At 40.2% G+C, this 144,179-nt stretch overlaps 3 long non-coding RNA genes and 1 pseudogene across 4 annotated transcripts; 3 read left to right on the top strand and 1 right to left on the bottom strand.

The window, feature by feature from the left end:
• The first annotated feature begins 39,784 nt into the window (after window positions 1-39,784).
• LOC117077452 lies at window positions 39,785-41,468 on the top strand. 2 transcript variants are annotated; one of them, XR_004434772.1, is made up of 3 exons: window positions 39,785-39,868; window positions 40,201-40,264; window positions 41,143-41,468. It is a non-coding gene; the product is annotated as an uncharacterized LOC117077452 (long non-coding RNA). The 2 variants fall into 2 exon arrangements; XR_004434771.1 differs by lacking the exon at window positions 39,785-39,868 and adding an exon at window positions 39,966-40,096.
• Window positions 41,469-43,175: 1,707 nt separating this feature from the next.
• LOC117084764 lies at window positions 43,176-43,405 on the top strand (annotated as a pseudogene).
• A 19,281-nt stretch (window positions 43,406-62,686) lies between these two features.
• On the top strand, window positions 62,687-97,228 carry LOC117077443. Its single transcript, XR_004434767.1, has 3 exons — window positions 62,687-62,784; window positions 75,986-76,131; window positions 97,053-97,228. It is a non-coding gene; the product is annotated as an uncharacterized LOC117077443 (long non-coding RNA).
• On the bottom strand, window positions 73,260-106,164 carry LOC117077446. Its single transcript, XR_004434770.1, has 3 exons — window positions 106,027-106,164; window positions 74,815-74,871; window positions 73,260-73,750 (listed from the first exon to the last, which is right to left on the bottom strand). It is a non-coding gene; the product is annotated as an uncharacterized LOC117077446 (long non-coding RNA).
• Window positions 106,165-144,179: the final 38,015 nt, after the last annotated feature.

Here is a 144,179-nt window from a genome sequence, read left to right as displayed (position 1 = left end):
TATTATTTGGTGAATTTTCCGTATAACACTATTTGTTATAAAATGTCATTTTGTGTACTTTGGATCTTTCTGGGGACAATCAATCCAGAGGATACTAGTTACTGCTATATCAAAAAGACCCTGTATGAAGCAGACTTACTTTTATAAGGCTGTCTCCCGGAATGCATCCCAAGGATAGAGTTATAAGGAGGTCTTGTAGTATTTATTTTGCAAAACAAATTACAAATGCTACGTAGTAATAAACTGTATTAAGATAAAATAGAAAAAGTGTACTACAGATGCTCTTCTCTTCTAGATGCCCAAATATTGTTTATCCATAATATAATTATAAAATAATTAATGCTTTTGCCCAGAATACTGCAGGAAGTCACAGCAAAAGTCATACACAGTTTCACTCCTCAGAAACCCAGATTTTTTTCCCCTCTCAAATCCCCAAAACTTACCAAAGTGCTCTGAATCACTGAGGTGTTTAATGAATTCACATTCCCAAATTTTTGTGGTATTAAATTGTATTGTTTTACTACAAATCTTTGAGGTGACAAGAAATGAATAAATTCCTCAAAAGAAGTAATCATGGAGGTCCTTCCACCACCAAGTTCAATGTTATATTTCTAGGCATTCATCTGTTGATTATGTAGAGTCCCCTTTTTTAACTGAACCCCAAGTTACTCTCTTTGAAACTCTCCCTCACTCACTTTGTTATTAATACGCCTCAGATTCCCATGTGGTTCAGGAACCCAGTGAACCCTGGAACGTTTGGCCATACTGAGTCTGCTTGTCATGTTCTAATATGAATGGAAACATTTTATATTATAATCTTAAAAAGAGAACAGCAGGGAAAGTTTAGAAAGAAGAAGTTCTCAAGGAAAGTCAGGGAAATCAAATTAGCTGGGAAGATTTAATTTTCACAAAAATATTGCCTTTACCCAGAGTTCTTCTGAGGTCTGCTCTATAAATGAACTATGTCTGTGGAAGAAAAGCGCAGTGGAATCTGACTACAGAAAAAGCCTGTTATTTTTAAGAGTTAAGAAAAGAAATCATAACTCCAGCTCTTTTCATAATCATAAATAATGATTGCCCAGACCTATAAAACTTTACAACGGAAGAGACCTCAGAGATGATAAGACCCAGTCCCTTCATTTTACTGATAATGAAACTGAAGCCTGAAGGTATTAGTGGATTTTCTCATGGTCATACAGATCCAAGCTGAAGATGAAAACCCAGGACTCCTCATGGGAGGCTCGTGTGGGCCAGGCTCTTTATACCATCCTAGCCACCACCTTAGGTCACCATATATTTTCAAATATTTATTTTCATAGTAATCTCCTCTTGTGTGTCCGGTAACAATTTTATCAGGACTCTGGACATATTACCCCAAAATATGACCAGAGGAGACCAGAATATGCCACCCAAAAATATACTTTTAAGACCTATTTTGAGCTAGTTATCCTGAGAGACACCAGACACAGGAATAGCTCTGAAAAGCTGCCCTTTTGTAATAGAAATGTTTATCAATAAAGGAAACCTACATCAGTAAAAGTATCTGCATCAGGAAGAAGGCTGCTTTTAAAGACAACTTTTTTACTTGAGAAACGTCCGCGTAACAAGACAATCTTTATTTACCATACATTTCCTCCACTCATCCCCTCCACCCTGATAACTTGTCTCCATCACCCCAGATGCCCCCAGTCCTTATTCCTTTCCATAGCTCAGAATGCTATGCAAGCTTCAATCACCTGGCCCTTCTTTGAGTCTCATATTGTGGGGGACTCTTGTGTTTATGCATGTAATTAAGTATGTTTTTTTTTTCTCCTGTTAATATGTCTTACGTTAATGCATAGCCTGGTCAAAGAACCTGAAAAGGTGAAGGGAAGCCATTTTTCCCTCCGCTACAACCTCAAACTTAACACAAGAGGACCTTCCTGGTTACATTTGTCATTTCCATTCCCAGTGCCTAGACTAGTGCCTGGCACTACGTTGACCATCTGTTTACCTGGAAGAATCATAGAGACTTGAGTACAAGGTCTACTCTCAGAGGAATAGCTGTCTATTATAGGCCTGTAGATCAACCTTTGTCAAAGCAACTTTGTAACCCATTGTCCCTGTGGTGGATTAACGATGGCCACAAATTCTTTGACAATACTCCCATCAGGAGTAGATCTAAGTTTCCGTGCCCTAGAACCTAGATAGGCCTTGTAACTGCTTTGGCCAATATGACACAGCAGAAGTAATGCAGTACCTATTTCCAGGCCCAGGTTTGAGAAACTGGAAATTTCTATCCCTTTGGAACTCTTTCTCTCTGGGTACCCTGAGCTACCAGGTAACATCTGACCAGCTTAAGACCATTGTGCCAGAGAAGCCACGTGTAAGCACTCCAGTTGACAGACTCCACTGAGCCATGTTTTGCAGGCTTCCCTGCCAAGGCACCAGACATGTGAGTAAAGCCATCTCGGACCTTCCAGACCAGCCCGTCCACCAGCTGAATACCACCCAGTGATCTCAGTCAATGACAGACAGAGCAGAAAACTTGCCCACTGACACTGCCTGAATTCCTGACCCACCAAACCAAGAGATATGGTGGAATGATTGCTGTCTTAAGCTGTAAGTTTTGGAGTAATTTGTTATGTAGTTAACAGATAACCAGAATAGGCCCCAACAACAAAACAAAAACAAACAAACAAAAGTCTATGCCCTTATGGAAGGTCTCAATTAATAATGTGTTTGGCTGCAAGTAACAGAAAACCCTGTTTAATGGCTTAACCAGATAACAGACCTCCAGAGCTGGGCAGCCTAGAATTCGTACAGCTTCCCCACACTACCCCCAGAGACTCAGTCTCCTTCTGTCTTCCTGCCTGCATCCTCAGGGGATGACTACTCTGCCTGTAGCCAGGCAGTAGTGTTGAAGACAGTAAAAAGAGGCAAGGGCAAGGAAGTGCTTCTTTTGAAAAGTTTTTCTAGAGGTTTCAGTCAACCCTGACTTTCCCTTACATTTCATTAGCAAGATTTGAATCACAAGGGCCACCTCTAGCTGCAAAGGAGTCTGAGAAGACAGGTACTTTTAGCACAGCACATCGTCATCTGCATGGTAACTGGGATTCTATTAAAAAGGAAGAATGGCTGTTACCTAAGCAATTAGTGTCTGCTGCAGGAATTCTTCCTGTCCTGGGACCTCAAGCTGAACAGTGGCTGCTTGCTGCTTAGCTCCTGCTTGCTGAGTTCCTACAGAGAAATGGTTCAGAGCATAAATCTCGCTGGAAGGGTAGGAAAGGGGGCTTATCTTGAAGTTGAATTTTCATGGAAAATGCAGTTTTTTGCTTAATTGCATGTTCACTGGGGATGGCTTAGGGAAGCCTATAGAAGTTCTTTTAGAGGGGAGTACCTCCTCTTCCCCCACCAAGTACCCCTTGGAACTGACATTGTCTTCTTGGGCGGGGAAGCACCAACAGTCATAGTTACTCTAAGGAATAATTTGAAATTTGCTCTTCACAAATATAAAAGGCCTTAATAACTAGGTCAAAGCATAACAATCATTGCTGTATGTCTTTGCATGACAAATGAACAAAGATGCAAAAATTTCAATAACACCCATATATACAAAAACTCATTACAAAAATGGATGCTTGTCATGTTTGGAACAAGAATAAAAAAAAAAAAAAAAAAAAAAACCTCATCTGAAATCCAAATACCTCACAAGCACTTGAACGTGTAACATGGCCTAAATGTTAATGAAGCAATTCGGCTCACTCAGCAGGATGAGCACAAAAGAAACCCTTTTCAAGACACAGCTGTCAACAATTACACTTGGTGGGGTGAAGCTGGCTGATATTCAGCATCTTAAAACTCATGGAAATGTGGAGCCTATTTGACCAAAAACCATTCCAGACTCCAGGCAAGACAGTAAACCCCTGTTTATTTGGCAGTCCAGAGAAAGGAGAATGGGATATTCTGGTTAGCTGGGCATCCCCACCCAGCTCAGAAATAAATAACAAGGGGTTTTTTTTGGTTTTTGTTTTTGTTTTTGTTTTTAAGATTCAAAGTGATACAGAAAGCACCTAAGGATGATATGGGAGTTAACCTACCCTTTCATTGATGCAGAGGTTTGGATGGCATGTGGAGGGTCTGACAGGGTCTCAAGGATTTCCTAATTGTCAGGGAGAACTTTTTTTTAAATTTTAACTTCCTGGTTATCTATGTTTTTGTAAAGAGAAGTTCATTTCACTCTATTATGACTATTAAAAGAAGAGAGCCTCCATTCTGGCTGAGGAGTGCTCCTTCGAGAATTACTCCTCTTACCCCAGTACACGCCCACACGAAACTAGCAGACAGATTTGTACATAGTGGCTCTTTGACCACAGAGAGTCAGACCAGCATTAAGTTCTCACCAAAGCGAGGTAATCAGATTCTCCTTATTGGAAGGTTGGGGGGTCAGAATTCAGAGAAGCCCTATATATACCAGTTTCCTTGAGCAGAGAATATGTGAATTTAGTATGCGAAGTGACCATTTTTTACATTGTGCAAAGAGAAGGAAAGAGTCAGATGGAGAAAAAGAAAAGTAGGAGGTGAGTGTGCCGAGTGAAGAACAGAACAGAAACCACACAGCCCGAGAAGGAGACTTCCCAGAGTGGCCACCTGGGTTTCCAATAGCCTCTAGTTCCTAGTTCTTGCTTCTCATGAGGCATGACCTATACTTCTTGTCCTGTTTCCCTGGGGCTCCCATGTATCCTTCCTGTTTGACATAAACTGGTTTGAATGATTTGGCAACTGCTATCAGTTGTTTCTCCAATCTTTATTCTCCCCTTCTTCCTACTAGTTGAAACCCAGTTTTATTCAGAGCAGGTAAAAAGACCACAAAATTGGAAGTCACTGGAATTTCCAAGAAGTTTCTTAAAGAGGGTAGACTAAGTTAGAAGGCATGCTGTTTTGCCCTTTCTCTTTCCTTCTCATTATGTGGGAAGCAGGCATGATTGCTGGAGTTCCAGCATCCACTTGTGATCATATGGCAACCATGAGGAGTGAAGCCAGTGCTAAGGATGATGGAGCAGAGGAACAAAAGGAGCTAGGCCCCTGGCAACAAGGTAAAGCTTTCTTGTGAACCCAAGACTGTCACCTTCCACCTGTTGTGTTAAGTGCAGAAAAACAGACTTCTAATTTGCTACGGTCACTAGGGTTTTGATTAGTAGCAGCCAGATGCAATTCTAAATGACACCAATGGCTGTTAGTTCCTTGCAGCCAATCCTGAACACAGTTTCACATATCTTATTACAAATTCTACCAAATATTCCCATGGATGTTGTGAGCTGCATCATATGCTATCCATATGAAACACTCTTCAAAGAACCAAAGGGAGATAACGCAGTTTCTGTACCATCTGCATCTTCTTAGTTCAGTGCCGGTGGATGTGACCCAGGAGGCTTGTGTTGGGTTAGTCCTCCTCCTCCTCCCTCTTCCTCGTCTTCCTCCTCCTCTCATTTTCTTTCTCTTTACAAGGAGGGAGGGCAGATCCACATGACCAGTGGTATGCCAGGCCTAGGTTAACTTCTTGAGTTATCGCCAACATCTAGAGAAACAACACTTTTCATCCCGAGGCTACTGAGCATAGTGTATTTATACAGGAAGTACAGATTACAAACTAATTTTGCTCTAATTCCCCACTTCACATTGAAAGACCCACCTTAAACTGACTTCAAAATCTCAATAAATGTCCCAACTGCCCTTCCTACTCTGAGACACCATCAGGCTCTGTCAAGGTAGCATTCTTTTTTGGTTTTTTTGGTCTATTTGTTTTGAGACAAAGTCTCGCTCTGTTGCCCAGGCTGGAGTGCAGTGGCTCAGTCTTGGCTCACTGCAACCTCTGCCTCCTGGGATCAAGTGATTCTCGTGTCTCAGCCTCCCAAGCACCTGGAATTACAGGTGCATGCCACCACACCTGGCTGATTTTTTAATTTTTAGTAGAGAGGGGGTTACATCATATTGGCTAGGCTGATTTAAATCTCATGATCTCAAGCGATCCACCCACCTCAGCCTCCCAGAGTGCTGGAATTATAAGTGTGAGCCACTGTGCCTGGCCAAGGTAGCATTCTCTTTTACCATAGTAAGCAACAAACTCAAGTTTTATCGACAAGTTGTTTTGGGGCTATTGTGTGAAGCAGCATTCAAAAATATAAAGACTAAAAGGGAATAGGCAAAAATTAAATCCATTATTGAGTGACAACAATGTGACTTTTTTCTATAAAAGGCATTGACTTGGATACAACTGGGAAAAATAATGTTAGATAACTATATGAAATTGTTAATTTTCTTAAGTACAATTATGGTATTTGAATGAATGCCCTCATTCCTCTTAGGAGCAGTGTGCTTAAGCATTTAGGGGTGAAGTGTCATGTCTGCAACTTACTTTCAAATCAACAAGAAAATATATGTATAAATATTTTCAAGAATGTAGAAAGAAAGAACTCGAATATGGCACATTTGCACACATATGGAGAGAAGGAGAGTGAACAAATTTGACATATATAGGGGAAAAGAGAGAGACAATGCAAATATAGCAATATGTGAACAATTATTGAAAACTAGGTGGAGGATATATGGGTTTTTACTATTTCACCTTTTCCTTATGTGTGAAAATATTGAGGGAATAAAATAGTTGAGGAAAAAAGAGGTTGAGAGGGAGAAAATAGCTTCATTCCCCAAATGGAGATCAAGTAATTTTGTTATCTATTTTAGAGACAAAAACGATTAACCTTTTCTCCAAATAGAGACTAAACAACTTTGTTATTTATTTCTCTAGCTTTTTCTCATGAGTGGAGACATTTCAAGTTAATCACCAAGGATACAAACTGTAATAATTTCAACTTTAAGCAGAAGGATTTTTTTTTTTTCTAATGACCCTTCTCAGGACTGGTACGTAGTTACACAAACTGTGTTCCGTTGACATAGGTAACTTTGTGAAGATCACTCCAGGAGCTGTCAAGAAGGATGACCAATGCATCCCAGTTTGCCCAGTGCTGGTCCCCTGTCCAGCATTGACAGTCTTGCCTCTACGGTTGGTCTCTGCATGTGCACTGCAGAGGGCCCTGGCTGTGTTTTACAATGTTGAACAATGGTGCAAAATTTAGCCCCAAAAGTGACATCAATAGCAGGGACATTCCTCAGGAACCATGACTTAGCCTTTATTGGACACAAACTGAAGAAGCCTTCTCAAAGCCTCCAACATATGGAGAACAAAAGGCCAACACCAGTAGCCCCACCGGTGAAACTTGTTGATACTGCTGCCTTTCAGTATATTTCAAAGAGGAATGTGTTCTCCTCTTAGTACTTATAAATAATTCCATCTTCCCTCATCCTTACCTGCCTCCAACCCTGGGAATAATGTAGGAGACCTGGAGAAGTTAAGCCATTTGCCCAAGGTCCCAGAGCTTTTAAGGGCAGGGGCAGGATTTGAGACCAGGTTTGTCTGAGTTCCTACTTCTAATCACTTCATTCCCTTCCAGCTCATTCATAAGCAATGAGTTCACCTTGCTAGTTTTACCCTCCCAAGGAGAGTCTGAATTTTTACAGGAATTTATAAAGACAGAAACCCCTGAGGGACCCCAAGAAAGGAATGTGGCATTTCCAGCAGTATAGAGCCATGGGAACCTCCATGCCACTGTCAGATGGGCATCCCGCCCATGGCACAGTTCCTGTGACAGAAAGGTTGACAGCTGCACTTTACTGTGAGAAAATGGGTTTAGAAGCTGGCTGTGCCTCCAAAAGCAGTGATCTTGGACAAGACATTGAAACCTCCCCAAGCCATAGTTTCCCCATCTGTAAAAGGGGGATAATAATAGTACCAATATCATAAGGTTGTTGTGAATTTAAACCAGATAGATAGTCCGCTTAGAGTGGAGCCTGGACCACTGTAAGAGGATCTGTAGAAGAACACTCCTTCTAAGATGTCTGCAACACTGAGTGCACACTGTGGGTTCCATTTTCTTCATAAGATAAACTAACATGTTTAATTTTCTTTATAAGTTAAACTAATGCATTTAATGTACATGCGCCTTATTGGAGCCAATTCCCACATGGTTTAAACTGAGAATAGGGTAATATTTTTAACATTCCAATATTTTTAAATTAGAGTTTTAAAATTCAGTCTTTGAGTCTTTTGAAAGAACCTAAGCGTGATCAAATATAATTCTGAATAATCTTTCTAGTATCCTGTTGTCTCTCCTCTCTGTTTTAATGAACCTCAGAGTCCCCCACCCTTTCAGTAGCTCACCCCAAACCCTGCTCTCATCCCCAACCCAGCAGCTCTGAGTCATTCTCTCCCAGCTGCTGACCATGCAGATGTTGACAATCCCTGTTCTCCTCCCTTTCCCAGCCTCCTCCCCATTCCCTTCCTGCTCCTCCTCCTCCAGTTTCTTCAGCTCCATCCTCCATTGTACATCCTCTGATTTTACAGGGTAAGAATCTAAGAGTTATATATATTTCTGAGAAACATACTGAAGTATGTGGATGTGAAATAACATGACGTTTGGGATCTGTTTTCAAATACTTTGGAGAATAAAAGGGATAAATGAAATATATGTGGCAAAATCTTGACAGTTGTTAAATCTAGATAGTGAGAAGTTGTGTGATTTTTCTTTTTAACTATTCTCTATGCTTTTGTGGAAGTCAGAAACTTTTCACAATTAAAAAAAAAGTCTTGGCCGGGCGCGGTGGCTCAAGCCTGTAATCCCAGCACTTTGGGAGGCCGAGGCGGGCGGATCACGAGGTCAGGAGATCGAGACCATCCCGGCTAACCTGGTGAAACCCCGTCTCTACTAAAAAATACAAAAAACTAGCCGGGCGACGTGGCGGGCGCCTGTAGTCCCAGCTACTCGGGAGGCTGAGGCAGGAGAATGGCGTAAACCCGGGAGACGGAGCTTGCAGTGAGCTGAGATCCGGCCACTGCACTCCAGCCTGGGCGACAGAGCGAGACTCCGTCTCAAAAAAAAAAAAAAAAAGTCTTAGAATCAGTGTGGCAGAAAGACTCTCCACAAAGTGGGAGGTGAGAAAGGGGAGACGTAGGAGAGAAGCAAGCAGTTGGCTGGTTCAGTAGATGCCTAAGAAGCGGAGGAAGGAGGGACATTTGCCACCATTTCAGCATGAATATATTTTGCCTGAAAGGGTCTGGAAAACCTCCCAAACTATAACCTGTGGTTGCACCTGCTGAGTGAGTTTGGGGAAAAGAGAGAAGCTCTGACTTTTTACTTAGTACACTAATGTAATAGTATTTATTTAAAAAAAAAAAAAGCAACTAAAAGCTTTTGCACTGTATCATGAAGTCTATCTCCTGTAACTTCTACACACTTGGTCTAGCCCATCATCAATCAAGAACTCTTCAAATAATTGAATATTATTATGGAACCGTGTGTTGAATGAGGAGCATTTAATGGACATGTGAGGTCCAAGGACCTTGCTTTTAAATTCTACTTAATAACATACGCTTTGCATGTTGTACAGGTTCAATAAATGCTTTAATGTAATCATTGCCCTTTTCAGGGGATATTTTTCTAACTTGGTTGTTACCTTCTTAAAATGTGATTCTAAAAATTGAATAGAACAGTTTATATCAATGGTTTTTAACTTGGCGTGGCAGGGGGCAGGGGCAGGGATTTTGCCTCCCAGAGAACATTAGGTGATGTCTGGAGACATTCTTGATGGTCATGACCTGAATGGTGGGGAGGGTAAAGTCTCCTAGTGGACAGAGGCCAGGGATCCTAGAAGATGCAGGACAGTCCCCACAACGAAGAATTATCTGTGTAGTGTCATTAGTACCAAGGGTGAGGAACTGCGCTTTATGTTCCTCTCTGTCCACAGTCCAGTAAAACCATTGTATTTTAAGATCAGGACACTTTCTAAAATGCAATCCATTTTGCTGCCCATTTTCTTGACTCTATCACATTCTTGCTTCATATCACACTTGATGCTGAACACAACCTTCCCCCACAAGGAAGGACCCTGGTCCCCTCCACCACCCTACACATGTAACATGGATTCTTTGAACCAAAATGAAAGCTTCCTTTCTTTCCTTAAATCTACCTTCCACCTGGGATATAAGTTTTTCCTTCATGCTTTGAAGCCATAATTAATCAGATAAGCAGTCTAATGGTACCGTGTTAAAACTGACAGAAAAGTATTGACTAGAAAAGGGCCAAGGTTAGGTGTTTTGTGGCGTATCAAAAATGACCCTCAGCAGATGGACAGACATGAGTCACTCCATTGCATGCACTATGTCCAACCAGAATTGACAGGAAAACTGCCATTCAAGTGAGGGACCATCTCACCGGTAATGGTATCTGCTGTAGACGGAATTGTGTTCCTCCAAAATTTCATATGTTGAAGCCCTAACCCCCAGTGTCATGGTATTTGGAGATGGGGCCTTTGGGAGATAATTAGGTTTAGAAAAGGGCATGAGCGATTAGTACCCTTATAAGAGACTAACAGGCAGCAAAATGAATTGCATTTTAGAGAGTGTCCTGATCTCAGTGCCCACTAAAAGACCAAAGAACTTGCTTCCTCTCTCTTGCTGCTGTGTGAGGATATAGGAAGGAGGTGATCATCTGCAAGTCAGGAAGGGAGCCCTCAACAAGAACTAAATCTGCTGGTACCTTGATCTTGGACTTCCCAGTCTCCAGAACTGTGAGAAATAAATGTCTGTTGTTTCAGCCACCCTTTCTATGGTATTTTTTTAATAGTAGCTAAGCTGATTAAGACAGTAGTCTTTGGCACTCTGGAAACATTTTCCTGTTTCTGCCATTTGTAGATCTAATAACCCTATCAAAATGTGCAACCTAAGATTTCTTCACAGGGCACTTCTCACTCATTTAAATTTCAGGAAAGGTCCTTTCCATGGCTACCTTGTCTGTTTGTAGTATCTCATTGAATCCATGCTACTGTTGATATAAGACACACCATTATTTTGTACGCTATGAAAGAAAAAGAGATGCTTCCCAATGTCTTAATATTAAGAGATGTACAAAAAAATCTCAATTTTAAAGTTGTTGAAATTTTTTATGCACATTTTGGAATAGAGGAACATAATGGCCCTGAGTACAAGTTGTGGCTCTAGGAGGTAGATAGAACCAAATATTTTTAGATCATTGTATTTGTCGTAAACCTGAAACTCCTAGTTCTACTCTAGTTCACGTTTAGAGTTGCCCTTTCCTCGGTGGTGTGAATGGGGGCAGAGAGATCACTCTGATATTCCCATCTGCTGGGGAAAGGATTGTTGCTGGGCCATGAAAGTACTGCCCAGTGAAGTTTCAACACGCTACACATCTTGCTTTCTGGACAGACAGATGTTATGAGAGTTGTCTGTGTCTGACCAATGCATTTAATGACATAGGGCCCTTCTCATTCCTGGCTTAAAGCAGAAGTGTTCTCTTGTAAGTAGCTACAAAAGAAAGAGTCTGGAAATAGGGAGCAGAGGTGATTCATGATGAATGGGAATCAGCACAGAGCTCTTATATATTGTAAACCTCCCAGAACAATCCACACCAGAAACTGAGCTCAGAAGCTGCATTATCCCTCAGATTCTCTCAGGCAGGAACTCACACTCAGATCCAGAATTCAAATTAACAGGAGCTCAGAGGTTCTCTGTCCTGGATGGAAGCACATCTTGAGAATGAATTCATTCTGCTGCTACTGGGGAAGCAGTGAGCCTTCCTGCTCAGTTTCCTTTCGACACATCGTTAAAAACCAATTCATGATTCTGAGGCCTTATGTGCTGAGGAAGCCTCTGCATTGGCTAGTGAGCTGTTCTATTCTCAGCTTCCCCGCAGGGGCTGTAGGAAGCTGGGATTCCCGGGAGGAAAACCCTCCTGAGGCTTTGCTGCAATTGGAGCCTCAGGAAGCAGGTTAATTTTTGAGCATTCTCCTTCTAGAGTCTCTCACAAAAGAATTTAGTTGGTGCTGTTTTGAGAGGCCCAGGCGGGACCCAAGGATCTTTCTTCCCTGCTGTTCAGACTCCCTCAGGTCGCGTGGGCAAGGTCCTCCTACCTGCAGCAAGTGGGAACAGTCTCACTTCTGAGCCCTCATTTTGGGTGGCAGCGGCCTCTTGCTTTCTGAGAAGCACACTGCACCTCACCATTCACCCCCAGGGCAGCAGAAGAAATCAACATCATTAAAGCCTCACGTCTTCTAAACCCCCAGCTTCACCTTAACACTAACAACACTGGCAGCTGCAAAAATCCGTGGTCAGGAGCTTCCTCCTGCTTCCACGGCTCTGGTGTGCACATGCAATCTCACAGCTCTGCCTCCACACGCGTCTCTGCTGGGAAGCTGCCCATGGCACAAGGCAAGGGGACCCTCTGCAGTGGATTGTTCCTTTGTCATCACCACTTAGCGTTTTTTGTATCTTTAATTTCATTATAATATTGTCATCTTACCAAACAAGCCAAAACCTGCAATAGAAGCATTTTAAATGTTTAACAACGTCTCCCTTCTCAATGTAACAACCTCCAGAGATAAATCTAGGAGACCATTCAAGGTAGGCAGGCAGGAAGGAGGGCACCACAGTCATAATAGCACTTGAATGTCACACTGCAGCTGGCCAGCAGCATCGTTCGCTGGGGGTTATTTTGGAAATTTTGAGAACTTTGAATTTTATCATGACAGGAAAGGGGGTTCCTGGCCTTTAGTGGATGGGCTCCTGTTCCAAACAGATTTTTCCTGCATTGTGGATGACGTGTGAATGTATAGATGTTCATGTGAATGACAGGCCTTTATATGTACATAAAACCCAGCTTGAGCACAAAATATTTTTTGCAAGTTTTTAACTGACATTTTTGGAAATATAGCTAACATGTAAATGCACAGAAGGTTGTACTTTGTTTTGTACAGAATTTTACTTGGGGGTGTGCACTATTTTGAAAAACTCACACAGTGAGTTCAAGATCCTGAGTCAGCTGGTTTGTGTGCCTGTGACCTTCCCTGTTGTTCAATGTGCAACCAAAACATCTGAGTCCTTCATGTCTTCTAGTGTGACTGTGCCTCACACTTACATGTTGAAATGTGTATCTATATATAAATATATATGTATTTCAGAATACATATATATTTGACTTCCCTTTTACTTCTTATAATATAGTTAAGACACTATACTGGTGTTTTAAAAGTATGTGTAGAAGTAGATTGAAGCAGAAATGCTCCCTTGTAAGTAGCTATAAAAGAACAAGTCTGGAAATAAGGGAGCAGAGGTGATTCATGATGAATGGGAACCAGCACAGAGTTCAAATATATTGCAAACCTTCCAGACCAATCCACACCAGTAACTGAATTACCGCTTAAGCAAACTCAATCTTGAATTTTATCTTGAGATAGAAAAGAGGGTATCCATTTTCTATTGTACAGAACAAATCACTGCAAATTTAGTGATTTAAAAACCACACAAATTCATTATCTCCAGTTCCTGGGGTCCAGCATCCAGCACAGCTTCAGCTGGGTCCTCTGCTCAGGACTCCCAAGGCTAAATTAGTTAAGGTGCTCACTGGCTGTGTCCTCATCTGGAGATTAACCAGGAAAAGATCTCCTTCCAAGTTCACTCAGGTTATTGGCAACGTTTAGTTCCCTATGGTTGTAGGAATGAGGGTCCTGATTCCTTCCTGACTGTCACCAGGGTCTGCTCTCAGCATCTGGGAGATGCCTGCCTGCACGTCCTTCCGGGGGCTCCTTCTGTAGACACTCCCACAACATGGCAGTTTGTTTTGTCCCGGCCAGAGGAAAGCATCTGATACTTCACTTTCTTACAAAGGTCAGGCCCACTCGGGATCATGTCCTTTTTCATTCACAGCCGGTTGATTAGTAACTAATCATGGGAGTGGCACTGTGCCTCTCATATTCATGTTCCTGCCTACGCAGGGGATTAGGGGATTCTATGGGGCGAGTACCTGGGGTGGGGTCAGAATCTTAAGGGCCATCTTAGGATCCTGCTCACCATAAGCTGCAAACAAACATCTATTATCAACAGGGTCACTGTATCTCACAGGACTGAGGAGCAATGCATGCTACCAAAGGAGTTTTTCACATACATTTATCTTACTTAAGCCACAAAGCCACCTCTTAAGATAGGTAATTAATTTTTTATCTACCTTCCCCGCAGCCTGTGTGGATTACCGCTTAGGCAAACTTAAAAAATGCTTAGGGCACCAGCACAGCAGGAACACCAAAAAAGAAAAAGAGAAAATCCGTTTCAATAAACTCATCTGGAATTTGCAAAATCTAAATATTTCAGGAGAATAAAGCTATTATAATGCTAGAGTATGTGGACACTTTTGGTTTTAATATTTTAGCATTTTTAATTTTTAATTTAAGCAAATCTCCTCATTGCTTATTAATTCAACCCACCCTTCCATTTTACAGCTATTCATTTAGCAATTACTATGTGCCTGGCATTATTTTAAGAATTTTACACAAAATAATCCAATTCTAACAAAAACCCAACGGGGTAAGTTGTATTGTTCCCACCTTGCAGGTGAGGAAGACAAAGGGAGTGGGCTCAGTAACTCGCCTGAGTCACACAGAGTCAAAGAAGGAACCGGACCCAGACAGTCCAGAGCCCATGCTCATACACACTTCACTTCACTATCCTGAATGAAAAAACCAAGACTCCAGGAGGGCTGCAGCTTTGTCCAAGGTGTCATGACTTGCCCACAGCCACCCTCTTGGCAAATGACCTACTAAACTCCACCTGTGGCTCCTCCACCTCCAGAGCCTGTGCCTGTATATCTTCCGTTTGGAGCTTTCTTTCTTTCTATTCTTTTTGTTTCAATTTAAAAAATTATAGTCAAATATACATATCGTGAATTTTTGCCATTTTAACCATTTTAAGTGTCTATTCAGTGGTGTTAATTATATTCACAGTGTTGTGCAATCATTACCACTATTCATTTCCAAAAAAATATTTTATCAACACAAGCAGAAATGCTGTACCCATTAAGCAGTAATTATCCATTCCCACCTTCTTCAACCCCTGGTAACCACTAATCTACTTTCTGTCTCTATGAATTTGCCTGTTTTAGGTATTTCATATAAGTGGAATCATATAATATTTGTCCTTTTGTGACCGACTTATTTCACCTGGTATAATGTCTTCAAAGTTTACTCATATTGTAGCATCTATCAGAACTTTATTTGTTTCATGGCTGAATAATATTCCATTGTATGGTATATCACATTTTGTTTATCCATTTATCTGTTGATGGACACAGGTTCTTTCCTTCCATTTTTTGACTATTGCAAATAATGCTGCAATGAACATTGGCACACAGTATCTGTTTGAATCTGTCTGTCTGTCTGTCTTTCTTTCTTTCTTTCTTTCTCGCATGCTTGCTTGCTTTCTTGCTTGCTTTGTTGCAAGACAGGGACTTGCTCTGTCACTGGGGCTGGAGTGCAGTGGCCCTATCATATCTCACTGCAGCCTCAACCTCCTGGACTCTTAAGCAATCCTCCCACCTCAGACTTCTGAGTAGCTAGGACTTCAGGTGCACAACACCACGCTGTGCTAATTTTTTGTTTTTTAGTTTTTTTGTAGAGATGAGGTCTTGCTATGCTGCCCAGGCTGGTCTCAAATTCCTGGGCTCAAGAAATGCTCCTGCCTTGGCCTTCCAAAGTGTTGGAATTACAAGCATGAGCCACTGTGCCCTGCCCATTTGGGTTTCTGTTTTCAATTCTTTGGGGTGTATACCTAGATGTGGAATTGCTAGGTTATATACAAATTATTTTTCTTTTTTTTTTTTCAGACAGAGTCTCACTCTGTCGCCCAGGCTGGAGTACAGTGGCATGATCCCAACTCACTGCAACCTCTGCTTCCCAGGTTCAAGCCATTCTCGTGCCTCAGCTTCCCAAGTAGCTGGGATCACAGGCATGTACCACCATGCCTGGCTAATTTTTTTTTGTATATTTAGTAGAGATTGGATTTCACCATGTTGGCCAGGGTGGTCTCGAACTCTTGGCTTCCCACAGTGGCTGTACCACTTTACATTCCCAACAGCAATTATAAGAGTTCTGATTTCTCCACATCATTGACAACATGTTATATTTTGACTTATTGATAACAGTCATCTTAATGGATATGAAACACCATCTCATTGCAGTTTCCATTTACATTTTCTTCCTCTTTTTATTTTATTTTATTTTGTTTTTTTTGAGATGGAGTCTCCCTCTGTCACTCAGGCTGGAGTTCGGTGGCTGGATCTTGGCTCACTACAACCTCCACCTCCCAGGTCCAAGCAATTCTTCTGCCTCAGCTTCCCAAATAGGTGGGATTGCAGGCGTGTGCCACCACACCTGGCTAATTTTTTTGTATTTTTAGTAGAGACAGGGTTTCACCACCTTGGCCAGGCTGGTCTTGAACTCCTGACCTCAAGTGATCTGCTGGCCTTGGCCTCCCAAAATGCTGGGATTACAGGCATGAGCCACTGCACCTGATCTACATTTTCTTAATGACTAATGTTGTTGAGCATCTTTTCATGTGCTTAATCACCATTTGTGTATCTTCTTTGGAGAAATGTCTATTTAAGTCCTTTTCTCGTTTTTTGATTGGGTTGTTTATCTTTTTGTTGTTGAATTGCAGGAGTTACATATCCTGGGGGTTTCTTCACTGGTAATTTCCAATCCCCAACCACACAACTGTCAGAAAGTCTTAAAGATCCAGGTGGAGACAAACAGTCCTTTTGTAGGAGCCAGGAGGCTGGATGCAGAAGATGGTGATAGATGAGGAGGGAACGGGAAGGCATCTAACACTCACCTACCCCTGCCCTAAATCTAGGTACCCTCTTCCGTTAAAGAAAAACCCACATTCTGCTTGTGGATGCTCATTACTCTTATCCGCAGAAGATCTGTTAACCTACCCACCACAGGCATGGAGGCCACTCACCTTCATCCCCAACCACAGCTGCAGCACTGTGGCAGGAATTCAAGGAAGGAGGAGCATGTGGTATGGGAGAAGGAAGGAAAGAGGACCTGCACTAGGAGAGGATGTTTCCTCTCAGACAAGCTCCATGGGTGAGGAGGCAAAGCCTGCAAGGAGGAGACAGCTTATAGGAGAAATGACAGTGATGTGGGGAGTGGGAGATAGGAGGAGGAAGGAGGGAGGGTTGGGTGAGAAAAAAATCAGGAAAGGCAGGCAGCTGTAGGCAGATCACTGGGTGCCCCCATACTAAGGAGAGAGTTGCAGACCTCTGTTTCAATGAGTCACAATCTCACTTTGCCTCAGGCCATCTCTTACACTCCCCCTCCTCTCTGGCTTGTGGTCAGCAATAAGCATTCTTCCTTCATTGTCCATTCATCAGGCTACAGATGGGAGGCTAAGAGGAGAACACAAACTCTTATTTGTACCACAGAAAAAGGGGGAGCCAGGAGGCCTGATCCTAATTCTCAGCAGTTAGGGACACACCGGAACAGCAGTGACAGAGAGACGGCAAGTTTAGCGAGATCCATGCAACACCTGCCTTGTGCAGGGCTGACAGTGGCGTGGCGTTAGCTAAGTTTAGCTGCATGTGTGATCTCTGCCAACACTCAGGGATATGGGAGGGGTTGGGGCAGGCCTCAGCAAGCCTTTCCAGGGACCTCTTACTTCCTTAAAGCCCACCAACACTCAAGGAGGGACTCCAACATCAACATAGTGACTGGCTTTTGAGCAGTCTTTTCCAAACAGCTGTTGTGCAATTTACCATGTGGCATTATAGACCAGGCTACCCCGCTGAGCCTGAAAATGAAATCTTGGTCCAGATCCTCCTGCCTGCAGCACCCTGTGGTGAAAGGGGTGTCTCTGCCATCACAAAGAATGAAAATGGGCTACAGCCAGGCAATGTGAGGGAGCTGGGGACAGTAGACTGGCTCCTGACCATCCGGTCACCTAACAGCCTTTCCTCTGACAGCAGTAAAACAGGAGCCTTTAAAGAAATGAACCAGTGTTGATGACAAAAAGCTTAGGTTTCTATAATGAAATCAGATGTCCTTTTAGTAAAAGAGCTTCGACGTGAAGATTAAGTTAAAGGAAACAAGCATAACCCTTATATCGATGTTCCCATTTATGCAGTCCCGTGGGGATGATGCTGTGGTAACGTGACTAATTTTGTAGCTGCCTTGACAGGTGTGTAGAATAATAATAATGAGAATGATTCCTGTACTGTCTGGGTTCATTACACAAGTCATTACCCTGTGAGGAATGGGTCCGCCACTCAGAAGACGGTGGGATGCCCTAAACTGGAGACTCTCAGGATGGAGAAACAGGGTTTGGCTGCTGAAGAGAGGGTGGTGGTCAGGCTGGTGGGGAAGCACATGGCCGTCAGGGAGGCAGTGTTGGGAGGAGGCCCAGCAAGAGGCCACAGGAGGGAGGCCACAGACAGAGGTACAGTGTTTCTGCCCTGGCAATCCTGTGGGTCACTCAGGCACTAGCTGTCCTCTGGGAGGATTACAGCAGCCACAGGGTTCCAGGCAAGAGGCCGGAAGGAAAGAACCTCTGTGCATACAGATGGTGCCTGTTTCCTGCTGACTTCCCAGTGCCCAGCATGGAATCTGGCATAGTAGGTCTCAATGTAGACATGTTTAATGGACGAGTGACTGAGCAAATATGAAGGAGATGCTAGCAAGAATCAGGCAATGCTCCTCCCCTAGAGGGATGGGGAAACCGGCTCAGGATCCAGATACAGCCTCAGAGAAAGGGAACAAGTGCAGGTGTTTGGGGAGGTGGGGAGGTGGCTTCTCTGATGGCCAGCAGTGACCCTCGCCTTCTGGCATTCATGCCCTTGGGAAATCTCTTCCCCTTGAATATGGTCTGAACTTAGTGGCCTGTTTGTAAGAAACAGACTATGAGAGAAGTAATGAGGTACCATGCAAAAGATTAGGTTACACATGTAACGGCTTTCACCTTGGGGACTTTTCCTTCTCTCTTACTTGCTCACTCTGAGCGAAGCCAGCTGCCATGTGATAAGCTGCCTTATGGAGACTCTTATGGGAGGAGACTAAGGGAAGGCTCCAACCAAAGCCAGCCAGGGCCTGAGGTCCCCAGTCCAACAGCCCACAAGGAACTAAATCCTGTCAACAGCCACGTGAGTGAGCCTAGAAGACAGTCCTTCCTCAATCAAGTCTTTAGGCGAGACAGCAGCCCCACTGACCACAGCTTGACTGCAATCTCTTGAGAGGTCTTAAGCTGGAGACACCCAGCTGGGCCGCACTTCATTCCTGACCCATAGAAACTATGAGATAGTAAATATCTGTTAATTTTGAGATGCTAAATTCTGTGGTAATATTTACATAGTAGGGCTTTATAAACAAATGAGAGGTATGAAGCTACAGTCAATTGAATATAGAAGCAGCCCACTCACAAAACTAAGTTCATGCTGACTCACCACGGCACTAAGCCAGTGCTTCTGAAATTCTGCAGAATTCTCCACCTGCAAATATAGAGGAACACGTAAGGATGGAAAGATGCAGGTTATTCCAACAGGAGAACTTTAAAATCCACATGAGTGTCCTTCCTTTCAAAGTGGTCACCTTGGCCGGGCGCGGTGGCTCAAGCCTGTAATCCCAGCACTTTGGGAGGCCGAGACGGGCGGATCACGAGGTCAGGAGATCGAGACCATCCTGGCTAACATGGTGAAACCCGTCTCTACTAAAATACAAAAAACTAGCCGGCGACATGGCGGGCGCCTGTAGTCCAGCTGCTTGGGAGGCTGAGGCAGGAGAATGGTGTAAACCCAGGAGGCGGAGCTTGCAGTGAGCTGAGACCCGCCACTGCACTCCAGCCTGGGCGGCAGAGCGAGACTCCGTCTCAAAAAAAAAAAAAAAAAAAAAAAAAAAAAAAAAAAAAAAACAAAGTGGTCACCTTGACTGAGAGTACATTTATTCTAGTAACACTATTGTTCCAACCACACGTGGAACGACTCTTAGATATTCTGATCTGAGTAGCAAACAGGTCGTTGGTAACAATTCAATAGTAACAGAAACTGTAAAATAGAAACACTAAGACACCAACTTTTCTTCTTTCTTTCTTTTTTTTTTTTTTTTTTTTGAGACGGAGTCTCGCTCTGTTGCCCAGGCTGGAATGCAGTGGCATGGTCTCTGCTCACTGCAGTCTCCACCCCCTGGGTTCAAGCGATTCTCCTGCCTCAGCCTCCCAAGTAGCTGGGATTACAGGCACACACCACTACACCCAGCTGATTTTTGTATTTTTAGTAGACAGGGTTTCACCATGTTGGCCAGGCTGCTCTCAAACTCCTGACCTCAGGTGATCCCCCTGCCTCAGCCTCCTGAAGTGCTGGGATTACAGGCATGAGCCACCGTGCCTGGCCTAAGACATCTACTTTCTGTAGCTGCGGCTAACCCCAGTGAGCTCTGAAAGAGTGTGGCCCAAGGTACAAAGTCAGCAGAGGGCGTATGATACCTATGGAGCTGTGGCTTGAGATTACCTTCTGCTATACTCCCTGAGGAGCTAGTCGAGTGTCTGTGAGTGGGGAAACCCCTTGGGCCCAAACTAGAAGATAGTTTCCCAGCCATGGACTGTACGCAGCAGTACACATGGGGTGTTCCAGTAGGTTACTAGTGTACCCCCAATACCCTGATTTCCAGACTGGAAAGCCTGGGGCATTATATGCCGGAGTTGGTTGTTGCACACTGGTGAGTTAAAGGCAATGACGGAGGTGTCCCTCAACCCTCAACCTGGGCAGCTTCATGGCTGTAGAGTACCACACTGCCTGTCTAGATCAGGGATCTAGGCAGTTGCCAGAGCAGTCTGACTCCAAGGACCCAAGATGTGATCAACAGAGAACGAGGGGACAGAAAATCTCCAGGCTTCCTAATCTCTGTCTTGTGTTCCTGGGATACTTCTGGCTGTTTGCTGCAAGGCAAGCACTCTGATGGTACACGCTCCTTCTGCAAATTAGAGAGTCCCTTATTTTGAAATGCTTAACCTGAAAATATTCCATTGGATTCAAAATCCATTCCCTTATCACAGGAAATGTCAACATTCCCTTTGTCAATGAAACAAGAAGAAAAGTTGGATTCTCTTTTGTTACAATTTCAAATGTTGTAACTTTTTGAATGATTGTAAAACTGGTCTTAAAATTGGTATCCCCTTCTGATACAAAGTCAGTGATGGTGACTATCAAAACTTTGAAGAACTTATCATTTAAGGGTCTTGAGGAATTGTTACAAATCATTACGGTTTTACAGTTGTAAAACTTGTCTTAAAATTCATATCCCCTTCTGATACAAAGCCAGTGATGGTGACGTACAAATTATGTCCATGGAAGCAAACTCAAGCTCCTCATTAAAAGTGTTAGAAGATTTTCTTTGGAAGTTTCATACAAAGTCAATAGTCACCTTTATATAGGAAAATATAATGAAGTTTTTCTCCAACTCCCCTACAGATGCCTCCAAATATCTTTCAGTTCTAGCTTTTTACACAAATAGTCGCCTTTTCTATGTAATTATGACATGCAAAATGTTGGGAAGGAATGGGAAGGTATAAAAGTTTCACTTCCCCAGGCTGCCCCAGGCATCTCTAACCACATCAGCTGCTTGGGACCAAGGTAGCTAAGAGGGCATCCAACAGGCAATTGAGGGGTTCAACCTCTTCCCCCACCAAACAGACAGCTCCAGCCCCCAACGCCGAGGCCACTTGCCGTTTGTCCCTCACTGCTTCTCCTGGCACCACAGCCTCCAATGGAGGTGGGGAGTCTTCATCCTCCGAGGGTGGATTAATTTCCAGAAGAGCTTTGCATCACCCACAGCTAAATTCAAATGAATAAACACATTTTAATATAGCTAACAACATTTGGAGTCCCAAAGAGGCATGACATAAACTGATTTTTTTTATTATTATTATTTTTCCTAAATGGACTCTGGGGGCAAATTTCCTCAGTCAAATGCTTTGGGTTTGCTTGTAATAACCCCGTTGGTCCCCGTGGCTTGTAGAAAAAGTGTCAATTAGATTTATGAGGCCTAAGATGCTTAATTAAAAACATTCTCATAGCTTTATAGCTGTGCCCCCTCGGATACACGAAACAAGTTCTCTCAATAGAGACTTCCAAGAGGCAACTAAATCAGTTTTACTGTTGTTTCTCATGAAATTCTAACAATGAAGCTTATGGTTCATTAATGGCCTCAGCAATTTAAGGGTTTATCTTCACAAGGGAGTAAAAATGGTATCTTAATAGTGTCAGCCAAGAGTCATCACAAAACATTGACACTCCCTGCTATTAATTCACTTCTATTCCATTTCAAGCTAAAGGTAGTGTGCTCATCCCTCAGCAGGCCGGCACAATTCTTAAGAGAAAGCGTAAAGAAGGAAAAATGGGGGCAGGGCCCCATCGCAAAGGCAGGCTGGGAACGCGCTGCCTCTTCCCAGAACTCCAGGGAAACGTCAAGATTTTCCTACTGCTTTGCTCGCTCCTTGTTTGATTTTTCCAATTTGTTTAAAATACGTGTTTATTCACTCTTAATTATGAAAAGAACATATGCTTGTTCCCAGAATCGGAGCAGTGTAAAGTAAAAGAGGAAAGTCCTCCACCCATTTACTTTTTAACATTAAATTTAATTAAAATTTGATCTCCCCTCTGTTTTACTCCACATTTCTGGTTTTTCTCATGCTCCCTGTCTATCCTGCTCCCCGAGGCCTCCTGGTTGTGCACTCTGGCTCTCAGCCCAGATTCCTTTTGTGGGTTCAGCAGAGCCTCAGGGTCCCGGCGGCCGGCGGCTCCCCGCGGCACTGGCTCCCTCTTGTGGCTCTCTGCGGTCACTGCATGCCCGCTGAAGGGCAGTCTCTTCCAGCGAGTCCTGGCCCGGGGAGAGCAAATCCCGGGACAGCGAGAGGGACAATCCTAACGCTGCCAGGAGTCAGTAAAGATTCTCCCTCTAACCCAGGAGCATTTCGGGTCTCCTCATACATGATAGGGTTCCTCTGACCATTGTCGTTCCTTAGATTTCTCAGGTGATTCCTTGTGTGAGGATTTCCAAGAAGCACCAAGAGTGTAGCCTTCAGGGTCCAGGGAGCGGGGGCGAGAGGGACGGAGAAAGTGTAAGAGTGTGTGTGTGTGTGTGTGAGTGAGTGATGGGGAGTGTGTGTGTGAGAGAGAGATGGGAGAGTGTGTATGTGTGTTAGAGAGAGAGATGGGGAGTGTGTGTGTGAGAGAGAGAAAGAGATGGGCATAGTGTGTGTGTGAGAGAGATGGGGAGAGTGTGTGTGTGTACGAGAGAGAGATGGGAGAGTGTGTGTGTGAGAGAGAGAGATAGGGAGAGTGCGTGTGTGTACGAGAGAGATGAGAGAGTGTGCGAGAAGCGATAGGAGAGTGTGTAGAGAGAGAGATGGGAGAGTGTGTGTGTGAGAGAGAGAGAGAGATGGGGAGAGTGTATGTGTGAGTGTGTATGTGTGTGTGAGAAAGAGATGGGGAGTGTGTATAAGAGAGACAGAGAGATGGGGAGTGTGTGTGTTAGAGAGATGGGCAGAGTGAGTGTGTGTGTGAGTGTGAGAGACAGAGAGAATGTGTGTGAGACAGTGTGTGTGTGAGAGAGAGACAGTGTGTGTGTAGTGTGTGTGTGTGCATCTGTGTTGGTGTGTGTTGTGTGCAAGTGTACTTGGGAGGAGAGACAAGAAAGAAGAGTTAATAGCGGCTGCCTCACGGCTTCCCAAGTCCTCTGGGGGGATTTAAAAATTCATTTGCTTAACAAACAGATATGAAGCATTCAGAATATGCCAGCACTGGCTATGCCAGAATGAACCAGATATGCTCCTGCTACTAAGGTGCTCCTTTACAATTAATGGAAGAGGCAACGTTTGAGAAATGCTGGCCCGGGAAGCAGCGCTGAATGACAGAGTATCAGAAGCTCTGAGACTGAGCTCCTCCACCGCCACCCAGTATGGTGACCTTTGAGCAGGACACTTAACCTTCTTGAGTCCAATTTTCTTATCTGTAAAATGAAGACAAAAGTACTCACCCTCGTCTGTCTTCACTGGGCTGTTAGGAGGGTCAGCTAGTTTGATACATGTGAAAGTGCTCTGAATATCACATGCAAATGCAAACTGATGCTGTATTTTCAATATAATTTGAGGAATCCTACCAAAAAACATACCTCAAAATGACTCTTACAGCATGTGACTGCAATTCTCACCCAAAGAGTCACACGGTGAGGAATCCTCTTAACTGGAATAAGGCATTGTTACCTGGAGAGCACAGTATTAATCCACAGGAGGTAGTTTGCAGATTAAGCCCTCCATAGGCCACTCCTCCTGGGCAGGGGAGTCTCCTAGCTCTCCAGCTGAAACCCTGCTTCCTGAACACTGCACTTGCCCAACAGCTCCAGCACCAAGATGGCATGGCCTCTACCCTCTCTTTCCCTAAGAGATTTTCCAAGCGCTGTCTCCATTTGGGCTGGGTGTGCTCTGGATTGTTTTTTTTTTTTTTTTTTCATAGCTACTACCACTGGAGGGGTTCAGGGAAGATGATCCTTAGCTCAGTCAAAGGATGATACAAGACTATCCTTGTATCTTGTATGGTACAAGATCGTAGTGGAGGCTGACAATGCCAGGTCCATAGCTCCTTGCACTCACCTCTGAATACCAATGGTTCCTTATGTGAACACATAATTTTTCTCTGCTGAGGGCTGTTTTGGGCTGCCAGCAAATTAATGCCCCTATAAGCAGCCCTTAAGCAATGACACATGAGGTGCAGCTAGATAAATACACCAACTTCCTCATCCCTCAGGGCAGTGAGTAACTCTGAGGAAGGCTGCCCAGTTCCCCAATGGGTCTAAGCCCCACTACCCCACTTGCATGAAAACATACTCTTTATTGGATTCCTACCTTCTCTGTCTCTACTAATGCTTCCTGGGTCCCCTTGCAAATAAACTACTTGCATTCAAATCCTTGCATTGTGATCTAATTGGAGAGAACTCACCCTCAGACAGCTGGTGCTAGAAGTGATCCTGGGAAGCAGACCCTCGGGATGGGATTGTGGAATTGGATCACTCACCAGCCCAATGGTCACAAGACCCCATAGTTGCTGTTGAGTGGAGTTTTGAAAGATTCCATAAGATTCTCGTCATACTCATTTTGCAGTTGAGTTCTGTAAGATCCTCATATGCAGTGAACTGAGATGGAGTCCTCTGGAAGGAGACACATCAGCTTATGCAATAGCTCTGGCACTTGAGCAATATGGTAGCAAAAGTCTGTAGAGATGGTTAGTTGTCTTTAGCTGTAATTGGAACTGTGAAAGAAGAAAATGACAGGTTCAGATCAGCCAACCATCAACTTAGAACATAGTGTGAAAGCCAGAAGGCTTCCAGGGAAGCATTTTAAAAACCTTCATCTCCTGCAGCTGGAAGGCAGATAAGGAAAAAAAAAAAAAAAAAAAAAAACAGGTCCAGGCCCTCTTTTTCAGAGTATTCTAGCAGTAAAGGAAGTGGAATTCACAGCCCTGGCGTATCTCCTATGGGAAGTGAGGTCCCTGATAAGAAAGGAATAGGGCCCTGATACCCAAGATGGGGAGCCTGGGGTGATGTTCCTGAGAACCTGAAACCCCCAATTCCCAGGAACCACTGGACTGGCAGAAGTTAGCCCCTCTTAATTGCTAGAGGAGATGATTAAACAAAGACCACCCCTGACTCAGTTGTCTTCCCAGACAATGTTTGCTGTCCTGAAGATCTGGTCCTGCCTCTCCCCTTTGCTGCTAGATCAATTATGATCAAGTCTCAGTAAGGTTCAGGAAGGGAAGCAGCATCCCTGCAAGGGAGGAAAGCCACAGGACCTAGCTAATAAACACTAGCAGGGACTGAGAGAATATGAATGGAAATGGATCTTGACAGTGTTGAGTCAGGGTTGGCAGGGACAGAAAACAAGGCTGGATAAGGAAGAGCTTATTGGCTGAGGAGTAATATCCTGGTAAAAGCAAAGAGGATTCTCCCTTTGCTAAAGTAATAAGGCATCCACTAGTCAGGGAGGCATCAGTGTCCCTGAGAAGCTCTGCAGTGGCTCTTTTGCGGGAGATGCTGCCTTCGAATGGGCTTCATAGTCAATGGAAATGATACCACTCTGGCATACCAAAGGCCAGGTGGAGGCACTGAACCATCAGAGGCAAGGTGGAAGGAATTGTCATAATGGGAAGCACAGCAGAAAGACAGCCCTGAGCCTTGACCTGCAGGGACCCCTCAGGGTGGCTGATAGACCATGGGGTGTCTGCGGGTGAGATCACAGGCAGCCAGTGAGGGCCTAGCTTGACTTATGTCACCAAAAAGATCAAGAGCAAGTGGGCAGAAAGCTGATGTCAGCTGTTACAATAAAAATCACAATCCCTCACCCAGTGTCTGCATGTGAGTCAGCTCTAAGATCCAGGACTCATAGACTGAAGGGGAGGACAAGTGCCTTTGAGGAAGGATGCTGCAACACACCACACCAAATATCTGTGGTAGCTCTTCCCCTAATCCTCCCCAGAGACTCCCTTAGCCATTTACCTGAGTAATTCTACACCCGAGAAAAAAGAACGCCTAGATCTTTCTTTCAAGGACTATTAGACATAGGATCTGAGTGGACATGAATGACAGTTGACCCAAGCACCACTGTGGCCCCCTGTTAGAGTGGAACATACAGAACCTTGTGATAAATGGCCCACGTCAGTCTCAAAATGGGCCTCATGGGTCCATGGACCACACAGTGGTCATTCCCCCATCCCAAAGGTATGCTGGTAAACCAGCTCTCCAAAAAGAAAGAGGAAAAAAAAGTAGGGGGAGAAAAAAGCCCTGATTTTCACATATAGCACTGGGCAATTTCAAGTCCCCAACATGAAGTCATTGAACCTGAAGTAGGAAAAAGCAGCCTTCGTCCTGAGTGTAGAAAGAGGATATATCTATTGAATGACCAGCAGAAATCACTTGGGAGTTTGTCAGAAATGCAGAATCTCGGGCTCATCCCAGGGTATGAATCAGAACTTGCATTTTAACAAGATCCCAGGAAATTCATATGCACTTAAAGGGTGAGAAGCCCCTGCTAACAGATCCCCAAAGAGCCTCCAGTTTCTTAGGTCTAAAGATTTTACAGCAGAGAGCATTTCTATTTTAAATGAATGAAGCTGTGACTTTCTCCAATGTAGTTATCACTATCCCCATCGTTGTTGTCATCACTGACTGTCATTACCATCCCCAAGCAGGATCCATTAGATACCTGCTTATTTCATGGACCATTTTTTATTTAAAACAAAACAAAACAAACAAAACAGCCCATACTGAGCTGACAGTGTCTTCCCCTAGCTGAGAGCATTTTGACAGATATTTTTTCAAAGTAATTAGAGGTTTGTTTGTTTGTTTGTTCTGGCTGGTTTCATCCTTTGGCAGGGTTCTACAACTTATTTGCTTTCACTTAGTTTATATCACCGTCCCTGGCAATCTCCACTTTCCCCGACTCCGCAGTTGACTCCTCATCTACCCCAGCGCAGCTCTTCCCTCCCTGCCCCTCCACCTTACTCGAAGGTTTCTGCTATTGTCAGAACAGCCAAAGACAACAATGCTTCAACTGGCAGGAAACAGTCTTCACCCTCTCAGGATTTCCTATTATGTGATGTGCAGCCTTTTCCAGAAACACAATTGCATCTAAAAAAAGAAACTGCCTGGGTTTACCTTCATCTCAACACAATGAGTCCATGGCCACCGTAGCCTTGAACGAGGGCCAAACACTCCGAAGCGCAGAGACTCAGAATCAATGGAGGTGAAGGAAGCTGCTTCCCAGGGACTTCCAAGCAAGGGTAGGCAGCTGTTTGCTTATTCCCCATTCTTTTGTTATGTTGTTTGATTTTTCCAGTGAAGCTTGGGTAAGAGGAAGGACAGAGGAAGAGAAGGGCCACAGACCAAAAGGAAGGAATGGAGGGGAAGGGGCTCAGGATGATCACGAGGTGGGAGTCATAACTGTGGGGTGGAGGGCATGACTTGAGAGAAAAGGAAAAGTAGCAGGTGAGTTGTTGAAGGAGGAAGGATGAACTGGAGAAGGAAGAAAGGAGAGCGGAGGTTTCACCATGATGTTTAGCTGTCTCTACATAGCTGGAATGATCGGGACCTCATAGCTGGCTCATGGTTTTCTGAAGTAGAGAATGAAGAGAGTTTCAATGTCAGTGCCAAGTCTGGCAGTTATTTATTTCCTTCTTTACACCCCATCCCCCACCCCACCCTCAATACCATAACTGCCTCTGGGAAGAGAAGTTCTCACCTTTATTCTCATTCCCTTCTCTGTGTAGGGAGAGTGCAGGAGAGTGGATGATGGAGGAGGTAAAAACAGTATCTTCAGAACTAGAGAGGATTTAGGTGACTGTCCCAGTAATCTGAGACCAGAGAAAATAAAATGCAATTAAGTTGTGGGGAAGTACATGCAGTTAAATAGTATTAGGCAGCCGTTTGAGAAGAAATCCAGGCCTGAAAATAAAGACCTGGATTGGATACTGGAGGGAAGTGATCCTGTAAGAGAGACGGGAAGTTTTCAATGGTGATGCTAGGAGGAGACAATGTGAAGAACATTTCTAATGACCTGGAAATTCAGGGAAAAAACAGAGAACTGGTGAGAATCCAGGAGGCATGTGAGTTTGCTGTTACCTAAAGAGGAATCTGCAGAAGGCAGCATGTCCTTCTGGGCCTCCAGCTTTCACAATTCAGAGGTGAGCAGCCTCAGGCTCTAACCCCAGCTCTTCATTCCTTGCTTCACCTCTCTAAACCTTAGTTGGGTTCCCCATCTGTAAAACCCAGACAATAACACCCATCTCATAAGGTGTTTGTGAGGATTACATGAGATGTAAATGAGAAGTTCCACCTCCCATACATTCTCTTCAGGGAATTTATGGGCAGAGTCAAGATTCAGGAGGTGTTAAGAAAACAGTTTCGACCTGAAGTTAGGCATTGGAACAGAGTGAAAAGGAGATGCCAAGAGGCCAGAAGTAGAGTTCAGATCAGACCTGGAACTAAGATAGGGTGAATTTAAAAAGTACTAAGACCCTAAGGATCTACACTAGGTAAGAAGAGGGAAAGTGGTGGCAGTGGGGTAGGAGCCAGGTTTTTGTGCACATTTTGCCTTGGGGCCACCAAAGAGGGGATGTGGGAAGTTTCTCCCACTAGAAGCCTTCCAACCTAATGTAGGAAGATGGATAGAATTAGATTATCACTATTTTGCAACCCTAATGAATAATGAACCTAGCCACTGATCATTATGCCAGCTATTAATTTATTGCCTCTCAGCCCCACATCCACCCTTCAGTAACTGCTCTGTGATAATGGACTGGACTCTTCAAGCATTTCTCCTTTACAATGAGATCGATGTGAAGCTTTGTCGGTAGAGGGTGCTGGAGGGCACTGCAGGTGGAAGGGGGCTTTTCTTCCTGGTTCCTGGGTACTGACCTTTGTTTTTTCTTGCTTCAGCTGCATGGTCTGTCAATAGTGCACATGTGAGTCACCCACTGGTGCTCTGCCCTAGTCACATACCCAGAATGTACAGTCCCTCAGTGACCTCAGAGCCCCAGCCTGGGTCCAGTGAACCTCACCTCAGTCCTTGTGATGTGGATTAACATCCGCAGTGGAGTCTCAACTCCTCCTGGGCACTGCTTTCCAGCGTCAGCTGGCCTGCACCCCAGGATGTTGTTTCCCTGGGCCCACTCAACATGAGCATTGCACACCAGACCCTCCACCCATTGCACACATGATGCCTCACCTCCCAAACTTAACGTACGTGCACCCACTGGGTTCTTTCCTCCTGATCTGGAGGCTGTGGACTGGCTCTGGCTGGACAGCCCAGTGAACTTAACTGCAATCTAGTGGGCACAAGCTTGCCTACTCCAATAATGCTAGAACCACAGCCTTGGGGAAGAGCCCACCCCTTCCAGGTTTGCTTTTCCTTGAGTACTCTCCTTCAGACACAGGGTACTCTTTAGAAGTCTCTTTATGTCTTCATGGGTACTCTCTCATGGTATTGTATTAGTTCATTCTCACACTGCTAATAAAGACATACCCGAGACTGGGTAATTTATAAAGGAAAGAGGTTTAATTGACTCACAGTTCTGCATTGCTGGGGAGGCCTCAGGATGCTTACAATCACAGTGGAAGGCAAACAAGAAGTAGGCACCTTCTTCATGGGGTGGCAGGACAGAGTAAGTGCAAGTAGGGGAGATGCCAGATGCTTATAAAACCATCAGATATCTAGATAACTCACTCACTGTCACAAGAACAGCATGGGGGGAACCACCCTCATGATCCAATTACCTCCACTTGGTCGCTCCCTTGACACGTGGGGATTATGGGAATCACAATTCAAAATGAGAGTTTGGGTGGGGACACAGTTAAATCATATCACTTATCTTAATTGTTCTTTTTATTAAACTTCCAGTATTTGAATTAATGAATGGCTTCTGTTTCTGTTTCTTGAGTGGACCCACAACAATACAATCACGAGTGGCTGCTGATTTCACAGCCAGAACTATGTGGCCTTGTTGGAAATGTACAACACAATCTTTCAAGTATTCTTGTCTAGACATCAGCCCTGAGTCTGATCAAGCCTTAGATATAACTAAAAGTATGCAAGAAATACATGGGGCATGGAAACATGTTAAATGACACCATGAGTATAATCAGAAAGTCCAGCCTGTGGGAAACTCCATAGGGAAAATAACCAGAATTATTCAACGAATGAGGGAAATAACCTATAAATTCAGAGACTTAAAAGGCACTAATTAAAATCTATGGACCTGCTAAAGGCATCACACTACCTGAATTTAAAACACACTACAAAACCAAAGCAGCATAGTACTGGCATGAAGACAGACACGTAGACCACTGGAACAGAACAGAAAACCCAGGAATAAATTCACATATTTGCAGCCAACTGACTTTCAACAAGGCACCAAACATTCACTGGGGAAAGAACAACCGCTTCAATAAATGGTGCTGGGAAAACCGGATATCCATATGCCAAAAAATGAAACTAGACCTCGATCTCTCACCAGACAAAATTCAAATCAAAATGGATTAAAGACTTAAATGTACGACATGAAACTATGAAAGTGCTAGAAGAAAACATTGGGGAAACTCTACAGGACAGTGTTCTGGCCAAAGATTTTCTTGGGTAAGATCTCAAAGGCAGAAACAACCAAAGCAAAAATAGACAAATGGGATTACATCAAGCTAAAAACCTTTTGCAGAGCAAGGAAACAACCAATGGAGTCAAGACACAACCTACAGAACGAGAGAAAATATTTGAAAACTATTCATTTGACAAGGGGTTAATAACCAGAATATATAAGGAGCTCAAACAACTTAATAGCAAAGATATATATATATATATTATTTTTAAAATGAATGAATCATCCGAATAGATACTTTTCAAAAACAAAAACATACAAATGGCAAACAAGTATATGAAAAAAATGCTCAACATCACTAATCATCAGGAAAATGCAAATCAAAACCACAATGGGATATCATTTAACTTCAGTTAAAATAGCCGTTATCAAAAAGATAACAGCTTTTTGATAACAGGAATACTGTTATGGAATACTATTCGGCCATAAAAAGAATAAAATCCTGGCTGGGTGCAATGGATCACACCTATAATCCCAACTACTCAGGAGGCCGAGGCAGGAGAATTGCTTGACCCTGGAAGCAAAGGTTGCAGTGAGCCAAGATTGTGCCACTGCACTCCAGTCTGGGCAACAGAACGAGACAGAATAAAATCCTGTCACTTGAAACAACATAGATGGAGCTGAAAGTCATTATGTTAAGTGAGATAAGCCAGTCAATGAGTTAAACAGGTGGTTCTTATGGAGATAGAGCATAGAAAGATTATCAGAGGCTTGAAAGACTGGGGGTGCAGGGGATGAAGAGAGGTTGGTTAATGGGTGAAAAAATACAGTTAGATAGAAGGAATAAGTACTAGTTTTTGATATTACGGCACGGTGACTTTAGTTAACAATAATTTATTGTGTGTTTCAAAATAACTAGAAGAGAAGATTTGCAATGTTCCCAACACAAAGAAGTGATAAATATTTGAGGTGATGGATGTTCTAAATAACCTGATTTGATCATTACACGTTATATGCATGTATCAAAATGTCACAAGTAGCCTATGAATATGTACAGTTGTTACATATCAATAACAAATGAATAAAATTTATGATCCTTATTTAGATCTTGATTCAAACAATTTTTTTAAAAAAGATTTATGAGGCAATGGAAAAAATGTAAACACTGGCTGAATATTTGGTGATATCAAGGCAATTATTTTTTAAATGTAAGAGCTAATGGAGAAAATATGAACACTGAATATTGATATTAAGAGAATTATCTTTCTAAGAGATGATAAGATTGTAGCTATTTTTAAGAGTTTTAGTCTTTCACATTTACTTAGTAAAATATTAACAAATGAAATCATGTAATGGGGATTTGCTTCAAAATAATCCTTGCCTGGGATAGAAGTAGGTGGGAGAATATATTGGCCGTGAGTAGATATATTGAAGCCAGGTGATGAGTACATGGATTTTTTAAAAATTTTGATGCTGTTACAAATTGATTAAAAAAAAAAAAAAAAAGCAACCTAACTGAAAAATGAGCAAAGGGTATAAATAGATAATTCAAAAAACATGTATAAAAGTGCTCAACCTAGCTAGCAATGAAAAAACAATGAAAGATCAGTAAGAATGTGGGGAAACAGGTATTCCCTCTGGTACTACCATATTGATGGACAATCTGACAAAAATTTTTCAAAACGTAAAATTTGCATTTTCCTAAACCCAACAGTTTAGCTTCTAGATATCTACACTAGAGAAACTGTCAAATATGTAGACAAAAATATGAGCTTATTGCAGCATTTTTTAGAATAGTGAAACTTTAGAGGCAAACTAAATACCCATCAACGGAGGAGTGGTTCACAAAAAGAAGTCAACAAAACGTGGTGTATTCACACAATGGATCCTTTACAGCAGTTAAAAAGAAACCCTATGCGGGCCAACGTGGTAAAGAATCCAAGATATTGTTCAGTGGAAAAAGCATGTTGCAGAATAATGTGTTCCGTTTGATTCCATTTCTGTAAAAATAAAACTAAACTAAAACACGTAGAATAAACCCCTCTAAAAATGAGATATTTGTAATAGGTATACATAATTTTGTGTGTCTATACATATACCATACGCTATGTCATTCTGCTTTGTTTATTTTTCATAAGAATATATTCATACTGCTTGTATAATTTTCTTTTACTTTGTGTTTACTGAATTTTGTAACAAATAAATCATTAGTAATCTGTCCAAGAACAGTTTCCAAAGCATGGCAGAAGGCCAGCTGTGATGAACTGAGGGCCTTACCTGACCTGACCAGCCTGGCCCTGTTAGTATACTGGTAACCAGACAAGATTTAAGATATAAAAGTCTCAAATATTTAAAAGGATTTTCTTAGAAAAAGTGGGGAGGGTTTCCTCAAATGCTTCTTGTCACCAGATTTTAGGGCCAGAAGGGATTTTAGAGGCCAATTGGTCCAATTGCTGACTTTTAAGGAAGCTAAAATTGAGGTCCAGATAAGCTAGCTTTCCAAGGCCCCCAGACTATTTGGCTTTTTTTTTTTTTTTTTCCAAGGTCTCTTGGCTGGGCACAGTGGCTCATGCCTGTAATCCCAGCACTTTGGGAGGGCTAGGTGGGCGGATCACGAGGTCAGGAGATCGAGACCATCCTGGCCAACACAGTGAAACCCTGTCTCTACTAAAAATACAAAATAAAAAAGAAATTAGCCGGGCATGTTGGCGCCTATAGTTCCAGCTACTCGGGAGGCTGAGGCAGGTGAATGGCATGAACCCGGGACATGGAGCTCGCAGTAAGCCAAGATCATGCCACTGCACTCCAGCCTGGGTGACAGAGCGAGACTCCATCTCAAATAATAAAAATAATAATAAGTAAAAAATTTTTTTAAATCTCTTGCTAAATACCAAAAGGGACAGCCAGAAGAATATGTCTGCTAGACCTCTGAAAGTCTGAGAACTATGAAGAAGTAACTAGAGATTTATGTGTTCAAGACAAGCATCTACATGAGAATTCCTGCAAAGTTGCTGACAGCCATGTGTAAGTGACAGGCATCAGCAATCATCCACCACCGGAATCAGGAAAATGAATCATCCCAGGCTTTGTTCTTTGTAGAACAGTGCATTTTCCTCTGGCCTCCACTCTTCTATATCAGGGGATTGTTTCAACTGCAGTCACTGGGCTGAAGGACCCACTAAATTTGGCCTGATTCCTGTCTTGGCAGGCTGCCGTGGCAAGGGTGATGGAGAAGTGTTTACAAGTGTCAGATCCCAGGAACATTTTCTTTGTTCTGTCTGACAAAGCCCAGAGTCAGATAGGCAGAGTGGTGAAAAGAGCTCTGGGCAAGCAGTCAGCCCAGCCTGGGGTCTGATCTCAGTTTCATCACGAACCCAGCTGTGTGAGCTTGAGCCAGTCATTTGAGGTTTTCTGAACATGCAGAGTAAATGGGCTAGCTGTGATTCCCTCAGCCCTTGTGTCTGGGAAAATGGTTTTGGAATGAAAGTGGCTTTTGGCCTGAGTACCCATTTTCAGAATATATTCTCTCAAGCAGAGTGAGAAAGAAGTGCAAGGTCATAGCTATGATTGGCATAGAACTGAGGCCAGATACTAACAAAGAAAAAGGTCGACACTGACGTGCCATCTCCAGGGAGAACAAATAGATTCATCCTTGAAGCCAACTACTGTGGTGGCTGCCTGGAGTACTGTGTTAAAGAGGATTTGGGCTAAACCTAAGCTCAGAGTTCTGTGATCCATTAATAATGTCTGCTACAGGTAAGGGAGATAGAATAAGGTAACAGTACACCAGATTTTTGCTGCTCCTGCATCCAATTACCACATTTAGGTTCCTATAGCCATGAACCCATGAACCTAATGCAAAGTAGGAAATTTCATGTGATAAGATCTCGATAAAGAAAATTTCAGGAAGTAGGCTCATTTAGGATATAATTAACAAGTAAGAGAGCAACAAATCAGGATGCCTGAATTCTCTTCTTTGGACCATCATTGGATAATAATCTTGGACAAACCAAGAACATGTTGGAATCCATACACTCTGGCTCTGTTATGGCCTGAGGCATGGTAAGGAAGGCACTGAAGGGTCTTTGCAAGTGGGGATGGTATACAGACAAGCCCTGGTGATCCTGTAGCCACAGAAAGTGCTTCTCATGGGCAGTTTGGTGCAGTTTGGTCTTATTTTAATTAATGCTGTAATTTTATGGGATTTTAAAAACATATGGTGAATTATGTATTTTCCACTGTGACATATTAAAAATGGCAGCAAAAAGTAATCAAAAGAAAATTACCTGTATTCTTATCATTCAGATCCAACATTTTACACCTTGTATTTCCTGGATACAAAGAGAATTTGACGTAAATGTTTTCCTTCATAAGTAGTAAATGTACTTTTTTTCTCTCATGTTAGGGGAAAGTAAATCACAAACCAGAACTGGAATACATTAAAAATTCACAAAAATAAATATTTTTAAATAAAATTAATTTATAACTGCATGTCATTTTTACTGAGTGGTGAGCCAGGGCCAGGTTAAGGTAATGCTCTTCATGCTATCGTCACCTCTAAGTTTGCATATACAATTGAGATAAACCAGGGTCTTTTTTGAAATAACATGCAAAAATGCGTAAGGACCAGAAAGTAACAGTAAAAATACATAAACTGTTTTTTAAAAATTGGGTTTAACATTGCTACATCATCTATTCAATAAAATAAAATAAAAATCACTTGCAAATGGAAAAGCAAGCCATATGATTCCTTTCAAAGGGTAGGGGATGGAGCAGCGTTGTATACTGTACTGGTTAAGCCTAGTGGCTCTCAAGTCGGACTGGCTGGAATCCTAGCTTCCCCAGCTAATGAGGATAATACTGCTACCAACCTCATAGGATGGTTGTGAGGAGTAATTGGATTAGCACGTGTGAAGTTCTTTGGATGGTGCCTAGCACATAGTAAGGACTCAATAAATCTTGCTATTAAGATACACCCTTTTGAGCCAAACACGATGAAGATCATTACTGCCTCGTGGTCTTACCCTCTTCATCCCAATGTGCCATTTTGACTTCAGTTAGATGAGTCTAACACAAATTCATTTATTTATGGTTCAGATATTTCAGGCGATCACTCATGAAAACCCTTTGTGGGAGGTCTTTGGGAGTGGAGAAACCTGAGGCTCTGGGACTTGAAAATCATTTGTCCAATATTATGGAGCTCAAGAGTGGAGAGATCTGAATGTATCGTGTTCCTGCTTGCTCCCTCCGTTTTGTCCCTTTCTTCTCCTTTCTCAGCATCACTGAAGTGCACCCAATCTGCCTTTGCCCATGCTGTTCCTGGGGTGACCCCTGCTCCCCACTGCTCATCTAAACCCCTGTGTGGTATAAGTGCAATAGGAAAGGAGAGAAAGGAGCAACCAGCACAGGCTGAAATCATGAAGAAATAAAAGGAGGTACAAGCTGGACTTTGGAGGATGTGTGGGATGTAGGATTTGGCTAAGTGTAAAGTGGAGAAACTGGGCCTGGACTTGAAGAGGGATGGGAAGAGTTGATGGATGCCGGCAGTGACCAAAATAGGCCATTGATCTGTAGAAGGCGGGATGTTAACTTGGCTACACAAGTCTAGGTCTTATTATGGAAAAACAAATGATGTGCCTACCCTCAAGGAATAATCTAACTGGGGACTTAGAAACAAAAAAATAATAATAATTTCTCTTTAATAATTCCTCATGCCCAGGCACAATACTGGGAACAGCACAGTTTCCAAAATTCAATACCAGACTGATTGGCTGCCATTCTTCTTTACTCATTGAGAGACTCCAAACCTTTCCATCTGCTGGCTCCTTCTTTGTACACTAAGTCCACATTTTCCATTTGCCTTCAAACGGTTTAACATTTTTGCTGCATTACTGAGGCCATTTTAATTTATCACTTTGTTTTAAAGCACTGCACCATCCAAAAATAGCACAAAATTACTCATTCTATTCAAGGGTAGATGGTACTGCAGCCTTATATGAGACATGTAATCTGTCACTGATTGGGCCAGTGTGAACACAGGCCTGGTTTTCTGAGTTCTAACAGTCCCGGATGGGAGCTGCTTGTTTTTCTGAAGCAAGTTTTAAGCTTTTTTTTTTTTTTTTTTTTTTGCCACCAGAGCCACTGAAGAATGCCTGACCAGCCACAGAGAGAAGCTATGCAGAGGAGCTGAATTCCTTCCTTGTCTAGAGATCCAGGCAGGCTGAAATATTTTAGAAAGAGTTGACTTACCAAATTTTCTTTCTCCTGGTTTTCCACAATGTACCTATTTTTAAATGTTTAGTTTTACATTGGATTTTGTGTTTTAAGCCTATAAAAAACTTGGTTTAGGATTTCAATGGAACCTGGCAGAATAATTTAAAGGGAGAATTTCTTGAGAAATGGAAATCAGTACTGGTTTTTCCAAAAGTTTTGTTGGGATTATTTGTGATTACTCTTATTTTTATAGTGAGTGCAGCTCTTCCTTCCCCCTGCCTTCTGCGTCCCTTTAGTATGCATATGACAGCCTCATTCTGGTGGTCTGTCTTGAAAATCACCATAATGGAATATATATGAGGATTAGGCATAGAAATGTCAGGCCTTATTAAATTTCAGTAGTCAGACTCGCTTTTGTGTTCCCATTACCTCTCCGGTCTTTGAGAGTTTCCAGAGAGGAAGAATTCTCCATGTCCCATAGGAAATGTACCCCCTCCCCCAGTTTTAGCAGAACCTTGCCTGTTGTCAGTCATTATTGGAAGACTAACATGTTTTCCACTTTCATTGACTTCAAAAAAATTCTATTGCAAAGAAGACCTTTGGGTGATTCATGCAATCAAATTCTGTTAGGGAGGAGAAAGTCTAGCTGTCAGTGGTATTAATAAAGGCCCGGTGTAAAACCACAGAATCTGGGCATTCATACCCCCTCTCCCCAAGGAGCTCAGTGAGCTTTGGGTGCATTACTTTCCTTTATTCATCCTCACAAGGGAACTCGAAGAGGAAGAGGGGGGCCAGCCTTCTTTAAACAATCTTCCTAGAATTTGTAGCTGCTCTAATATACGTGGTACAGCAGTTCCCCCACCATAATCCACAGTTTTGCTTTCCGTGGTTTCAGTTACCTTCAGGACAGTATTATAAGATATTTTGAGAAAGAGAGAGAGACTACATACACATAAATCTTATTTGAGTATATTGTTATAATCATTCTATTTTATTTTTGTTTACTGCTGCCAATCTCTTACTGTGCCTAGTGTATAAATTAACCTTTATCATAGGTATGTATGGGAAAAAAATATAGTCTGTATAAAGTTCTGTACTATCTGCAGTTTCAGGCATACCCATGCAGATAATGGGGGCTACTGTATATACACTGTTTTTCACTCTAGGCTCCTCCAACTAAGTAGAAATGTAGAGACTTGATAAGGTTTAGAAAGAACCTAAAATAGCTATTAAAGGTAGAGCCACTCGATCAGCGCAGCTGTCAGGGTTTGAAGGCACCCCTGCTTTTGGAGCTGGCAAAGACCTAAGGAATCCACTATGAGGAGAAAAGGAGGAGGCATGGATACACACAGGTGATTTAGGAGCCTGCGGATACACCTCACTCTGAGGCAAGCTCTCCCACCCTCTGCCGCCAAGAAGAGTGCTGGCACATCTCTCTGGCAGTCTTCCACCTGAAAGAGCTAATCTGCCAGGCATCGCACACTCATCTTCCTGTGGGCTGCCAGGAAGAATCTGGGTCAGTGGGAGTTTACAGCTGTAGCAGCAGCCAGACCAGTCATGAACTATGGTGAGTCTACATCTCACCTGGTGGTCAGAGTGACCATGAGCACTCTTAAGAGAAACGGCTCTGATACCAAACCTGTTACTATGCAGAAAGTAAACTCAGACCCTTTGACATCTGTAGTCCCTCTGGAAAATTGGAAACCACACACACACACACACACACACACACACACACCTATCCCCAAGCTCTTATTAGCCCCCAACTCACTTTGCTCATCCACTTGCAGAAAAGATTTAATGAATCCTTTAAGCCTATGTTGCCTCTCCCAGGGGTATTTGCATAAAAGAGCCAATGAATAAAACCATCATTTTATATGGGAAATTGGCAAATCAAGTGGAGGAGGCATTTAAGACCTAGTAGATCCCTCACCTAGCCATAGATAATACAAGAAGTGTGGTGGATAACTACTGTACCTACTCAACATGCAGGGCATAGGAACAGCATGGAGACTGGCATGGAGGAGAGCTAAATTCTCAGCGGGCTGCTGCCAACTCAACAGTGAGGGGCTCAGACCCTTCACCTCTGTGGGTGTCAGTGTGCTTCTCTGTAGAATGAAGGGTAGGAAGAAGAACCGGTCCACACCACTCCTTCCACCACCTCCTCTCCTCATCCCTCTTTCTTCTCTTTCACTGTTGGGGTGGCTGTGTGGATATCAGAGTTCAGCTGTACGAGCCAGAGTGGGAGGTTTTGGCTGATTGCCAGTTTTCTTCAGAATTTCTCTACAGGTTGAGTTAGGGAGCAGCAAGCTGGTGGCGGGGGGGGACCAGTGTTTGTTGTCCTTTCCATAAAATGAGATCCATCTCTTCTAAGCCACCCCTTTCTCCAGTACTGACTGGCTGATCTCCAAGATACCTGATAGTCTAGTTTGAGGATTAGCCCTGTGGTCTGACCCACTGGCTACTCCAGATGGACCTGTCTCCAGGCTCTTCTGTGCGTTTGGCCTTCCCTCTGGGCAGAAATGCACCAGGGAAAGGACATAACTAAACCGGTTGTATCAGAGCAGCCTGCCTGAGAGAGATCAAGCAGGGCACAGGTAAAAATGTTAATAAAAATTAAAAATAGAATCTGCAGAACAGGTATTGCTCTTTCTCATTTGGCGAAGGCCTGCTGCCAACATCAGAGTGATCCTTACCAATGTGATGAGTGGGGGGGAAGGCCACAGAAAGGACTGCCGAATGCTTGTGTGATGTGTGTTGTTTTAACATTTCTGAAATCCCGTTCTTAGTCTGCACACCTTGTCCAAGGCTCCGATGTTATCCAAGTGATTCATCATTTAATGCTGTTGGCTTCAACATGGATTTAATGGTAATTAAACCAAGTGCACACCATGTGGAGATCTATTCACTTGAAGGTCCTTCAGTTCAGGTCACCAGGTATGCCCCAGGGCTCCTGCCACAGCTGATCCAGTGCTAGGTGCTGAGGATACATGGTGAGTTCCTTCCCTCCCCTCAGGGGCAGGTGTCTGGATGGGTAACTTTAATATGATGTCAGATACAGAGAGGGCCAAAGGAGCATGAAGGAAGGCCCTTGACCTCCCAGGTGGTGAGCTGGAGACCTCAGGGAGATAGAGTGAGGTGCAATTTGCAGGATGAAAGAAGTTACCCAGGTGAGCGGGAGGAAGGGAATGGCATTCCCAGTAGAGGGAGCTCTCTTTTTGTCTATTGTGGACAGGAAGGAGGTGGGAGGTGGGAGGTGGGAAGAAGGTGGTCAGAAGGAAGAAAAGGGATTGCATTCTGTCTCTTTTCTACCCATCTGCACTCTTATTCCTGCAGAAATAGAAAGAGAAAATCCACATCTAGGGATGGTTTTCATCAGCTTAAAGGAGGTAGAATAAATTTGGAGTATTGTTTCTAATAGCAACAAAACAACAAATCAGAAAACCCAACCCGCAAACAACCTGAATGTCTATCCGTAGGAAAATGCTTAAACAAACCCAGTACATTCATATATATTATAGAATAATATGTAGTTAAAAAAAATAAGATAGCTCTATATGTACAGAGAGATATCCAAGAAATATTAGTAAATAAAAAAGCAAGTCATAGAAAAATATATACAATGTATATGTTCCCATTTATGTAAAGAAATATGTGCATCTTACTTGCGGTGATGTATTTTTATGTGTCTATATACATGCACATATATAAACACATAGGAAAAAAGTCTGGAAAGATTCTTAACTTCTGGGGAGGGAAGTGGGATTGGAGGATGGCAAAGAAGGACTTTCACTTTCTGCTCAATTCGCTTCCATATTGTTTATATTTTTACTCGAGCATGTATTACTGAGGTAATTTTTTTTTTTTTTAGTCGGGGAGAAAGCAATTGAATAGAAATGCAAAGCTCTTCAAAGGAGACCTATAAAGTCATCTTTGTTTTGTTCATTCTTCTTATGTTTCTGCATTAGGGCATTCTCCTAAATTGGGGAGAAACCAAAATGCCCAGAAGTTAAATTCTGCAACTGTCATCATGCAAAATGCCAAATAAGAGAACATAAGTAAGTTGGATTCTATATTGTTAGGAAGGGATGGTTAATTTGATTGACTCTCGGGAGCTATTTTTCTAGCATTAAGTAATTCTAGGGAGCCCTTTTGTGATCATCTCTGAGTAAATAAAGAAGTGAAATTGCAATCAAATCAATAATGAATCAACTTTAATGCTCTCATAGAGAATATAAGCTAAATTACAATGTGGATTTAAATTGTAATATGTAAGAAGCACATTATCCCAATGGCAATATTTTCTAAAATGTCTCTTCTTTTTTGTTTTTTGTTTTTTTTGAGATGGACTTTTGCTCTTGTCACCCAGGCTGGAGTGCAATGGCTCAATCTCAGCTCACTGCAACCTCCACCCAGGTCCAAGTGATTTTCCTGCCTCAGCCTCCCAAGTAGCTGAGATTACAGGCGCCTGCCACTATACCCAACTAATTTTTGTATTTTGAGTAGAGATGAGGTTTCACCATATTGGCCAGACTGGTCTCAAACTCCTGACCTCAGGTGATCCACCTGCCTGGGCCTCCCAAAGTGCTGGGATTACAGCCATAAGCCACCACAGCCAGCCTAAAATGTCTCTTCTTACCTAGCTTCCACCTCCAAGCACACATGCCTCTCACACATCCGTGATTTTGTTATCTAGTACGAAGCCAACAACAAAGCAGAACATCTAGCACCAACAAATGTTTAGATGATACACTGTTAGAGCAGCTCCCACCAACACCAGATGGGCTTAGGGGTCATTTCCCTCTTTAGCGTCTCCACTACGGAAGCCTGCAGAAAATTTCTAAGGTAATCTGGTGCTGGTGAGAGCTGAGTTCAACTCCACTAGACCACAGAGTCCCAGATCATATGTCCCAGATTCAACCTCTGGTTCATGTCAGACCTAGCAAGAGTTTGGGGCCACCTTCACTTTTCAACTTGCCAGGGATAGAAAACGTGGATGGCCTTTCCCACTGTTTATGTTGGGTCAGGTCGCTTAACCTGGGTAGTCTCCTATTTCCTCACATCCACAGGGGCGTTCACTTTCTAGACCAGAGAATATATTTAAACCCCATGTTACCCTTAAGGAAAAAGCTCTAATAGTAAAGAAGATCATCTTTTTGAAGAGAAGGGCAAGGCAGTCTCACACCAAAACAAAGCAATCCACATAAGACCCTTTTCTTTTGCCTCAGGAATTCTTTCCTTTTGTTTTTTATTTTTTATTTAGTTGTTTTTTTTTTTTTTTTTTGAGACGGAGTCTTGCTCTGTCGCCCAGGCTGGAGTGCAGTGGCGCAATCTCAGCTCACTGCAAGCTCCGCCTCCCGGGCCCATGCCATTCTCCTGCCTCAGCCTCCTGAGTAGCTGGGACCACAGGTGCCTGCCACCGCGCCCGGCTAATTTTTTGTATTTTGAGTAGAGACGGGGTTTCACCTTGTTAGCCAGGATGGTCTCGGTCTCCTGACCTTGTGATCCGCCCGCCTCAGCCTCCCAAAGTGCTGGGATTACAGGTGCCACCATGCCCAGCTAATTTGTGTATTTTTTTTTTTTAAGTGGAGATGGGGTTTTGCCATGTTGCCCAGGTCAGTCTCGAACTCCTGAGCTCAAGCAATCCACCCTCCTCGGCCACCCAAAGTGTTGGGATTACACTGTGCCCAGCCACCTCAGGAATTCTCTAAGTGGAGAATTAGTGGTGGGAATGTTACACCTGATCGCTCACAGGTCTCTACATTCAAATTTGTCCAAGGCTTATTACTGGGATCCCTGGACATAATCCAAAGGGTTCACAGACTAGTTGGATGGGGGAGGAATCACTATTTCCACTAACCTCTCTCTGAAATTTATCAAGTTTTCTATTTTAAATAAGGTAACATTGCTTCTCGGTCTTTTGGCTAAGATCAAGTGTAGTATCTGTTCCTATCGGTTTAAATGTGGTAACAAACTACAGTAGTCTTATTGGTACCTGTGGCTTAGTCACCAATAGAAATCAAGATAATTTCATATAACATTATAGTTAAACCCCAGATATCTCAAAATATTTGCCCTGATAGCTATTGCAAAATTATGGAAGTTACTTAACTTGCCATTAGATCTTTTTGTATAATATTTAATAAATAAGAACATATAAAAATCTTTATCATAGATTTAAAAAAATATTTTAATAACTGTATTTCAGTATACCCAGATGCATTTTTAGCCCAATGTATTTTCTTTTTATAACCCAATTTTCTTTTATTGTTTTATATAAAGATAGTATTCTGAGTGAGATGCATAAACCTCACCAGTCTGCCAAAGGAATACATGTCCAATAAAGATTAAGAACCTCAACTCTAAGTGAAGTTAGAATGGAGTTTGCAAATGTTGCTCAGGGTCTGTGTCAATGTCACTTTATTTAAACATTCCTGAGATTCAGCCTCCAACTCACTGAGCTCCTCCTAACCAAATATGTGAAGGAAGAAGCTGCATCTGTATAAACATCATCCAGCTGAAGTGTCAGATTTCTTTCTCTTCTTCACAGTTGTTTGAAGCCAACAGTTAAAGGCATTAGAAGGATCAAATATCCTGTGTGGCTGGAAGAAGAGAAAAGAACTTTGGAATTATAACCCAAGCATTTGGTTTAACTCTGCTACCCTGTTTTCTTTGTTTGAATTAAGTGCAACCAGTAAGAGCTCAAAAAATGAAAGAATAAGTCATAAACTTTAAGTTACTGGTTTAATTTTCTCAGTAGGGCATTAGGGCATCACCTAATAGCTGCTTAACAGCTTGATAATGAGAGTCATGGCTTCTGATCAGTGCCTAGACGTGGTGTGACAAATGCATTTCACTGTGATCTGATCCAGTTACCACTAGGTTGGGAAGGGCTCTGAGGCCATCTCCAGGTCTAAGAAGGGGAAAGGTGCTATGGTAGATCACTGATGTCTGCTATGGTAAAGGGATGGAGCTGTGTGTATGCCCCATAATTACCCAGAGTTCCAGCCCTAACTGGTGCCAGTGGCCACCTTTATTTGAAACCCAGGCAGAAATATATTCCTGAATGTTCCTTCTGTATCTCCACTCTGTGCTGAATAGAAAGGGTAACCTCAGTTCCTGTAACTGTGGTGCCAACTAACTGCATTATATTGATGAACAAGGAGCATGAAACACAAGATATTGTATAAAACTATCTGGGATGCAAAAGCATTATAGCACAATTGATGAGAGAGAATTTACTAAAAAATTAATAAGTTGATCAAAGAAATGGGATTCCTGTGCTTCTTCCTATTTATTAGTATTACAAAGTTTGACCTCATGACTTCTGCTTGGAAATACTCAAACTCCCAAATCCAGTGCTTACTGACTCAGTTTCCCTGGCTGTTTCTTTTGTAGGCCCTTATTGGCGGGGGGCAGGGGGAGGTGGTGTTAATGCTACCTCGAACATACAGAGGACTTTCTAAAACACTGTCTCCTGTGATGCCGCCCAGCAGGCAGGAGAGGCTCCATTGTAATAATTATTTCCATTTTGCAGATAAAGAGACTGGGCTCCAGGAATTGACTTTCCCAGAATCCCGTTGTCACTTCAGGGCTCTCAAGATGTTGCCTTCCAGAGTTCTGCTTGCTTGTATCAGGTTCTCCTAAAGAAAGAAAGCCATTAAACAAGAAAACAAACCAACATTCTGTAATGGAATAAAAATATACTGTCATTCACCTATTAGCTCTTCTACATTGGCCAGGATGGAGGTGACATTCCTGGTTTTCTTATCTTTCCTCTTGTTTTAGCAGAATTTTTTTTTTTATTATTATACTTTAAGTTCTAGGGTACATGTGCATGACGTTTATATCATGTATAACTCCCCAATGCAATCCTTCCCTCCTCCCCCCTCCCCATGATAGGCCCCAGTGTGTGATGTTCCCCTTCCCGAGTCCAAGTCATCTCATTGTTCAGTTCCCACCTATGAGTGAGAACATGCGGTGTTTGGTTTCTCTTCTTGTGATAGTTTGCTAAGAATGATGGTTTCCAGCTGCATCCATGTCCCTACAGAGGACGCAAACTCATCCTTTTTTATGGCTGCGTAGTATTCCATGGTGTATATGTGCCACATTTTCTTAATCCAGTCTGTCACAGATGGACATTTGGGTTGATTCCAAGTCTTTGCTATTGTGAATAGTGCCGCAATAAACATACGTGTGCATGTGTCTTTGTAGTAGAGTAATTTATAATCCTTTGGGTATATACCCAGTAGTGGGATGGCTGGGTCATATGGTTCATCTAGTTCTAGATCCTTGAGGAATCTCCATACTGTTTTCCATAATGGTTGAACTAGTTTACAATCCCACCAACAGTGTAAAAGTGTTCCTATTTCTCCACATCCTCTCCAGCACCTGTTGTTTCCTGACTTCTTAATGATTGCCATTCTAACTGGTGTGAGATGGTATCTCATTGTGGTTTTGATTTGCATTTCTCTGATGGCGAGTGATGATGAGCATTTTTTCATGTGTCTGTTGGCTGTATGGATGTCTTCTTTTGAGAAATGTCTGTTCATATCCTTTCCCACTTTTTGATGGGGTTGTTTGTTTTTTCTTGTATATTTGTTTGAGTTCTTTGTAGATTCTGGATATTAGCCCTTTGTCAGATGAGTAGGTTGCAAAAATGTTCTCCCATTCTGTAGGTTGCCTGTTCACTCTGATGGTAGTTTCTTTAGCTGTGCAAAAGCTCTTTAGTTTAATTAGATCCCATGTGTCATTTTTGCTTTTGCTGCTGTTGCTTTTGGTGTTTTAGACATGAAGTCCTTGCCCATGCCTATGTCCTGAATGGTACTACCTAGATTTTCTTCTAGGGTTTTTATGGTATTAGGTCTAGCATTTAAGTCTCTAATCCATCTTGAATTAATTTTTGTATAAGGGATAAGGAAAGGATCCAGTTTCAGCTTTCTACTTATGGCTAGCCAATTTTCCCAGCACCATTTATTAAATAGGGAATCCTTCCCCATTTCTTGTTTCTCTCAGGTTTGTCAAAGATCAGATGGCTGTAGATGTGTGGTATTATTTCTGAGGACTCTGTTCTGTTCCATTGGTCTATATCTCTGTTGTGGTACCAGTATCATGCTGTTTTGGTTACTGTAGCCTTGTAGTATAGTTTGAAGTCAGGTAGCGTGACGCCTCCAGCTTTGTCCTTTTGACTTAGGATTGTCTTGGCAATGCGGGCTCTTTTTGGTTCCATATGAACTTTAAAGCAGTTTTTTCCAATTCTGTGAAGAAAGTCATTGGTAGCTTGATGGGGATGGCATTGAATCTATAAATCACCTTGGGCAGTATGGCCATTTTCACGATATTGATTCTTCCTATCCATGAGCATGGTATGTTCTTCCATTTGTTTGTGTCCTCTTTGATTTCACTGAGCAGTGGTTTGTAGTTCTCCTTGAAGAGGTCCTTTACATCCCTTGTAAGCTGGATTCCTAGGTATTTTATTCTCTTTGAAGCAATTGTGAATGGAAGTTCATTCCTGATTTGGCTCTCTGCTTGTCTGTTACTGGTGTATAAGAATGCTTGTGATTTTTGCACATTAATTTTGTATCCTGAGACTTTGCTGAAGTTGCTTATCAGCTTAAGGAGATTTTGGGCTGAGACAATGGGGTTTTCTAAATATACAATCATGTCATCTGCAAACAGGGACAATTTGACTTCTTCTTTTCCTAACTGGATACCCTTGATTTCTTTCTCTTGCCTGATTGCCCTAGCCAGAACTTCCAACACTATGTTGAATAGGAGTGGTGAGAGAGGGCATCCCTGTCTTGTGCCAGTTTTCAAAGGGAATTTTTCCAGTTTTTGCCCATTCAGTATGATATTAGCTGTGGGTTTGTCATAAATAGCTCTTATTATTTTGAGGTACGTTCCATCAATACCGAATTTATTGAGCGTTTTTAGCATAAAGGGCTGTTGAATTTTGTCAAAAGCCTTTTCTGCATCTATTGAGATAATCATGTGGTTCTTGTCTTTGGTTCTGTTATATGCTGGATTACGTTTATTGATTTGCGAATGTTGAACCAGCCTTGCATCCCAGGGATGAAGCCCACTTGATCATGGTGGATAAGCTTTTTGATGTGCTGCTGAATCCGGTTTGCCAGTATTTTATTGAGGATTTTGCATCGATGTTCATCAGGGATATTGGTCTAAAATTCTCTTTTTTGTTGTGTCTCTGCCAGGCTTTGGTATCAGGATGATGTTGGCCTCATAAAATGAGTTAGGGAGGATTCCCTCTTTTTCTATTGATTGGAATAGTTTCAGAAGGAATGGTACCAGCTCCTCCTTGTACCTCTGGTAGAATTCAGCTGTGAATCCATCTGGTCCTGGACTTTTTTGGTGGGTAGGCTATTAATTGTTGCCTCGATTTCAGAGCCTGCTATTGGTCTATTCAGGGATTCAACTTCTTCCTGGTTTAGTCTTGGGAGAGTGTAAGTGTCCAGGAAATTATCCATTTCTTCTAGATTTTCTAGTTGATTTGCGTAGAGGCATTTATAGTATTCTCTGATGGTTGTTTGTATTTCTGTGGGGTCGGTGGTGATATCCCCTTTATCATTTTTTATTGCGTCTATTTGATTCCTCTCTCTTTTCTTCTTAATTAGTCTTGCTAGCGGTCTGTCAATTTTGTTGATCTTTTCAAAAAACCAACTCCTGGATTCATTGATTTTTTGGAGGGTTTTTTGTGTCTCTATCTCCTTCAGTTCTGCTCTGATCTTAGTTATTTCTTGCCTTCTGCTAGCTTTTGAATGTGTTTGCTCTTGCCTCTCTAGTTCTTTTAATTGTGATGTTAGAGTGTCCATTTTAGATCTTTCCTGCTTTCTCTTGTGGGCATTTAGTGCTATAAATTTCCCTCTACACACTGCTTTAAATGTGTCCCAGAGATTCTGGTATGTTGTATCTTTGTTCTCATTGGTTTCAAAGAACATCTTTATTTCTGCTTTCATTTCGTTATGTACCCAGTAGTCATTCAGGAGCAGGTTGTTCAGTTTCCATGTAGTTGAGCGGTTTTGATTGAGTTTCTTAGTCCTGAGTTCTAGTTTGATTGCACTGTGGTCTGAGAGACAGTTTGTTATAATTTCTGTTCTTGTACATTTGCTGAGGAGTGCTTTACTTCCAATTATGTGGTCAATTTTGGAATAAGTGCGGTGTGGTGCTGAGAAGAATGTATATTCTGTTGATTTGGGGTGGAGAGTTCTATAGATGTCTATTAGGTCCGCTTGGTGCAGAGATGAGTTCAATTCCTGGATATCCTTGTTAACTTTCTGTCTTGTTGATCTGTCTAATGTTGACAGTGGAGTGTTGAAGTCTCCCATTATTATTGTATGGGAGTCTAAGTCTCTTTGTAGGTCTCTAAGGACTTGCTTTATGAATCTGGGTGCTCCTGTATTGGGTGCATATATATTTAGGAGAGTTAGCTCTTCCTGTTGAATTGATCCCTTTACCATTATGTAATGGCCTTCTTTGTCTCTTTTGATCTTTGATGGTTTAAAGTCTGTTTTATCAGAGACTAGGATTGCAACCCCTGCTTTTTTTTGTTCTCCATTTGCTTGGTAGATCTTCCTCCATCCCTTTATTTTGAGCCTATGTATGTCTCTGCATGTGAGATGGGTCTCCTGAATACAGCAGACTGATGGGTCTTGACTCTTTATCCAGTTTGCCAGTCTGTGTCTTTTAATTGGAGCATTTAGTCCATTTACATTTAAGGTTAATATTGTTATGTGTGAACTTGATCCTGTCATTATGATATTAACTGGTTATTTTGCTCGTTAGTTGATGCAGTTTCTTCCTAGCCTCGATGGTCTTTACATTTTGGCATGTTTTTGCAATGGCTGGTACCGGTTGTTCCTTTCCATGTTTAGGGCTTCCTTCAGGGTCTCTTGTAAGGCAGGCCTGGTGGTGACAAAATCTCTAAGCATTTGCTTATCTGTAAAGGATTTTATTTCCCCTCACTGATGAAGCTTAGTTTGGCTGGATATGAAATTCTGGGTTTAAAATTCTTTTCTTTAAGAACGTTGAATATTGGCCCCCACTCTCTTCTGGCTTGTAGAGTTTCTGCGAGAGATCTGCTGTTATTCTGATGGGCTTCCCTTTGTGGGTAACCCGACCTTTCTCTCTGGCTGCCCTTAAGATTTTTTCCTTCATTTCAACTTTGGTGAATCTGGCAATTATGTGTCTTGGAGTTGCTCTTCTGGAGGAGTATCTTTGTGGCGTTCTCTGTATTTCCTGAATTTGAATGTTGGCCTGCCCTACTAGGTTGGGGAAGTTCTCCTGGATGATATCCTGAAGAGTGTTTTCCAACTTGGTTCCATTTTCCCCCTCACTTTCAGGCACCCCAATCAGACGTAGATTTGGTCTTTTTACATAATCCCATACTTCTTGCAGGCTTTGTTCATTTCTTTTTCTCTTTTTTCTTTTGGTTTCTCTTCTCGCTTCATTTCATTCATTTGATCCTCAATCGCTGATACTCTTTCTTCCAGTTGATCGAGTCGGTTACTGAAGCTTGTGCATTTGTCACGTATTTCTCGTGTCATGGTTTTCATCTCTGTCATTTCGTTTATGATCTTCTCTGCATTAATTAGTCTAGCTGTCAATTCTTCCACTTTTTTTCAAGATTTTTAGTTTCTTTGCGCTGGGTACGTAATTCCTCCTTTAGCTCTGAGAGGTTTGATGGACTGAAGCCTTCTTCTCTCATCTCGTCAAAGTCATTCTCTGACCAGCTTTGATCCGTTGCTGGCGATGGGCTGCGCTCCTTTGCAGGGGGAGATGCGCTCTTATTTTTTGAATTTCCAGCTTTTCTGCCCTGCTTCCTCCCCATCTTTGTGGTTTTATCTGTCTCTGGTCTTTGATGATGGTGACGTACTGATGGGGTTTTGGTATAGGTGTCCTTCCTGTTTGATAGTTTTCCATCTGACAGTCAGAAGGACTGTCTGTTGGTCTGTTGGAGATTGCTTGAGGTCCACTCCAGACCCTGTTTGCCTGGGTATCAGCAGCAGAGGTTGCCGAAGATAGAATATTGCTGAACAGCGAGTGTACCTGTCTGATTCTTTCTTTGGAAGTTTCCTCTCAGGGGTGACTCCACCCTGTGAGGTGTGGGGTGTCAGACTGCCCCCAGTGGGGGATGTCTCCCAGCTAGGCTACTCAGGGGTCAGGTACCCACCTGAGCAGGCAGTCTGTCCGTTCTCAGATCTCAACCTCCGCGTTAGGAGATCCATGGCTGTCCCCAAAGCTGTCAGACAGAGTCGTTCGTGTCTGCACCGGCCCCTGCTCTTTCCCCTATTGGACTGCAGCTGTGCGCTGTCCGCAGAGATAGAGTCTACAGAGACAGGCAGGCTTCCTTGAGCTGCTGTGAGCTCCACCCAGTTCGAGCTTCCCAGCGGCTTTGTTTACCTACTTAAGCCTCAGCAATGGCGGGCACCCCTCCCCCAGCCTCGCTGCTGCCTTGCGGATAGATCGCCGCAGACGGCTGTGTTAGCAGTGAGGGAGGCTCCGTGGGCGTGGGACCCTCCCGGCCAGGTGTGGGATAATTCTCCTGGTGTGCCTGTTTCCTTAAAGCGCAGTATTGGGGTGGGAGTTACCCGATTTTCCAGGTGTTGTGTGTCTCAGTTCCCCTGGCTAGGAAAACGGATTTCCTTCCCCCTTGCGCTTCCAGGTGAGGCGATGCCTCGCCCTGCTTCAGCTCTTGCTGGTCAGGCTGCAGCAGCTGACCAGCACCAATTGTCCGGCACTCGCTAGAGAGATGACCCCAGTACCTCAGTTGAAAATGCAGAAATCACCGGTCTTCTGTGTCGCTCGCGCTGGGAGTTGGAGACTGGAGCTGTTCCTATTCGGCCATCTTGCTCTGGGTCTCTGTTTTAGCAGAATTTAAGGAATCTGCTTAACCATTTGTACTTTGTTCTACTGCCAGTCCAATCAAATTTAAACAATGGATTCCCAAGCCAAGCTTCTAACTACAGCTCACCAGGCATCCTAGTTGGACTGATTTTGCTTTTGTTTTGAGAAATTATGAAAAAGGCAAGTTGTTTTACATGTAAGTACTGACCATTTGGGAAAAGCTGTTATTTGCCTCTAGCTAAAATATGCAAGAAAAGGAGATGGATGGGTTTGGGGACTTGCCTTAAACTAAACTAATCAAGATGGTAATTCCTGAGTAATTCATGGTTCCTAGCGGTCTTGTTAGATCAGTGGGTGAGATTCTTGGCCTCATATTTTGCCCCAGCTGCTAGTCCAATTCTCTGATCTCTGTTCACCCACACCATAGCCCTGGACTCTGGCTGCAAGAGTAGAAACATTCTGTTGTTTCCTCTAATCTTGTAAATTCATTTGTGCATCAACTATGTGCCAGTCATCCTAAAGAAACTTACAGCCAAGTTAAAGACCGACAAGTTAAAGGGCAATTTTATTTTAAAAAAGAACTCTACAGAGTGCATGTTTGTGAACCCTGGTCTTTGGAATTCAGGGGAAATTTTCTGGAGGAAGGGACATTTAAACTAAGGCCTTAAAGAAGAGTAGGAGAAGGAAAGGGGAAGGAGTGAAAGAAGGCATTTGAGGCAGAAGAAAATGTGTGCAAAAGGTAAGTAGACAAAAGAGTGAGTTCAAGTTTAAAGCAGAGAATGTAAGGGATGATATAGAGGTGGGGAGAGGTGGGAAGAATATGGCTGGGAATGTAGACAAGAACCAAATCATAAACAACCTAACATGTGAACTAACATTTTGGGGCCACATCCTGAGAGCAATAGGTAGTCACTTTGTTATTAATTTGATCACGATTGCTTTGACTGCTCTGTGGAGAATGGACTTAAGAGGAGCAATATTGCAAGCAGGGAGGCCCACTTCAATCCACGGGAAGCTTTCTGGAAGCCTAAAATATAATGGAGAGAGTAGATATGGAGAGAAAAGAATTCCAGAATCACAAGGTCAGCATTCCAGTACAGCAGGTAATTATTTCTAGGCCCTCTTCATTGGATTATCATTTGATGTTTCTGGTTTTCACCTGTTTCACTTACCCCTGAGTTGCAGGGACTGAGCATAAATGAGCTCCACTCTTAGAAAGAACAATGGTTGACTAAGCATGGAGAAGGGTTCATTTTAGGTCTCAAGTGTAGTTAACAAGTGCCAAGGTTTGTACATATGTTTCATTATAGACACCAATTCTGATGATTGGGGCTGAGATAGATGTAGGAAGTTTATTTTAGGATGCACAGGGAAGTAAGGAAGCAGAGGAAGCCATCTTAACACTGGCCAAGCCAAGCTTCATAGAGCACTGAAATGTCTCTTAAGGCATCACAGTAACCCCAGCGACTCAAGAGAAGTCTGGCAGCCAGCATTTCTCTGCCTCTGCTTTTGTGCCAACATCTCAACTACCAACTCCTTTGACACCTCATAGCTTTTACTGCCTCATGGCTTCTGCTTACCACCATGTGTGTGTGTGCTGTTCAGTTTTAGTCTCTACTGTCTCTATTGCTGTAAGAGGGTTTCCCATACCTTGACACCCTGAGCCCCAACCCAAAAACCTGAAATCATCTTCCCTGATAGCTCAAGGCAGAAAACTCCTCGGGAGAATCGTTATTGGTTTTGTTTGGGTTATTCACCTATCCCTGCTCTAATCACTGAGGCCAGGAGGCTGAGGATACATGTGTAGCTAGCAATTTGGGGATCCCATCTCAACCACATGTCATGGGGAGGAGTTCTCCACCAGCAACCTGTGGTGATCCACTAGCAACCTGTGATGATCCACTAGCAACTTCTGGCAACTTTTCTGAGCAGAAAAAAATTGTCATTGGCAGGCATTTTGGGCTTCATGGCTTGTCCCGAAGGTAACATTTTTCTAAATATAGGTAACTACGTTAACAACTTCAAGTTTTAACTTTCTCTGCTGGAAATTAAGTTTGTCAGAATGTTAGTTTTAAAATAAATCTTACATCTTTGGAACTTTCATAAGACTTTGTGCAGGAAGAAATAAAACAAAGACAAATTATTACATGCTATCTTTTTCTCTATCAAGAGTCTTTTAGAAAAACAACGATACCAGTTATGTTCCTTTGGTTGCAAGCAACAGAAATCAACACTGGCAAACCTAAGCAAAGTAGAATGTACTGGGAGAATATTGAAAAAGTCAGTCACTGGAACATCTGTGGTCTATGAAGCAGGAATCATAGAACTGACTGACTTTAAGCAGGAATAGCATATCAGAGCATACCTTGAGGATGAAAGAGCTCCGGATGTATACAGGTGGCAGAATTATAAAGAAAAGCAAGAAAATCATCCTCACAACAGTCAGGATAATGGTCACCTTAAGAATGAAGGCAGAATTAGCTATATAATTTGTGAGACTCAGAAGAAACTTAAAATGCAGGGCCACTTGCTCAAAAATTATAAAAAATTTCAAGAAGGCAACTGCAGATGTTAAATCAAGCATGGGACCCTTCTGAGCATGAAACCCTGTGTGATTGCAGGGTCCAAAACCCTTGAAGCTGTCCCTGAGGCAAGAAGATGGTTTTGACTGGTGAAGAGCATACAGAAGACTTTGGTGGATTCATAAACTGGACAATGCTGCTACATAGGCATTTGCTTTTGGTTATTTGCAAATCTTTCATGTCGCTTTTGCATTTTTCTTTGTGTTATATTTCACAATTAAAAAAAACTAACTGTGTCTTCTGTCCTTGTGCCAACCATACGACATTCAATATTCCAAGGAATCTGAGTGGCAAAGTTTAAGTCAAGTACCCTTGTCCTGGCTGTGCAGAGGATAATACTACTACTAATAACAACAAAAATGAGAAGGCAAACAAGAACAGGATGAAGAAGAAGAACAAGTAGAAGAGCTAATACTAGCAGTTGCCACATGTTTTATGTGTTATTTCTAAATTAACTCATCAAATATACTCATAACAACCGTATGAAACAGAAACTTTTCCCTTCAGCTTTTGAAGTGGGAAATGGGTAGTGTACTTCGATTTTTTGACTGCTAAGAGCTCTCACCATGAGAGGAGACCATGCTCTAACAGGAAGCAGGGCTTACTGGGATTGTGAGTAGCCACAAAATAACAAATGTCTACTACACAGAGGGTCAGAGGACTTCACTACAATCTTCCTTCTTTTTTTTTTGGAGACAGAGTCTTGCTTTGTTGCCCAGGCTGGAGTACAGTGGCATGATTTCAGCTCACAGCAACCTCTGCCTCCTAGGTTCAAGTGATTCTCTTGCCTCAGCCTCCCGAGTAGCTGGGACTACAGGCATGCACCACCACACCCACCTAATTTCTGTATTTTTAAAATAGAGACAGAGTTTTGCCATGTTGGTCAGGCTGGTCTTGAACTCCTGACCTCAAGTGATTCACCCACCTCAGCTTCTGAAAGTGCTGGGATTACAGGCATGAGCCACCATGCCCAGCCTATTCCTTCTCATATGTAATAATCATTTGTTGATTTTCAAAGTTTAATGCCCTAAGCTAGGTAATATATAGGAGAGACAAAATTAAACAAGACAGTGACCTCCCAGGTACTATGTCACTTAAAAAAAAAAAAAAAAAACTATGTCACTTAAGAAAAAAAGGGAAAAAGAGGGACTACACCCCCTAAGGAAAGTTCACCTACAAAGAAACAATACATGAAGTGCTTAGTAACTGAAGAAGATGAGTCTAGGACATGTCCAGGGCCATCATGATCACATCACACATCACATTCTCAAGGTAGCTTCAGTCCCCGCAAAGATGGACTCAGAAAACTAAACTCACAGTAAGTCTGCCCTCAGATTTAACCTGGCCACAGCCGTCATCACTTATTTGCCAAACTGGAACAGCTGAGGAGCACGACTACACACAGACATTAGATTCACAGATATGCAAGGCTGCCAAATGGGGACTCATGAAGAGGCAGAAATCTGGAAATCCCATTAGCGACAGATGCAGCGCAGCATGCATGTCTGGGGAGGCACTGGCCCCAGCCCTTGGGGAAAGGCAGATCCATCTTAGACCATGACAGCCACTCCAAACCAATCTGAGGCCAGTGTGAGGGTGAGACGTGGTGCAAAGCAGGGGTGGATAAAGCCAAGCAGTTAGCAGCCATCTACTTGCCCCAGTAGGGCAAAGATTGCTTGGTTTCTGAGAGAAATGAGTTCAAGTCTTTGGAGGGCCTCTAATTTGATGTTTTGAATGGGAACCAAAACGGGCAAGTTTGAATCCTACCTCTACCACTTCACCTTGGGCGGGTTCCTTCACCTCTCTTTTTCTTCTCCACAAAGTGGAAGTGACACATTCTAGGGTTGTTGCAATAATTAAATGGAAAAATACATATACATTGGCAATAGTAATTATCGTTAATTGTGTCCTATATAAAACGAAGAAGTTGAATGAAAGATTCTCTTTGTTTCTTTCTAATGCTAACATTCTGCGATGATCTTAAAAGTACCCGAGATGAGATATCCCTGGTTCATTCCTTTTGTTCTTAACAGCATCTGAACATTAATGATTTTGGATTTCTATAACAGAACTAGCTGTCTGATTGAAAGTGTGACCTGTGTGTCTATTTTTACTTCTGTTTTTATGCCTCTTAAAATCTTTGATGATATCTGTGCACTAGCTCACGTAAAACACAACTGCTTTCATCTAACCACTTCAACATTTGTAATCAGTGTTGACTAGGGAGGGAAACTTGGAGATTTCACTTGGCTATTTTCACTCAGTCCTACCTTTCACAGAGAGCTCATTCAGGAAGGAATGAATTGAGGCTGAAAGGGGCACATATAAATGTGAATATAGTCACATGACAGGAGAATTCTAGATTTAGAAGTTCAACGTGGGGATTACACTTGCTGAAAATAATCTTAATGTATATTTTAGTGGTAAATTGTTAACATTCTTTCCATATTTCCTGACCTCAGCTATTCCCTTTCCTCCGCTGTGGTTAAGGGTAAAATTCAGGAATGGATAACTTTCAGAGAACCAGGGAGACAGGATTTTGCCTGTGGTCAGGAAAAAAAAAAAAGAAAGAAAGAAAGAAAGAGAGAAATTTCATTTGCTTCGAAGCTGGTTTGTGAGAGGTCAGGGGTGGGGAAGGCAGAGGGAGGAGGCCTCTCCAGGGGCCCAGCCGAGGCTCCAGCTCCCTTTTTGTTTTAATCTGGTTTGTGGTCCTGCTGGCCCAGAGAAAATATGGACTTGCACTAATGTAGCCCAGGAAAAATACTGGAAGGAAAAAAGCTTAGACACTTAGTATAAACTACAGAAAATAAAAGCAATAAACTGCACAAGCAAATGAGACTTTCCTGATGGAAGTACTGTGATTTCTCAAAGCCAATAAAAGAGTCCGCAAATACATCCTCAAAGAAACTTGATTGTTTATTGTGGTGTCACATTTATGACCCACATAAGTAGCAGTCAACTAATATCTTTATAAAACTCTGATTTATAGGTACTTTGATGGGCTTTTCTGCCTACTGGGACCCCAAATGTGACAGGACCACCTCCCTATTTGCATGAGGAATTCTTGTTGTTATTGAGGACTGTGGAAGTCCAGTAACCAAGATGGTTACTGTTGATGACAGTTTTACATATTCCAATTTTCCAAGGGGCAAAAGTCACATGCATACGACTGAATTCTTGGTGGAAGTTCTTTCCATTTTCTTTATGGTGATAATGAGAGACAAAGAATTTCCTTAGGAAAAGATCTCTAATAAAATTATGAATAAATCACTTGGACTGATCCCAAATGGAGAAATCAATTTGATTTGTAGAAGCTAAGCCCTTTAGATTCTTCCGCAACATTTTGGTAAACTCATTTTTTAAACACAGCAGCAAACCACAAATTGGTCCTGTAAATCATGTAGATCACTAGATTTGGGAGACTAGAGGACTAGGAAAAAATGACGACAGTAATCCAGCAAATGTTTAATTTCTATCCCCACCCCCAAAAGGAACAACTACCCTTTCAGAGCCAAGTCCTGACTTCAGGGCTGCCCACAGTCTTCCTCTCTGAAAGCCCTGTAGAAAATTAGAGGGGCGGAAGGCAATCATTTAAAATAGATCACATTCAGTTTTATTAAAAAACCAAAACAGCTGGGGTATTGATTTGCAAGCTCTGTAATGCCATTGGTATGCCCGACCTGGTCAAGATATTAAAAAGATATTTAAGGAAATGTCAGTAAGTGTCTCAGGCACAAGCTTTGGCATATTCAGCTAGCATTGTGGTGCTGTGGGTAATTCGTCTTCCTTTATGTTTTGCTATGCAGCACAGAGGGGAGGGGGACATTTACAAAATGATTTACTGTGACACATCCATTATAATGAAAGTATGTGCCGCTTGCCAGCACTCCTGGCCCATCGTCTCCCTCCCAGATGCTCGGCCATATGTCCCATGCTTGGCGTGAGCGACAGTTGTGTTGGTAGAGAAGGATCTCGGTGTTTTTAACAGAAATCCCAGAAAGCTCTGAGGTTGCAGGCTCAGGTAAGAAAAGCAGCAGGAAAGGGCCCGTCGTTTGGGACTAAGTATTTTTAAAGATGCTTCAGTGGTATAACCACAGGATGGAGTGAGATTTACTGTCTCCTCAAGGTCAGGAAGACTGCTGAGAGAGGAGCTCAAGCTTCTCTTGGGGAGCTTTCCACCGTTGCTGGCCTCCCAGCTCAAGTTCTCTTTCCTTCCTCACCCCTCCCCAAGATAGCTGGCTGCTCTCTGCTCTATCTTCTGACAGCAGCCCATTCCTCAGTTACCAGGACCTTGCATCCACATTTGAGAGGCACACATTACTGCCCTTTGTGAAAGCAGATGCTACTTTGACCATGTGGGTCTCCTGGCTCCCTAATTATTGCAACCCTAGCTTAATTGCCTCTGCTCCTGGAATAAAATCAGCACTTACTGAACACCTACGTATGGAAGACATCATGCTAGGCCCTGTGAAAGAAAGAAAGAAATTTGGTATACAGTTGGTTTTGCCTTGAAAAGTTTACCATCTAGTTGTGAATTAGTACTCCCATCTATGTCCCGGCAAACCCTGGGCAAGCTTCTTAACCTCTTTGCGCCTTGATTTCTCCATTTGTAAAAGAGAGAACAATAGTATACAGGACTGATGTAAATAAATTAATATGTATAAAATGCTTAAACTAGTACATGACACATAATAATCACTCAGTAAATGTTAGCTAAATTTGGCCCCTAGTTGGAGGAAAAAAAGAGGAATAAAATTATATGTATATGCTGTACCTTGTAATAAAATTTTATATATGTTCACTGAATTCTCATGATACCATGTAAGAGATATTACTCTTACATGTAATCATGTAAGGTAGATATTACTGTTACTCTTTAATTTTTAGTAAATTGAGTCTCTGCTAGGTTAATACTTTATCCAGGTGTTCAATGTTGACCACGCTTACAGTCAAGGCCAAAACTACTTAGTGCCAAAGCCCATAATTTTGAAAAGACAAATAATTTAAAATTTAAATAACGTTTACAAGACACTAGAGGTTGTCTAGCAAAGGTCAGTCTCTGATTGATTTCCCAATAAATTGCATGAGAAGACATTGCCTAAGAGTTCACTTTGATATGGAGCTGGCAACCACAGGGAGCTCTTCCCACCACTAGACCTGAATGAAGCATCGAGGAGCCATTCTTGGAAGCCAGGGAGGGGAGTGGAATGGAAAAGGCTGCCTGGCAGGAGTTGTATCTCTAGGTGGAGGGACACAGCCAACCTGCCGGAACCAGCAGAGAAGGGGCCAGGAACATACTCTGATCTTACCTCCTCCTTCCTCTCTGCTGCCAGTACCCTTGGGTAAGCAAGCCCTTTGCTGCTGTCTAAATAGGTCATCCTCCCTGGGCAGAGAACAGGATGCAGAAGAGTAGAGAGAGGACCTGGGGGTGCCAATGTAAGATATCCAACACAGGAAGTTTGTTATAAGATTAGATAACTTACATGGCACTGTGTCTGCTACACAGAAGATACTGATCACCTGATGGTTACTATTATTTCTTATTATTTGTCCTGCTTTGGTTGGCTTGGTATTTTATGTGTCCAGCTCAGCTGGCCTCACCACAAACAAAAGAGTTTTCTAATCCCTGTAGTAGCATGAGAAGTGACTCACTAAAAAGTCAATTAAGTTTCTTGCTTACAATCTTTTGCCTCTATTTTTTTTAAAGAGAGCTTGAAAATGGGGTTGGGGGTGGGGAACTTGGAAATCATTTTTTTAAACACAAGCTTTGTGATTTGTCTTATTGGAAGTTCTTAACAGAGGAAAGGGGCCTGTTTGTTTAGATTGCTATGCAACAGGAGGCATTGAGTAAATGGTTTCCCAGTTTTTATTATTTTAAACTTCACCCAGGAGAAAATTGATCCAAGTTTAAGAAAGAGAGGAGGAATGGAATATAGACTCTAATGTTTCCAAAATTCTAAATGGTACTGCAAATAATAGAACCCTAAAACAAACATTCCCAAACAGAAAATTACCTTTGTATTTCTCACTTTCAAGGTAAAATCCGTAGAAAATATGTCTTCATCTATTCAAACAGATTTTTTTCCAGCTAATTTATACATTACATGCTAAATAATGACTGAAAGTTGAAAGTTTATCACTTTCTACCAAATATCAGCAAAAGATTAAGTTGCTGTAGAATAATTACTTTTTATCTCCGTTTTTCGCCCACAACATGCAGAAAGCACAACTAGGCAGAAGCCATCATTGACCAAGAGGAAAGCGGGGTGGATGCCTCCTAAAATTCTTTCCCTATCTCAAACTCAGTCACCAGTTTTTACAAAAGCTTCAGATTCCCCCATCAAGCTATTTTTTATTAGGTCAAGAGCTTTGGGGTTGATATTCATGTTGGTGCTGGCTCTATCAGGCTGGCAGGCTTAAGGCAGTTTCTGAATTTCCTGTTCAAGTTAGAGGGGAAAATGCACATGCGTCAAGTGCCCTGAACTTGGTGAAATTAGACATCTGGAAGCCAATGGTGGGGAAAGAGAGCAAAGGTTACAAGAAAAATAACACTCAGTAGCAACCAGCAAAACAAACTTTTGTCTAGAGCAACAAGAAGGCACAGCAAACACATCAGCCCATGTGGTACCAGCTCATCTTTTTAAAAACAGTGTCTTAGTGCTTTTCCTAACGTCAGTAGTTCCAAAAACATAAAGAAGTAAATAAAAATAATTAAAATACCTCTACCCAATAATTAAAATGCCACTACCCTAACACTGTGATATATTTCCTTCTAGTTTTTTACACATACATATTCTATAGGTATATGTTTATAAGTAAGATTGCAAAGAAATATGAAGAATATTTTAAAACTAAAAAACAGAATTATTTTATACTTGCAGTTTTGTGTGTTGTATTTTAAGTCTACATTATTTTTATACATTTCTTCATATCATTACATATTGTCAGAATGGCTATTTTTTAAATTAGCTATGTAATAATTCATCCTACAGATGTAGCATAATTTGACCAAGCTCTCGTTGTTGGCATTCATGCTGTTTCCAACTTTTTTAGTGTTATGCATAATATTTTGAAGAATATCCTTGTAATTCTGCCTACAAAATAAATTCCTAGAAGTGAAATGACTGGGTGAAAAGCACTCACTTAAAACATAAAGCCCAGTCTGTCATCTAGAAAAGTTATGTCAAGCCTTGGTCTTGTGAGTAGTTTAGGAAAATATCTATTTTATTACACCCTATCGATCCTGAGAATTGCCATCTTTAAAACTCTTGGACTATTTGAGAGGTGGAAATTGTGCCTTAATATTTAAAATGTTTATTTTTCTTACTTAATAGTAGTCTGAACATGTATTGACCAGGCCAAATCAGTTTTTGTCATCTTTGAAAACACTGACTTCCTTTTGACTAGACTTTAAAGTGCCAGTTCCCCCAGAAAAGTCAACTTCCATGGACGTGTGAACACAGCCCTCTTAATAGAAATATTACCAACTCCATATCAGCCTTAATTTTAATAATAACGCCAAACAATGGATTCTTTTCTGTCACGTTTTGCAATATAATCATGTCAGCTTTCAAAGGCTGGCACACCCTGGAATTACAAACACAGTCTGTGGCAAGAGATATTGGCAGCTCTCCAACCCAGAATGACAAGCAAGCATCCCTGTCATTCCGAGCCCACAGGACGATGGTGCAGGGACAGGGGACCTAGTAATACGGGTATCCATTGGCAACCTGACACTCGTTGACCCCTCACATGTCAAGAGTTCCTAACTTTCATGCCATGGATCCCTCTGACAGGTGAAGTCTACAAATCCCTTCTCAGAATAATGCCTTAACTGCTTAAAATAAATACATACATATAATTATAAAAGAATCAAATAATATTGAAATATTGTTATCAAAACATTTATGAAAATCTGTGGCATAGTAATATAGGTGCTTATTAAACATTATTTAACAAAATCTAGCAGCAGATCTAAAAACTACCATCATAGCAAAGTGATAAAAAAGATAAAGATATGTCAAGATGCCTGCAACAGCTAATATAATGTGAAACTGTTTATTTCTATTAGTGACAAAGTCCAAGGACTGCAAATACTGTTGTGGTTTTTTGCCTACATTCATAATGAAGGTAATAACGCATTTCAGTGAGAGTTCAGTAAAAGATGTAATTTTTTTTTTCCTGTCCTGGAATGCCTGAGTTCTCTCCATGGACCATAGGTTAATAACCCGTGGTCACATGAAGTGTTCTGAAAGTAGAAAGTTATGTAAATGCATTTATCTTCACCTCCTCCCACTACTAAGAAATGTTACATTTTCTCTGGGCCCTATTTTTTTTCTTTGCTCTAATTACTACCATTCTGGGAAGCTGTTGGAACAGTGCAGTAGGGTTGGCTACAGTGGAAGAGCTTAGTCAAAGGGTTGAAGTCACTATGTTAAAAATACCTTACTTGATGAAGTTGCAGACCTGTGCTCTCTGATCACGTGTCACACGTAGCACCATTACACCACACTGTGATTTAACCTATGCCTGAGAGTCAGAAGCTCAGAGTTCTAGCTACAGCTTTGTCACTAAGCAGCTGTGTGACTATGAAAAGGCCCCTTGGCATTCCTGAGCCTTAGATTTTCATAATTAAAAAAAAAAAAAAAATTTGGAAAAGACAATCTCCCCTTTCAAGCTCTCACAATATTTGACTTTAAAACTTTTTGACTTCCATTGTATTTTGATGATGAGTGTATCCTTCTAGAAGAGTTCTTTAGCATTCAGAACAGATAGACTTACCTGTTTTCTAAAATAAAGTTTCAATCCCCTTCTTTGTCCCTGTCAGTCCCTCTTTTCCATTTTTCCCTCATACTCTTTGTATGACAAACATGTTCTTTTCCTTAAAGCAACAGAACCTGAATTCTTCTGTTGGTTCTAAAGTAGAACTTAAAGTTTCTCTGGATCTTCTTTCTGTTTGTCACACGACTTCTCCAGTCAAGTCTGAATGCCCAGGCCAGCCAGTGTCAATTTCAGTTTGGTTCCAATGTTCCCAGACCTCCGCTCATAGAGCATTCTTCCTTCCTCATTAGGTAAGCTTTCTGAGGTCTTAGGCAGGAATTTCTTAACTTTCTATGTGTCGCTTCACTGAACAAGGTAAAGCATTCTGTTCTCCTACCCATATAGAGTTCACAGAGTAAATATTTCTCAGTGGTTTTCCTTCCTAATCACGCAACATTTTTAAACACTTGGCATTGTGTTCTGTTCAAGTGGTCGAGCCCAGATTCAGGGAGAGCCCTGAGTTTTTTATGTCAGAGTGAACAGGAGTGCTGGTTGAATGAGACGGCCTGGCAGGGACACCATAGGCCTGTTGGGCCCTAAGAATACTGACAAGGCTGAAGAGAAAGACACAGAGGCAGCCTGCTCTTGGCAAGCCCGGGCAGGGTTCCCTTTGATGTGAAGTCTTGCTTGATATTGCTTTGTGTGTCTGCATTTGTCCTTGGCAGGCGGAAGGCAGTTCCTTTCCAACAATGAGGTGCCCTTGTGTATTGCTGCCATCCACCAAAACAGTGATGCATGCAAGCAGCTCCCAGGGTGATGAGGTAGGCAGAGTGAGGTTGAGGCTGGTGAAGGGGATGGGGAGGACACTCGAGGAGAACCCAAGTGCCAAGGTGAAGATGTTAGCAAAGAAGCTGTGACAGGCCTGAAACTCTGCACCAGGGCTCTCAAAACATGTCACTGATTTCACCTTGAAGTAGGAACAATTTGAGAGGGATACAGAGTAATTAGAAGCAAAATGTTGTAAGTGATTTCTTTTGATTGAAATACAAAGAGGTTTAGAAATGCTGACTGCAATTACCTCAAGTAAGTCTGGGTCAAATACTAGCCTGTGAATGTTAATCATTACAATTGGGTCTGTGGACATCATTAGTACTGTTCTCTAAATATTTCCAGTTCCCCTTCCTTTCAAACACAAGGTAGATTGTAATTCCTGGTCTCTTTGGACAGAACCATGTGACTAGTTCTAGCCAATGAGCAGAAGCGATGTGGGTCTCTTCCTGGCTGGAATAGTGAATTATTGATGCAAGATGCTCCAGGACTCTTCCTCTCTGGAATGAGGGTCACTGGTATGGGGACTCTATTATGTCAAAGTCCTCCTGCCAACCCACAAGGGCCAAGTAACATAAGCAAGAAATCAACATTTTGGTTTAAAGCCACTGAGATTTGACTGTTGTTCATTATAGCAGCATAACCTAGATTATTGTTAACTGCTACAGGCCCCAAAGACTCCTTTCCTTGTCCAATTGCACTAGCAGAGATTAGATAGTGAAATGATCCTTGATTTCCTTGAGAAAGCACCCCTGCCTTATTTAAGCAAGGAACTCTCACAGCCAGGGAATTTCTCCTAGGGAGTAGCATTGGAAGTCAACTGTCTATGGTTGTATCTCAAAACCTCAAGCTTTGGGAAACCCAAGATGTTGTAGAAAAGAGCCATAATAGGTCCCAAGAAAGAAGCAAGAAGATGCTCGTTGAGTCTTGCTTAGCCTAAAAGAAGCCATGAGAGAAATTCACCAACAGACTGCATTAAGTGTCTATTTGCATATATTTCTGTGGTCAGAGGTTGTAGTCCCTAAGCAGCTTTTAATGTAAGAGTGGATTGGGAGACCAAGGGGGGCAGATCACGAGGTCAGGAGATTGAGACCATCTTGGCTAACATGGTGAAACCCCGTCTCTACTAAAACTACAAAAAGTTAGCCAGGCGTGGTGACAGGCGCCTGTAGTCCTAACTACTTGGGAGGCTGAGGCAGGAGAATGGCGTGAACCTGGGAGGTGGAGCTTGCAGTGAGCCATGATGGTGCCACTGCACTCCAGCCTGGGTGACGGAATGCGACTCCGTCTCAAAAAAAAAAAAAAAATAGTGGAAAAAGTGAAAAAAGAAGAATGTGGTTAAACTCAGACTCTAAAGGACCTAGAAATAATACTGGCTAAAAATCAGAAGAAACACAGCTTGTACTGAACAGAAAATAATTTGCAGCCCTGGAAATGCACAGAAGAAGGGACATTGATTGGCACTTCTTGTGAGGAGCATGAGAGCTGCAATTTATCCAGAAATGTTGTTTGAAAGAACAGCTTGACATTTAGAGGGAAAGATAGAATGGTGGGTCAGAGGAAGGACAGGCAATACAGCCTGCAGCCCTTCTTGGAAAAGGACTCAGATACAGGTCAAGGTGGCTTTACAAATGGCTTTTTTTTCTTTTTTTTTTTTGAGACACAGTCTCACTTTGTCACCCAGGCTGGAATGCAGTGGCATAATTTCACCTCACTGCAGCCCCACCTCCCAGGTTTAAGCAATTCTCATGCCTCAGCCTCCCCAGTAGCTGGGATTACAAGTGGGCGTCACCACACCTAACTAATTCTTGTATTTTTAGTAGAGATGGGGTTTCACCATGTTGGCCAGGCTGGTCTCGAACTCCTCACCTCAAGTGATCTGCCTGCCTTGGCCTCCCAAAGTGCTGAGATTACAGGTGTGAGCCACCGTGCCTGGACTTCTATATGACCATTTGTAGGCTGGGCATGGTGACTAATACCTGTTATCCCAGGTCTTTGGGAGGCCAAGATGGCTGGATCACTTGAGGCCAGGAGTTCAAGACTAGCCTAGCCAACATGGTGAAACCCCATCTCTACTAAAAAATACAAACAATTAACCGAGTGTGGTGGCAGGCACCTGTAATCCCAGCTATTCAGGAGGCTGAGGCAGGAGAACCGCTTGAATCCGGGAGGCAGGGGTTGCAGTGAGCCAAGATCGCTCCATTGTGCTCCAGCCCAGGCAACAAGGGTGAAACTCTGTCTCAAAAAAAAAAAAGAAGTTTGGTCTGAGGGACTCATTGGGGTGTTACATTTTCAGATAAGTTGAGAAGAGAAAAGTCAGGTGGCCTGGGGTGGTCTGATAGAGAAAGAATTTTAAAAATAATAATGCTGGCCGGATATGGTGGCTCACACCTGTAATCCCAACACTTTGGGAGGCTGAAGCAGGAGGATCATTTGAGACCAGAAGTTGTAGATCAGACTGGGTAACACAGCGAGAGTCCGTCTCTGAAAAAGTAATAATTATAAATGAGCCAGGTATGGTGGAGCACATCTGTAGTCCTAGCTGCTTGGGAGGCTGAGGCAAGTGAATTGCTTGAGCCCAGGATTTCAAGGCTGCCGTGAGCTATGATCACACCACTGTACTCCAGCCTGGACAACAGAGCAAGACCTCATCTCTAAAAATAAAAATGAAAAATAAAAGTAATCTGAATAGAAGTAGTCTGGGCAAAATGCTTCAGGAAAGGGCAACAGGCCAAAGTGACAAAATATGGTATCAGCAGAAGCATTAAGATTAGTACCTGGAATGAGGGTGGCTTTGGGACCTGAGATGCCAAGAAAGAGAAAACTGCACGCTTCTGTATGAAGGAGGACTGGCTAGTTACAGTTATGTGAGTGAGAGTGCTAACCGTCCTCCAATACCCATGTGCACATTCTTCTTCCAGGGAAACCCCCAGCTTTCCCCTAAGTATACAGCTGCTCAGAATAAAGATTGCATTTCTCAATTTTCTCTTCAAATAGGTATGACCACAGGGAACAAAGGGACATAGCAAAATTTCACATGTGACTTCCTTAAAAAGAGGGGATATGTTCTTACTTTTCTTTCTCCTGGCTGGGATGTAGTATGAGAGACTAAGCTAGAGCAGTCATCTTGATTAAAGAAGTGTAAGAGTGTGTCAAGAATAGCAGAACTGGCCGGGCGCGGTGGCTCAAGCCTGTAATCCCAGCACTTTGGGAGGCCGAGAAGGGCGGATCACGAGGTCAGGAGATAGAGACCATCCTGGCTAACATGGTGAAACCCCGTCTCTACTAAAAAATACAAAAAACTAGCCGGGCGTGGTGGCAGGCGCCTGTAGTCCCAGCTACTCCGGAGGCTGAGGCAGGAGAATGGCATGAACCCGGGAGGCGGAGCTTGCAGTGAGCTGAGATCCGGCCACTGCACTCCAGCCCGGGCGACAGAGCGAGACTCCGTCTCCAAAAAAAACCAACAAACAAAAAAAAAGAATAGCAGAAATAAAAGAGAGAAGGAGTCTGGATTCCCGATGGCCTTAGAGCTACTATCTCTGGACTACTTACTCCTGAACTTTTTTATGTGAGAAACAAAGAATGAAATGTCTACTTAATTTTTTTTTTTTTTTTTTGAGACAAGATCTCGCTTTGTTGCCCAGGCTGGAATGCAGTGGCACAATCATGGCTCACTGCAGCCTCGGCCTCCCAGGCTTAGATAATCCTCCCACCTCAGCCTTCCCAGTAGCTGGAACTACACGCACACGCCACCATGTCTGGCTAATTTTTGTGGGGTTTGTTTGTTTGTTTGTTGTAGAGACAGAGTTTTGCAATGTTGCTCGTTCTGGGAAATGTCTACTTAAGTTGCTTGCATGTTGGGTTTTCTGTCTCTTACAGCTTAACCTCATCTTTACTGATTCAAGAAGTTATCTCCCACTAGTAAAATTACAGATGCTTTTTATTTCCTTCTTTATAATTTTCTGTTTATTTCCTGTTTTCTACAATGAATATATATACACACACACATTATATATATGTGTATATATGTGTGTGTGTATATATATACGTGTGTGTATATATATATATTTGTAAATTGGCAAAAAAAAATGTTTCTTGTTTAGGTAAGTAAGGGAGAGGCTGGAGGACAAGGGCCTGCCTTGACACAGATTGAAAAGCACTTTGACGCCCTCTGTAGTATAAAAGAGCCTTGGACTTGAAGCATTTTTCTTCAGTCCCACATTGACTTGCCTTTGAATGACTTTTACCCTCTGCCATTCAAATTTCCTCATCTTTTGTTCCTATAAAGATTTGGTGCAGGAAATAGAAAAGGGTTTAGGTATCTCGAGTAGAAAGGAATTTAATACAGGGAATGGGGTGCCACAAAATCGTTGGAAGAGCTGTAGAAATGCCTGTGAAGAGGTCCTGTTAGACAGATCATGCTGATGCTAGGTTATAAGGTTATAACACTGAAGCTATGAACCAGAGGTCAGGAAATCATTGTCAACACACAGAGGTCAAGAAACTGCTGCCAATTTCACAGTTGCTTCACATTCATGAAGCTGGTCACTGTAGAGTGATTGTGAAGACTGTCCACTACAAAATGCATTTCTGCCAGGGCTTACCACTACCATAGAAATAAAAATGGGCTCCACCAGCATTTCACTTTCCAAATCTCATGGGAGGGATCTTATTTCTTGGACTTCACCTCAGACCCTGGCAGCAAGGGAGCCTGAGAAATGTAGTTGTCAGCCTTCCAGCTCCTATGACACAAGAGTGTGCAGAAGGGGGTGGATGTGAACAGTGAGTGTCAAAAGAGCATGTCTGGCTTATCTCTAAGCTGTCAGACATTCTCAATACCTTGTTTGATGGCTCTCCTGCTTATGTATTTTTCTATAGCCAATTAAAAACTATTGCTGTACAGTTATTATGTGCTAACACTGTGTTAGGCACTTCAGAGTGTACAGAATGATAGCATGGTTTGCTTCACTTGACACCTCATCCACTCAAAAAACTTATGTTTAATGTCTATCAGGTACTCAAAAAACCATCAATAGCTCCTCATTATCTATCAAACAAAGTCCAAGGGCCTTAATTTAAACATAACAGCCTCTCCATGTTTTCCTGACCTCAACTCATGTTTTAAACCTTATCTCTCATTTCTCTGCTTACTGAGATCTTGTAGACCAGGAAAACTGGATGATTTTCCATTATTTATACATGAGCCTCTCTTTTCTGCCATCAGCACTTTAGTTACCATGTTTTTCTTCCCCAGAATGTCCTTCTTTCCATCTCCCTATGGTAAAGTACTGCTGGCCTCTTAGTGCCCAGCTCAGATGTCACCTCCGCGGTGAAGCCTTTCCTGACACAGGACAGCTGGAGATACTCTTTTCTTCCCAGAATCCTGGGAACTTGTTTTAATCTCCTGTGTGAGACTTAGAACAGTCTATCCTCTATTACAGGTTTTTTTTTTTTTTTTTTTTGTATAAACATTATTTCTTCCAAAGTAGACCATGGTCCACAGAGGAAAGGAAATTATTTCTTATTTATTTTTGATCCCCCACATAGTGCCATAGTGTTTATTGAACGAATAGATGTAAAACCAGAGGACAGGCTTTGCTCTCAAATAATTTATAATCTTATAGCAAAAATATAAAAAGCACCAATCACTCTCTGCGTAATATCTAAAATTCTTTGTCCAGAATTTCACACTTCACAGATAGCTGACATTCCAGTCCTTAATTCTTTAATTTTCTGTGAGAATAAATAAGCTTTTTTGTTATTGCCACATGTCAATCATCTTTCATTTCCTGTTATTCTTGCAATTAAGTGTGTAATTTGTGTCATGTAATTTTCCATTTGTTACTAAACCACCAATAAGATGAAAATGTCTCCTTATGTCTATAGCAATAAAAACAATTTGCAAATTGTGTTTCTGTGTTTCTAATGTAAACCAACAATTAGTGCAAAAGATGTAGCTTGAGTATAAATGATGAAGAACATATTCACAGATACATTTAAAAATTTCACATAGGGAAACTCCATTCACCAACTCTCTTCATTTATGAACACCTCCAACTATAAAGCAAGTTATAAACCTTAGTTCTTTGTAATCAAGCAAATACCTTAAACATAGACTTGGACATAAAAGCATTATAATGAAATTGTACCTTTTTCTTCCAAACGTAGAATTACCCTTTATTAAAACAACAGTGTTTATAAATGTTCTGGTTTCCTTTCTCAGATATGTTTTCTATGCTCCTCCAGTTCAGCTAGTTCATAGGTTCATCAAAGGAAGGCACATATGTTTCTTCCCTTGAGCTTTTAACTTCTAGTGTCTAGTCCATTACACCAAGTATTCTGGTCTTCAAGCAGTGAGAGTTTAAGTAATGCTTGATATTAGGTTGGTGCCAAAGTAATTGTGGTTTTTTTGGCCAATATTTTGATGTCAAATAATTAGTACTAAAAATAGAATGAAATAAGTTGTCATTGATTTCTTTGTTCAAAGTTGTCCCTCCAAATTACCTAAGCAACTACTATTCACTGTTCAATAAAATGATATTTTTTCCAAACATTTCTAAATTGAGACCCAAGTCTGTTATATAAAAGATAACATGATCAGGGGCTACAAAATGAGTAGGCTGGTAGCCAGCAAACTACATAAATATGGGCTGTACATACTATCATAGAGATAGAGACAAACTCTAAGGGAAGAGAGTGGAAAGAATAATTACTTCTTCTTGGTGCTCACCTCCACCAGTCTAACCACCAGTGATTGTTTGTCTAACAGGCACATGTCTTGGTTATGCTTCTGAATTTTTATAAGCAGCACTTAACCCTACTTTCTCCCTGGTTGGTTGTCAAAGCATATGTATCTGTCCTTATCAACAACGCAGGCTTTTGTGCTCCAGGTAGGATTGTGTTAGAGATTACAGACTTTAACTCCCTGTGGACCCATTCTTATTCAATGTCCAGCTGTGATAAATAATATTTATGGAAGGGTGGTTCAAGGGCATTGGTGTTCTTCCATGACTCTAGATAAGCTAAATGTTACTGTTGGATTAAACTAGATCATAACAAGGCTTTGTACTTGAATACATTGTTTTGATTTCCTGTAGACCTGCCTTGTCCCAATTTGTGCCTTGGTCTAAGCCATCAGCCTACAGAGAACCATGAAACTCCATAGTACATGATAGAACTCACTGCTATATTTACTGTATAGGTTGACATTAGGGCATGGGGTAATGTATCACACAGGATCTTCATTTGATGATACCCAGGAATAAGGTTGCTCAATATCAGGAAAAACTGTTCATATCCTTTGTAAAAGATACTAATCCAATGCCATCCCCAAGACCCTCCTTTGCCCTCCTTGCTCTAAAAAAGCCAAAATGGCAGATACTAATTTAGCAGTCTCTCTTGTAGCCAGGGATGTTCATATGATCCAGTTCTGGCCATGAAACATAAAAGAAAGTCTACAAGGGGGCTTTTAGGGTGGCAATCGCTTCCTGATGAAAGCTACAGATGGACAAGACCTCTATAGTCTTCTCCCTGCCTTGCTCATGGATATGATGCCACAAGTTAGCAGTTCACTTGAGACAATGAAGCTACAAGTATAACAGAGACCAACAGCCTAAGGATAGCAGAGATGACAGATATGAAAACCCACATCATTGATAATATGACTGAACAACTGCCTACCTCTGGGCTTCTTGTGATATTAGAAAAAATCCTAACAATGCCTGTAAGCCACTCCTAGTTAGGTGTTCTGTAATTGCAACCTAATGTGTCCTAACCAATAATCTAACAACCAGATTAGTTTTTATTTTATGGATTGTTATTAGTCTTGCAATTAAGCCTACTTCATCTTAACTTTAGCCACCAGAAAGTTACAAAATTGTAACCTATGTCTACCACGACACTGTAAGTTCTGCTAGTTCAACGTTCTCAATCCTAAACATGTTTTGATGCTTATTTTCCTAAAATATTTGTTATGTTTTTTGTATTATACGTACTTTTATAAGCTAAAATTTTTACAGAGCATGGCAAGGCATAAATAAACATATAAACAAACCCCCAAAATTTAACTCCACTGGAGGATGGAGAAACTAGTTGGTTTATTAAAGTTTCACAGGAGGATGGCATCTGGGTCCCACTCTTTAGTTCAATTCATGAATTCCCTCAATCATTCCTAAGGTTTTAACTGAAGTGAATTTGTATGTAGTTTAAACAGTGGCCTATTAAAAATTATGCATCTATTAAATTCAGCACTTACTATAGGATCTTAAACTAGGGGGCCCATAATTGAACTTGAGGAAATCTATAAACTCCATGACATAAGCAAAATTTTTATTTTACACACAAATGTATATTTTCCTGGGTGAAGCTCTGAGGCTTTCATCAGATTCACAAAGAAGTCTATTATCCCAAAAAAGTTATGACCTACTGGGCTAAGTTACATTTGCCTTTTTTGAGTCCCTCTTCCGCAAATCACCATTTTATTCATCTCGGTTTTTGCTTTCTGTCAAGACCCTAAGGTCTATCAGAAGGCTGATGCCTCATCATTCTGAGAGTGCACACTCAATAAATGTTAGTTGACTTGTATGGATATTTAATTATTTACACTGCATTTGGTGTCTTTTGGAATAGCAGTGTATGGTTGATCATTCTAAAGGCTCTGAATCCTCAGCTGCATCCCAGTGGGCTTAGCGTGTTGTAAACACACAAATCAAAGTAGTGTGCGGGAGGAGAAAAATCATTCCTTTCAAGGATAATGCATTTTTCATGAGAAACAGGTCATTACAGAATCATTGCACCCATGCGTGCTCTCATTCTACCTTTTCATCTCTTCTCTCTTTTCAAATTATCTCACCTCCTCCTCCTTCCCTCACTGTTTTCCCCTTCTACTTTATTATCCTGCATTTTATTATTTTACTATCTCCTTCTTTAGTGTATTTTAATGACTTCTACATAATATATGTCTTTGAACTAGTTTCCTGTCTTTGAACTACCTGACTCTCTGTTCCCTTTTTCCTCATGTGGCACCTGTCTCTTCTTCAGCTGCTGTACATGATACTGTCATGCTCCAAGTTGATCCATTGCATATTTTCACAAATTTCAAATTCCCGACACATAAAAAGACAGTATTCATACCCTGTTTTACCATGATATTTTGATTCTCCCTGAAGATTTAACCTTACTGCCATTTTAATCTTTTTCCTATTCCCTTTCACATCTGTGAATACCCAATAATTTACTTGTACCAATTTTCTAGTTATGCAAGTTCTGTGGAAATTTCCACCCAGTTGATATATGTGAAGTGATCGATTCATCACATTTCATAGTTCAACTTTCTCTCCCTGGTTAAAATTAAAAGTGGGTTTAAGTAAGCCAGGGATTTTTGAAGATTTCTGTCGTGAGAGGGATGACTCTATGGGTGGGAGGAAAGTCTTGGTGAAAATTTCATGTGTCTGTTGAGAGTTTAGGGGTTTTTTTGGTTTGTTTTATTTTGTTTTTAAATAGCAGCTAAGTTACAATTTTAACCAACATTTTATTACATGCAGAGAGTAAACATCTGGAAATCATCCTGGGTAATCAGTGTGAATTTTTGTGGTGAAATAGAGGCTTATATTATATGCTAGAGTTTAGCGATTATAGTCTTAATGATCTGTATGTTATTCACAAAATGCTTTGTTTTAAATCTGTCTTTAAAAAATAATTAGAATTCAAGTTATTTGTGAAACAGGAATCCTGCCACTTTTTTTTTTTACTTTACATACAACTCCCTAGGACAGTCTGGTTGCTAGAAAAGGGAGTTTAGTATTGGTTTGTTTTTGGTGTGTTTGCTTTTTTTCTTTAACTCACTATTTGTGAAATTTAAGAAGCAGTAAGGATCCTAAGTCAGGCAAGTAAGCTAGAAAACAATCAAACTCGAAAATTACCCAGGCATGAAATCCCCTTGAACTAAGAAGTACTCCCAACATTAAGTTCTTCATAAGCTTGAACTATAAACGATAACATTTCAAAAATACTTTCTAAAGGAAGATTCATATTAGGAAACTTGATCATCTAAAATTAGACAAACTTATCTTCTCTTACTATCCTAAAATAATAGGCTACACCCTTACCCAATATGATCTAAAAATAACAGATTGTATATCACCCCTAAAGTAACTTGACTTGGGCCCAAGAACTAATACATACACGACACTCAGAATTGCATCCAAAAAAAAGAAATGGCATTTTCTTTCTTGTGAGTTCTCACAGCACAGTAAGCCTTCGTGGCATTATAATCCTAATTAATGTTCATCTTCTTCACTGTGTTCAAGTGTGAAAAATGCAAAGCAGCAACACTCTTCACTGGTAATCAGGCTCCCAAGAGGCTGCAGTTTCAGAAGGTGTGTCTCAAACTCGATTTTAAGTCTTCCACTCTAACAGGGATTATGTGTCTTCACTCTGAAAGCTGATAACCTGAGGAATTAAAGACACAGGAAAGGAAAACCAATGCAAGGAAAATGCTAGTTTTTATGTTATTTTATTTTTTCACTTAATATGAAGGAGTCAAATAGATATAGGCCAAATAATGCTAGAAGTAGAAGAATACTAGGAATTACAACAGTAAAGAGTGGGTTGAAGGCAAGGAGGAGATGAAGATGGAGAGAATAACAAAGAAAGAAAAACAGCAACTCAAAGGGGAAAGGCAACAGGGCTGCATCCTGACTTTTGTGGGCTTCTTTCTCCATGAAAAAAAAATTGAAATTTCTATTTTACTACTGCATTGGAATGAAGATGAATACACTTACATCATGTATAAAAATATTTTCTTCAACCTGAAAGTTCATCTTTTTCTTCTGATTTTGAAAGAAATAAAAACATTTTTGTGTGCTCCTAAAAGTGCTGTGAGCCTAAGCACCAGGTCCATTGTGTCTAATAGTTAAGTTGTCCCTGGCAGATAGAAAGAGAGGAGGGAGGAGGAACGTTCTGCTTGGAAGTGAGGGGCAAATTAAAGCGAGCAGAAGAAAAATTAAATAAGCACATATGTTGGTGTATTTCCATCATTAGCTATAAATTATATATGAAATTATTCATAATCATGCCAGGTAACCTTTATTGAATACTATGTGCTAAGCACATTACATTATCTCACTCATTCCACACAATAACCTTCAAACTAAGTGGAAGAAGATGTGCCTTGATGCTTTAGGGCCTCTTGGGTCATAGGCTAGAATTCAGAATTGAATGCAATCACAAATGTAAAGTGCACAGAACTCCATTCTCAACCTACCTTTCCCAGGCAGTCTCTGTAACATCCCTGGCTTTAGCAGTCACCCATTGGCTGGCGACTACCAAATGGATAGCTCCAGCTGTTTTTGTTAGGATATTTTCAATTGTCAATGACAAGATGCTTATCCAAATGATACAGATGGCCAGTAAGCCATCAAGGCTAACCCCAGTATCCTTGGAATCACCCTATTTCACCTGCTTATCACTCCTTACTTGAATTATTGCAATACCATCCTACAAGGCCTCCTTACCTCAAGTACCCTTTGACCCACGTCCCCATTGCTACCAGAATTATGCTTCCAGGTGGCCTAATGAGGGAAGAGAAAAGCATGTCACTATTTTGTGTAACTTCCTGTAGTAGCTCCCCTTTACCTTCTGGATATGGTCCATGTATTTTTTTATTCGGCAAATACTTATTGGGATCTCCATGTCAGGTTTCGGTTTGGTGATATGGATGAAAGATGAACTAAATAGATGGGGTCCCTGCCTTCATGGGCATGTACAGTCTAGGGGACTCCGGAGGGAGTGGATGGGAGAACCTAGGGTGAAATCCTGATCCAGAGAACAGAGCCACTAACCTGTTTTTAAGGAAAATCAGTTTCATGAGCTTGGAGGGGAAGGAGCTGCTAAAGAATCAAATAGTGATGTTCCCAGTGCTCTTCAGGGTCCTCAGAATTCCTTGAACCTTATTAAATGGCTCACCATAGTGTCTTCATAACTGTTAATGTCCCAGCCTTTCCCCTGGAAAAGCTAACTTTTTTTCCTAATGCCTAAAACTTCTGTGCACATTATTTCATTTCATTTTTCTGCTTATATATACCCTGCCTTGGTCCTCCTCCAGCCCCCACAAGAAAATATCTGGGATTTGGGATTGCTTGACCCATAGTAGAAATTCAAAAATGACTGAACACCTTGACAAGTGAAAAAACTGAGACCCAGAAAAGTTAAACCTGTAACTCAAGGCCAAGCAAATAAATTTCCTCTGAAAGACATATAAAGGTGGAAGGCTTATCATGAAAGGTAAGTTCTGCATCATAGGCAGTGTCTGACAACAGAGTGGATGCTATGGGTCATAGATCATCCTGAAGTCCTCGTGGCCCTGTTCAAGCCGTGATTCTACAAAGCACAGAGCAGGCTGGCAATTTACAACCCCTTACAGAACTTCCTAACTTTAAATAAATTTTACAACAATTTTATCTAAGTTCAAGATTTTAAATATTTTAGAGAATTTTTGGATAGTGCCTACAAATCTTTTAAAGAAGTTTAATAGGTTCTAGACAAATACACATTCCAATGAGAACCCAAAATTATATCTATCTATATAATGTAATTTAGCCTTTTAGAAAATCAGTGTGCTATAATAAAAGCATAACACATTTCATTCTTTTATTTATTTATTTATTTATTTATCTCTCACCTTAGACCTAGAAACACATTTTGTCCAGGAAAGCAGTTTCAAGTGAATGAGTTACGCTGAATGCCCAGAAAGAACAATGCAACTTCTGGAAATCCCGTGGTACCAGCCAAAGTTGTCAATGAATCAAGAATCAACTTCGAGGAATGTTTTGGTATGTAGATGCTTCTAATGAATATGCTGAAATCATGTGAAATAGCCCTCATCAGCATCAACAAATATTTGTTAGGCTTATCGTGTGGATGGATTAATGAGGATATGAAAGCCTTAAATGTCCAAAACTGACATTGCCTCAGGATGCCCTCTTGGGTTCTTAAGCCTAGTTTTTATTTACCTAGAGTCCTTAGCTTTTTATTGGACATTGTACCTTCAAACTATAATAAAAGTAATTGTAAAAATATTATTATTCTGATTTTAACTGTGCAACCCAAATTTCTGAAATATACCTGGCATAGAGCAGGATGAAATCATACTTAGAAAAAATAAAACAAAACTTTGAAGACATTTTGGTAGGATTCATCCCTCCTGAAAATTTGTTGGTCTATTCCATGACATCCGCTGACCAGTATTGCATACGTTCAATTCTATGGTTTAATCAGTTATTTTTGAACCTTAACACTGAACATTTTCCTACCTCCCTAGAAATGCCAGAGAGGACTCTAGTCTTCTGTAAGCTCAAAAATGCATTAATAATTTTCTTATACCACCTAGTCAAATATCTTTTCTCCTAGACATGTTCTGCTTTGTATAAATGAGCTGAAAAGACCTGTCAATTCAACTGTCAATGATAAACAAAGCCTATTTGTCTTAAAATTTTGTCAAGGCAGAATTTTATCTGTAAATTTCATTTCAAATTGTGCCTAGCAGATTACCCTATGTTTGCAGAAAAAAACAGTTAGTTAACAGTAGGACCCAAATACTAAACTTACAAAGATAGTCCAAGAGGAAGCGTCCAAGACAAACAGAAACTTCCAAAAGTTGTAAATCACCAAAGGACACACAATTGATTTGTGTTTTACCGAGTTGTCACATCATAGGCTCATAGTAAATGAGTACGACATGGCTCGAAATCTATGGGTAGAGTTTCTCCCATTACTTAACGTGTGCACATGCATATCACATTCAGATCTTTGCCTTCACTAAAAAAAGTAAACAGTGTGATGACATCATTCACAGCCAATCAAAGCATAGCCCCATGGCAAAGGAAGTGCTGGGAGATCCTTCTGCAACTGAGCACGAGAGTGAACATGCAATATGTTTGATAAGCTGTCCTAGTACATGTCCAGGGGTCCTAAGCTCTATTTACAAAATAGCATTTGTTTCTCCTTCAAAAACAGCTGAGGGTGGCCAGCAATATATCACATTTACAAGAGGAGCAATTGCAGTGATAGACACAGGATAGACAACCTTTGTTCGTCGTTCCATCACATGGCTCAATAATAAATATTACTCATCCAGTGTACACATGGGATGTGGTGAGGCAAAACCCTCTCCCAGAGGTCAGAGTACACTCCCTTTTCCAGGCAGATACCTTAATCAAATTTATTGTCTTTACTTTGGGGAACCACAATTTTCCCATTAAGTAGAAGCCAATCTTGGAACAGCAGATTGGGGTCTATTTATTATAGTCACTTTCAAGTTCCCCTTTTTTCCTTCTGAGTCCCGAATAGTTCATGGTCCCTTGGTCTTGACCAAAACAGTCTCATATTTTGAAGTTTTGCTTTCTCTCTTATCTAGCCTCCCCTAAGTTCCAAATGATCTCACTTTGTAGTTTCACTGACTACAGATACCACAAAAATCAGAAGTCACTGATAATGTACTTGGAGGTACAGGCCCATTGTATGAGATTCTATCGTTTTGGTTCTTCATAAGAACACAGTCTTCTTTCAACACAGGGTTGTAGATCCATTACTAGGAGTCAGCAGAATTATAAAATAGTATTGTGCAATACATAATATAATCAATTTAACAGAAAGTATTGTATTATTTTAAAAACACAAATATACTGTGGTTTGACTTTTTTATATAAAAAAGCCTTTTTTTTAGAAATTCAAAGTATATAGAAAACATCACACTCTACACCTTCATATGCAGAAAATTAATAAAGAAAGAAAACCGACTGGGCATGCTGGCTCACGCCTAAATCCCTACACTTTGGGAGGCCAAGACGGGCAGATCACCTGAGGGCGGGAGTTCGAGATCAGCCTGACCAACATGGAGAAACCCCATCTCTACTAAAAACACAAAATTAGCCAGGTGTGGTGGCTCATGCCTGTAATCCCAGCTACTTGGGAGGCTGAGGCAGGAGAATCGCTTGAACAGAGGTTGCAGTAAGCCAAGATCCTGCCATTGCACTCCAGCGTAGGCAACAAGAGTGAAACTCCCCCAAAAACAAGAAAGAAAGAAAGAAAGAAAGAAAGAAAGAAAGAAAGAAAGAAAGAAAGAAAGAAAGAAAGAAAGAAAGAAAGAAGGAAGGAAGGAAGGAAGGAAGGAAGGAAGGAAGGAAGGAAGGAAGGAAGAAAGAGAGAGAGAACTGATAGAAAGAAGTGACACTCAAAGGCCTACCTTGGACTTACCAAAAAAAACCCAAGCAAACAACATTTGGCACAGAGTACATCCTCTGAACATCTTTACCAACTAGCAATAAACTCGTTTTATAAATACTGCCTCACTGAGGACCAAGTCTGAGCCAAGTTAGATACTGTCACTATGAATGATACCTTTCCAAGAAGGACTACAAAGATCAGAGAAAGACCAGTCCTCATCTGGGTAGTCTGGTGTGTGAAGCAAGACTTTTTCTTAGTGCCCAACCCATGGCTCTAGTCAAGTACCTCACACTTGTTCTGATCCTCCTAGCTGGAGGAAAATATTTATCATTAGAACTCACTGGGCATCTGTATTATTCTGATGATATGGTTTGACTGTGTCCCCACCCAAATCTCATGTTGAATTCCCAAGTGTTGTAGGAGGGACCCGGTGAGAAGTAATTGAATCATAGGGGCAGGTCTTTCCCGTGCTGTTCTCATGATAGTGAATAAGTCTCACGAGATCCGATGGTTTTAGAAAGAGGAGTTCCCTGCACAAGCTCTCTCTTGTCTGCTGCCTCACATGTAAGATGTGACTTGCTTCTCCTTGCCTTCTGCCATGATTGTGAGGCCTCCCCAGCCATGTGGAACTGTAAGTTCATTAATCCCTTTTTCCTGTATTAATTACCCAGTTTTAGGTATGCCTTTATCATCAGTGTGAAAATGGATTAATACACTTGATATATTTTAAAATTCCTCCTCTTTCAATAAAAAGCTGTCTCAGGGACAATGGCACGTAATAAAGTCTACACCTGCCATACTACGAAAATTCAGGCTTCTTCTTGACCAGAAGTCACTTAAAAGGCTGAGTAGTTTCAAAGATCGTTGAGGGTTCGGCATGGACAATTCCATTTTACCTCTACCTTAGTCCTCAAGCTAACTATCAGTGTTTACTTACTTCTACTTGGCTACATCTCTCCAGTCTCTGGGACATCTTCCTACTTTACTGATATTCCTCTTTTCTCTGGAATGTAGAGACTGTATCTCAGATCCCCAACCATACATGCTGTTGCAGTCAGGACCAACATGAAGATGCTAAGATTCCCAGGTTCAACTCTCTTCCCTTGTGTTTTCCCCCACTAGGATAGCCATTCTGAGGCCCTTGTAAATTTGCCCCGCGGATTTTATTTCGGTCCTAAAGTTCAGAGTTTAATGGTGGGAAGTTAAGGAAGTGTGGGGCTTTTCTCAAGCCTCAAACCCTATGACCCCCAATAAAAAGATTCCAGATAGCTTTCAATCTTTTCCATTTATATTATCAATCCAAGAAGAGATTTTATCTGAGCATCATAAAAATAATGCCAAGCAACAAGCCCTTCTCTGTTTTGGTCAGTTCAAATCAGTTAGTGATTTCTGCACTTCCTAATATTTTAAAGGACTGTTGAAAGAGTGTCCTAACATTTTTTTCGACATTGTTAAGAGAGTTTTTTTGGAACAATTCCAGAAAATATTCCAAGTTGAGGCTGGAGGAAAAGAGCCAAAGGCATAATATGGTTTGTATTTAAAGTTTCTCCATATCAGATGAGATTTTTGTGTTGAAAGTTCCTTTTTCCTATGTATATTTTTAAGCTACATTTTGCCTGCTGAAATGTAGCCAGTGGAATTATTGAAGCCCCAAACTTCTTTCTGAAAAGTAGCAGGAAATGCACTTCTTAAAGAGAAATGACATTTCTGAAGTGGAAGAATTGGTGGAAATTAAGTTCCTCAGAGGGAAATTTTTTCTCACAAAGTTGGTGGCCCAGGCTCTGGTGAGCCCCAGGTCTAACCTTTGGCAAATTTGATAAATTGTCAAGCTGAGCTTGGGTGCAACCTCCTGCACATCCACACTGGCACACACAGCCCTAAACACTTTAGGTCTTTGTCTGACCAATGTCAAGAAACCCCCAGAGAGTGCCCTACTGGATTTCTCTCTTCTCAGTGAAAATGTCCTCTTAGGAGGTTATCCTATTGTGAATAGAGAAAATAGGGTCAAATTACAGAATGTTGAATGCAACAATTTTTTAAAAAATCTTGAAAATCATCCAGTAGGGTTATTTCCAGAACTGTTCATTTTTAATATTTTATCTGAAAATCTCTTTCTCCAAAAAAAAAAAAGTTTCAAAAAGGCCTAAGGTATAAATAAGTGAACCAAGAGCTACACTGGTTTCAACCCCTTTTCTTTCCAGAGGGAGAGCCTGGAAATCCCCAGATATTTAAAAAGCCATTACTCTAATCCAGTCCCTTCAATTCACAGATGACAAACTTCAGCCCAAAAGTGAATCAACTTGTCCAACATTACCAAATGAAATAATGACAAAAGTCGAAAGCTCCTCAAGGGCATGTCTTTACTGTCACTGGACCTGACACAGGCCCTCAAACCCTGTAATAAATGCTAATTACCTGAATTCCACAATTTATGCTATGGTGTTAATGACTGATGCAATCTTTAAACATTACCCCTTTGAGGGGTGTTTGCTTTCATTTAAACAGGATTCAGTTCCTTAGATCAAAGAAGGAATATCTAAGAGCAAATATGTAGATGTTGTCAATAGGCTTGTTGGTACACTAGAAAATTGAGGGTAGTGTAACCAAACCTCCAGAAATAGACTGTCATTTGACAATAATACACAATTACATAATTCAATTGTGTGCATGTTGGGTGAGGGGCAGGAGAGGAAGGGGATAAAAGCAACATCTGTCATTTTCATAAAAGTACCTAAAATAAGAAAACCTAAACTAAATCACATAGACTGGTGCAGTATGCTGAAGTTTGAATGAGAACACATTGAGAGTTGGTCCTACATTAATTCAAATCGGAGCATGTTTGTTGGCTACTTCTGATGTCATCATGCGTATGTGTAATTCACACTGCTCTGTGTCTTACCATGAGCAGAATGTTTTCTGTTTTAAGATGAGTATAAGTTTTATTTTCATTTAAAGTTTGCCTTGATAAAGCAAAAATAGGGCTTTTAGGCCCTATCAAGTTATGCCTTGATAACATGATAATAGGAGCTTTTAGACTTTCAAAATGTATTTGTTTCTTCTTCTATTTCTTCTAGCCCATAAGTTGAATACATCATGATTACAGAAATAAGTGGATTATTAAAGTAAATTTGTTTAGATTGGGCAATAGGTTCCATTAAATGGCACCAGGTATTATGCTGTAAGCCAATGTGTAAATGAAAAAAAAAGAGTAATTCCATTTGTCAGAGATCTAAAAAGCTTGACTCCCTGGAAAAAACAACTACACCCCCCATCATCACTATCACCTTCATTCATTGCTCAACCAGGCTGACCAGACACTTTCCCACAGTACTCCTCATGATTACATTATTATTATTTTGGGGGTTAGTTGATGATGACAGGGAAAAAACAAAGGAACTCACATCAATTATGGTTTCACATTTACTGCAAAGGAAGAAGTTCGATTTTCCAACACACTGCAAATCTCAATAGCCCAAAGTGGCACTGTAACTGTCATTTTGACAGACACATGAGTCAAAATCACAAATATCTAAATTAAAACGCCATGGAGTTGCTTATTTTTCAGAAAGGCATAAATGTTGGCAACACATGAAACTTAGTAATACCGAATTCATTAGGAATTCACAAGGGTGGTGAAAGTTTTCTATCTTGAAGTTAGGAGTAAAAAAAAAAAACCACTTTACATTCTACATTCTGTCAAAACTATACTTGATGAGAAAATTGAGAGGAGATTCCAAAATATTTCCTTATCCAATTCTACCATCAAATGGCAAATATCTGATTTTGCCATCAATCAAATCATTGCCCTTTTCAGCCATTTTGGTGACTTCATCAAAGGATATTCTGCTCAACTGTTTGTGCATGTGCAATTGTGACTCAAGATGGTACGGAGGAAGAAATCCTGCTTTCTTACCTCTCAGAGACTATCATTAAAGATTACAATGTCTTTAAATTTGCCCATAAGAGCAGAAATGATTAGAATACCCATGGAAGGTTCTCTAACAGTCAGAACTCTTGTGGAAAGTAAAATAACAAAAGTTACCTGTTATTGCCAAGTGTCAACTTCCACACATGGCCTAGGCATCTACAGAAAGACCTCAGTCTTGTTCTCAGAATACCAGATCGTCTGCCTTGCATTGTGAAGATCTGCATGCTTATCACATAGTTCTAGCTTTTGCTGAGCTTTAGGTTTGTTGAGAAACATGGTGGGTTACATTCAAGATTTGAGAGATACAGCTGCTCTGTTTTGGAATACAGAGAAAGGACTAGGAATCATTCTTCAAAATATTTAATAGCTAATATGGCACAGGCACAGACAAGTCAAGACTGACACTGGCACAAATAATAGGTATCACTGAGTTGGAGCATACTTACTGAGTACCAATTAATTCACCCTTCAAAAATAACAATGAGATCGCAACATAGGTATCAACATAGAAAGATGTCCAAGTTATAGCCAAGTGAGGAAACAAATTTGCATAACACGAGGTATAACATGGTCCAATTTATAAATGTTTAGAGGAATCTGATGAGATTTACAGATTACTCCCACAGGATTCTGGCAAATATGTGCAGAATATCGAGCAAAGAGGTCTCCTGAGAGTCTTATTCCTGAGTTCTAGTCTTAAATCTACCACATTGCTTAACCCTTATATGCCTCGGGTTCTACGAAATCAAGGGGTTAAACTAGAAAATACTTATACTATTCCAGTTCTCATTTGCTATGAGTGTAAGAGGAATTCTTTCTTAGTTTCCTTTTGCGAAAGAAAGGTTTAGAAAACCTACTTCAAAGATTATTGTAAGGCTTAAAAAGAGCAGGTTTGTGAACATGCATTGTAAACTGTGACTATAGTATAATAACAATAATAATCCGTAGCTTGAAAAAGCTATGTACTACATAAATTGTAGCCTGTACTACAATTTATTAGTTGTTCATACTAGTTCTTCTTAACTTCAGCTCACTTGGGGATATTACACACACAAATTCTTCATCAAAAAGCCCAGAGCCTTATGTTTAAGGTTACTTTTGAGGCTAAACCATATGAAATATCCGCCTCAAGGGTAAAAAAAAAAAATTTGTTGCAGCAAAGTTGACTTAATTAAACTTCTGAAAAGTGAATCCTATTTTCCCACTGATGTCCTTGATGAAATCAGAATCACGTCTCCTAGAAAATATTTTAGTGGATTAGGTTGCAAACTCATTTTCCTATTTAAAGAATTATAGAAGTTAGCTAAATATCTTTGAAGGGTCTCTGTCAACTAAAATAGTCTTTGGTTCTGATTCTGCTTTAAGATTCAGTCCAGGAGTTGCCGTTTCTCAAACTGGGATGCCAGTGGGTGTGTCCCGCTCAGATTTTCATGGGGTCTTAGGAATGTGTCTCACCTCTTGATGTCAATCTGGTAAAGTGGAGTTTACTCTAAATGTGTTTCTTTTTTAACTATATGGCCACCAAGGACAGAAATAGAATTTGGACTGATGTCACTGAAGGAACCATTCAATGTAAAAACAACCAGAGCTGTCTAATAAAGAAGTAGCAAGTAATCAAAGGAATTGAGTTACTGTGGCAAGAGAAAAGAAATAGGGGGAGCTCCCCGCTTACTGGGGATGAGCATCCATTTTAGGATATTTTTGCTCATCTTTTATCCCTTCTAACTAATTGTAGGAGCCCTGAGGACAGCTTTTTAAATTTTATTGCTTTCTGCATCTCTGGACATATTATGCATGTTTAACAAATATATTTTTAATGATTGAAGGAATAACACAGAGGGGAATCCTGCATTTATTGAGCAGGGCATTGGAACACAAAACTTTAAGACACTTTGCGAAATTCTTGGAAGCATTCATTATCCTGTGGAAAGCTACATTCAATGGTAAGTGTGCAATGTGTTAGTTAGTATTTTGCAATTTTTAAGAACCCTTTTCTATCTCCAGATTGTTGTAAGTTCCTTCTTGCAATTCTCTATTTAGAAGATTTTCTGTCTTATCTAAGGCCCCAACTTTATGCTAAGAGCCCCCAGAACTGAGAAGTCACTATTCTTCTCATTGCAAAATGTCTAATATTTAAAAGAGTTTTGCTGCCAAATCGTCTTTTACCAGCATAAGCCACATACTAATTGGAAGAATACCTGATTCTGAAAAATTTGAAGTTTTACATTATGACAAACAAAACACAAATTTGATAACTTCTGGATTTTACCAGACTTGTTTGTTTCAAATAAAATATACTTGAATTTCATATTATTCTCGAGTACAACCAGCACCCTGATTTGTTTATGTTTGTGATTCTGACTCATACTCTGAGTCTCAATTCTTTCGTAGGTGGTAAAATCAATTTAATGGATTAGAACCCAGAATTAAAAATAATAATAATACAGTGAAATGGAAAAATATCAGAATGCATCATGCCTAGTAAGGAAACGTATTTTTTGTTCGATTTTTTGTTTGCTTATGTTTATGTTTTTGTTTTTTTGTTTTTTTGAGATGGAGTTCTGTTCTTGTTGCCCAGGCTGGAGTGCAACGGCATGATCTCAGCTCACTGCAACCTCCGCCTCCTGGGTTCAAGGGATTCTCCTGCCTCAGCCTCCCAAGTAGCTGGGATTACAGGCATGTGCCACCTCGCCTGGCTAGTTTTTGTATTTTTAGTAGAGATGGAGCTTCTCCATGTTGGTCAGGCTGGTTTTGAACTCCCAACAGGTGATCCGCCCGCCTCGGCCTCCCAAAGTGCTGGGATTACAGGTGTCAGCCACCACGCCCAGCCGGGAAAGTATTTTTTAAATGAAACTTCCATTTCAGTAATTTAGATTTACATGTATGCATATGTGTGTTGTGATATAAAATGTATTTCTTTTTTTTTTTTTTTTTTTTTTTTTTTTTGAGGCGGAGTCTCGCTCTGTCGCCCGGACTGGAGTGCAGTGGCCAGATCTCAGCTCACTGCAAGCTCCGCCTCCCGGGTTTCCGCCATTCTCCTGCCTCAGCCTCCCGAGTAGCTGGGACTACAGGCGCCCGCCACCTCGCCCGGCTAGTTTTTGTATTTTTAGTAGAGACGGGGTTTCACCGTATTAGCCAGGATGGTCTCGACAGTGGATCATGTCCAAAGAAAAGGTCTGAGGCCCTTTAAAATAATATCTACAGTATGTCAATAGTATTATGTATAAATAATATCCACAGTATATCACTATCCAATTTTTTCAGGAAATCATTTTGATAGATAATCCGGCTCATACACTTGAAATTACTCCGTTCAAAATTTCTCATTAGCACTAAGGGGAAAGATGATCCAGTTGTCAAGTTTCATGCACTTAGGTTAACTGGAATTAAAATAAAAAGAGGGGGATGCTCTTTATTTTACATCGTCCACAGAGAAACTGAAGGTCAAGTGCTTCGCAACTCAAGGGTCCAGACGTATATGCCCCTGCTTCCTTCCCCAGGGTCAGTGCACAGGCATTGTTCCTTTCCTGGAGTTATCTTTGTTGTCTTCCTTCCACCTTTATAGCCCACTATTATTACTGTCTCCTCTACTCTCTCTTTTTTTTTTTTTTAAGCACTTGGCAAATATGTGAGGCAAAGTTTATAGGAGTTAAATATTTCTAAGAATATTGCTCTTAAAAGATTTGTTAGAAAGGAGTCCTTTCTTCTGCCCTCCTTACTTTCCTCCCCTCCCACCTCTTTTTTCCACTCTCCCAAGACCACAAGATAAGTAGTTAAAGCCACTTTTGTTCTACAAAGTGGTCTCTGTCTCCTTTAGAATGGGAAAGGTTCTATGTATGGTGGCAATGGTTGGAATAAGTCAAAATGAAAAAGGTTAAGAGAAAGTAAACACTTTTAAATTACCTTTTGCAATTTTCTTTTAGTAGCTTTAAATAGCTATAAATAATATACACTTCATACACAGAGGAAAGTTAATTCTTATAAATATTCTTTCAGGAGAAATAAAATGTTAGATGCATTTCACTTGGTAAATATATTCTCCATTTACTGATTCTTTTCTAAAAGACTCCCCCTGCCCCCAATTTCTGTCTTATCAGTATAGTGCATAGAGAATATTTGACTTGAAGCTGAATCTATTTTCTCAATTTTTGAGTGACTATTCTCTAAAGAGAGTGTTATTAAAAGCAGACTTCCCCCAAATTGACTTTAACAGCAATTATTTTCTTTGAATATGAGAAGGATATTTTGATTTCCCAAATGCACATTAACTGAATTTTTGAACTGGAACCTTTATGGCTGAGCTTTCTCTATTTTTTCCTGTAATAGAAACATTACATTACATTGTCTCCCTGAGAACCCTAAAGCTGGAGGTTCCATGGTATGTGTCTTGCATAAAACAAAACAGCAGATGATAGCAAATTCATTTTTCTACTCTGCCATAGCTCCTATGGCTCACTAACTTTTGAACTATGGCTGTGCTGAGTGAATTTTTTTGTCAGGCCCTGTAAAACTGCTTTTCAGAGAGAGCAAAAGCAAAAAAAAAAAAAAGTTTTCTCAAAGGGATCTGTGATAGTAGACAAGTCACATTGCTTTTCTGGGCATCAGTAACTTCTATTGCATAAATAAGAACTTTCAGATAGAATAATCTCCAGGGTTTGTTTTTTTAAGTCTTTCTAGCAATAAAAAAGTATTGACTCTTTTAACCAATATTTAATCATTTTAAGTCAAACAAAACAAATTTTTACATCATTGTAGTGTTACAAATGTATTTGGTTTCTTTTATACTGCCTAGAGATAACTTCTTAAATATATATTGGATTTCAGTGTTCTATATATAAATTTGAGCATTTCTTAATGAGGAAAAAAAGATTAAAACTCATATTGGCTCAATTATACTGGAGCAGGGTGAGAACATCTCACAAGGCAAGAGCAAAGACAGCCCCGAATATCTCCTCCCCTTTGTTGAAATATTACCAGCAAAACCCAAGTGATCAAAAAAGACTCACAAATTATATGGCAGTCCATGCCCACAAAACATAATACAATTCCGTCAAGGTACACTAGGTCAGTTGCTAAGAACCTCGTGTTTCTTCTAGTAGTTACATAACAGATGTGTTTGCTTTTTTTTCAAAGACTGAGGAAAAGGGAAAATTGCCAACACAAGTACCAAAATAATCAATTAAAAGCCAACCCAGTCAGCAATAGCTGGTTTCAGTTGTCCGGAGTGTGCTCTGAGGCAACAGCACCTTGCAACTCCTTTCTCAGGGAAGAAATGCTGCCCTTATCTCTTTCTCAATGCAAAACCACCTCCCCTGTCACATCCTTGTAAATTGTTGAACCTAAAGGGCTTTTTTCTCCACCCAGAAAAGAAGGTAATGGAAACTAAAGTAGGCTGTTCAACCATAAGTCTTGGGAAGCTTCCAAAAGCCTTCATTCCTGTCCAGAAGCTTCTAAAGAGGAGGCCTAGGATTAGGGAGATAAGCAATACTATCAAATTTTTGGAGCCTGGAAATGCTTTCCCCAACCTCATTTGTCTTTTCAGTAAGGGACCCAGAATGAGAAATAAATGTTTGGGAAAGACACAGGAACTACATTTCAATCTTATAAATCCTTTTTTTAACTTTACGTATTGAAAAGTTATATACATATATATATAAAACTTCATATATATATATATATGTGTGTGTGTAGAGAGGATAATATAACGCACCCTCGTGTATGAATCACTCAGCTTCAACAATGGTGAACTTATAGCCCATCTTGTTCATTATTTTGAAGCTAATCCCAGACATCACATTATTTTAAAGGTTTTATTTTCTTTCTTCTTTTTTTTTTTTTTTGGTGACAGGGTCTTGTTCTGTCACTCAGGCTGCAGTGCAGTGGAGAGATCACAGCTCACTGCAGCCTTGTCCTCCAGGCTCAGGTGATCCTCCTACCTTAGCCTCCTGCATAGCTGGGACTATAAGCATGTGCCACCATACCCAGCTAATTAAAAAAAAAATTTTTTTTTGTGGAGAGAGGATCTTGCTATATTGCCCAGGCTGTTCTCAAACTCCTGGGCTCAAGTAATCCTCCTGGCTTGGCCTCAAAGTGCTGGGATTACAGGCATGAACCATCATGCCTGGCCTAGAGATAATTTTGTTAACATAAAATTGTCCTCCACTTTTCAGAGGTCAGGAAATCCAAATGAAGGAATAACGAAGAAAACTTCAGCTAAAATCATTACAGTGGTTAAGTTATATAAACTTCTTATACTCTAAGTGGACTTTTCATTTTAGCCTCAAAATTGATACTTGTCAATCATGAGTCAACAAATATTTATTGAATGTCCCTTAGGTGCCAGGCCCTGTTACCACAAAGCCTAAAAATAGATCAATGGGGGATCTAGTTTTTAAGTCTTTCTAGCAATAAAAAACTTTTGATTCCGTTAACTAATATTTAATCATTTTAGATCAAAACCAATTTTCACATTGATAGGGACAGGAGACAGGAAAATTCTGGGCAGAAGAGGGCAGGTCCCCAGTCAGGGCCTCACCTTCAAGCCTGGAACTGTGGCCCAAAGTGAGAACACACATCCCTGTTTTCCCACTTGAATGTTGCCTTTTCCAAAACCACCCATGACCCCCTTGCCCCCCATCATGTGCCCATAAAAACCCCAAGCTCAGCCAGCAGAGAGAGGAGAAGAGGAGATGCAGCTGGATGTCAGAAACTACAGTTGGAGAGAAGCAGCTTGACTTCAGAGGGACAGCTTGATGGCACAGCTTTGGAGAGGAGTTTGGCCATCCCCAGCCAGACTCCAGAGGAAGCTTACCTTCCCCCAGTCTGTCCTCTTTTCAGCTCCCCTTTCTGCTGAGAGCCACCTTCATCGGCAATAAAATCCCCCATATTGACTATCCTTCAAATTCATTTATGCAACATCCTTCCTGGATGCCAGATAAGAACCCAGGTGTGGGTGCAAAAGGCAGTCACACTGACTCTCTGCTGAGCTGTAAACACTTAAGCTGTCCATGGATGGCAAAGCTAAAAGAGCACTGACTGTAACACTCCTTCTGGGGCTTCAGGGGTCATGGACACCCCCCAAAACATTGCCACAGGACTGGTACAAAGTTTGTTCCTGTTGGCACCCCAAAACACTCTCCCCAGCTCGTGCACCTCCTCACCTGCATGCTCCCTTCAGCAAGAGGTTAAGTGCTGTGGGTTTGAGTGAGTAGAACTTGCCCCTGCTGGTGCTGAAGCAGTCAGCTTTTGCCAATTCTTGCCCACAGAGGAGTCAGGGAAATTTCCTGCTTCAACATCATTGTAGTGCTACAAATGTACTGGGTTTATTAATAGTGCCCCACAAATTAAAAATAAAGTTATGCCTGTTTTTCCTATTTTTTTTTTAAAGTCCAGTGGCCCTGCTATATGAATACACAGTTATTTTTCTAGGAGCAGGCGTAAAAAATGGGAATGCATATGCATTCCTAGCAAAACAAATTTTTGTTGTCACAAAGTAAACAATCTTATATTATTTGTTAGAGCTCAGAAACAACATGATAACCTTATCAAACATTTAAAAAAGAACTAACACCAATTCTACTGAAACTACTCTGAATAATAGAAGAGGGAATACTTCCAAATTCATTCTATGAAGCCAGTATTACCATAATACCAAACCAGACAAAGACACATCAAAAAAAAAACATAGGCCAAATCCCTGATGATCATTGATGCAAAAATCCTCAACAAAATACTAGCAAACTGAATTCAACAACACATTAAAAAGATCATTCATCATGACTGAATTGAATTTATCCCAGGGATGGAAGGACGGTTCAACATACACAAATTAATGAATGTGATACATCATATCAACAGACTGAAAGACAAAAATTACATGATCATTTCAATTGATACTGAAAAAGCATTTGATAAAATTTAGCATCTCTTCATTATTAATAAAACCTTCAAAAAACTGGTATAAAGGAACATACTTCAACACAATAAAAGCTAAATATGACAGAACCACAGCTAGTATCATATTGAATGAAGCAAAAATGAAAACTTTTCCTCTAGGATCTGTAACATGACAAGGATGACTACTTTCACCACTGTTATTCAGCATAGTACTGGAAGTACTAACTAGAGAAATCAAACAAGAGAAAGATATAAAGGGCATCCAAATTGGGAAGGAAGAAGTCAAATTATTCTTGTTTGTAGATGATATAATCTTATATTTGGAAAAATCTAAAGACTCCACACAAAAAAACTATTCAAACTGATAAATTCGGCGAAGTTTCAGGATTAAAAAATCAACATACAAAAATTAGTAGCATTTCTATATGCCAACAGCAAACAATCTGAAAAAAAATTAAGAAAATAATCCCATTTACAGTAACTACAAAAAAAAACTAAGAATTAGCCTCACCAAAGAAGTGAAAGAGCTCTACAATGAAAACTATGAAACACTGATAAAAGAAGTTGAAGAAAATATACAAAAAATGAAAAGATATTTCATGTTCATAGAGTGCAAGAATCAATATTATTAAAATGTCCATATATCCAAAGCATTCTTCAGATTCAGTGCAACCCCTATCAAAATACCAATGACATTCTTCAAAGAAATAGAAAAAATAATCCTAAAATTTATATGGAACCACAAAAGACCCAGAATAGCCAAAGCTATCCTGAGCAAAATAAACAAAACTGGAGCAATCACAGTACCTGACCTCAAATAATACTAAAGAACTGTGGAAACCAAAACAGCATGGTACTGACTGGCATAAAAACAGACACATAGACCAAAGGATCAGAATAGAGAATTCAGAAACAAATCTATATACCTCAGTGAACTCATTTTTGACAAAGGTGCCAAGAACATACACTGGGGAAAAGACAGTCTCTCCAAAAAACAGTGCTGGGAGAACTGAATATCCAGATGCAGAAGAATGAAACTAGACCCCTATCTCTCACAATATACAAAAATCAAATAAAAATGGGTTACAGACTTACATATAAGACCTAAAACTATGAAACTACAAAAAAAAAAAAAAAAGAACATTGGAGAAACTCTCCTGGACATTGGACTGGACAACGATTTCTTGAATAATGCCCCATGAGCATAGGCAACCAAAGCAAAAATGGGTAAATGGAATCACATCAAGCTAAAAAGCTTCTGCACAGCAAAGGAAACAATCAACAAAGTGAAGAGACAGCCCATAGCATGGGAGAAAATATTTGCAAGTTACCCATCTGACAAAGGATTAATACCCAGAATATATAGGGAACTCAAACAACTCTATAGGGAAAAACTCCAATAATCCTCCTATTCTAAAATGGGCAAAAGATCTGAATAGACATTTCTCAAAAGAAGACATACAAATGACAAACAGGCATATGAAAAGGTGCTCAACATCACTGATTAACAGAGAAATGCAAATCGAAACTACAATGAGATATCATCTCACGGAAGTTAAAATGGCTTATGTCCAAAGACAGGCAATAACAAATGCTGGCAAGGTTGTGGACAAAAGGCAACCCTTGTACACTGCTGGTGGGAATGTAAATTAGTACAACCACCACGGAGAACAGTTTGGAGGTTCCTCAGAAAACCAAAAATAGAGCTACCATATGATCTAGCAATCCCACTGCTAGGTATATACCCAAAAGAAAAGAAATCAGTGTATCAAAGAGATGTCTGCACTTCTATGTTTGTTGCAGCACTGTTTACAATACCTAAAATTTGAAAGCAACCTAAGCATCCATCAACATATGAATGGAGAAAGAAAATGTACATGTACACAATGGAGTGCTATTCAGTTATTAAAAGAATAATATCCTGTCATTTGCAACAACGTGGATGGAACTGGAGGTCATTATGTTAAGTGAAATAAGCCAGGCACAGAAAGACAAATTTTGCATGTTCTTACTTATCTGTGGGATTTAAAAATAAAAACAATTGAACTCATGGAGATAATAGAACGATGGTTACCAGAGACTGAAAAGGATAGTTTGGCAGTGGGGGTGAGGAGTAAGTGGGAATGGTTAATGTGTACAAAAATATAATTAGATAGAATGAATAAAATTTAGTATTTGATAGCATGACAGAGTGACTACAATCAACAATAATTTATTGTACATTTAAAAATAACTAAAAGACTATAATTGGATTGTTTGAAACACAAAGAAGGATAAATGCTTGAGATGATGGATACCCTATTTACCCTGATGTGATTATTATGCATTGCATGCCTATATCAAAATATTTCATGTGCCCTATAAATATATAGATGTATGATGTACTCACAAAAATTTAAAACAAAACAAACAAATAAACAAAAACATGAATTCAGTTCATCAGAATTCCCAAACACGAATAGAAGATCTGAGATAACTCTTTTTGCCATCCTTAGACATTTTGTAAGGTTTTCTGGTAGATTTTCTACATAGAAAAAAAAATACCCTTTGAAGGAAAAGAAGAGCCTTTATGACTTTAACAGGACAATCCTTTCCCAGAGTCTCTCAGAGGCTAACATAATCCTTTATATACAGATTAACCTGTGCCTACATTCCTGAAAAGACTGCAGTAGAGGCAAATACAGGCCTCATTATGGGGTCATTTTACATTTCAAACTACAGTTTTCTTTTTCTTTTTTTGAGATGGAGTTTTGCTTTTGTTGCCCAGACTGGAGTGCAATGGCGTGATCTCGGCTCACGTCAACCTCCGCCTCCCGGGTTCAAGCAATTCTCCTGCCTCAACCTCCCAAGTAGCTGGGACTACAGCATGTGCCACCACACCCGGCTAATATTGTATTTTTTAGTAGAGATGGGATTTCTCCATGTTGGTCAGGCTTGTCTTGAACTCTTGACCTCAGTTGATCCGCCCACCTCCGCCTCCAAAAGCGCTGGGATTACAGGCATGAGCCACCATGCCTGGCCTGCAGTTTTCTTTGTAATCAAAAAGTCCCTCTTTACAAACTAGCAGTAAGGCTCAAAAAACAACAACACAAACACACCCAAAAAATATTGCTTAACAACAAACATCCTGATATCTACAACATTTATTTTTCTTCCCTTTACTTAAAATTCTATTTTCTGACCAGTTGCAGATTCCTCCTGTCCTAACTTATTTCATTAAAAGTATCAATTTCTTTCCACGGCCTCCAAAAAATTTTTTTTAATTTGAAAAATTTTTACCTCAGTTCTGACAGGACTGTCTCCTGCAAGCATTCCCACTTCTGAGTGCTTCCTACTTTAGAAGAACGAAAGTTCCAGCTGTCAGTATCCTTAGAGCACACCACCCTCTCTGCCTCCAATAGACCCAAATTCTCACAGAAACAAAACAGAGACATGGGATAAGACAATGAATTCTCACTTTGCCTCACTGCCAGACTTGTATACAATCCTCTCTGATGTCTTCTAGATCTTAGGCAGTTTGAACACTTTCTTTATTGTATATATTTAAGATGTATAGCATGATGTTTTGATATACACATATATGATGAAGTGATTACTATAGTCAAGTGAACTAACACATCCATCCTCTCACATACTCACTTTTGTGTGTGTGGTAAAAGTACCAAAAATCTCTCTTAGCAAATTTCCAGTATGTAATATTTTTAGCTGTCTTCCTCATGCTATTCCTAAGATCTCTAGATTAATTCATCCTATATAACTGCAACTTTGTCCCCTTTAGCCTACATCTGCCCATTTCCCCCATCCTCCCACTCCAATTGCCATTATACTCTCCATTTCTATTTATTCAATGTTTTAAAAGATTTCATATATAAGTGAGATCATGCAGTATTTTTCTTCCTGTGGTCTGGTTTACTTCACTTAGCATAATGTCCTCTCCATTCATCCATGTTGTCTCAAATGACAGAATCTTTTTTAAGGCTGAATAGTATTCCATCATACTATATATATCACAGTTTATCCATTCATCAGTTGACAGATGCTTTGGTTGTTTCCATATCTTGTCTATTGTGAGTAACGCCTCAATCAACATGAAGGTGCAGCTATCTTTATGAGGTGGTGATTTCATTTCCTTTGGGTATATGCCCGGAAGGGAGATTGCCAGGTCATGCGGTAGTTTCGTAGTTTTTCTTTTGATTTCCTTAGAAACCTCCATACTTGCTGCATCCATCTACATTCCCACCAACAGTGTACAAACATTCCTCTTTCTCCACACCCTTGTCAACACTTGTTATCCATTATCTTTTTGAGAAAAGCCTGGACAAAGTTTTGTTTTATGGCAGAGTCTGTATTAAGTATCACTATTCTTAGATTCACAGTCATATACATTTTTCAATGTTTACTCATTGAATCAACATAGAAATTTAAACCATGTTGGGGGAAGCTTAGTAATTTTTTCTTCACGTTTTTATTTTCCTCAAATGTCTTGAACACAAACTGTATATTTGCTAAATAATGCTTTGTGGTCCTGAGTCAAATATTATTAAAACTTAATATGTTGGGAACTCCAAGCCAAGAGGAGGAAATACTTCTAGACCTCTCCATAAGCTGGTATGTCTTGAAATGAAATAAAAAATGTAAATAAAAACTTATTTGAGGTCTGTATGGAATAGATGATTTTCTTTGGAAAATAATCATTCAGACAATTACTTATAAAGAAATCTCTTCAATGCCATCTTTGCTAGTAACTACTGGGCTATTTCCATTCCCACCAATATTAACATACCATGACATACAATTCCATAGAGTCAAAAAGATTCAAAAGTCCCCAAATAAAAGAACTTGAAAGTCAAGGCCGGGTGCGGTGGCTCACGCCTGTAATCCCAGCACTTTGGGAAGCCAAGGCAGGTGGATCACGAGGTCAGGAGATCAAGACTATCCTGGCTAACACGGCGAAACTCTGTCTCTACTAAAAATACAAAAAATTAGCCCAACGTGGTGGTGGCGGGCACCTGTAGTCCCAGTTACTCGGGAGGCTGAGGCAGGAGAATGGCATGAACTCAGGAGGTGGAGGTTGCAGTGAGCCGAGATCGCGCCACTGCACTCCAGCCTAGGTGACAGAGCGAGACTCCATCTCAAAAAAAAAAAAAAAGAACTTGAAAGTCAAAAGGGGAGACCAATTCTTACAGAATATTTTGATAATAAATGTAATTCCAGACACACAGACTCTTTAGGGACTTAAAGTCCTAAATCCCTAAGATTATAAATGAGAAAATTACAACCTGAGATATTATACCAATTGTCTAAAGTTTTTAGTGGCAAGAACCACTTATTTATTTCAACAAACATTTATTGAACATCTACTCCATAGCTGGCAAAAGAAGACATTTTGGAATAAAGAAATGCAAGACACAGTTCCTGCCCCCACCTCCAGTTGTTCACAGTCCACTGGGGACTAAGGACTAGTGAGCAGAGACACAGAGTGATAGGCTCTTTGATAGAGGCAGTCACAAGTTGGGCCTCAAACTCACAGATCAAGAAACCAGAACAAACTTTCTGGAAGAGGTTGGTCCTGAGCTGAGTCTTGATGAAGGTGAAGGAGCTGCTTAGGAAAGAAAGAGATCAAGAGAAAAGGGCCTGGCTCTTTAGGTCTTCCTGCATTCACATTAGTCTAGTCCACTCTTAAAATGTTTTGGTTTTGAGTTTGGTTTTGCCCGTGAATTATTGTATCTCTAGGTCAGAACATAGTGCTAAAGGAGTGAAAGCCACATCAGCCACCTTAAAATGTCTCACACTAACCACAAGGGGGAGTAGGTTAAAGATGGCTGAATTCAGGTAAATCACTCATCACCATCACTAAAGCCCACCAGCAAGTAGCCTAGTGTTGCAGGACATGGGCCGAACCTCCCTATAAAGGCAGCTTTGCTTACTGAGTTATTCATTTTATCAATCTGTGTGCTTTTCAACACTCACTCTAACTTGTAGGCAGAAAATAAGAAATATTCCATAAAAATATGTAAAACAAATTTATTAATTCAAGTATTTATTGAGTTCCTATTATTTGCCATATAGATATTATAATAATATTCTAATCATACATTTAAGCCTTTGTAAAGCGGTTTGGGGATTTAATTTTTTCCCCATTTACTCATTTGTTGCTCTAAGCCTGAATTTGGAGGTGTTCAAAGACTAGAAAGATAGGCATGGACAAGAATATATCAATATATAGAGGATGGGAGAAGGAGGGAGAAGGAACGGTTTGAAAGTATTTTCAGAACAGGCTGCATAAGTGACTGTAAAGTTTTCAAAAGTGGGGCTTGTGGATGTCTTAAATTTGTGTGTAGTGCCACAGTTTGTAAAGTTGGAGAACGATGGTCAGAACTCATCATTTATTCATTCATGGTAGCTGTGGGTTCTTACCTCTCCTCTAGGCTCTAAATAATTGGCTATCTTTGGGATCTCTGAAAGAAAGATCACATTTCTGATCAAAATTTGGGATCCATGGTCTGCCACATGTAAGTGTTTTTATAAGGAAAATGGGATAAACATTTAAAAGTAGGATTGTCACTTTTTTGTCCCAAGTGTTAAAGATGTCAAAATAAGAACATCTTGGTGAGTCCTCTGGTGAGATCTCTCTCTCTCTCTCTCTCTCTCTCTCTCCCCCCCCCCCCCCCACCTTTCTCTCTCTTTTTCCCTCCTGGCTCCCAGGACTAAGAAAAGGATAGATCAAAGGGACAGTAAATACAGCCTATGCCTGGAAGACTTAATATTTTAGCTATTTGTTGGGGATGGAACCTGGAGGCAATTGCAATAGAGTAAAAAGAAAAATGCTCTAGGAGTCAAGACACAGGTAAAATTCTGGCTTTGCTGCTAAATATCTGGATGTGTTGGGCAAGTCATTTAGTCAACCTAGGCCTCAATTTCTCTGTCTGTTGGAAATAATGATGACTGAAATTTTATTAGACATGTATTATGAATCTATCAACAGTTCTTAGAGGCTTATTTGGAGGGGGATGAATAGATCAGTGATTTTCAAACTTAACTTTTGTACAAGGGAATCCTTTCATAAAATGAAGTCTTGTATGGCTCCCTAATACATAGCACAGATAAAAGTAGTATACCTATTTCATAAGTTACCATGTATAGCATTTCCTCATGAGACATTTGAAGATTATCATGATCTGTGATTTCCACCGTGTCAAGCTTTGATCTGTAACATATCTGAGTAGTAAGCATTTTTTAGCTTAGTTTTTCAAATAATAAAATAAATGTAATGAAATGTGTGTAGATCCCTAGAACACAGTTTAAAAGCCACTGAATGAGTTTATCTTTCAGGTCTCTTCTGAATCTGATGTTCTCCCCAACTGAGCCTGGCTCAGATGGCAAAAACTCCTGCCAAGAACACATACACACCAGTCACTTTTCTCCCCCATGAAGGAAGATGCCTCTTTTATTTCCCAGCAGAATCAATGCATAATATTAAAAACATGTCAGTGGGACTAGTTCTAATTTAGTCTCTCCTTCAACGAGTTTTGGGGCCAAAGGTATTGCTACATCTGTGACAGTCGTAACTGCTTTGGGATTCTACTTGGACTCACAGTGTGTACATCTGAATATTCCCAGAAGTATCTAGTCAAGCTCAATAAAACTTTGAATGTCAGCAGACCTGAAATCCAGTATATAAGAAACCTGAACTAATATTACATAGTGAATTTCAACAATGCTGCTTGGATGGTAAGAGAGGTTCTCATCAGTCTTTACCTGTGTGACCCTGGCCACTTTTCATTTGGGACCTAGTTTCTTGAACTAGAGATCAACATTATTTCCTTTCCAGCTGAAGTATTCTTTATTCTCTAGTTAGCTAGCATCCTTCTGTGATCAGCTGTACTGCCTGTATCTCCACCACTTCTCATTTATCAGCTGGGCTGTTTTCATGGACATACATTCTGTACAGATTTTCCACTGTGTAATTCTGGTGATTCTACATATGAATTAAATGTTTTATGTTTGCACTTAAAACTGGAATTGCATGATATGAGATGAATGGTAAAATTTGCATTTTAATTTTTACACTCAGAACAACATTAAATAGCAAATAAAAGATATAAAATATTTATGTATAAATTTAACAAAATATCTGTAAGATTTCATGTGTATATGAAGAAAACTACAAAACTCTAATGAAAGAAATCAAAGTAGATCACAAATAAATGAAGAGATATTCCATGTTCATGGATAAGAAGACTCAATGTTGTTAAAATATCAGTTCTTCCCAAGTTGATCTACAGATTCAATGCAATTTCAATAAAGTAGCCCAGAAAGTTACTTTGTGGTGAACAACAAACTGATTCTGAAGTTTGCATTGGGAGGCAAAAGACCCAGAATAACCAACAAAATATTGAAGAAGAACAAAGTCAGAGGACTGACACTGTACTTCCTCAAGAGTTACTACAAACCACAGTAATCAAGACAATGTGGTATTGGTGAAAGAACAGACAAATAGAGCAGAGGAACAGATGGAGAATCTGGAAAAATTCCCACACAGTATTGTCAACTGATCTTTGACGAAGCAAAGTTAATTCACTGGGGAAAGGATAGTATTTTCAATAAATGATACTGGAAAAATTAGACATCCACATGCAAAAAATGAATATAGAATCTAACCTTATACTACACAAAAATTAACTTAGAATGAATCACAAACCTAAATGGAAAACTATAAAACTTCTAGAAGAAAACATTGATGTTAGATTCCATTACAATAAAAAATTTCTGCTCTGTGAAAAACTTCATTAAGATGATGAAAAGATGAGGCACAGGCAGAAAAAATATTTGCAAAGGACATATCTGAGAAAGGACTGTTACCCAGGATATACAAAGAACTCTTAAAACTCAACATTAAAAAACAAACAATCCAATTAGAAAGAGAGTAAAAGATCTGAACAGACACCTCTGCAAAGAAGATATGCAGATGGCAAGTAAGCATATAAAAAAATGTTCCACGTCATATGCTATTACAAATTTGCAGATTAAAACAAAAACGAGATACCACCACATACCTATTAGAATGGCTAAAATCAAAATGAGTTAAAAACTTATGCCCACACACAAAAGAACTGCACATGAATGTTTATAGCAAATGTATTCATAGTTGTCAAAAATTGGAAGTAACCAAGAAGTCTTTTGGTAGATGAATGAATAAACTGTGGCATATCCATACAATGAAATTCAGCAATAAAAATAAGCTATCAAGCCATAAAAAATCATGGAAGAGGAAGCTTAAATGCACATTGCTAATTAAAAGAAGCTAGTCTGAAAAAGCTACATATTATATAATTCCAACTATATGACATCTGAAAAGGCAAAAGAGACAATGGAAAGATCAGTGGTTTCCAGGGACTGGGGGAAATAGTGGGGAAAGGATGCAGAAGCAAAGCACAAGGAATCTTTTTTGTTTTTTCAACTTTTTTTTTTTTTGAGTCAGAGTCTCACTCTGTCAACCAGGCTGCAGTGCAGTGGTGCAACCTTAACTTACTGCAACCTCAACTTACTGCAACCTCCACCTCCTGGGCTCAAGTGATCCTCCCAACTCAGCCTCAGTACTAGCTGGGACTACCGGTGCGCCCACCAGGCCCAGCTAAGTTTTTTGTATTTTTTTGTAGAGACAGAGTTTCGCCAGTGTTATGTAGGCTGGTCTCAAACTCCTGGACTCAAGTGATCCACCTTTTCATCCTCCCAAAGTGCCAGGATTACAGGCGTGAGCCACCACGCCCAGCTCCAACTTTTATTTTAGACTCAGGAGGTACACGTGCAAGTTTGTTCCCTGATTATATTGTATGATGCTGGGGTTGGGGGTACAAATGATCCTGTCACACAGATACAGAATAGTACCCAACTGTTAGTTTTTCAACCCCTCCTCAACTCTCTAATAGTCTCCAGTATCTATTGTTGCCACCTTTATGTTCGTGAGTTCTCAATGTTTAGCTCCCACTTATAAGTGAGAATATGTGGTGTTTGGTTTTCTGTTCCTGCATTAATTTGCTTAGGATAATGGCCTCCAGCTCCATCCATGTTGCTGCAAATAACACAATTTTGTTCCTTTTTTTTTTTTTTGAGACAGAGTCACGCTCTTGTCACCCAGGCCGGAGTGCAATGGCACGATCTCGGCTCACTGCAACCTCTGCCTCCCAGGTTCAAGTGATTCTCCTGCCTCAGCCTCCTGAGTAGCTGGGATTACAGGCACCTGCCACCATGCCAAGCTAATTTTTTTGTTTGTTTGTTTGCTTGTTTGTTTGTTTAGTTGAGATGGGGTTTCACCATGTTGGCCAGGCGATTTTGTTCTATTTTATGACTGTGTAGTATTCCATGGTATATATGTACCACATTTCCTTTATCCAACCCTTCGCTGATGGGCACTTAGGTTGGTTCTATGTCTTTGCTATTGTGAATAGTGCTGCAGTGAACATGCAAGTACAAGTGTCCCTTTGGTAGAACGATTTGTCTTCTTTTGGATATATACCCAGTAATGGGATTACTAAATCTAATGGTAGTTCTGTTATACGTTCTTTGAGAAATCTCCAAACTGCTTTCCACAGTGTCTGAACTAATTTACATTCCCTCCAAAGTTTATAAGCATTCCCTTTCTCCACAATCTCACCAACATCTGTTGTTTTTTGACATTTTAGTAATAGTTATTTCCACTGGTATGAGATGATATCTCACTGTGGTTTTGATTTGCATTTCTCTGATGATTAGTGATGAGAAGCATTTTTTCATGTTTGTTGGTGACTTGTATGTCATCTTTTGACAAGTGTTTGTTCATGTCTTTTGCCCATTTTTTAATGGAGTTGTTTGTTTTTTGCTTGTTCAACTCTTTAAGTTCCTTATAGACTCCAGATATTAGATCTTTGTTGAATGCATTGTGTGTGAATATTTTCTCTTATTCTGCAGGTTGTCTATTTACTCTGTTGATAGTTTCTTTTGCTGTACAGAAGCCCTTTAGTTTAACCAGGTCCTACTTGTCAATTTTTATTTTTCTTGCAATTGCTTTTGAGGATGTAGTCATAAAAACTTTCGCAAAGCTATGTCCAGAATGGTGTTTCCAAGGTTTTCTTCTAGGATTTTTATAGTTTAAGGTCTTACAATTAAGTCTTGAATTCATCTTGAGTTAATTTTTGTACATGGTGAAAGATAGGGATCCAGTTTCATTTTTTTGCATATGATTAGCCAGCTATCAAAGGATATTTTTGATCAGTGAAACTATTCTGTATGATACTGTAATGGTAGATATATGACATTATGCATTTTTCAAAACATGTAGAACTATACACATTAAGAGTGAATTCTAATATAAACTATGGATTTTAGTCAGTAATTATGTGTCAATATTGGTTTGTCAAGTATAACAAATGTACCACACTAATGCAAGATGTTAATAATAGTGGAAACCTGGAGGGAGTAACATGAGAACTCCACTTTCCATTTTCTTCTTTTTTCTTCTTCTTTTTTTTTTTTTGTAAATCTGAAAAGTCTAGTAATTAAATACAATATCACTATCACAAGCTGAGAGAGAGCATGAAAGAGAATAAAAAGCTTTTTTTAAGCTTTAACAACACTTTTTTTTTTTTTCCTTTGCTTTCTGAACAAAGGGTTCCACATTTTCATTTTGCTGTGGGGCTAGAAAATTATGTAGCCCTGTTTATCACTTTGTATAAATAATAGCTAATGTTTATTTAGCACATATTATGCAACAGGTATTATGGTAAGTACTTTCACTTATTACTTCATTTAAAACTCACAACCGTGTGATATTTTATATATTTTATGATTTCTTTTACATATTTTATAATGATATAATTAACCCCATGATAATATTTTCATGCCTATTTACAAATGGGGAAATCAAGGTTTAGAGAAGTTGAGTGTGTTGATCGAAGTCACTTAGCTGGTAGGAGAAAGGGTCAGATTTGAACCCAACCATCTGATTCCCAGCTCCTAACCACCAGCTATAACCACCACCATGTTAGATTTCAAGCCGTCTGAGGTACTTCTTTAGCTATGCTACTGACCACTAAATATAAACCTCACTGATTACAATGCTCAGGCATGTGCCCAAAGGGTAGCCCTGCGATTTTAATCATCCTGGGTGTAATGTGAAATATTCCCAGCCAGCAGATACTTTTAACAAAACCCCTCAAATTCTTTGGATGATGCAAGCAGCATAAATGCACAAGAGTCATACGAACATTATGAACTATACTTCTTTAGAGACTTATAAATTATGAAGAATTAATTTTCTCTTAAAAATATGCACTATGTATGCATGCTTTTATAAAGCAGACCTGGGTAATCAATTTTGAACTGAGAAGGCACACACTAGATTTGAACATCAACAGCAAAAAATCAAAATTAATCCTCTTAAGCTTCTTTGGCTAAGTTCTTTGCCATACTTGTTCCTGCTTTCTTTCTGACTTGCTCAGCACATAGCTATGGGGTTAAGCAAAGGAGACCTTTTCATCTGTGCGGGTTATGTGACACAGTTGTCTGTACAAAGTTTAGGGCTCTCTGCCAATCCCATAGGCCTCAGCTCTGCAGCGCAGATGTATGCCTCAACTTACCAGATAAACTAGGCTCCAGTCTCTCACATTAACAATTGATCTTAAAAGGAATCTGAAGGAACGTGTCTGCCAAAGTTGGCTCTGTACTTCTGACTGAAAACCACATCTAACTGAGTGGTTGAGTTTCGTGGAGGGACTCAGGTCTTGGGAGGTTTGAAGTACAGTAGGGGGTTTTAGTCCTGCTGTGATGAAGCTAGCTAGTCCAAGCATCTCTTCTTCTTTGGCGCATGGTGGAAGCATGAGGGATATGTTATGATAAAAATCCCAATTATGCCTTCCACCATCTGTTAATAGCATGTGCTTGTGTACACGTTGCCAGGAAATATCGAGAACAAAGGAATGAGAGGCCCTCATTCCAGAGACATGGCTCTCAGCTCCCACTGAGGTTCACTGATTTGGTTACAGATGTGTTGATGTCCTCAGCACCCAGCCCCACATAACATGGAAGTCCACAGTCCTGGGCAAAGCTAGACTCATCCAGGTCTGTCTGGGAAGAGGGATCCAGTGGAATGCAACATTGATGTTTTTCTTATAATGTCTCAAAAATACAATTAAAATGGTGATAACCAACTAGCTCCAACGTCATATGTGTACATGAGACTGACTTACAAAGTCGTTTAAAGAATACAGATCTCCTTGAAAAAAGGCACACATGGCATGCATTAAATCAAGTTTTATAAAAATATTAAAGTTTAAACTTTAATTACATTGTAAATATGTGAGTTGAAACCATTGTACTTACATCAGGGGATTTTTTTTTCCTTCAAGATGAGTGAGAATAACTACAATAGACATGAAACTATTGTAGAAATAAGCAACAACTTTGAATAGATAATTGGAACCCACAGATAAAGTAATACGCGTTAAATCATATTAAGGTTTATAAAAAGATTAAAGTTTAAACTTTAATTACATTGTAAATATGTGAGTTGGAACCATTGTACTTTATCACATCAGGGGATTTTTTTTCTGCAAGATGAGTGAGAATAACTACAATAGACATGAAACTATTGTAGAAATAAGCAACAACTTTGTATAGATAATTGCAACCCACGGATAAAGTAATATACTGAGCCATTAGTTTCTACCTCTTTCTAACTACATTAGTGTCAGAGTTAACAACTAATAAAAACTCTACTAGGCTGGGTGCTGTGGCTCACACCTGTAATCCTAGCACTTTGGGAAACCAAGGTGGGTGGACAACTTGAGCTCATGAGTTCGAGACCAGCCTGAGTAAAATGATGAGACCACGTCTCTGTGAAAAATACAAAAATTAGCTGGGCTTGGTGGTATGCGCCAGTAGTCCCAGCTACTTGGGGTGCTGAGGCAGGAGGATCGCTTGAGGTCGAGGGGGTTGAGGCTACAGTGAGCAGGGATCATCCCACTGCACTCCAGCCTGGGTGACAAAATGCGACCCCATCTCAAAAAAAAAAAAAAATTCTACTGTATTTTTAAGATCTTTTTTATAATGTGATCCTAGAAAATAATCTGGACCTTAAGAGATGTGTTTAAAACATTACTAAACAAAATTTATTCAGTTTCAGAGTAATCTTCTAATGAAGATTCCTGATTTTTTCATTATAACACATAATCAGGGATCTTATCATACAGACTACATTCAGAAATTCCTTGGTAGAAGTTAGAAATTTGTCTGTGAGAAGCAAGGGTTCTTTATCTACATATAAAATAAAACAAACGTGGAGCCATATTTTTGTCCCCAAACATCCCTTTGATACTACCATTGAGGTTTTACAATTAGGACAGTTTTCTTCCAGCACCCTCACTAAACAACACCCCTCTACTCTCATCTTGCACAATTCCCTTCCTTCCTCTCCAGCAAACATTCCTCTACTTTCCTTTGCCAGGTGAGTCTCATGCTGCCGCACACCCACCCTGAGAGCTGACTGCCTTTAAGAGGAAGTTCACTTAGAACATCTTGATTAAAATGAAATTTGTGCATTGTTTTCTAGTGTGGCCTGCACACACTAGAGATGAAACAATTGATGCTCAAAAAGTGAAATGACTATGACATGGCTTCTTTATGTAGCTGCTAGGGATACAGTTTCTGATCCCTGTTTTAGTATTCCCTTTTCCTGCCTCTATTAGTCTTTTGCTTCTCTACTCATTCCCTCTGTGACCCTAGCCCAACTCCTAGCTCCAATTCAATCATAATGGTTTCTCCTCAATCCTTTTCTCACAGGACTGAATGAGTTAAGAAGAGAAAGTCCTCCTCTTCCAACCCCTCTTCCTGTAAACCCTCCCTCTGTCATTCCTGTACACAAAATTTAAAAAGGTTAATACTTAGGTACATTATTTTGAGTGGTTTTCAATTAAGAAAGCAATGCTTATAGAAATACTTGAAAGATATAATGCATGAAACAACAGTTACCTGTAAATCTACAACCCAAAGATAACCACTGTGAAGACATTGATGCATTTTCTCTCTTATAATTTTGTACATATAGCTATATGTTTTAGCATTTTGGGGACTATATTGGAGCTATACTTTTGCTTCCAGATTTGTTTCTCATGTCACTAAAAATTATTGAAAAGCATAAATGTAATGAATGCGTTATAGTTTATCACACACTCTAAAGAATTTTGGACTACTGGCTAATCATTTTTAATTGATTCTGTCTCAGTGGTGTGCTGGCAAACTGGCTCTCTTAAAAAAGAGCCCTGACTTCTTGTATTTGCCAGATTCCATGGTGTAAATGCTTCTATCATGGCAAAGTTCAACAATCGGCTCACAAAAATTCCTAAAAATGTAATCAGTTATTGTAAGCTGGTATGTCCCAGTCCCAACAAACCACTGGCTATCAAATATTATAAAGGTGACATATTTTGGCTCTCAAGCAGCCTACACTTAAGTAGGGCCCTTGATAAACAAGGAAATGACCTTTAAACCCATAGTTGCCTCCATTTTCACCATACTGTATTTCATCTAGCTGTGTTCCTAGTTGACAGCCTTCACTTCAGAGTGACCCATCTCTAGTAACGACCTTGAGAGTGTATGATAATGGCAGACAACTTGGAATATGCTTAGTTTTCTTTACATTCCTTACCCTGGTTGTTCAAAACCACTTTCCATAGTCTTGTGCTTCCTGCCTTTCCTTGCTATTCAATCCTAACAGTTTCCAGATGTTTAACTTCCATTCAGTTACAGTTACATATGGTTTGAACAGGGAAGAGGACAGTTAATCTGAAATGAAAAAACAAAGTAAAACACTAATGTGTAACTAACTTTGCGGGTAGGCAGGATGAGCTTTCACGCCATCTCTTCACTGACTGCTGACAACTTGCTCCTTAAAGGAAAGTCCTAGAACTGTGATCTAAAGATCAAACAAATAGCTTTTCTGAAGGTTTTGTTACCTAGAATGGGATTCTGTAGGCCACCACCTTCAGAATAAATGTGTCAAATTTTAATTTACAATATTTCATCCATCATCACATTATAATAACCCTTGGTCTTCTTAGCTAAGTAAAAAGTTAAGTAAAATTTTCAGATTCCATCTAAATTATATCTCGTTTCCCCACAAAGCTTAGTGCAGTGCTTACCTGTGGTGACAATTGTCAGTACACTTTTTTTGAGTTAATGAAGACTGACATGGGCATACAATGTATTGTAATAGAGTAAAGGCTGAATATTATGGGGCTACTGTATCACAAATAAAGCTTAGGAATTGAAAGGACCTGGGTTGAAATCCCAGCTCCTTATCCTCTGAGGCTGAGGGTTGGCAGACTTTTCCTGTAAAGGTCCAGATAGTAAATATTTTAGGCTTTAAGGGTCACATGATGTCTGTCACAGCTATTCAACTCTGCCATTGTAGCATGAAAGCAGCCACAGACAATAAGTAAATAAATAAGTGTGATAGTTTCAATAACATTTTATTTAAGTTTCATATACTTATTACATATCACAGACTGTTGTTATTCTTTTGGCTGCCCCTCCCTGCCATTCTTAGCTAGAAAGAATGTGATGAGCCAGATTTGGCCTACGGGCTATAGTTTGATGACCCTACTCTTGGGCCTTTCCATACAGCTTGGGTTTCTCATGACATGGTGGTCCCAGAGTAGTCATATTTCTTACACAGTATCTAGGTCCCCACAGCAAATATTCTGTGAGGCAGGAAGTGGAAGCAGGTAAAATCTTAAGGCCTGGGTCTTGAAACTGGCATAATGTCACTTCTGCTGTATTCTCTCCGCCAAAGCAGTCATAGGGCCCACCCTTATTGGAGGGGGTGGAGAAATTGAGGGAGTGGAGATTGGAGGGGCTGGAGAAAGTCTCTTCTTGATGGGAGGTTGGCTAGGTCACATTGCAGAGGAGCATGTGGAAAGGAGAGATTATTGTAGCTACAAATACAACCTACCACGTGAGGATTAGGAATAATATTTATAAAGTACCTGCTTCTCATGATACGTACCCAATGAATGATGACTCATATTGCTATTAATAGTGTGATTATTAACTTTAAGGGGGGAGCAATTAGCACCGAGATTCATATTCACCTTCTTAGAGGAAAAAGGTAGTGAAAAATTAGGCTTTTAAGAAATTCTCACTTGTGTTTCCCTCATCTGCAGTAATGGGGCCTATAATAGTAACTGTTTTTGAGTTGTTTTAAGAAGTTTATTGAAATAAAATATGAAAAGTGCTCAAGTAGAGCACACTTAGTATGAATGTCACAACTGTCCATTATTACTATTTTATGTCATGGTTTAGAAATAATTTATTGTTTTTGATTATCATAAGCTTTTCTAGGACTTCCAAAACCTAGACTCTAAAATGCATTGACTGGGCACGGTGGCTCATGACTGTAATCCCAGCACTTTGGGAGGCCGAGGTGGGTGGATCACCTGGGGTCAGGAGTTCGAGACCAGCCTGGCCAACATGGTGAAACCCCATCTCTACTAAAAATACAAAAATTGGCCAGGGAGGGTAGTGGGCACCTGTAATCCCAGCTACTTGGGAGGCTGAGGCAGGATAATTATTTGAACCCGGGAGGCAGAGGTTGCAGTGACCCCAAGATCACACCATTGCACTCTAGCCTGGGTGATAGAGCAAGACTTCATCTCAAAAAAAAAAAAAAAAAACCACACATCAAGATGCCACATCACAGGATTTATAACTTCAGGCATTTTATAACTGATACATTCAAGAGAAAAATGTTTTTAAAAATTGGAACTTGCATTATTAAAAATTACATATATAACAATATAATAGATATAGGTAAATACATTCATTCACGTTCACATCGCAGTCAAATTTTGAGGTAAATTTTCTATTGAATTTACATTTTTAAACAACTAATGAACATGTCTTAGGTGCATTTTGCAGAAATAAGTGCTAGCCAAATATGATATATTGATATTGACCACTATAGGAACAATCACATGAGAAACACTAAAACAGAAAAGAAACTGATTCAGAATTGTAAATGGGGTGCAAACTGGGGTTTTGTTGATTGATATTGGTTTCAACTGATGAGTTTCTAAAATAAGGCAGCAAATGGATAAAAGCATCAGGACACCAATGAAAGCTCTAAACAACTGCAAATAAATTAGATTCCTGAGTAATAAATCTTGAATCTTGCTGTTTGATCACCCTTATCAGGCAGAAGCCTGAGAAAATAGAAGAGCTTTCCATCCTGCCCAGAAGGTCAAGGACACACTTGGCATCATCAGCTCCACATTCCTAAGGGGAGTACCCTCCACCGAGAATGCGAAGAATGACTTCTTGGTCTGGATGAAACCACTGCGTCTGGGGCTGTATTCCCGCTGGCCCATGGCAAGGCAGCATGCAGCAATTTAAGAAGAACACACTTTGATGCTCTTCAGCCATTTAACGGCATCCTTGCTGACATGGGAAAACAGCCCCCAGTATGTTGTTAAGAGAAAAACAGGTTCAAAGCTGTAAATATAATGTGATACCATTTTTGTCAAGCAACGTAAGATACATGAAAAAACATTATAAGGCTTTGCCAAACATAATGAAAGCCACCCACGTGCGACAGGATTTGGGGTGACTTATTTTCCTGTTTCTTTTGGGTTTTTATTTGTTTTCCAAATTTTCTGCTATATGTGTTATTGCTGAAGTACAGAACAGTTATTTTAAGACACAACTGAAGTAGAAGGAAGTAAGGCAACAATAAAGTGATACTGAGAGTAAATAAAACATAACGTATTTGTCCGTGCTTAGTAAATCAGTGCCCTACCTCGGCACATAATATTTCAAAGTAACCACAACATGCTATGTTAAATATTTAATTTAAATTTTTATATGAGGCTGAATTATAAGGTATTATAAATATTAAGTATTGCTATACTTCATTAGCTAATCAAACTTTATCAAGAAAAACACACATGAAATTGCAGTTGCCAACATATAGACTCATTTAAAAGTCCTTTAAAAAAAATACTGTCATGTTAGAGACCATGACATTATCATGTCTGAATTATGGGGTCTATTCAAAGAGGCTGTGGTGGAATCAGGTGGCAAGGTGGGGGAAGGAAATCCATTCAAATCAACCAATATACAGTAATCCCCTGTTATCTCTGGGGAATACATTCCAAGACCCTCAGTGGACACCTGAAACTGCAGATATTAATAGTACTAAATTCTATATATGCCATGTTTTTCCTATACATTAATAGCTATTATGAAGTTTAATTGATAAATTAGCCACAGTAAGAAATCAACAGTAATGAATAATAAAGTAGAACAATTATAACAATATGCCAGCATCTCTGCTCTTGCACTTTAAGGTCATTATTAAGAAACATAGGAGTTACTTGGACTCAAGCACTACAATACCATGACAGTCCATCTGATCACCAACATGGATATTAAGTGACCTACAGGCAGGTAGCTTATACAGCGTGGATACGGATACCCTAGACAAAGGGATGATTCATGTCCCATGCAGGGTTGAGTGGAACGGTGAGAGATTTCATCACCGCAAAACAATGGGCAATTTAAAATTTATGAATTGTTTATTTCTGGAATTCTCCATTTGATATTTTTTGTTCTCAATTGATGACAGGTAAGAAACCACAAATTAGGGGGAACTACTGTATGTGTTATGCTTTTAGGGGAAAAAAAGCCATTGAGGATGGAATTTCTGAGCTTACCTTAGGTTGTGTTGGCATGACGAAACCCCCCTTCCACAAGGCAGTCGCTACCTCCTTGATTTATTTATCTCCAGTGCCTAGTGTGTGCTGCAAGGTATTGCCCAGTAAATATCCGTGCCATGAAGAGGGCCAAAGTCTTGCTTACATGGTGGTGAATATGCTAAAAGTAATCCCAAGGTCCATATCATAGAAATACTACTTTGAATTAGAGTCTTGCCAACACACAGCACACTTATTTACTATTAAACTGATACAATTATCACTATTGATAAGAAATAATTATCATTTCCTTACACTTACTCTATACTTGCTTACTCACTAACTAGTCATCAGTCACAGGCTGTAAAGTCGGAAGGAAAAACGAACTGCTGGTTCCTGCTGTAAATTCTCTAACAATACTTATGAAGTCTTTTCATTTTGTCTCCTTTAACTTTTAGAAACCCCACTTTGTCCAATCAACTAAAATAAGACACGCTTTGGGTTTAGCCTAGTATTCCCTGAATTTATGGGAAAGAGAATGGCTTTGTGTCTAACTAGATCTGTATGCCAACTTGGGAATATCAATTCTCAGAAAGCATTATTTCAGTCTCCTCATATTTGATCTTGTTTGAATCTCCTGTGCTGCCTCACCTATATGGTTACTTAACAAGGGCTGTTCTGAGCACCCAGTTTGGTTGCTGAAGGTGATTGATAAGTGATACACTTTTGTCCTTACAGAGTTTGTCCATCAAACTGTTTCCACACACTCTGTAAATTGGGAACTTGGCTTGTAAGTTCCAATCCCCATGAATCCTCAAGAACAAGGAGCTGACCCTGTTGTTCCTATATTAAAAGCGAATCCAGGAAGAAAGAAGCCTTCATGTGCACCTGTCCATTTACCTCATTCCGGATGGAGAAGCACATGCTGATCACTTGGGGTCCCTTCCAACTTCACCGAAATTTGCTATTTATTCCTTTGTGCATTGTTTCAACAAGTATTTGTTAAGTGCTAACAATGTACAGAGCTCTGCAGTAGGTTCTCCCGGGATATACGGTTGTAAAAGACACACCTCTAACCCTCAATAAATTTACATTACATGCCGACTTCCAACCTAGTTAGCTCAGGCAAATTCTCTTCCAAATAAATAATACACATAGGAACAATTCCATCCCAAGCCAGTGGCCTACATATTTAAAAATTATTAGAAACTGCCTAATTTCGGTGGGTTTTTAAAAAGATGTATCTGCAGAGTCACATACAGAAAAATTCAAATTGTTAATTCCTAAGTACAAAGTAAAGTTCCTGCTGTTCTTCCTTAGGAGACTGGGTTTTGGGAACCTAAGGTCAGATTTTTAAAAAGGAAGATTGACCCACGTGAATGGTGTAATGTGGCTTCACTACAGTAAATAGTAATTCATCAAAGTGACAGGTGAAGTGATATAACACAGCTTCTAGGACATTCACAGACATAAGCTTTGTGTTTCTTATCCATACTCAGATTTTCCTCAACCAATTGAACATTCCAGTTCTTTCTTTGTTTCTTAATCCCTTAGCCCACTCTCCATGATATTCCTACTCTTCTGCTTAGTTCTCTGATATTTTTGGTAACACTGACTAATTTCCTTCAGAGACCGTTGAAGGCTATTAAATGTCTATTCCAGAAACTCCTCCAATGCACATGTCATCAAGGCATAGAGAGGTATATTTGCAGTGGACAGCCCCTCCACCCCCTCAAACAAAAGGAGAGAGTCCTCTAACAAACCGAAATATTGGTGGCTAATAATCTCAGCCCAATTTTTTTACCATTTGGGTTTTTTTTTCCTATTCTCTTAATTGGATTGAGCCACACATTATGGCATGTTGTAAAAGAGTTTCTGAAGGGCAGAATTTGTGGCAGAGAGAGAGAGTTCCAAACTGGAAGACTCGAGAAATAAACAAATATACCACAAATGAGAGCAGATAAAATGTTCACATTCTAACTCTTTTTTTAAAAAAGAAAGAAGCAATCCTCAGAAGTAAAAATAATTACCATTGGTGGCAAAAAGCAAAACATACATACACAACAGATAAAGGAGATTAGACACTAAAACTGGGAGCAAAAAGGCAGTGGAAATAAGTACAAAAGTGCACATAGAAAATGTTGTACTAAACAGAATGAAATAAGAAAGGCATCAGATTGAACCAAAAGGAAAGCAGTGAAAGGAGGATTATGAAAAACTAGAAACAGAAGTCAGAAACAAAAGGGAATTGAAAACTTCAAAATATAGGGACTTAGAAGATGAAAGGATAACTAGAAGAAATGTAAAGACCGTGGGAGTGGTTTAATGGTGTCTAAAATAATTCTTAATCTCACCTCCCCATCATATATAAAAAGAAAAAACAGTATTTTGCATAGAATAATACTTGCAATGGAAGTTTCAGAGTTACACCTCCTATATGTTTACATACTCACTGAGCTACTTCTTTCCTTAATTGAAGTTTCACAGAAAAATTATTCCCTTCTGAAGCAATCTTTGACAAGAGATTATGGCGGTATCTACTATTTACATCAGGAAAATTATGCTACTTTTGGGAAAACCAAGGATTATCTATTTTGGGGGCCGGGAAGGGGAAAAATTTCACTACAGCTGCCTGGAATGAGACAAAAAAAATAAATTGCTTTTACCAGAGTTCAGCACATGCTAACCCCACCATCAATTTAGTCTGTCTTTCTGTAGCAACATTCACTCTGAGGCATCTGCATAGGGTCTTGGTGTCATCAGTGTAACTAGGGTTGGTATTAGTAGTTGTTTGGATATGTCCTGTATGTCTCTAAGGTCTGAAATTAGAGGGACAGGACAAACTCTATAGTTTAGGTTAGGACATTAGAAGAGTACAGAAGCCAATCATTGGCATGCATGGGACACTAAGGGAAATGCTTCTTTAGATAAATGTCTTCCTTCTTTCCCACTCATTTCAAGATCCAGGATATAGGGCATTTCTGGCCTACATACTTGACCCATTCTACACACTAAAACTCAGGGTACTACGGCAGTTTGAATCTACTCACAAGATGAATAACTGGAATGCACAATCGTTGAGTAAAACCAATCATGTCACATCTGGAGAAGCTGTAGCCTCAGTTTAAGGTTCATACTCTCAGTTTTGATGATGCCAGCATAGGTCTAGTGACTATATGGTAAATGGTGGCCTCTGGGGGCAGCGGAATGGCCAGGATGTTAGGCTTCACTAGTTCAAGCTTTAGGTTGTTTTCCACTATGGAAATGGGAGGCTTATGGGAAATCCCTAAGGCTCTGGCCAACAGCAGGGCTTAATAAAATTTGGCTAGTGAAATGAATAAATGAATATATGATTTTTATAACCTCTCTCAAAACATCAGCTAATTGCAGTCACCTCCCTCATCTCCTAACCACTCCCAGTCCACTATAGCAGAGTCAGCATAGGCAATAATCTAAAGACAGTAATATTTTTACTTACTACTCCTGCATTTATCACTTTCTCTTACCATTTGATAAAATCATTTGATATGAAATATGAGGGACTTATGTGCATCCTTCATGTATCCTTTTTAAAAGCAGTTTAAGTTCATAGCAATATTGAGCAAAAGATACAGAGCATTCTCATATGCCCCCCACACATGTACAGCCTCCCCAACTATCAAAATCCTGCACCACAGTGGCAAATTTGTTATAATCAATGAACCTCTATCGGCACATCATTACTACCCAGTCTACAATTTACACTAGGGTTCACTCTTGGTGCTGTACAGTCTATGGTTTTTAACAAGTATATAATGGTATATATACACTATTAGAGTATCATACAGAATAATCTCACTGCCTTAAAAACCCTCTGTGCTCTGCCTATTCATCACTTCCTCCTCCTAACCTCTGGCAACTACTGATCATTTTACTGTCTCCATCATTTTGCCTTTTCAAACAAGTGACATAGATGGAATTGTACAATATGTAGCCTTTTCAGATTGGCTTCCTTCACTTAACAATATGCACTTAATGTTCCTCCTTGTCTTTTCATGGCTTGATAGCTCACTTCCTTTTAGTACCAAATACTATTTCATTGCCTGGATGTACCACAGTTTATTTTTCTATTTACCTACTGAAGAACATCTTGGTTGCTTCCAAGTCTGGGCAATTATAAATAAAACTTGTGTAAATTTTAACTTCTTTGGGTAAATACTAAGGGGTGCAATTCCTAGATCTACAGTAAAAATGTTTGGTTCTGTAAGAAACTGCCAGACTGTCTTCCAAAGCAGCTGTATCATTTTGTATTCCCAGCAGCAATGCATGAGAGTTCCTGTTGTTTCACATCCTTTCCAGCATTTGGTGTTGTCAGTGTTCTGGATTTTGGCTGTTGCGATAGGTGTGTAATAGTATCATTGTTGTTTTTATTTGCAATTCCCTAGTGACGTATGATGTTGAGCATTTTCTCATATGCTTATTTCCATCTGTAGCTCTTCATTGGTGAGGTGTCTGTCCGTGTCTTTTACCTATTTTTTTATTCATGTTGTTTTCTTATTGTTGAGTTTTAATAGTTCTTTGTATATTTTGGATAATTGTTATAGATTTTTCTCAGATATGTCTTTTGCAAATATTTTCTCCCAGACTGTGGCTTGTCTTATCAATCTCTTGATCTTCATGTATCTTTAAATGGGAGCAACAGAAGAGACTGTGTAATCCAAAGCAGGGTTTCCAAACCTCAGTCTGCATTATGGGCACTTTGGGCTCGATAATTTCTTTGTTGTTGGGGACTGTTCTGGGCATTGTAGTATGTTTAGCAGCATCCCTGTTCTCTATGCATTAGATGCCAGTGACAGCCCCCATCCCAGTCGTGACAATGAAAAATATCATTAGGCAAATATCCCCTGGTGGCAAAATTATCCCTGGTTGACAACTTCTAATCCAAAGCAATGAATCTGTAATGGCAAAATTTAAGTCATCAGTAAGGAAAGGAAGGTGCAGAAATATTTTGGCTCAACATCGTTTTCAGCCCACCAGCAATTGCGATGGTAGATTTGAAATAATCTGAGCCTGTTAGGTATGGTGATTATGCATCCTAATTTGTCTAGTATATATTTACACCTATAGTCCTGGCAAAATTATTAATTGTGCCTTCTTTTTCTCTCAAAGCTATCTCAGTTTAGATCATAAATGAAAAGTCCATCTGGAACCTCTAAGAACTGTAATTTGAATTTGTGCTCCCCTTGGTGGTCCTCTGGACTGGGGTGTCTGAGATCGTAAGCAGTTGATGGGTGCAGCCACAGATCTGGTCATTCGTATGCTTTATATTCATGTGCATTTCCATGAAGCAGTGGAGAATCAGAAACTCCCAGAAAGTCTTGGCTGTATATTTTACATGGCACTAGAGTAAAACACAAAAGAAAAAGAGTGCATCAAAGTATTTTGTGTATGTGTGTGTCTGATTTAATGAGTACTCCTCAATGTCTAGATTCTGATTTCCTTCCTTGCGTATGAACAGCAAATTCACCATGGTGTAACTCTACACAGTGTGAAGGAACAATTATTATGTGATTTTAACAGCTGTTGAAATCTGTAACATTAAACTATGTATACTTTTCTCCTGTTTATATCAGAATATAACATAGGTCAGAACCAGGACAGGAATAAAGTAAGTGGCTCAAAAAGTTCTTGTGTATTAATTTCAGGTATATTTATTTACAGGAACTGCCCTCTTTTAATTTTTATTTTTGGAGTGCAAAAATCAGACAATAACGTTACAAATTGCTCTTAAACATTAGCACTTTTTTAGTAAATAAATGAGAACTATTATTTAGCTATTATTATTGCTAAACTCAGGATTGCTACTATAGCCAAACATAAACCCTTACTTTTTGACAGCCAAAGCAAAGAATAAAATAAGAATTAAAACCTATCACTCATCTGTGTTTATGATATTAAAGTTAAAGGAAGTCTATTAGTTAATCACATTTCTATTTTTCTAGCTTGAGTAATCTAACATTAATTTAACAAAGGTTTATTTACTAGATGGGATATTAAAAAGAAAAATGAGCAGTATCTTTAAAAGTAGTTTTACAAAAATTGCGTAAATGTCTTCCTGTAGATACAGTAAATTCTTATATTGTTCCCAATAAGCACCAAGAACAGTATGCACAAGCCTAGTGATCACAGGTAATGGGACTGAGTAGTGACTATGTCAGGCACTACAATAAGTGCTTTGCCTGCTTTGACTCATTTGATATTTACAAATAACTTATGATGTAAAGGTAGGATTCAAATGCAGAAAGTATGCTCTGGAGCCCATGTCTTGGGCATTGCTACTAGATGCTAAAGTGACCTATGGAATTCAAATGCATCACTTCCTGCTGCTGGGACTTGCCGCAGGGTCAGAAATTATTGATGCTAGAGAAGTGAATTGTTAGCACACACTACAGATTATTTTTCTAGATTCTAGAATTTCGATGCTCTCAAATATTTTTGTGAGTAGGTGTTAGCCGAAAATTCAAGGCTAAACTTTCCAGTATTCACCTAAATTGCGTGTTTAATTGGATTTTCAATTTAGAGTCAGAAGGCATTGGTTCTGACTTTGGAAGACTACTGGAGGCTCTTGAAAAGGGGTATGCGTGTCAAGAAGGCTATTTGGACACCACACAGGTCTTACGAAAGAGGGCTTTCCTAAATTGAGTGTAAATGAAGTAGAAACATAAGGATTACATTTCTTTTGAAAGCAAGGATTTAAAAAATCAGGAGAACAATTAGTATGGGAAGGGATATATGCTACCCCAGATGGCTGGGTCATGTCCCACTCCCGAGACAAAGTCTATCTGAGTTCTCTTTTAGCTGTGGCAAAGGGAAGGCCTGCCAGGCTAAGTGAAATTCCAGGACACAAAGCTGATAAAAGTAACAAAAGGGAATAATGAGCAATAAAATGAAATTGTAAAAAATTAGTAGGAAGCCTTAGTGTCGTTAGATACCTACCTGCTATGAATGGAGTAAAACTATATAAATTGTGGATGTGGGAACAGCCCTCTGGTTTCTGGCTGTTTTGGTGGTTGAATGCTAACTCTGAGAAAATAAGGCTAAGGTGGAAAGGGCAATTCTCCACCTTAAATATCCCAAATCCCCTTCCTTTGCTGTAGCACATGGAAAAATGTTCACATTATGCTGAACTACTTTTCTGTTTATCTTCCAAATTAGCTGTGAATTCTTTCCTTCCAACTTTAAGTCTTCCTAGGCCTCTCAGTTCCGCTTGTCTTCTTGGATTAGATTCTTTTCAAGGCCAGGACCCCTGGAATCTTAGCTTTATTTCCGAGGTAATTTCTACCGGAAGGCGAAGTTTGGCACGTCAGCTTTTAATATATGCTGTGGCAGTTGGTGGAGGCAGGGAAGGAGGGAAAGGGAGATGAAGAAGACCACAATTCTACTAGCCTTGGAAATTAAACTGGAACTTATGTTAGTTACATTTTTGAAACTTATTTATTATCCAGACATATGACAAACTCCAGTGAAGCACTAAGACTTCATACAATAAACTTTGGAAGACGACTAAAACTCAAAAAACCCTCTTTGGCAGCAGGGACTACAGAATGTTCCCCTGAGACTCTGGGGCTTTTTCAGGTAGGTGGTAATTCAAGAACATAGAGAGAGTCAATATGGAATGTGAGCACTGGAGTTCTCTCTTGTGTTCCTAGAGCCTCAGAATGTAGCGTTGGGCTGGCAGAGGAACAGCAGTGGCGAGAGCCTGGCGAAGGCTTGGCAAGGACATGAGACTCCCAAGGAGACCTTGAATTCCTAAACAATGAATGGTCTGAGGTTAAAGACAGGATTTATAAGGGAAAGAAATGGAGCGCTAAATCAGTCTTGTCAAAGCTGAGTCCCGCCCAGGGGCAGCACCCAGGTTGCATCTCAGCTGTCATCAAAGTAGGATCTAATCAGTGGGGCAAGGTCAGGAAGCACTTGGTGAGGAGGACGTGGAAACCTCCCGTGGATTGCATTCAGGCCGGCACACTCACCAAGGCAGATGACGTGCATGAGATCTTGGTGACATTTGCTCAGGTGAAAAGTGCAGGGTGTGGTGTTATCAACGCTTTGTTTGGCTGAGCAGTCATAATTCTTCTGAGGTTACAGGAGCTTGAGTGTCAGATAGCTTGGTTAGGAAAGCTAGGGGATACAGCTGCCCTGTGTTTGAGAATGTCTTTAAGGGTCATCCTGGCTGCTATATAAATATAGTACCGGGAAAATATTCATTTGTACCCATTGTACAGTCAGTTAAGCATCAAAAACAAGATTATTCTGAGTAAAAATTAAAGCCTCTTGACTAACCTATGGTAGATCTCTGATGACTAAATTTTTTTCCCTTCCATTACTTAGAGAAGTTTTTTCTTTGTTTACATACATTAAATTAACTTTTGGCGTGGGGGTGTACAATTGTGAACGTCTTAAATGCGAGTCATGTAACCATCACCACAATTAAGACACAGAACAATTCTCTTACCCCGTGTCCCTGATCCTTCCCTTTTGGAGTCAAACTCTTCACCCACCCCCAACCCCTGGCAACTCCATCCTATAGTTTTATCTCCTCCAGAATGTCATATAAATTTAATTATATATTATGTAACCTTTTGAGTCTGGCTTCTTTCACTTAGCATAAAACATCTGAAAATCATCAATATTGTTGTACATATCAACAGTCCTTCCTTATTGAGTAGTATTCCATTGTATGAATGGATCATGGTTTGCTTATCCATCCACCCATTGAAGGACATCTTAATAGTTTTCAGTTGTTGGCAATTATGAATAATGTTGCTATAAGCATTTGGATACAGATGTTTGTGTGAACTTGAATTTTCATTTATCTAGGGTAAGCACCTAGGAGTATGACTGCTGAGTCATCTGATTTGTGTATGTTTAATTTCATAAGAAATTGCCAAACTGTTTTCCAGAGTGCCTGTACCGTTTTGCATTCCTACCAGCATTCCATACATTCCCAATGTATGAAAACCCAGTTGCTCCATATCCTTGTCAGCACTTGAAAATGTCAGTTTTGTTTTTATTTTTAGCTATTTTAATAAGTGTGTAGTAGTATCTCATTGTGGTTTTAACTTACATTTCCCTAATGACTAATATACTCCAGTACTTTTTCATGTACTAATATGCTATCCATATATCATTTTTTTGTGAAGCATCTGTTTAAACATTTTGCTCAGTTGTATTGGGTTGCTTGTTTCCTTCTTTTTTTTTTTTTTTTTTTGAGAAAGGGTCTTGTCACCCAGGCTGGAATGCAGCGGTGTGATCTCAGCTCACTGCAACTTCTGCCTTCTGGGTTAATTCTCATGCTTCAGCCTCCCGAGTAGCTGGGATTACAGGCCACAACACCCAGCTAATTTTTGTATTTATAGTAGAGACAGGGTTTCATCATGTTGTCCAGGTTCATCTCAAGCTCCTGGCCTCAAGTGATTCGTCTGTCTCAGTCCCACAAAGTGCTGGGATTACAGGCATGAGCCACTGTTCTTGGCCATTTTTTTTTTTTTTTTTTTTTGAGACGGAGTCTTGCTCTGTCGCCCGGGCTGGAGTGCAGTGGCCAGATCTCAGCTCACTGCAAGCTCCGCCTCCCGGGTTTACGCCATTCTCCTGCCTCAGCCTCCGGAGTAGCTGGGACTACAGGCGCCCGCCACCTCGCCCGGCTAGTTTTTTGTATTTTTAGTAGAGACGGGGTTTCACCGTGTTAGCCAGGATGGTCTCGATCTCCTGACCTCGTGATCCACCCGTCTCGGCCTCCCAAAGTGCTGGGATTACAGGCTTGAGCCACCGCGCCCGGCCGTTCTTGGCCATTTTGTTGTTGTTGTTGAATTTTAAGAATTCTCTATATATCCTGGATACAAGCTCTTTATGAATATGTGATTTCTGAAAATGTTTTCTTAGTCTATAGCTTGTCTTTTCATTCTCTTCAGAGTGTCTTTTACAGAGCAAAGTTTTAAATTTTCATGAAGACCAGTATATCCATTTTTTCTTTTGCAGATCATGCTTTTGGTGTTTTATCTAAGAACTCTTTGCCTAGCCCAAGTTCATGAATATTTTCTCCTATGTTTTCTTCTAAAAGTTGTATAGTTTTACTTTCTACATTTTGATCTGTGACCCATTTTGAGTTAAAAAAAATTTTCAAACTTTTTGACATGGGTTACTTGTTAATTGAAACCAGCATGCTCATTTACATTTGGTCCTTGTGTATAAACTTAGAGCTACAAGATATTTTTATCAGAGGTATATCCAGCATTTGATGTTCTTTAATCAATCAACAAATATTTATTAGCCATGGCATTTCACTTTCATTACTACATTCTGAGCACTTTAGAACAATCCTGGTTGGACGTCCTGTACTCCCAGCTCACATCCCTGGATTTCATAGTCCTCACAGTTATTTCCATGGAACCAAAGTTATTTTCATTAGCTACCTACTGACAGATATATAGTCAAGGAGTTTGGAGTCCAAAGAGGGGAGTAAACTGTCTTGTATCTCTTCCCAGGAAAATTCAACTCATTTTTCTCCTCAACAAAAAAAGACTTAGTGTACACAAGCAAAGTGAAGAACAAAATGAAAATAATTGGTTGGATAATTCAAACTTCAAAAGTTCTGCCGATCCTCTTCATCTTGATTTCATGGATATTAGAGTTTTACATAGAGCTGAAAGCAGCTTAGAGGTCACCTTGTGTTAGTCCTTCATTCAACCACTTAATCAAGTCAACAAATATTATTATTGAGACCTCCTGTGAATCAGAGGCTTAGTACATGCCGGATGAGAAAATCAAAGTTCAGCAAAATGAGGGCAGCTGCCCACAGCCCCAGGCTTATCCAGAGGGCCCTGAAGTCATGGTTCTAGAATTTCTGAATTTCTGCCTACAGCAACCATCTCCACGTGTCTCCACAGCCTCCAAAGTTCATAGCTTTCTGGTTTCTCCATGAAACAGTCCCAGCCCCATTATTGATTGTAGGACATGTGTGTCTTTCAGTTCCAAGAAGTAAACTATAGTTTTCAGGAAAGTGGATTTGTGAAAAGAAGCTGGTTTAGGAAATGAGTTTTAAATGTTTTGAAAGGGAGAATTGTGATTTGGAGGATGAAGTAACTAGAAAGGCTGGGGGTGAGGTCTGGAAAGGGAGATTAAAGAAGAGAGGCTATGATTTAGGGACTTTTTCAGAGGAGGGTCTAGAGTTATTGAGTGGGGAATAGGAGAAAGAAGGCTGTGGTTTGGAATGAGGGGATCAAAATAAAAATTAGAACAAAGAAAAGTAGTTTGAAGAAATGATCTTTGGATTCGGGCCACAATTTACTTGTCTTGGACTCCAGGTCACATACAAAATATATACATTTCAAAAATGTGCCCAAAAGAACAAAAGTACAGTTTTGAATATTATACAGTGAGTATTTTTAAACAATAAATCCGAATGTTTCCTTCTTTAAAATAAATATTTAGGTAACATTCTGATGCCTTGATGGTGTAAGATTGCCCAGAGTTTAGAGTTTTTTCTCTTCTGACTGTGGCAGGGTGAAAATCCTGCCTTTTTCAAGACAATCCTGAGCACAGCAGTGCATGTGTGAGACCTGGAATACTCCCTGTAAAATAACTGCCCAGCCTGACACATGCAGGTGGCAGCTGAACCTAGTTTATACAGGGAATGAGGGGGCAATGCCTGCTCTTAGATTAAGAAACTACCAAACAGAAACCCAGAAATGGATCCACTTCAGAGCCTGCAAAAAGAGCAAGCCGGTCAGGAGCAAGCTGGTCCTCAAAGAGTATATAAAGGTTTTTGAGAGCTGAGCCAGAGAAAAGCCCTAGAAAGACTTCCACATTCATTGGTAGAGAAGAAAATATTTGAAATTTCATTCACTCAAGCGGATACTCCTGTGTATTTATTTAAGATGCCTATGGATAAATAAATGTTTTTAGCAGCATTATTCATAATAGCCAGAAGGGGGAAACAACTCAAATGTCCATCAACTGATGAACGGGTCAACAAAATGTGGTATATCCATACAATGAAACATAATTGACCATAAAAAGGAACGAAGTTCTGATATGTGCTATAACATGGATGAACCTTGAAAACATTATGCTAAGTGAAAGAAGCCAGACACAAAAGGCCACGTATTGTATGATTCCATTTGTAATAGAATGTTCAGAATAGGCAAATTGGTAGAGTCAGAAAGTAGATTAGTGCTTGCCAGGGTCTCAGGAGAGAAGAGAGACTGTTAATGAGTATGGAATTTCTTCTGGGGATGATAAAAAATGTTCTGGAACTAGATAGTGGTGATAGTTGCTCTGATTGTGCACTTTTAAAATACAAACTTAAAAAAAAAAAAGATACCCATGGACATGTATCTCTTTCTATAGTTAAAACAAAACTTGTTAGTTCTGTAGCTGGCACTTTCCCTGCACAGGTACAGATGGCATTGCTGGGCTCCTATCTCTACCCTACCCTCCAACCAGACAGAAGCAGGTAATGTCTCCCAGCTCCACACTTTTGTTTAAGCTAATACATCCACTGATATCCCCCTCCCCTTTCCTGCCTCTCAGAGTCCTTGACCCTCTTGAATGACATCCATTCCAGGAAATATTTTCCTTCTGTAAGTCTCCTCTGTATGCTCAGACTTTCTGTAGACATTTCTCCCACAACCCATGGCTAACTCCTTCCAATATTATAGGATTTGTGACCTATGCAACCCTTACTTTGCCTTGCTTTGAAACCCAATTGAGATTCACAACACTTGTATTTTCCATGCTAGTGCGTAGCCTGGCATATGATAAGAACTGTATAGAGTGGATTCAAGTGGGCATACAAAGCCACACTAGTCCTGGCCCAACTCACCTTTTCTACTGTCCCTGGTTATAGGCGGATCCTTGTTTCTATCCCTCAGTCCCTTACAGTTTCAATCCCCACAGGATCAATGTGGGGTCTCGGCACCACCCACACCCCTCACTCTACCCAAGGCTCCCTCAGCCTCTTGGATCACATAAAACTCCTTCTGAGGCCGGGCGCGGTGGCTCAAGCCTGTAATCCCAGCACTTTGGGAGGCCGAGGCGGGCGGATCACGAGGTCAGGAGATCGAGACCATCCTGGCTAACACGGTGAAACCCCGTCTCTACTAAAAATACAAAAAACTAGCCGGGCGACGTGGCGGGCGCCTGTAGTCCCAGCTACTCGGAGGCTGAGGCGGGAGAATGGCGTGAACTCGGGAGGCGGAGCTTGTAGTGAGCTGAGATCCGGCCACTGCACTCCAGCCTGGGCGACAGAGCGAGACTCCGCCTCAAAAAAAAAAAAAAAAAAAAAAAAAAACTCCTTCTGATAGATACTCAAGCTCTGTGGTTAACTCTGGAAATAATGAAGGCTCTTTCATTCTATTCTTTGAGCACTAACACTAGGCCATGCACCTGGCTGCAGAGCATCATTCTCCTTTTCTGAGATGCCTCACCATCCACTGGCCCCCATCGCAGCCAAGGCACTTACGAATGAGAGAAAGCAGCAAGGCTTGTTGGAGAGGGAGAAGGGGTGAGGTTAGGGGCAGGAGCAGCAGGGTCTCTGCAGCAGATCCAGCTTGCCAGGCCTGATAAAGATGTCAATGGGCAAGAGGCCGTCTCTGCTACACACATATCTCTATTTTGTGGGCAAGAGCGTTCCATCACCACAGTTTACTTTTCTCATTTATTGGTTCCAACCTGGATTAACAAGCTAAACCAAAGGGCGTGTAAATAATTTTATCCTAATTTACAAAGTTTGAATTTACATTTCCCTTGTTATCGAGGCAAATTATTGAAAATTGAATCAGATATGGAGGGCAAGGGAGCACTCTATTAAAAATAACCACGTGGCGAATCTATTTGTAAAATGAATGGTCACATCATAGTTTACTCATTCTTAAGTTTAGGATTTTTGTGCACTGAATTGTCTTCTAAAAAGTTTTTAATAGAGATATGAGGTAGTCTTTGAAAAATAGCTCTTTTCTTATTACAAAAGAAACAGATGTTTGTATAGTATGTGTTTTAAAATACAGAAGAAAATACTTGTGAGAATCTGTTATGCCTCAGACATGAAAACCACTCAGATGATATCTGAATGAAGAATAAAATGAAAGAGAAACTCCTCATATTCCACCATCTAGAGGTAACCACTGTTAACTTGGCGGTATCTATCCTTCTAACATTTTTCTGTGCATATTTCAAGTGTACTGCTGTTTTATATGCCGCTGTTTTCACTTGACAAGGTGTCATAAACATTTTCCAGATCACTAGCTGGCTGCAAGATACTCCCTGCTCAGCTGGATCAAATCTAACTGTATCTCAAATGCTGACCCACAGGCGTCCTAGCCAAAAGAATGGGAGAGAGCATTCTGAATTAAGCTCCTTTAAATGGATCTAAAATTATACTACCTTAACACTTTTCTGTCCCATCCAAAAGTATTAAGCTGTCAGACAAAAATTCACAGCCCTAGCAAAAGGACTGCTGAGTGTGAACACAGTCGCTGTGAGCCAGGCTGTGAACACAGTCCCAGCAGCAGGGCGTGTAGCCTGTCACCTGTCACCTGCTGTGCTCCACCTATTGGGTGACCTAGCTTTTTCTTTTTTTTTTTTCTCTTTGCTTCACTGTTCTGTTTTTGTTTTGTTTTATTTTGTTTTGTTTTAGACTCAGAAGTTCCTTTAAGCCTCTGGCCGTGGGAGGAGCTGATGGCAGCTTGACTGGGCCTCTGCCAACCATGAGGAAAGAAAAAGTTCCATTCATATTGTCCCTTATCACTGGGGGCTGAGCCCCATAGATAAATAGTGGTTTCCTCCCTCACTATGTGTCATGGATTACATACTCACACTGCTTCAACAGAACTCTGTGATTGAGAGGGGACAGTTCTTTCCCAGAAGCACTACATCAGCTTCAGGGGTCCTGCAAAGGGACTCAAAGGGTGCAATATGCCAAGCAGGCTGCTGGGTCCAGTCTTTCATGTTGTTCTGTTACTAGGTGTATACAGTTTAATGTGTGTACCATATGCACAGGAGGCATGCAACTCAAAGCTATCTTTCCAGGGTGATGTTCAGAAATAGTTTACATTCATGGATAAAGAGAAGAAAAAGAAGCTACAATAAATAAGTGGATCTAGCCTGCTCCTTGAGTATATTAAGGATTAGGATTTCCTTGGGTTTGGTTAGGTTTTCCTTATGGGAGCCAAACATCTTGATTACTGCCATTACTAGCGATGTGACCATGGGCAAGCTCCTTAACTTCTTTATCTCTCAGATTCCTCAACTTTATAATAAGGATAATAAATACTAGTCTATATTTCAAAGTGGATGTTTTCCATATTGAATTATGCAATGTGTACAAACACTCAGCACAGTAGTTAACCATAAGCACTCCATGAATGTTAACTATTATTATTGTCATTGTAATTGAGCTCTTTGTCTTCTTATAAGTGTAAATTATGGGTGTCTTTTTTTTTTTTTTTTTTTTTTTTTTTTTGAGGCGGAGTCTCGCTCTGTCGCCTGGACTGGAGTGCAGTGGCCGGATCTCAGCTCACTGCAAGCTCCATCTCCCAGGTTTACGCCATTCTCCTGCCTCAGCCTCCCGAGTAGCTGGGACTACAGGCGCCGCCACCTCGCCCGGCTAGTTTTTGTATTTTTAGTAGAGGCGGGGTTTCACCGTGTTAGCCAGGATGGTCTCGATCTCCTGACCTCGTGATCCGCCGTCTCGGCCTCCCAAAGTGCTGGGATTACAGGCTTGAGCCACCGCGCCCGGCCAATTATGGGTGTCTTATGATTTGAGTTTTCACCTCAGGACATATATCTTCTAGATAAAAACATATAGACTATATTCAGTTAACCAGGGGATCATCCTACAGACAGGTGAGAAGACATAGACTAGTTTCTGTGACATAAACTGGAAGAGAATTAATGAGATGGTTGAGACCAGTCCAATGTTATTTGTAAACTGACCCAGTTTAGCAGTTTAATGAAAAAGAGGCTTGATTCTGAGGCTTAAATAAAATTTAAGAACTACTTGTGGCTTTGCTTTACCAGCCTGATTTTTGTTGCCCCAGTAACTCAGAATGTCTTGCTCCAGAGCTGCTGCCAGCCACAAAGAATGTGGCAAATAGTTGTTGCTGACATTCATATCCTCCTCTCTCCTCTTTCTAGCACACACATCTCATGCTGCCCACCCTCCTGATGCTCTGTTCTTACCAGTCCTACCAGTTCTCATTTTGCCTGAGACCTTCATGGACTCAACAGCTGGGCCCAGGCTGAATTTGATATTATTGTGACTTGGCAACTTCACGTTAGTAGATCCAAACTCCCCATGCAGTCAAGGGCAGGGATGGTCCTAGACTCTGATGGTTTTAGAGCTGCCAGAAGGAGCGTGAGAGCTGTGGTCCATACTCATCCTGTCCTCACTTTCCTTCTGAGTGAATCCAAAGTCACAGAAAGCAAAGCAAAAGTAATTCTCCTTGTTAAATATTGATCAAATACCTTTATTAGAGCCCATCCAGAATATAACCTGCTAACTGTCAGAGTCAGAAATTATTTAGTGGAATTTTAGAATCCCTAACAAGAGCTAGTCTCTTGTTCTCTCCTAAAATTTACATTCCTGCCATCGCCAGGAAAAAAAAAAAAAAAGCCATTGCCACGCATGATGCCTGTGAGTCCCAACTACCCTGAACGCTGAGGTTAAAGGATCACTTGAGCCCAGGAGTTTGAAACCAGCCTAGTCAACTTAGCTAGACCACGTCTCTAAAAAAAAAAAAAAAATATATATATATATATATATGTATATGTGTGTGTGTATATATGTGTGTGTGTGTGTATATATATATATTAAAGCCCACGTTCATAAACTCAGGTGTCTTATTATAAAGGTATCCCCAAAAGATAATTTGGTTACCTTGGAAACTTCAGGTAACAATACTTCCCTTGGCAAGTCTGTCCTTTTCCTTTCCTCCTTCCTACCTTTGGGTGTAACCTAAACCTTTCCTGATGTTATTTAGGCCCATAGGAGCAACTCATGTTAAGATTTTTATGAGATCCTTGCCCAATCTATGCACATTAGTCCATCAACTCTATGTTCAGTATTTTCTATTTAAATTGTTCACTGCTGACTGCTTTTACAGGCACACCGTGTGTGTTCTAGTTTAAACATTATCAAGTGGAGTGAGGATGTCTTCTTACATTGGAAGATGATCTACAACTTACCAAGTGCTCACCATTGAAATTGTGATTACTTCATGCCTCATTACAGATAACGTGAAATATCTTGTTTAGCATCTATGGAACAGCAATAATTATATCTACTTGAATATATCTCAGTTAGGGCTTTTCAAAAAAAATATTTAACAGTGGAACAATACTCAACAGTTATAACAGTTATAAAGTAGATGTATACTAGCCCGATTCTATTTCATTATTTGGCAGTATATGCATGAGTTCATTTTATGATTTTCCAAAATCTGTCAATGATAAGGAAATTATTAGACTGCTTCTGAATTTTCAATTATAGTTCTTTTCCTAATGACGTGTATTCTCATTGAGTTCCTTAGCTCACCAAAACTTTTTTTCATCATAGCCAGATTCTGACATAACTGTGTTTGAACTATACTTACCTTTTATATTCTAAGGCTAATTGTAAATTTTTCATCATCCTTTTAATATGGCAAACCTTATTGAGGGGTAAAGAATCAGTTAAATTAAAAAAATTTTAATTATGAATCATCGGGGCAGCTGAGACTACAATAAACCGTTTTTTACATGAATTTGGAAAGAAATTATTTCCTCCAAGCAGACTCTGCCCTCCCCTGCCTGCACCCAGGGTATAGGGCTTAGTGAGTGGAGCACAGACCACATGTCAGTGCCCCTGAGTCCCCTTTGTAGAGCAAAACAGCACAACCATGCCCAGCGGCTCTAGGAACAGTGTCGAAATTAGCTTTATTTACAAAGTTACTCATCTTTATTTACTAAGTTGATCCAACCAGTTCAAACACATTTCTAGGACAAAACCTAGAAGTGAGCATTCTGACCAGAATGTCAAAGTAAAGTCAAAGTAAAAAAGGAATGAGGGGTATGGTAGAATCATGAGTTAGCCAAATTGATTAGGATAACTGAAAGAGTAAAACGGAAATTAAGTTACCTACCTCTGGTATGGAAATCAATGGGGTATAGACACTTTTGCTTATCTCTTATGTTAGTTTCATGGGACTTCTGATTTTGACTATTTTCTTTAAAAAAAATTTATGGAGATAAAAACTGATAAATTCTTCTCACAGTGTGGTTTGGAAGCAACTCTTAGAAATTTGAATGGGTGAATCTTTGGCCCAGCAATTTCATTCTAAAAACCTGTCCTAAAGAAATACACATATTAACAAAGAGTACAAGGATTGTAACAATATTTCCAATAGCAAAAAATAAACTGCGCAAAAATTCATCAATAATGGGTTGATAAAACAAATCGTTGTATGCCCATATTTGAATGTAATAATCATATGATTCTATTTGAACAAACAAGGAGTAAGACCAAAGAAAATATACTAATGAAGCAAAAAAGGTAAATAGCAGAATAGTAGAAATCCCATTAATGTAAGAAAAATGCGTGTGGTAAGTGTGCAGATGTATGTATGTATGTGTAAACACATAGAGAGGGATTTAGGAGGACATATTCCTAAGTGGTCATTGCTGAGGAAGAGTGTGAGATTTGAAGAGTTGGAATAGAGATGGGAGGGTAGAAAACTGGGAGAGGGGATTCATAAGGGACTTTTAGTTTCTGCTTTATATGCCTTTGCAGTTTTTTAAACAATAAGCATGAATTACTTTTGTAATTTAAAAGTAATTTTAAAGAATTTTAAAGATTAAAAAAAGAAAAATGATTACTCATAACTGCATCACCCAAACACAACAATTTTCATGTACATATATTGCCTGCCAAGCTTTGAATATGAGTTTAAGTATGGGGAAAATATATAAAATTTCAAAATTACATAATAAGAATGTTGCTATTTGGTCATTATAACTTTGAATTTTCTATTTTTAATATAAACTACATAACTACAGTATATGAATTGCCATTTTGTTGCAAATAACTATCATCTGGTATTGATGCCTATACATACAATTATTGTACCAGAATGTAATCAACCATTTTATAGGTACACATGTTAGCTGCTTTGGATTTTATGCTCTTCTCATAAACAATGCAGAAGGCCGGGCGAGGTGGCTCAAGCCTGTATTCCCAGCACTTTGGGAGGCCGAGACGGGTGGATCACGAGGTCAGGAGATCGAGACCATCCTGGCTAACACGGTGAAACCCCGTCTCTACTAAAAAATACAAAAAACTAGCCGGGCGACCTGGCGGGCGCCTGTAGTCCCAGCTACTCCGGAGGCTGAGGCAGGAGAATGGCGTGAACCCGGGAGGCGGAGCTTGCGGTGAGCTGAGATCCGGCCACTGCACTCCAGCCTGGGTGATAGCAAGACTCCGTCTCAAAAAAAAAAAAAAAAAAAAAATGCAGAAAAAAATTGGTTTATAATGTATTCTCTCTTTGGATTATATCTTTAAGGAAAATTATAAATTGCAAAGGTGTCAAATTAAACAAGAATTTAAACATTGCATGACTCTTAATATACATCACCAATTTTCTTTTCAAAAGTATAGTTTTAACCTTATTGCCACAAAAAGTGTATTAGTTTTACTTCATCTTCACTAGCATTGGGTATTCATTTTTTAACTACTCTGGCCAAAGTACAACAATATATTTCTTGAATAAATTATAAATTTGAACATTTCCCTTGTATTACAACTGCAGTTGATTGTTCAGGTCCTTTTTGATTTATTTAACAATTTTGCTTTTACTAATAACAATAATAGGTAACTCCCAATGAGTGTTTATCAAGTGCCAGGCACTGTTCTATTTTACATATATAACACATTTAAACCTCACAAAACTCTAAAAAGTATGACCATGATAACCATTTTACAGAAGGAGAAACTGGGACCCAGATAAGTTCATATCATAGGAAGTCCAACATCAAAGCTGAGGCTCTTACTGTCAACTCACTATATAGCTGTATATGTATGTATTAAATAATTAAGATGTCATCCCTTTACCTGTCATACTTACCAAAAGTATTTTCCCAGTGTTTTGTATTTTTGTTGTTGTTGTGTTTTTACATGTAGAACATATTAATGTTCTTATAATCAATTCAGCTTTTTCCTACTTTTGTAATTATTTCTATCATTTCTGAGCTTATAAAGGTGTCTCTGCTCCAGACTTGAGAAATTGTCAAACCTGTTTTCTTCCCATGTGTACTTACCTGTGTAGTATGTACAAATACATGTATGTGAATATATTTATGTGTTTTTACGTGTGCATATATATATACATAAACACAGACATATGCACATACTCTTTTTAACCCATGCAGACATTGTCTTGCTATACAAAAATACAAGGCATTTGGGGCTGTTTCTCTGACCCTGACGCTGTTGCTGGGTTGAGAATTACTCTGCCAGTGTCCAGATGAGATACTGAGCCACCAGGATTTAAATCTTCAACTTACCTTTGCTCCAAGTGATGTGATTAAGCAGAGATTACTTAACCCAAGTCCCGGTGCGTCATTCCAAAGCCTTGAATCATTCTGACAAATCCACAAAGCTTCTGTTGAATTACTGCCTAGGAGAATTCTTTGCCTGACTGGTTGAACACTGGATGACTGCAAGCCTGATGATTTATAGAAATGCACAAGTCTGACCCAGTGGGCACACCTATTGTATTTCTACAGAGAAGAAATATCTTTGGAGTTAAATTGGTAGGTCCCAAATGAATCAATAGAGCAGCACATGTGGTATGCTATTACTTGTGGAAGAGAAAATATACGTCTTCTGTATATAGAAAAAAGGATATAGGTTAAGATATGGATATATAGATATGATATAGATTAAGATATGAATATATAGATATGACATAGCTATATGGGAGGGTGAGGACTGGCTAAGACTTTTCATTATCCTTTCATAACTTTTAAAAATTTAATTTAATTTTTAATTTCAACTTTTATTTTAGATATGGGGATATATGTGCAGATTTTTCACATGAGAATATTACATGATACTGAGGTTTGGAGTACAAATCCTGTCACCCTTGTAGTGAGCATAGTACTTGATAGGTAGTTTTTTAACTTCACCATGCCCTCTAGTAGTCCACAGTCTCTACTGTTCCTATATTTATGTCCGAGTGTGCTCAATGCTTATGTCCATATGTTCTCACTTATAAGTGAGAACATGTAGTATTTAGTTTTCTGTTTTTGCATTTATTTGTTTACAATTATGGCCTCCAGCTCCATCCATGTTACTGCAAAGAACATGACTTTATTATTTTTTATGGCAGCAGAGTATTCCACGGTATATATGTATCACATTTTCTTTATCCAATCTACCATTAATGGGCACCTGGGTTGATTCCATGTCTTTGCTGTTGCGAACAGCGTAACGCTGAACATATGCGTGCATGTGTCTTTTTGGCAGAATGATTTACTTTCTTTTGGGTATATACCCAGTAATGGGATTGCTGGGTTGAAATGTAGCTCTGTTTTAAGTTCTTTGAGAAATCTCCAGACTGCTTTTCACAGTGACTAGACTAATTTACATTCCCACCAGCAGTGTATAAGCTTTCCCTTTTCTCTGCAACATCTCCAGCACCTATTGTTTTTTGACTTTTTAATAACAGCCATTCTAATTGAGATGGTATTTCACTGTGGTTTTGATTTGCATTTCTGTGATGATTAGTGAGGCTGAGCATTTTTTCATGTTTGTTGGTGTATGTATACCTTCTTTTGAGAAGTGTCTGTTCAGGTCCTTTGCCCATTTTTCAATGAAGTTTTTGTTTGTTGCTTGTTGGTTTAAGTTCCCCATAGATTCTGGATATTAGGTCTTTGTCAGATGTATACTTTGCAAATATCTTCTCCTATTATGCAGGTTGCCTGGTTGCTCTGTTGATAGTTTCTTTTGCTGAGCAGAAGCTCTTTGGTTTAATTAGGTCTCACTTTTCTATTTTTGTTTTTGTTGCAACTACTTTTGGAAACTTAACAAAACTTCCTTGCCAAGGCTATGTTGACAAGGGTATTTCCTGGGTTGTTTTCCAGGATTTTTATAGTTTGAGGCCTTACATTTAAACCTTTAATCCATTTTGAGTTATTTTTTGATATGGTGAAAAGTCAGGGTCCAGCTTCAATCTTCTGCATGTAGCTAGCCAGTTATCCCAGCACCATTTATTGAATAGGGAGTCCTTTCCCCGTTGTTTGTTTGTCTTGGCCTTGTTGAAGATCAGATGGTTGTAGGTGTGTGGCTTTATTTCTGAGTTTTCTATTCTGTTCCATTGGTCTATGTGTCTGTTTTTGTACCAGTACCAAGCTGTTGGGTTACTGTGGCTTTATAAGAGCCATCTATGAAAAACTCACAGCCATCATTATACCAAATAGGCAAAAGCTGGAACCATTCCCCTTGAGAACTGGAACAAGATAAGGATGCCCATTCTTACCACTCCTATTCAGCATAGTACCAGAATTATTAGAGAAATCAGGCAAGAGAAAGAAATAAAAGGTATCCGAATAGGACAGGAAGAAGTCAAACTATCTCTCTTCACTGATGATATGATTCTATTCCTAGAAAATCCTAAAGACTCTGCCAAAGGCTCATAAAATTGATGAATGACTTTAGTAAAGTTGCAGGATACAAAATCAAAGTACAAAAATCCATAGCATTTCTATATATCAACAACATCCAGGCTGAGAGTGAAATCAAGAACACAATCCCTTTCACAACAGCCACAAAGAAAATAAAATACCTAGGAATACAGCTAACCAAGGAAGTGAAATATCCCTACAAGGAGAGCTACAACACACTGCTGAAATAAATCAGAGATGACACAAATAAATGGAAAAACATTCCACACTCATGGATTAGAAGAATCTAAATACTGTAAAAATGACCATACTGTCCTAAGTAAATTCAATGCTATTCCTATCAAACTACTAATATCATTCTTCACAAATTTTGAAAAGAGTATTCTAAAATTCATAGGGAACTAAATAGAGCCCAAATAGCCAAAGCAATCCTAAGCAAAAACAAAACAAAGCAAAAAACAAAAACAACAACAACAAAAAACAAAGCAAAGCTGGAGGCATTACACCATCTTTCATAATTTTGAATTTTGTTTCATGTGCCTGTATTACCTACTAAAATTTTTATATCAAAAATAGTGAAGGTCAAGTTCAAGAATTTCACTGACAATAGAGTAATATTTTCTAGTCACCTTATGACATTATTACAGGGTTGATCACATAAAGGGCTAATAATTCCAAGGCAGTTTGGCAACATTCTTCATTACACAAAACTTAAATTTGTTGTGCTATGCAGTCCACCTGCAGTGTGCTCTCTTAGGAATCCACTACTCTGCTTTGGCGGAAAGAAACTACATTTCCCAGGTTGCTTGGACCTCTGGTCCAGCTAGCTATAGCCAATGGAAGGCATGAGCACTAGAATGAGGGGTAAAAGGAAGAAAGAAGCTAGGGTATGTTTCTTTCTGTGTTCCCTGTGGTATTTCAAGCACCAGTAATGTCCCCTCTGTGGTCTCAGCTCCAACTGGAAAGTCTCTACTATGGTTCTAGTCCCCAAAGAATGGCCCTGGGCTCTGATAATGCCACTTCCTGCTATTGTCTTAAAGTGAGAGAAGGTTGCTAATCTCTGGAATTCTCTCTGCATTTCATGTTTGGCTTCTCTGCTCTTCTATTTCATAGGTAATCAATTATTTATGTCAAATTTCCTGTCAGAAAAACCTGGAATGACTTGTTTTTCTGGCCAGAGGGCCTGACTGATATACTTCACATTTTCTGTTTCTTGCTTTGAAACACCCTTCTCCATGAGAAAGAAAAACAGCTCAGTACTTTTCCACATAACATCTGATCCTAGATTCACATTACAGAACTCCTAACATACTAGCTTTACATTAGTTTTTTGCACCCGCCCCTATATTTCATAACTACCATTCTTTATCTTTGCTTAATGCTATAGAGACCTTTTAAAAGGACAGTATTTGTGGATACATGCATAGGCATAATGGCCACTGCATTCTTTTCAAAACAAGAACACTTCGAGCATTAATTGTGGAAATCTCTCTGATCAAACTCCTGGGGCCAGAGGACTTGCCCAAGCTGCCTGGGGCCACAGAAGTCACCCAAGCTGAGCTATCAGAGAAGACTCATATTCAGAGTCTCTCTCGGACAGAGGTTTTAGGGGAAAATGACTGTGTGGTGCTCATGCGCAGACTCTACCATTTCATAACTGGCTTTGTCTCAAGCTCTTCTGGTGTAAGAAATCAAAATCTCATTTCACTTGTTCCTCAGGAAAGACAGTTATTCTCAACCAAGCCAGTGGCCTTTATTTAAAGGTCATGGGCTTATCTCTTGTCACCACAGAGTACTCACCAGAATTTATCCTAAGCCTAACTACTGCAGATTATAGGTTCCTGTGGGGTTTGCTAACACATTATTCTAATTCATCTGAAATGATTGGGTTTTCTCAATTCATATGCATCTGAATCATACTCTGGCCTGATGAGTGTTATCCTTCTTCATAATTACAGGCTGTGTCTCACTCATGGCTTCTGACTTATTCATGGTCCCTTACATCATGCCTTTCTGAACTCGAGGGGACTCCACCCCTTCTTACCACCCCTGCACCTGTGGCCTCTTTCCTCCATCTGCTGCAGGTGAGAATGCACCTCCCTTGTTCCCTCACAATCCCCTTTTCTAATGCTGGCCTGATCCTTCTACCCGCTAATCACAGCAATGTGGAGTTAGCCTAAACCCTGCGCCCCATCCCACCTCAGCTATAGAATCTGTCCCCATCCCCATCCCTCTACTTTTCACTTTGAAGCAGTCTCACCCATCCTTTCACCAATCCTGTTAATGTCCCACATATGGCCCCATCCTGCCACCCCAAAGGTCCTGTCCCTCCAACAACACACCCTTGACTCTGACCGTTAAAGGTCAGAGTAACACCATCTCTGACATGGGAACAATCATAGTTGTTGAATGTTCCATCCCTCTACATTGGCTGTTAGGGGCCTAGAGTCTATCTCTCTTAGTCCTTTAACTGCTCCCCACAGAGCTTCAACTTCCTCTGACAAATCTCCCACCCATCCATCCATTGTTACCCCTGGCCTGACCCTGCCATAGCTAAAGAGGCAGATTTACCAAGGATACCAGTGAAGCTTAAACTTTGGGTGTCCTAGCTGGCACAGGCCCTTTCCAAGGTCTCATATCTAATTTTGTATTATTCTTCTTAAAGAGGGCCCCCCAAGTTGACTAATCTTCAGGCCACCACAAAGCCTGGACCCGCCCCTGCTTAGGTGGTAGCTCCCTTGATTATCTTGGAATTAGGGAAATGTTCCCACTTGCATTTCCATACTGCCTCCAGGAAAAATGTGCTTGTGGATAGAACCTGAAATTGAACTTTAAATGCCCTCAACCTTAGAAACATTGCTAAACCTAGTGGTTAGTTTTAATTATAAGACAAGTGCTTGGTTTCAGCTGCTTTATAGGTTAAATAGGTTTTTTGCTGATCGGCTTTGGAAACCAACCATTGAACAAGTGACTTGTAAACAAACTTCTGGAATGTAAACCACTTCTAAATTGTAGGCTTCAGGGACTTTGCACTAACAAAAGCCCATAAACGACAGCCTATGTACCCTATTTTATACCTTGTGTGGAAATTTATGTATAAATAGTGACATTTTGTCACATGAAATAAATTACTCATTAAATTCAATGAAAAGATGTGATAATATGCAATTAGGCATCATTTATAACTATACCAATCATTCAACCTAGATTTTCTGAGGCAGTTCAATTAGAAATATTCTGCTCTGTGATCACCATGTGTGACTCTAGTTCATTGTCGTATGCTCAGAAACTAATACTGTATCTGGCACACAGTAGACATTCAAGCAATGCATTCAAAATTAATGATTGTATAAGACTATTTGGCAAACTATGTGCCCTACTTTTGATTTTAAAACTATGGTCACTGACTATAGTTATAATTAATACATACAAGCAATTTAATATTTCTTTTTATTATTTCTAAGTATACACTGGCAATTATATAAATTTGTATAATTTTTCAAAACTCACCTCCAAATAAAATGGCTTGGATTTCAATGGAAAATGTGTACATTAATGATTCTATCCTCAGTGAAAAAAATTATTTACCAAACATTTACACAGCTTCTTACATAGAACACTACATGTTTATTTTTTTATTCATGCAGAGGAATGCTTTTATATCAACTTGGCATGTAAATCATTTTATTTTTAAAGAATCAGTATGGTTACAGCATTCTAATCTCCCACATAGTTCTGCTAAATGTTACAAATATGTTACACACACTCCAATTTTTAGCCTAAGAACTTATTAACTTTTAATGAGACTATGGATTCCCTCCAGCAAGTAGATTAACAAGGTGAGTTTGATAAAGAAACCTTTTCATATAGATTATCTTAATTCTTCTAAGAATCCAAAAGAATTAACTATAATAGAGGTATAACCAGAAAAGGCTTTGATTTCTGGATTCCTAGACTATACCGGCATAACCAACTGCCCCTCCACGGCCTCTTCTGCCTCTCCTTCTAGCCCTTCACCACCACAGAATAGTCAACTGTTGGTGTTTGGGGAACATGTTTGGGAAAATAAATAAATAAATTTTAATTTAGATCGAAAATGAATTCTTGATTCTAGGGAAATTTATAGCACTGACATTACTTTGGGGATTGAGCTAGTCATTTCTCCATCAGAATACCCGTCATTAGAACAAATATATATTCTCATAATACCATGTGTCCTTTTTCTCCACCTCACCTCCCACCCACCCAAGAACACTCCAGAAGACGACTTTCTACTGTCCTTTTTTATTCTTTATTTTTTTTGAGACAGAGTCTCACTCTGTTGCCCAGCCGGAGTACAGTGGTGCAATCTCGGCTCACTGCAACCTCCGCCTCCTGGGTTCAAGCGATTCTCTGGCCTCAGCCTCCCAAGTAGTTGGGACTACAGGCACCCACCACCATGCCCGGCTAATTTTTTTTTTTTTTTTTTTTTGTAGAGACAGGGTTTCACTGTGTTAGCTAGGATGGTCTCAATCTCCTGACCTCGTGATCCACCCTCCTTGGCCTCCCAAAGTGGTGGGATTACAGGGGTGATCTTTTTTAATTTCCACTACAAGCACATTTCATCCTAAGTCGCACAAAAGCACGTCAGGAAATCTCTTGGTTCTCAATTGCAGCATGTGCATGAGTTCATTTCCTTCCCTGTTAAGAACACCCCTTCCACCTGTACTCCTCATCCTTGACCAAGAAAGAGACACAACCAATTCCCTTCTCCACAGATCATGGCTTGTGCTTTTCATGGCTGAGAATTTACCCAAAACAGACACCAAGTATAATAGATATTACAGATTATTATTTTTGTAAGTACATAAGTGCTTTCCACACAATCCGGGAAAGTTGTTGAAGTCTGGAGACGTTTTCAGAGTATCTGAAAGCCAGATTCCACTTAGCAGTTCTTTGAAGAGGAAAATTCCAGACATTTCAAAGGGGCAGATCATTCTGACACCTGGTATTCCTTTTGCAAACCAGCTTCTATCCCCTCAGCTCCTTTTAAACACCATCAGAGGGTCATGAGAACACTGTTTGAAATGGTGGCTCTTCAGAAAATACTAGGTTCTCCCACTTCAAATACAATCAACATAGTATTACTTCTTCCTGTGGTGTTCCTCCCTACCAGACATCAATGGAGGCATTCCCGCCTTTCCCATCTTTAATCTGTCCAAGCAGAGGGAGAGGACTTTTTTCCTTCCTAGTCCCATGAACTAACTCAAAGAATATTCCTTGTGAAGAGCACTTTAGGCAAGATTTCATAAGCTCTCAGATCTACTGCTTTATTGTATGGTTGTTGGGGAGAAGTGGGAACTGTGGGCAAGGAAGGCAGAGGTGAATTTAGTGCTTTAAAAAACCAGGGCACACAACGTGAAACAACTCATTTCCTCTCTTTCCCTGGGACTTGATGCAGCCTGTTCATGACCTTGGTGTCCAGGTACAAGAGGAGAAGGGAGCAGTTTCATCTAGCTCCATGGAGATGGGCACAAAACTCTTTACTCACTTAACTTTCAGCAATTTGGGGTCTTTAATTACCAGTTCGTGCTCATAGAAAAGGAGAACTCAGCAAGCAGCTGGGAACCAGAGTTCTAAATGCTAAGTCCTTTTCTGCCTAAGGCTTGCTAGGGCACTTGATGAATTCCTGACCTTGTTCATAAATCTTTTTTCCAGCAAAGTCAAATGAAGCTGCTTAACACTATTGAATATTCTACTATATTAACCACCTTGGCTTTTAGAGCAACTTTCCACTGAAAGCTACCATCCTTCAGCCCTGGGAGAGATAACTAAAATCTCTGTAATCCAAGTTGGGAGAACAGAAGCAAATTGTCAGCCATCTCAGAACACTTCTTCTCAATTCTTCTTGGCCCTTCTCTAAATAACTGAGCACAAGCTCTGTGTCTTTGCAGAAGTCATTCTGGGATATGGTAGGGTCTTCCCCAAAAGTTGTATGATCTTCATGCTGTTTGCCACAAAAGGAACCACTCAGCTTGCTCTTAAAAAAGGTGGGAGTGGCTGGGCGTGGTGGCTCACACCTGTAACCCCAGCACTTTGGGAGGTGGGTGGTTCACTTGAGGTCAGGAGTTCGAGACCAGCCTGGCCAACATGGTGAAACTTTGTCCCTACAAAAAATACAAAAATTAGCTGGGCCTGGTGGCTTATGCCTGTAATCCCAGCTACTCAGGATGCTGAGGCAGGAGAATCACTTAAAACTGGGAGGTGGACGTTGCAGTAAGCTGAGATTGTACCACTGCTCTCCAGCCTGGGCAACAGAGTGAGACTCTGTGTATTAAAAAAAAAAAAAAAAGGTGTGGGTGTCACCATTATCAGTCATCAGAGAAATGGAAATCAAAACCACAATGAGGTCCCACCTCACACTTACTAGGATGGGTATAATGGTATAATACAAAAGACAATAACAAGTATTGGTTCAGACACCTGGTGTTCCTTTTGCAAATCAACAAAAGAGAATGTGGAGAAACTGGAACTCTCATACACAGTGGTGGGAATGCAAAATGGTACAGTCAGTACAGAAAACAGTCTGGCAGTTCCTCAGAGGTTAAATATATAGTTACTACATAACCCAGCAGTTCTACTCATAGGCATATACCCAAGAGAAATGAAAACATGTCCACACAAAAACTTGTACACAAAGGTTCTAGCGGTGTTATTCATAATAGTAAAAAAAAGAAAAGAGCTCAACTGTCCATCAACTGACAAATTGATAAATAAAATGTGGTATAGCCATATGAGGGGAAATCATCGACCATAAAAGAATGAAGGAGTGGGGCGGGTGCGGTGGCTCAAGCCTGTAATCCCAGCACTTGGGAGGCCGAGACGGGCGGATCACGAGGTCGGAGAATCGAGACCATCCTGGCTAACAAGGTGAAACCCCGTCTCTACTAAAAATATACAAAAAATTAGCAGGGCGAGATGGCGGGCGCCGGTAGTCAGCTACTCGGGGGCTGAGGCAGGAGAAATGGCGTGAACCCGGGAGGCGGAGCTGCAGTGAGCTGAGATCGGCCACTGAACTCAGCAGGGGACAGAGCAGACTCCGTCTCAAAAAAAAAAAAAAAAAAAAAAAAAAAAACAAAAAAAAAAAAAAGAAGGAGGGAGTGATACATGTACAACAGGAATACATGCTACAAAGGTTTTCAAACATAGTGAAAGAAGCCAGCCACAAAAGTACATGAAAAGTCCAGAATAAGCAAATCCATAGAGATATAAAGTAGTTAATGATTGCCAGAGGCTGGGGATAGAGGAATAGGGAATGATTGCTATCGGGTACAGGGTTTCTTTTTGGAGTGATCAAATTGTTCTGGAAGTGGGTATTGGTGATAGTTGCACAAACAACTATACTAAAACCACTGAATTATATTGTTGATACACAAATCATATTTCAATAAAGCGGAAGGAAGGAGGGAGAGAGAGAGGAGACAAGACAGAAAGAAAGAAAGAAAGAAAAGAGAAGAAAGAAGAACGAAAGAAAGAAAGAAAGAAAGAATAAAAGAAAGAAAGCAAGAAAGAAAAGAGAAAATAGAGAAGAGGAGAGGAGAGGAGAAGAGGTGAGGAGGAGAGGAGGGGAGGGGCGAGGAGGGGAGGGGCAAGGAGAGGAGAGGAAGGAAAGGGAAGGAAGGGAAGGAAAGAAGGAGGGAGAAAAAGAAAGAAAGAAAGTATGGAGGGAGAGAGAAAGAAAAAGAGTAGGGAGCAAACTGATTGGGGTAAACACTGAGCTATTTAATCTTGCCCCTCAATGTCTCTTTCCCCCAGCAAACCCTTCCCAAGAGTCATGAACGGGAAAGGCCCTCCTTCTAGTGTTGGCCAAATTTGCCCCCAGGAATGAAGTCTTCATTTTCAGCCTCTTTGTAATTTGTGAGGCTAACCCCACCCATATCTGCTTGCCATGAACTCCTGTCCCAACGCAGCTGCTTGGCCACCCTGCTGAAGAAGGCATCCTTCAGAGACCTGTCCTGGGTCCTCTGCTGCCCTAAGAACTGGCTGGTGGGATGACACTGACAGAGACCTGTCAAAGTTTGCTGATCATCTCCAGACCATCAGAGCTCACCACTTCTGTACAATTGAGAAGGGCCTGACCTTCCACCTGGGAAGGTAACCAAAGCCCTGTTGAAACTCGCCTGGTGGTGTCTCTACTTCAGGTAGAAGACTGAACTGGCCCCTGGACTTGTGCTTCCTTTACTGACCTGACCTGTGTTTGGCTTTCCCATCATCCCTCCCTATTGGTGTTTTGCTGTGTTCATCAGGTTTACACAGCCCCATTCTTCCGTGAGTGTGTTGGGAGAAGCTATCTCAGCAACATATACCCAGCATCTCCTGTTCTCTCACCCCAAGTAAATTCAGGGTGGCTCCTGCTTAACCTTTAAAAGAGTCGCTCCTATAAGCCAGATGCTTAATATATGTAATTCCACTTAATCTTCACAACAGCTCTGTAAAAAGAAGACAAAATTATCCCCATCTTTCAAGGTGAGGAAACAGATTCAAAGAAGGTAAGCAACTTAATCAAGGTCATGTGGATTCAAACACAGAGCTGTCAAGGTTCACTGCCTCAAATAATAAGTTATTCCCTTCACTGAGCATCTATCATATGTTAGGCAGTGTTCTAGACAACAATATTATTTCATTGACTCTCACAACAATTCCATGAGATAGATCTTAGCATCCCATATAATGGATGGGAAAACTGAGGTTCAGAATGATTAAAAATAGACATGCTAATCACTATAATTTGATCATTACACATTGTATACATGTATTGAAACATCACTCTCTAGCCCATAAATATGTAAAATTACATGTTAACTAAAAAGAAAACAAAAAAAGAATAAATAAGTAACTCTTTTGAGATAATATGTATTTATCACTCACTGAATGCCTGGGAGTTTGGGAAGATGTTTGCTTTTCCTGATAAATGTGAAAGATGCAACTGGTACATCTTTCGTCTTCCTCTTTACTTGAGTTTGGATGTGATGATTGAAACTTGAACAACTATCTTGCAATCATGAGAGAAAAGCCAAAAGAAAATTCAGTGATCATATTTTCCCTAACATCGTTAGCCTGATAAACAAAAACCCACCTTCGGATGTCTTGTTATATAAGAAAACCGAACCTCTGCTTATTTTTATTATTTTTCAAGGCCACACAAATAGTACGTGGCTGTGGCCTATTTATAGTTTTCCCTCATTCTTCTCTTAGTAACTGAATTTTCCAAATTATAGCTTAGCGCATGCCTACCCAGGAAATGGTCACATTTTTCAGATCTCCTTGCAGCTTTGTGGGACAGGTGACTGTATTTTGGTTAATGGAATGTGAACAGAAGGACAGGATGTGATTAACTTCCAGGTCATGCCCTCCAGTTCCTGTTTCCTTCTTCCCACAAGTGTTGAAGGTAAACCACCTGGTCCAATCACATGGACCAGGATCACACTTTAGGGGTGGCAAACCATCAAGATAGAAGGAATTTGGATTTCTGAATGACCTCAGAGGTAGGGCTGCCTTCCATTCTAGAATCACTATCAACTTGGACTTCTATGTGGGGGAGTATTTCTTTTATCTCATTTAAGCAACTATGTTTTGGTCTCTCTTAAGGCACTATTATCTTAAGTAATACTGTGGCCAACCAATTTTCAAACAGGTCTGTCTAACTCCAAATCTGAGTAATTTCTACTACAACTCTCAATACCTAAACTGGGGATTGCAAACTCAAATGCCTACATAAGCTAGGTAGATAAATTAGTGAAGAAGTCTGAGTAGGAGCTATGGTGAGCTGCAGAGTACATATGTGGTTGCTATGTGCTTAACAAACTCTATTTCCTCTTCTTCCTGCTAGACTATATTTCCCAGCTTTCCTTATAATTAGGGCCATGTGACTGAGTTCTGGCCTATGGAATGTATATAGTAGGAATGAGTGCTCCATCCAGGCCTGGTCCATGAAAAATCTCCCACTCAATTATTCACTCTTTCTTTTCCCCCTAGTGAAGTGAAAAAAATACCCCAGGAGATCCTGGGAGCCATGCGACTAATAGAGCAAAGCCACAGATTAGAAGTCTAGGTTCCTGGGTCATCACTCAAAGAAAAGCTACCAAAATTACATCGACACATGGATTTTGACATGAATAAAAAACAATGTATTCGTCTGATGATTTATTACAGGTTTTGGTGTGTTGTTAGGACAACACAGGATAGCCTGCCTGGACTAATACACAAAAGAAGCCCCTATAGAAATGCAAGCCCAGTATTGCCAGATCTTTTGATTTGTATTTTTAAGAGAAGACAGAAATTTTTAATATTATGGGGAAGCTATTCATTCAGTGTTAGCCAATACCATGAAGGTCAAACTATATTCCAGACTATATTCCAGCTTCAGTATTACCCTGACCCTGAGACTTTAATCAGCCTCCCTTACTGGTCCCAGTTTCAACTGGTACAGATTCAACTGCCCCTGAAAAATCCAATTAAGGTTCCCAAGTCTTTCTTCCATTAGGTCATGCAGGTTTATTAAACTTTAAGCTAATGGCCTTTGGAGTATAACTGTGAAAAGTAGAAACTATCTACTGTCTACAGCTCTTCTCTCATTTGATAAAAGTAGCCTTGCCAAGCAATTGCCTAGAGCTCCAGTGTTGCTTTTTCATTCATATATTCTTAAAATTAGAGCTACTAATCCTACGTATCCAACTACATTCACCAAAATGAAACTATCTCCAAATGTTTCTCTTTGTTAGCCATCTATCAAATTCTTTCCACTTATCAAGGCCCAACTCAAAGGTTATCTTCTACATGGGGTATTTTCCATAGAGGTTTTTGCCTCTTCCTAGGTGAAACTGACTCATATCTCTGCTATGCACCCCTGTGGGGCTCCCTCACCCTAAGTAAGGAGCATGTTCCCCTTCTAAAGTGTGAGGTCTTGGACAGAGACCAGAATAATATTATCTTTATGTTATCAGTTCCTGATCATAGTAAGTGCCTGATACTAGGGCTCAATATATATATTAGATGTTTTGTTGTTGTTGTTTTGTTTCATTTCGGGTACACTTTAATCAAGGGTTCATCATAACTGTGCCCTGCACTGGGTGGAAAGAGGTTGGCAGGGAGAGTTGGAATCAAGAGCAATATCTACAATAATTGGATTTAGAGAGGTCAAATACCTTAGCCATTTAGGAAGACAGAATTTGGAAGCAGACTGAGTTTTCATCCCATTTACTAGCCATAAACTTCAGTCTTTTGTTTGTTTTGTTTTTTGAGACAGTCTTGCTCTGTCGTCCAGGCTGGAGTTCAGTGGCGCTATCTCAGCTCACTGAAACCTCCGCCTCCGGGGTTCAAGCAATTCTTGTGCCTCAGACTCCTGAGTAACCGGGATTACATGTGCTGGCCACCACACCTG

The sequence above is a fragment of the Trachypithecus francoisi genome, unplaced genomic scaffold (genome assembly GCF_009764315.1).
Source record: "Trachypithecus francoisi isolate TF-2019V2 unplaced genomic scaffold, Tfra_2.0 Lachesis_group0, whole genome shotgun sequence".
Lineage (NCBI taxonomy): Eukaryota > Metazoa > Chordata > Mammalia > Primates > Cercopithecidae > Trachypithecus > Trachypithecus francoisi.
The sequence above is the reverse complement of the archived record's forward strand: the minus strand, read 5'-3'. Positions and strand labels throughout refer to the sequence as shown.